At 41.1% G+C, this 126,716-nt stretch overlaps 2 protein-coding genes across 3 annotated transcripts; both read right to left on the bottom strand.

Moving 5' to 3' along the window:
* Positions 1-20,859: 20,859 nt before the first annotated feature.
* TRIT1 (tRNA isopentenyltransferase 1) lies at positions 20,860-92,771 on the bottom strand. Of its 2 annotated transcripts, XM_044668039.1 has the most exons (12): positions 92,595-92,672; positions 89,533-89,653; positions 53,571-53,711; positions 50,803-50,901; positions 49,338-49,504; positions 44,564-44,706; positions 37,359-37,470; positions 34,941-35,053; positions 34,520-34,597; positions 26,869-26,978; positions 24,375-24,492; positions 20,860-21,667 (listed from the first exon to the last, which is right to left on the bottom strand). In XM_044668039.1, the coding sequence occupies exons 2-12, from the start codon at positions 89,533-89,535 to the stop codon at positions 21,534-21,536; spliced, it is 1,218 nt and encodes a 405-aa protein (XP_044523974.1). In that variant the 5' UTR covers positions 89,536-89,653; positions 92,595-92,672; the 3' UTR covers positions 20,860-21,533. The 2 variants fall into 2 exon arrangements, with proteins under 2 accessions (XP_044523974.1, XP_044523973.1); XM_044668038.1 differs by lacking the exon at positions 89,533-89,653 and having other exon boundaries at positions 92,595-92,771.
* A 26,568-nt stretch (positions 92,772-119,339) lies between these two features.
* MYCL (MYCL proto-oncogene, bHLH transcription factor) lies at positions 119,340-126,473 on the bottom strand. The gene is made up of 2 exons (XM_044671458.1): positions 125,945-126,473; positions 119,340-119,950 (listed from the first exon to the last, which is right to left on the bottom strand). The coding sequence occupies exons 1-2, from the start codon at positions 126,468-126,470 to the stop codon at positions 119,340-119,342; spliced, it is 1,137 nt and encodes a 378-aa protein (XP_044527393.1). The 5' UTR covers positions 126,471-126,473.
* Between the last annotated feature and the right edge of the window lie 243 nt (positions 126,474-126,716).

The raw sequence follows: 126,716 nt of genomic DNA, 5'->3' as shown, positions 1-126,716 counted from the left end.
ATATATATACATATATATATATATATATTTTTTTTTTTTAAACCCATACCTTCCATCTTGGAGTCAATACTGTATATTGGCTCCAAGGCAGAAGAGTGGTAAGGGTAGGCAATGGGGGTCAAGTGACTTGCCCAGGGTCATACAGCTAGGAAGTATCTGAGGCCAGATTTGAACCTAGGACCTCCCATCTCTAGGCCTGACTTTCAATCCACTGAGCCTCCCAGCTGCCCCCTCTTACATCCTATTTTGCTAAGGACGAGGTACATAAGGCAGCTTCTTCCTCCCTCCTAGGGTGCTGAGGGGATAATGGGAAAGGCTCTTGGGGTTGCTGAGACCCTTCACATGTAAAGGCAGGAGTGACCCTGTTGGTGAATGTGTGCATTCTAGATGCATGGGCAGCTCCGACCACTAGGGGGCAGAGTGAGCCTGTGGGACCCAGAGCCCCTCCAGTGTTCCAGGCTCCCCATCCAGAGAAGCCTCCCCTGGGGAGTTCAGCCCAGGGCCTACCGAGCGCCACCTTGATGGAGGGAGACAGAGAGTTCCTGACTGCTGAGCCTGGTGCCTCTCAGGGGAAACTGAGGCCCAAAGAGAGAGCAACAGGGAGTATTTCAGGCATGCCCAGCTCTTCGTGACCCCATTTAGGGTTTTTTCTTTCTTTCTTCCTTCCTTCCTTCCTTTTCTCTCTTTCCTACTTTCCTTCTTACCTTCTCTCCTTTTCTTTCTCTTCCTCTTTCCTAGCCTTCTTTCTCTCTTACCTTCTTTCCTTTCTCTTCCTATGTTCCTTGTTTCCTTCTTTCTCTCCTTTCTTTTTTTCTCTTTCCTTCTTACCTTCTCTCCTCTTTCCTTCTGCTTTTTTACCTTCTTTTTCTTTCTTTCCTTTCTTTCCTTACCTTCTCTCCTTTCCTTTTTCTCTTCCTTTCTTTCTTTCCCTCTTTCCTTCTTACTTTCTTTCTCTCCCTTCCTTTTCCCCATTCTTACCTTTTTTCTTTCCTACTTTCTCTTTCCTTCTTACTCTTTTCTCTTCCTTTTGCTTTTCTTTCCTTACCTTCTTTCTCTTAACTACTTTCCTTCTTTTTCTTCCCTTTTCTTTCTTCCTTTCTCTCCTTTTTTATTTTTCTTTCTTTCCTACTTTCTTTCCTTTTTTATTTCTTGCTTTCTCTTTCCTTCTTACCTTCTCATCTTTCTTTCTTTCCTACTTTTTCTTTTCTTCTTGCCTTCTCTCCTTTTTTTCTCTCTTCCTTCCTTTCCCATACCTTCCTTATTAGAATAAATACTATGTATTGATTCCAAGGAATAACAGCATTAAGAGGGAGACAATAGGGGTTAAGTGACTTGCCCAGGGTTATACAACTAGGAAGTCTCTGAAGTCAAATTTGAACCCAGGACCTCCAATCTCTAGGCCTGGCACTCTATTCAGTGAGTCACCTAGCTGCCCCCAAGACCATCATCTCTTAATGATCTGAGAACCACCCATGCTGACAGCCATCTCACACCTGGATGAGGCAGGTGCACACATTCCAGACTCACAGTTAGGGTTCAGTGAATTTTGCTGGTTTTCCCCAGTGGTTGGAATGTTCTCCCCCTCTTTCTCTGCCTTCTGGCTTCTTTTAAGTCCTAGCTAAAATCCCACCTTCTGCAATTTGGAATTATGCCCAAAGGGCTTTAAAAGAACAGAAGCCCTTTGATCCAGCAATACCACTACCGGTTTGTACCCCAATAGGGAAAAACACTTGTACAAAAATATTTATAGCCACACTCCTTGTGGTGGCAAAAAATTGGAAAATGAGGGGGTGTCCTTCATTTGGGGAATGGCTGAATAAACTGTGGTATATGGTGGTGATGGAATATTCTTGTGCTGTAAGAAATGATGAACTGCTTGATTTCTACATGAACTGGAAAGACCTCCATGAACTGATGCAGAGTGAAATGAGCAGAACCAGGAGGAAATTGCACACAGAAACTGAAACATTATGGGACAATCGAATGTAATCAACTTTGCTACTAGTAACAATGCAATGTTCAAGGACAATCCTGAGAGACTTATGAGAAAGAATTTTATCCGCGTCGACAGGAAAAAAAAAAAACTGTGGGAGCAGAAATGCAGAAGAAAAACATGATTTATCACGTGTTTATATGGGTGTAGGACTTGGGTTTTTTTTTTTATTCATTAATTTATTTGGAATATTTTTTCATAGTTACATGATTCATGTTCTCTTCTTTCCCTCTTTCCTCCCTCCTCCCAGAGTTGAAAAGAAATTCCACTGGGTTATAAATTTATCATTGTCCAAAATGGGGTTTTGGTTTTAAAAGATTACTCGATTACAAAAATGAATAATATAGAAATAGTTATCAAGTGATAATACATGTATAACCCATCAGAATTGCTTGTCAGCTCTGGGAGGAGGGAGGGACAAGGGGAGGGAGAGAAAATGAACCATGTAACCATGGAAAAATATTTAAAAATAAAAATAAATAATAATTTAAAAGATAAAATTAAATCCCACCTTCTACAGAAACCTTTTCCAATCTCCATGCTAGTGCCTTCCCTCTGTTGATTATTTCTGATTTCCAATGTATCTGACTTATTTGTATGCACTTGTACAGATGTTGTCTCTCCTCTTAAATGGAAGGCAGAGACCATCTTTTGCTTTTCTTTATATTTCTAGAGTGTGACACAGAGTTGTAGTTTGGGGCATCCAGGGCCTGGGCCTCTCTGGGTTCTAGTGCAATGGCTAGAGTGCCCAGCCTGGAGACAAGACTTGTGAGTACAAATCTGACTTCAGGACACTTATGTGCTGTGTGATCCTGGAGTCAAGGATTACTAAATTGGTAGCAGCACACCAGGTTCATCCTTCTCATTAAGATGATTTCAAATGTTTTAATTTTTTTTTGTATTACATTCTATTCTGAGGTCAATAAATAGTTTCATAATTTCAAAGTTCAATGTTTCTAATTTACGCCTTTCTTTACTATATTTTACGAAAAAGGTAGAAACATTAATACATATATCTTTCCTATTAATTGCTATTAAAATTTTTAAAAATTTAATTTCCAGGGGGTTAAGTAATATTTTTTCTGGAAAGGGGGCGGTAGGCCAAAAAAGTTTGGGAACCACTGGTGTAGAGCTTGGCTAGATGGGGAAGAAGCTGGGGACACCCACTGCATCCCAGGCCACCATCTTGTGTCCTGTCACTGGGTTTTGATTACTCTGGAAAGAGTGAGGCCAATCCCATTTAAATCTGATTCACAAACAAATCCGGATGTCATCCTGTGACAAATGATCCTCTTGGGAAACAGAGGACAGCCATGAGTTTCCTTTTCCTTAGAATTCTGCAGTTTATAAAGTATTTTTTCCCAACCAGTCTGTGAGGCAGCCCAGGTGGGTGGTATGACTCCCATTTTACAGATGGGAAAACTGAGCCTCAGAGAGGGAAAGCGATGTGCCCAAGGTCACCTCTGGGACCAATAGGGTAAGATCTAGGTTTTCTGAGTCAAAGTCTCTTTGACTCTACTGTATGCTGTGTACAGAAAAACCACACCCCATGTATATCTCCCAGGATTAGGAACTGCCTAAAGGAGACTTTCTCCTTTCAGATGAAAAGCAGCTGTTGAGGTTAGCCTGCAGGTAATTCCACTCTCTTCTTGTTTCCACTTTTAAGGCCTAAAAGTTACCCAATCAGAAGCGACCTCTTAAGGTAGTGAGCTCCCCATTGACAAAGATATTCAAGCAGAGATGGCAGGACTATTTAGCCCACAAATGGCCTGAGAAGGGGTTCTTTACCTTTTTTTATAACATGAACCCCTCAGCATTCTGGCGAAACCCATCAACTCCTCAGAATCACATTTTTAAGGGCATAAAATACATAACAATTATATTAAAATAATTATTTCAAAAATGTTTTAAGTTCTCAGACTTTGGGTTAAGAATCCTTACTAGAGCTTTCTGTGGTTCCTTCCCACTCAAGAAGGCTATCAGTCAGTCGATGAACATTTATTAGTTATCATTTTCTGGTACTGTGCTAAGTACTGGGGATGCCCAGCCAAAGAAAGGCCCTGCCCTCAGGTCGCTGCCCATCTAATGGAAGAGACAACATGCAAACAACTATGGCCAAGCAAGCCTGATGAAGAATATGTTGGAGACAATCAAGAGAGGGAAGGTGCTGAAATTAGTGGGGATTGGGAAAGGCTTCCTTTATTTTTTCAAATTTTATTTAATGCTTTATTTTCCCAAAACATGTCATCTTTTATATATATTTTCTAAAATTATAAGATCCAAATTGCCTCCCTCCTTTCCCTCCCACCTCCTGGAGAGAGCAAGCAATTTGTTCTGGGTTACACATGTATGATCTTGCAAAACAGATTTCCATATGGGTCATGTTGTGAGAAAATAGTCTTATAAAACCCAAACCCCAAAACAAAAACACATAAATAAAGTGAAAAATCACATGCTTTGATCTACATTCAGACTCTCAGTTCATTCTCTGGAAGTGGATAGGATTCTCTGTTGGAAGTCCTTCAGGGTTGCCTTGGATCACTGTATTGCTGAGAAGAGCTAAGTGTGTCATAGTCAATCATTCCACAGTCTTACTGTTTCTGTGTATACTGTTCTCCTGGTTTTGCTTATTTTGCTCTGCATCATTTCTCGTAGGTCTGAGTTACAGAGGGCTTTGAATTTTGGAGGATTTTATAGTGGATCCTGGAGGGAATGGGGAATCCGTTGGAGTTTACTGACTAGGCATTTCAGGAAGATCCCTTCAGGAGTTAAATGGAGAATGGACTGGAATCAGGAGAGACTTGGGCCAGGGAGACCAACATTTCAATGGTCTAGGCATGGGGTAACAAGGGTCCGCATTAGGGAATCACTGACCTAGATTAAGAGATCCAAGAGGTAATCAGAGATGCAAAATTGAAAGTCAGCAGAGAGTTTGGAGCTCAATAAGTAGATGTGAAAATCATTGGCACAAAGATGACAATGACTAAATTTTGAGGAGCCACCACAACCAAGTAAAATGGTATAAAGGGAGGAGAGCCCTGTGGGACACCCACAGTTATCTACCAAGACCCGAAGCTGGAGTAGGAGATGGAGAAGGGGCAGCCACACAGGCAGAAAAACCAGGAAAGAGAAGTGTCATGAACACCTAGAAAGAAGAGAACATCATCAAGGAGAAGAGGATGAGCCCCAACGTCAGAGGTCAAGAAGGATGAGGACTGAGAGGCCATTCAATTAGGTAGTTAGGAGGTTATTTGTAACTTGGAAGAGAGCAAACTTGTGTGAATGGTGAGGCTGGGAGCCAGACTGCAGAATTAAGAAAGTGAGATGAGGTATCTATTGTAGATGGCTTCTAGCAGATGGTCTGTAAGGCCCCCATAAAAAGCTCTGCTCTTTTCCGACAGTACTTTAAAATGTAGAAAATACTTAAGAGTGAGAAAAGAGGCTCAGAAAGGGCTAGTGATTTCCATTTGGTCCCAAGTCTTCCAACCTGAAAGGTCAGGGCTTTCTGCAGGACACCTTGCTCAGCTGGGCCGGGGCCTCTCTGGCCAAAAGGCCTTATTTAGAAAGCCTCAGCCAAGTTGTATCTTTTGATAGGAAAAAAAAGAGGCAGTCGGGCAGGGAGGAATGACCAGATTTGGTCAGATCTGGATTCAAATCCTGTTGTCTTAGCATCATTCCAGGCACACAGTGGGTGGGTTTGCTGCTGACTGGTTTGGGTAGGTCCCTGCAGCTCTCTGGATTCCGGGTTCATCATCTGTGAAAAGGAGAGGCTTGGACTGGATGACCTCGGAGGTTCGTTCGACTCTCTGGGTCTCGGTTTCCTCATCTGCTAAATGATGGGGTTGGACACGAGGGCCTTCGAAGTCCTTTCAAAAGCTCAAAAGGCAGCAGTGCTGGGATGCTGTCTGAGAAGCCGGGGCCTCGGGCAGGTTGCTTTCCCCCTGCACCTGTCTCTTGGTCTGGCCCCCGTACAGTGCGAATGCTACTCCTGGCACCCCTTTCTCCCAGGGTGGCTGCCAGGAAACGTTTGCCATTGTCCTCACCTCTCCCTGCCCGGCCGCTTCTCCCAGTCCTTGAGCCGAGCGGGGCCCCATCACTGCTCCAGGGGAAGCCCGGGAGAGCAGGGAGTGGAGGGGGGGAGCCAGGGAGGCCAAGGAGTTCTTTTGTTCCTGTGGGTTGGGCCCCAAGCCAGGCACCCGCCAGGGAGTGGCTAAACTCAAGCCGCAGAGAGCAGGCCCCAGTTTGGATTTGCTGCCAACCCCTCTGACCTCAAGCCCTGGCCAGGGTGCGTTCCCGCGCTTCCTCCTCAGAGCCCGCCAAGAGGCAGAGGCTGCCCGGGGGGCTCCAGGGAGCTGCCTCCTCCTCCACTCCGGAGGCCAGCTAAGGTTCAGTCTGATGTCAAGCTCCAAAGACGGCTGGCCGGGCCTGCCGGAGAATCGTGGTGGCGTGCAAAGACCACCGGACTGGAAACCAGAACCCCAGTTTGGGTCTCTGGCACAGCCGCTGACTAACTATGCAAACTTGAGTGGTTTCTTCATCTGTAAAATGAGGGGGTGGCTCAGGCTCCTTCTGTTCTAATATCTGGGAATCCACAGGAGCTCTTCCCCCATCTCGCATTCCAGGTCTGGGATAGTAAATAATCCCCTTCAGGGGGGAAGCCTAGAGGTGGGAATTGGGGATCCCAGACTGTAGGACAGGGCAATGCCTTTGGGGAGACGCCTTTCCGAGTCTCGGTTTCTCTATCAAATACAACTACTGCCTCACTGGACTGTTGAGAGGGTCACAGAATGGATGAGAAAGTGCTTGCAAACACCACCTCTTCCAGGGAGCCTTCTTTGATCCTCTCTAATCCTCCCTAGTTATAAGCTTCTTCCAATGTCACGCAGCCCTTGGCTAGAGCTCATAACAACCTCAGAGCTTAACTGGTCCAACGTCTTCATTTTGCAATGGGTGAACTGAAGTCCAAGTTGGTTAAGTAGTTTATCTGAGGTCATACAGCTAGTAAACGAGTTAGGACTTGAACTCGGCCCTTTCCACACCACCAGGACGCTCTATAGTAACATGAGTCTTACTCTCCCGCTAAACTACATTTTTGTCTGGGAGTTACACAAATGCTTTGCACACAGAGGATTCCTATATTGTTGAACTGAATTGGGAGATGGCCATAACTATCCCCTGGAGGGAGGAGAGAGAGGCCGGAGCCTGGGGACAGGAGGAGGGGGCAAGGCTTTCTTGAGTGGAAGGAGATGGATGAATATGTTCTTCCCTGAGCAGTGAGATGAAAACAAAAATGACCTGGGATTGGGGCACAAGGAGCCAGGTCTGAATTCCAGCTGTCACTTACTAGCTACGTGACCCTGGGTAAGTCTGTGCCCTAATTTGTTTTCTCTCCTGTGGGGGGAAAAAGGCACTAGACTAGCTGATTTCTAAGACTTCTAGCTTAAATCCCATGATGCCATCTATGACTGTCAGATGTGTTAGGACAAGGAGGCAGGAAGAAAGGAGGCTCCACCTGTTCCCAAAATCTGGTCATGAATCCAAAGACTTTAGTTCTGAAGCCACATGGGTGCCCGAGTCCATGCCCTACAATGGGTGTGTGGCTGGGAGCACCCCATGTTTACCATGGTGGAGCTGCCCTTCTCAGGAGGCCCCATGATGCATTTTATTGCCACCTAAAGGGCCTATTCCCAAAAGGAAGACACAGCCAGGGTTGGAAGATGAAATTTGTCTGTTTACCAGCACCTGCAGGTTCGGCTCCCTCCTACTGGCTGAGCCCCACCGGCAGGGCAAGTCTGAGCAAAGAGAGATGGGGCTGGGTTCTGTAGCTGGAAATGTCTCAGAAAGCCCCTCCCAACAGCTGTACAAGAGCCTCACCTGTTACATTTTTTGCTCAGTCCCTTCCCAGAAACCTTGTCTCTACCTTCTCCATCCCACCCCAACCCAAGAGAAAATAAGGAAAACAGGGGTCCCTTTCTTTGTTGCTTCCTACCTCTAAGCTCGAATCTACTCCGGTTCTGCTCTGCCTAGTGGAAAGAATGATGGATTTGCAGTCAGATGACCAGGACTTAAATTCTGATTGTACTTGTACCTGTGACTTGAGGCAAGTCACTTCAGCTCTCTGGGTCTGGACCTCCTGAGGAAGCCCTTCCCACTCTCGGAAAGCTGATAGTTGAGAAATTCTTTGACATCTGGCCAAAATCTGCCTCTTTGTAATTTAGGATCATAGGATTTGAGTGAAGTCAGAGATCATGCTGATCAAACCTGTTCAATTTACAGCTCTTACTCATCTGTAAGGGGGAAAAGAACTCTTGCCTCCTTCCACCCTCCTCCCCAGGCCACACTGGGCTCTAGCTGACTCCCAAACCAGTGCTCTTCCAATTACCCGACTTTGTCTTGCTTTTGGAGAAGGCTATGCCTATTGCCCCATGTCAGCCCCCTCAGATTTTTAAGTCAGCGAGTGATCATTCCCCTCTCCCCCAGTCTTTTATTTGCTTTGATACTTAGGATCTTATTAATGTGGCTCTAGAGCCTTTTCATCCTGTGGGATGACTCCTGTGCCTATTCTCCCATAAATCCAGCAAAGCATTTATCCTCCATGCGTGGCACACCTTCCTCTCTCTTTCTCTTGATGGTGCCTTTGGGTTGGCCATCAGTTAGCCCTTGATCTTATTCCACGTCCAGTCTACCTTTTCCTGCCTATATACCTTCTCTCTCCATGAAACTTCCTCTGCAATTCTTCAGGTCTGATAAGTGGCAGCTCCCTCAGACCCACCATCTCTCTCTCTCTCCCTCTCTGTCTCTCTGTCTTTCTCTCACTGTCTCTTTCTGTCTCTCTCTCTGTCTCTTTCTGTCTCTGTCTTTCTCTCTCTCTCTCTCCATTGCCTTTTGGGTGACCCCTACTTTGATTTTTCATCAATGGAAGAATACTGATGTTAAAAAGATGGGCCTTGAGAGCTTGGGAGTCATTAGAAGTTACTACATGACTTTTCAAGGAGAAACTAGGGCTTGTTTGGGTAGCCCGTTCACCCCTTCCTCCTTGATTCTGGATTCAGATTGTCATCCATCTATGATGACTGAACAAGGATACGTGTACTGCTGGGCCAGATCTAGGGCCTGTCCCTCCAAATGCATTTGTAGTCTGGACAATGGGTGTCCATTAACTTGGTTTTTCCTGAGTGAATGGTTGGGCCATGCCATTTTAATATGATTACAAATCTCATTCAGGAAGCTCTGCAATGTTCTGAAGCTGGATGCAATTGGCACAAGGTCATCTGCAAACGGGAAAATTTGGAGGGCCTATCTATAGGAAATCCTTCTTTCATTTGGACTCTACACTAGGCATCATCCACAGCAGTGGCAAATAGCCTTGGCAGGCATCCATCTTCCTGATTTATGCCTCATTTAACATTAATAATTGGATCAAAAAAGGTTTCTCTCTCTGCTGTAACATCTTTCAGGGAATCTTGCATGACTTTGACATGCATGGAGACATCTTGTAAGAGCACCTTCTTTCTCTTCCAGAGAAGTGGCATTTTATTCTCCTGAATAAAAATCCTTTTTATAGTCAGATTAAAACAAAACAAAACCCCGTATTCTCTGAACCTTTTAGTCATCAACTATGACTATAGATATCTATCACTTGCTACAGATTGTTCCTTCTCACGCATTTATCAACAATGTCTTTTGTTTTCTTTAGTGACATTTCTATTTCCTCATCAGCACAGTGGAGATTGTAATATATTCAAATCTAATGGCTTCACCTTCATGGCTGGGAGGCTTATTACCATTTTTCATGTCTGTAGCTGTCTTTTCAACCAGTGCTGTTCCACCACCACCACCATGATCTTGTTTAGTTTGAATGATCTTACTAAACAGTTTACAAATTTCTTACCTCTACCACTCCTGTTTTATAAAGCCATATTGCTCATAATTTCCTGCCATCTTACACTGTAAGATATAAAAAAAACCCTTACCTTCCATCTTAGAATCAATACTGTATATTAGTTGTGAGGCACAAGAAAGGTAAGGGGCAACGGGAGTTGTGACTTGCTCAGGGTCACACAGCTAGGAAGCATCTAAGGCCACATTTGAACACAGGACCTCTCCTCTTTAGCCCTGGTTAACAATCTACTGAACCGCCTAGCTGCAAGATCTTACCAACAAGTGTATATTCTAAACTGGGATTGCCCAAGGCAAAATAAACAATTCTCTGTTTAGGTAAAGATATGGCTGTTTGCAGGCTGCAGTGGCCTCTAGGCTCTTTTGGTCTTCTAGTAATCAATCTGTTAAACTTCCTGAGGAAAAAGTGATAGTTTTTGTCAATGTTTGTCCTCCTATCCATTACCCATTTTCTGACAGCTTAACTAATAAGTCAGACCATATTTAGTTGTACATTGTATTTTTACATTTTAATTTAATTTTGTATTTAAATAAAGTTTTATTTAATTTGCAACCTTTGCTCTAAAAAGTTTACAGTGACTGTACAAAATGGCTGATTCAGAAATTACTCTAGTAACCAGCCACTTCGTGATTGTAAAAATATTAAGAATTCTATTTTAAAGTTATTTGGCATATGCCACATCCAGCACCTCCCCACTCTCTCCTTGAAGAATATACTATAGGTACGTGGCTTCTGTAAGAAATACATGCCTTCACCTTTCACTATTTACTCCCATACCATTTTCTGAAAAGTTGTTTCTTTGATGACATCCTCATGCTCATCTTTGCATTGAAGCTCCTGAATACTAAAGTGTATTTAATTTGGTGGATCTCTTTGAGCTGTTCATCGATTTTTTTTCCCTCTCTAATCTCTGCAAAAGATTTCAGCACATAAATGGCAGTTATCGTCATGGTGGTCTTTTTGAAGATCAAATGTTCATCCTAACTACTTGCTACATTAGATAACCAAATATTCAATGAAATGATACTTTTGTTGTCTTTGGGTTTGAGATAAGATCAGCTCCATCACTTCCTTTATTTGCCATCCTTCAATTTAGGTGCGAGTTCTTTGGATCTTCCGGCTTCACTTAAGCACGGTCAAGATTGATCAAATTCATTTCTAGTGGAATGTCGACCCTGTGGCCACTTGACATGGATCTCATTGTCAGAAAACTGCAATCTTTGGATGCCACCTGGATGAGGACCATTTTGTATTTCTCTATTTTCTGAGTTGCCACGGTCATCCTATTCGTGGTGGTAAGCCTCTCAGTTGTGGCCAGTGAGGCAGGTTGTTGCTAGAACCCTGTTCAAAGCTTTTCTAGCAGAGTAGAACTTGGGTTCCGTTGGCAAAGCGTTCAAAATCCAGGGTCCCTTGTGCACCACAATGAAGTACCAGTGAGGAACTCTGTGGATTGCTAGCACCACCTCCCTTTTCTATAAGTGCATCAGAGCTGACAGACCAAGTTCCTTATAACAACCTTATGAAATAGATAGCAAAGTAATGACTACACCTAGGAAGGAGATTCAGGGAAGTTAAGGGGCACCAACCCAAGTCTTCCAAATTCAGGGTGCCAGGGGGCAATCTCAGAATCTCCCCACACCTCCAGTCACACCATTATACTTCCCAGACTGAAGAGAATCTCATTCTCATAGACACAAATAATCATGAAGCTGAACCTCTCTGAGCAACATTTGCATTTTCATAGCATTCTAGCTTATTAAGGAAAAAATAAAACCAATGAGTAGGAAATGACAGCACTATTCTGATTTTAGGAAGAAAGGAAATTGAGAGTGAGGGAGTAAATGATTTGCCTGCAGGTGACATGCATCTATTGAAGTGGGAGGCCTGGGACCCAGGTCATTAGACTCCAAGGACAGAGTTCTGGCCACTGTATGGTGTACGGTGCCTCCTTCCAATGAACTCAATCCAACAAGCAGTTATTAAATGTCCACTAAGAGCAAGGTCTAGTGCTGGGTGCCAGACATGCAAAAGTGAAAAATGCCATCGTCTTGCCATCAAAAGGGCTAGAGATCTACGAATGTTAGACCCCATGTAGAAATAGGAAGCAAGGCACTAAAGATTGTGGCTGCTGCAGAGGACCGAGTCATACCAAATGCTCTAGGAGTAGCAAAGAGGGATCATTTTCAGCTTGGAGGAAATTAGGAAAGTAATCATGTAGAAAGTGTTCTAGGGGAGCAGCTGGATGGTTCAGTGGATTGAGAGCCAGGCCCAGAGATGGGAGGTCCTGGATTCAAATTTGACCTCAGACACTTTCTAGTGGGGCAACTCATTGTCTAGCCCTTGTGGCTCTTTTGCCTTGGAATAGCTACACAATATTGATTCTAGGATGGAAGGTAAGGGCTTAAAAAAAAAATAGAAAGCATTCTACATCATGAACACTTTTGCCCTGAAAGATAAGAAAGTTCAAGGACGGTACTGAAGCAGCTTCCACACTCCCAGGCTATTCTATATGTCTTCCAGCAAGACCAGATTGTAAAAGGCTTGACAGGAGGGCAGCCTCCTTGGGTTGAATGCCTTTCAACTCAAAATTGAACTAACCTAACCCACCCTATTGTGTTTAGGGAGAGGGAGAAAGATGTTAGAAATGATGTGCTTACTAGAGTGATGAAGCTGAAAATCACAGACCAAAACTGAAAAGAGAATTCATTTCAGGAAATGGCCATCCCCAAGAATGGGATTAGACACTAAACTTCCTGAAGGACTCTGTAAGGGCTGCAGAAAGCACACCAGAGTTGGCACCAGGAGACCAGAGAGTCAAGCCTCAGCTCTACCACTTATCAAGCATATTTTTTTCATTGTATTTATATCCCCATGTCTGGTATGTATGTGTTTAAGACAGTATTTATTTACTAGCTAGATGACCTTGGACAAGTCTGATCCAGCTTCCCATTTTATGATCTGAGGCCAGTCATAAGACTTCAGGGCAGGAAAAGGATTTTAAAAGAATGCCTTTTGATTCAGTGATAGCACTACTGGGTCTGTATCCCAGAGACAGGAAAAGATGGGAAAAGATCTGTTTGTACAAGAATTTATATAACTGCGCTTTTTGTGGTGGCAAAGAATTGGAAAATGAGGAGGTGTCCCTCGACTGGGGAATGGCTGAACAAAATGTGGTATACAATGGTGAATACTATTGTGTGGTAAGGAATGACGAACGAGATGATTTCAGAAAGAACTGGAAAGCTTTCTATTTGAACTGATGTGGAGTGAAAGGAGCAGAAGCAAGAGAACATTGTACACAGTAACTGAAACATTGTGGGATGATCAATAATAATAGCAACGTATTGATCCAGGACAATTCTGAGGGATTTATAAGAATGCTATCCCCAGCTAGAGAAAGAACTGTTGTAATAGAAATGCAGAAGAAAAACATGACTTATTACTTGTTTATATGAGTATATGATTTGGGGGTTTGGTTTTATAAGATTACTCTATTAAAAATGAATAATATGGAAATAGGTATCAAGTGATAATACATGCATAACCCAGTGGAATTGCTTGTCAACTCAGGAAGGGGGGAGAGAATTGGGGAGGGAGACAACATGAATCATGTAACCTTGGAAAACTTACATGTAAATTTGTTACTGGAATAAAATAAGGAAAAATTAAAAAACAAAAACTTTAGGGCAGAAAAGAACCTTGGAGATCATCTAACCTAAGCCTCTCCTTTTGCAAAGGTGTCAAGGTAGGTGGTGCAGTGGGGAAAGCTCCAGGCCTGGAGTCAGGAAGATGCATCTTCATGAGTTCAAATATGGCTTCTGACACTTACCAGCTGTACGACCCTGGGCAAGTCACTTTACCCTGTCTGCCTGTTCCCTCATCCATAAAATGAGCTGGAGAAGAAAATATCAATTCAGTCCAGTAACCCTGCTGAGAAAACTCCAGATGAAGGCATAAAGAGCCAGACAGGACTGAAAAGCAACTGACCAAAAACAAACAGGCCAGGAGAGGTAACTGTGGCTTCAAATTGAAGACCTGGTTTTGAGTCCAGAACCTGACATTCCTAGACATATAACTGCAGGTAGATCACAATCTCCCCAAGTCTCAGTTTCTTCATCTGTAATACAGATAATACAATACTTGCCTCATTAGGGCTTTCTTGAGTAAAGGGCTTCATAAACTGTGAATATCCAAGAAAGAAGACTGGCTGAGTTCCCCCAGGAAGTGAGAGATCTGAGAGGCAGTATGGAATAGTAAACAAGCAGCCAGCCTCAGAATCGCCAAGAGCTGGGTTCAAGTCCTATCTGACATATCCTGACTGTGAATTTGGGCAAAGCTACTTCTTAGGAGGCCCAGGCTGCTCTCTAACTGGCACTAAGGTGTCCGTTCTGCATGGATGGTTTCCATGAGAGGACAACCCTGTACCAATGAAATTGCAGCTTCGGTGGAAAGATTTTGGGGGTTAAGGGAAGAAGACTTGCATGACCTACAGGCAGGCTTGTCCCAAAGGCAGTGTTTTGCCAACCTCAGATACATGTAATGACATTTTGCAATGCAATATGAAAAGCAAAACGATTGACAGTTAGCTGTTTAGAACTTGGAATGAGCTGAGCTAGGCAGAGCCCAGCAGGTGCAAATTCAGTTGATGGGAGAGTATAAAAGGAGGATTTGAACTGAGACAGATATCTCAGTTTTGAGAGAGGGATTGGTGGAAGGTCTTGGTTGGGCTTGGAGAGGCCAAAAGTCAACTTGAGATACCAGAAACCAGCACTGATCACTTCCACAGTCTCAAATCCTGTGTTATCCTATACTGAACATCCTGATTCTAGTTCACTCATTGAGAAGAAGCATCATCATTTACCATCAAATAATCTGATTCAGGTTGAAGCGGTCTGGCTCTGCCAGGCCGGTAACTGGCAAACTAACCATTGACAACTGACAAGCCTGAATATCCTGATTACCTTCAATTCATATATCATCTTTGTCATCAATAGCTTAGGCCAAGGATCTCCTATACCCCTCTTCCCCATCATTTCCCTGCTTCCCTCCCCACGCCTGTTATAAATATTAAATAATAAATAATTATTATATTATTTATATAAAGATATAATATATAAATATATATTAAATCTTTAAACTCACCTAAAATGAATGTCATCTTTACCCTAGAGATTAGTGGATATATCCTTGGGTATTTGAGGGAAGAGATTTATTTCAACTGTAGAAAGGTTTGAATCATAGTCATCCAGCATTATCCATATTGAGCCGGGATAGACAGTTAGAGGTAGCTGTGTATTCTTAACCACAGATTCTTCACTTGACTATCTAACCTGGGACACTGTCATACTGAAGATGGGTGCAGCAGATTCACTACAAATATTCCTATTTCACCTCCACAACTTGTGTGCTACACTTGGGAATCTTCCACACTCACTCAGCTTCAGCCCTCATAACACCAGGATACATATAACATACACGAGAGCCAGGATGATGTACAGGGGAGGCATTCTGACCTCACTGGGGCAGAATTCTCTTTCAGGTCACTGAAAACCCTTATCTTGTTTCCTGATGGACTTCTCCAGACAATTAAGCCCTCCCTGGGGGCTCTGGTCTACCCCTGCCAGAACCCACTTTGCTTTTCTGATCGGCGCGCCCCCAGGGAGTAGCAGATGGATCATCCGGAGGCTTTCCTCACCTTGTCCCAGGGGTCACCTCCATGAAGATTATTAGTGGTCACTTTACTCGGCAGCTCCCTCCACCACCAAGGCAGGTCACGTCCCCTGTCTGGGTCTTAGTTTTATGAGTAGCCAGAAGAAACGCATCCCCTGGTGGTTCTCTCTTAAAGATATACAGTCCATCCACAGGCCTTTGCTTTAAATTGTTTCAGCCTGGGAAAGCTGCCCTTGGAGAGCCCAGGGCCCTGTCCACACCCCGGTGACGCCTAGGAGAATGTCAGTGGAAAGCAGTTAAGTGGGGAAGGCCCCCCCCCTGCCACCCTCAGACATATAACAGCTGAGGCTCCTTAATGAAATTCTGCCGCTGTGGGAGGGCTCCCAGCATGACACTGGCCCCACCCCAGTTTCCAAAGGCCAAATCCAATCTCAAGACCAAATATTAAGGTTTCAGCTCCCTGACACTAATCCAGAGTAACTTTGGGTTTGTATCTTGCAGCTGCCATGTGTCTTCACACATGTGCCCATCACTCGTTGACATGCTATCCCAGCTTGCTGCCTGCTCCATTCAGGGTGGCTGGGCGAGACAAACTCTCACCTTCTGGCTTGGGAATCCTTCTCGAAGGTAGAAGCTTGAGGGCAGCCGCCCCATATGGGCCAGCTGTTCAACCGAACTGAAAGAGCAAAGCCAGCTGTTTTTCTCATACACACATTGCCCTCTTAACCCAACAGCTACTCCAGAGGGACAGCAGCTCCTACTAGAATGACTTCCTCTCATGTTCCACCTCCCCAGTCCCCAAGGACTGTCTTTGTCTATTAATCCTCAGAAAAGAAAACCCCATTTTTTTTGTTGTTCATCTTGAGCATTGTTTCCACTCTTGTTCTGGACTAGAACGTTTCTAAGATAAAGAAGGGGAAGGGAAAAGGCCCGAGGTTTCAAGTCAGATCTGGGTTTATATGCCAGTCCTGCCACTTGCCATGTACCAGCAAGTCCCTTCTCCTCTCTTAGCCTCAGTTTCCTTTTTTAAAAAATGTTTGTTTAGACAATGGCTAAGGCTCTTCCCTGCTCTAAAGCCTACAATCTACCTCTCAGCCCTCTTAGCCTCCTGCCCCCGCTCCCCCCATTTAGGCTGAGGTCGAGGGAGCATAAGTGATTATTCCAAGCTTTTCGGAGGGTCAAGCCAAGTGCCCTAACTCGGAGAGCTCCGTTCTCCCAGATACCACCCCCGAAGCTCAATTAAACTGTTACAAAAGGAGGGAGCCGGGCTTTCTCTGCAGAGCCAAAGTATCTGCTACATGTTTAAACAAAGCAGGCTGCCTCCACTTGGAAGGCAGGCCCAGTGTTTGGGATTGTAATTGATGGAGACATGCACAGAGCTGTACTCAGAAGGTTTTCTAATTCCATTGTAATTAGTGACCTTCTTCTTGGCCAAAGCCATTTAGATAAAGTGACTGGTGTGATAGGCACAGAGACTCTAGCAGCCCAGATGGAAGGGCTACATTTGTCTGGGGATTCATAGACAGATGGTATTAAATGGCATTCTTCATCCTCGTTCCACTCTGCAGGAACAGCCCAAAGCTGCTATCTTAGCTGCTATCTTAAGGTCTTTTCCAGCTTGAAAATTTTATGTTTCTGACTCTTGACAACTTTGCTCCCATTAGGCAAAATAGCCTCCTTTCCCTGTGCTTCCCCCTATCCCTACCCCTCCCCACCAGCAGGACAGGCCCTTTAGAGGAAGACTAAAGCTCAAAAGGGATTTTCTAGAGAGCAAGACTGAGCCTGGAAAGCCTAGGCAAAGGCACTGTCTGCCCCCAAAGCTGCATCTTAAGACATATAGCTTGATAGAGTGGGAGCAGCCTCCTCAGAGCTTGAGTGAACTTGGAAACAAGTGACTTCCCCTCTTAGAGGGAAAGCATTACAACTGGGAATGTTTAGCCTGGAAAAGACTTGGGGGCTAGGGGTCAGAGGATGGGGAAAACAAAGACTCTGTCTAAATATTCGGAAGGCAAAGTTGAAAAATTATTCTTGTTCTGCTTGGACCCAGAGGGCAAAATGAGTAACAACGTGGGGGAGGAAGTGGGGGTTGCAGAGGCCAATCTCTGCTGAATCTAAGAGAAAAACTTCCTAGGGGTGAGAACTACCCAAAGCCGACTCGATTAGGGCTCCCCTTTACCAAAGCTCATTCGATGACAGATTCAAGGTGCCACAGACCTTCAAGGGCCTCTAGTTAAACCGCTTTATGTGACAGAGGGGCAAACCAAGGCCCAGAGAGGTCACAAGAAGTGGTTGAGCCTCGAGTTTAACTTTGGTCACACACCATGCTAAAAACAGCAGAGGAGGCCAGGTCTCCTGGGTGCCAGTGTCTAGTCTAGGACTTCTCTTCTAGCTCCCAGCTCCTGCCTGAGACCACTGACATTCATCCCACAGATGAATGCTGCTAAAGGTTTTTGTGAATTCAAGGATGGTGTGGTGTGGGTTTGAGAGGATTATTTAATCTAGTCTTTCCAGTTCTTTCATTAAAACACATTGGGGAGGGGGGACAGCTAGGTGGCTCAGTGGATTGAAAGCCAGGCCTAGAGAAGGGACATTCCGAGTTCAATTTTGACCTCAGACACATACTAGCTGTGTGACCCTGAGCAAGCCACTTAACCCCCATTGCCTAGCCTTTACTGTTCTTCTGCCTTAGAACCAATACCCAGTATTGATTCTAAGACAGAAGGTAAGGGTTTTATAAAGACATTTGGAAAAGAACTCAAAAGGACATTAACAATTCAAGTAGTATTAGCTTCTAAATGTGGAGACAGTATGGTGCAGTGGGCAGGGCCAAAGCTGGGTGACCTTGGGCAAGTCTCATTTGTAAAATGTGTGGGTTTAAACAGATGCACTCCAAGTCCTCCAACAGAGAGGCTCTATTGGATGGTGGCAGCATTCCTGGCTGGGTGGGGGTAGGGACAGGCTGGAGATAACATTAGCGGGTGAAATGGAGAGCTTGGATGGCAGTGTGCAAGGAGGAGGGAGGAGGAAATGCCTTGACCTTATTTTACAGGCTGACTCCCAGACACAGACATCTGTGGTATAGGACAAAGAGACCCAATTTAGCAGAGAAGTGGAAACTGGGAGGATGCCCATAAGTTGGGGAAATGGCTGAACAAGCTAAGGTATATGAATGTGTTGGAATAGGGTTGTGCTCTGAGAAATGATGAAGGGAATGGTTTCAGAGACACATGGGAAGGCTTATATGAAGTGATTCAGAGCAAAGTGAATATAACCAGAACAATTCAGTCATAACAATGCTGTAAAAAGAATCAATTTTGAACGTCTTAGTAACTGATCAACACAATGACTAACCACAGTTCTAAAGGACCAACGGATGAAACATGCTTCCACCTCTAGAGAGACACGATGAACTTGGGAGTGACTGAAGCCTCTTTTCACTGGGGAGACCCTACAGAATGCAATAGAATGTGGCCAGTGCTGAATTTGTAATGGGATTTGTTTTTCTTGCCTCTAGTGAGAGAATTTGGAACTGAAAATAAAATAAAATAACACTGAATTTAAAAAGGGACTTGCCAGATCTGAAGTCAAAAGTTCTATGTTCAAATCTTGATTCTGCCATTTAGCAGTAGTGTGAGCTGGGGTAATTACTTTATTGGAGAGTCCCATTTCCTTCTTGGTAAAAGAGATATTACCTATTTCAAAGCCTCTCTTCCCTGAATCGCTGAGAGGATCAAAAGAGAAAATGTACAGAAAGTACATAAAAATTAAAAAAGAGAAAAAGCTCAACTGCTACATAGATATCAACAATATGAAGAGATAGAGACCACCCTTACAAGGGAACCTCCAGAGATTCCAAAGCTAAATTACAGTCTACTTGCTTCACTGCAAGTAACATAATACAATATATAACAAATATTTGGGCTACCCTACCTCCTGGGGTTGTTGTGAGGAAGAGACTTTGTAGCTTTCAAGCACTACAAGAGAGTAATTACTTTTCTTATTGTTCACCCCAAATCAGGAAATAAGGGAGCAACACAGCCTAAAGGGGCTCTTTTCTATATGTTTAGTAGAACACATAGGCCAGCAGTCACAATTTCATCTGGAGTCATGTTCACGGTTTGGGAATCCTGAAATATTTACCAAACAGGTTAGAGAAATTTAATCAACTTTTAATCAACTTCTTTAATCAACTTCTAACATGAAGCAAAACAAGATGGGGCTGATCGAGTGATAAACTCTCCCTTCTCTCACAGAGCATGGGCTTGGCTCAGAGCTGAGGGAGGCCAACATGTGGGGCTGCTTGGAGGGATGAGAGTAAGGTTCACAACTCAATACCTGGCTTTCCTTCTTCTAGCTCCATTTCTCAAAAACCATCATAGATTAAGCACTGAAAGCTTCCCTCAGTCGGGCTTGATCTTCCTTCTGCAAATCTTCCTTTATCTAGCACTAGTTCTGAGCCACGTCAGTGCTAGGCCCTAGAGCCACAGAGACTCCCAGGCATTTATGACAATGCACTGCATTTCCTAAATGTACCTGAGACTGAGAGGAACTCAACACACCCCTGGAAAGAGGGGTGAATTGGACAGAACTTTGCACTTAAGTCAAATCACTGGTTCTCTACTGCTTAAACAAACAAATCCCATAAACCCTGATCCTTGGCATTCAAGGCCTCAATGCAGTACTCTGCAGGTCCTCTTCTCATCCTGCCTTCTCTTCTTTGTGGTTTTACTCACATCACTTCCTGTGTCTGAAATGACTTCTATTCTCCCACACTGCATCAGTTGATACCCCTCCCTCTCCTTTCCTTCAGGCACCATCTCCTCCAGGAAGCCCTCCTGTCCACTGTATTGCTCACAGCATTTTGCCAGGATCCATGCTTTGCACAAACATTAATTACTATTGTCCCTCTTAGAACACTTTGTTAAGAATGGGCTCTCTATACATATTCCCTAGTGCAGAGCTTTGCACAAAACAAATGCTTAATAAATGTGTGCTGGATGAATAAGAATAATGAATAATATCTTCAACAGAAAGTCCAGTGAAAGTAACTAATTTTATTCCTAAACAGATACAAATTAAGAGGCCATAACGTTGAAGAAGTTCAGGGCAGTTCTGAGAATAGTCCTATGTCTCGACAAACCAAAGAGGATTTTACACTATCCATAGCTCTTCCTTCATTCAACTTGCAGAGTCAGGCTCTCAACTAGATAATGAGGCAACTTTTATTAAGCAGTATCTCATGCAGGAATACTCATGTTTCAGGTCCTCAGAGTCAAGAACTTGAGTCCTTCCCAACTAGATAATGAAACAATTTTTATTAGACAAAGTCTCATAAATGTGAATATCCTTTTCTGTGTTTATAATTGCACTGATTCCAGCCTGATTTTCACCACCATGGTCAAGTGTTCCCAGCTGAAATACCAGAAACTGGTTCAGATAATTCTATAATCAAGGGCCTTGAAGATATATACATACATACACACATATATATATATAAGGGGGAGAGGGGGGGAGAGAGAGAGAGAGAGAGAGAGATAGAGAGAGATAGATAGATAGTGGTCAAATGTTTGTTGAGTGACTAAATGAACATTTAAACATTCCTGATTAGGAAGCCTGGGGTTCCAAGTTTCTATCCTGGCCAAGCATTTGCTTTGGAGGCGACAGTCTTTGTCTGATAAAAGTCAGAGGCAGCTTCACAAAAGAGTTGGTGAAAGGTGAAGAAAATGTTCTTGGTATCTTTTTAAAAAAAGATTCTCTGTAACAATACAAACCCTTTCAGGCCTGCCCCCACCTCTCAGGGCTGTTACCAGCCCCCTTTGGAAGGGCAGACATAAGCAGACTGGGCTGGAAGACAGTCCATTCTGAAACTCTTCTGACCAGAGGGGCCCACTCGATTCTAGAAGGGCTTGCTCCTCATGGCCATCCCTCCCTGTCCCAGGTTAGGCACTGCTTTCTGGCCAGTGAGTTCAGTCAGCCTGTGCCCTGGCTGGCCACGGGCTTCTCAAATGGAAAATGGCTTTGACTTGGAGAGGAGGCACCAGCATCGGGATCCACTTTTCTTCTTTTCTTCAGCTGATATAGATGCGACTTGGACCTTGTATGTGCTGAGGGCAAAGAAAGAAGGGGAAAAAAAAAAAAAAAAGGACTTCAGGAGGATTTTCTAAAGGGGCTGGAGCACTCTTTTTCCTCTCCAGCAGCAAGTCTTGGGGGACTATGGACTCCTCACCCAAGATGGACAAGAAAACAATCTGACATCTTTCTCTACTTGTTATTCTGTCTTTATGTGGCTTCATTAAGCTTCTTCTCAGGGAGCCAGGGGCTCTGTTCCACCCCACTATTCCAGGGACATTTCAGACCTCCAGAAGGCAAGACTGCAAATTGTAGCAACCCCACCAGCTCTAAGCAGCGGCACTTTTCAACAATGAAAAGGGAGCATCTGTTAGTGTTGGAGGACTGCAGATGCCTTTCCTACCCAGCAATGCAGGAACCCTCTGGCCATGTTAGGGAAAGCTGTCCTGCCCTTTGTGCCTTTCACTTTGCCCCCTGGTCTGCTGCTCCTCTACTTCCCATTTCTAGTTCAGGCTAGCAAGAGCCAAAGCACAGGCCTGTTCCTATGTCCAGCAAGCTGACCATCTAGGGTTGGAGTTCTCTAAATAAACAGAGCAGTCCTGAGTAGATGACAAGTATGAATCTCTTTCCAAGAAAATGTATGCCAAAGATCTGAGATTCCACTCAAGTGCAGAACACTCAATCACCTGGTCCTATCTCTGGCCTCCATCCTGGGACAATCTCCACCCTAGAATTAGTTTAAGGAGCCACATTTTTAACAGCCTGTGTGAACATTATCAAAGAAAGATCATCTGGGAAGGCATGAAGACATATGTTCCTGGGATCAATTTTCCTGTGCAGGTACCACAAGCTGATCATTAGTAATGGTTTGGAAGAGATCCATGATGCAAAAAAGCTTAGGAAGTTCAGTTAGCATCATTCTCAATCCAGGCCCTACGGCAAAGTACAGGGTTCTGGCTTCTCCCTCTACTGGCAACAGGAAAAGGGAGAAGATCGACAGATGGTGCTATAGAATGTCTTATACAACCCACCCTCACAAAAGCTCACAAGTGCGCTCCTTTAAGAAGAATGGAGACAATCCCAGAAGCCCTTATGCAGGTGGTACGACTGAGTTTTTCTACATCAGCTACATTCTACTACATACATCTACTCCCTGTAATCTGACTTGTGTAAAAACTGGATGTGCCCTGTAATTGGTGCTATTTTTCAGTGAAAACCTACAGGTTTGGAGATCTCACTTTCAGACGGTGGTCTGTATTCAGGAGCTACCTCTATTAGCACCACTACGGTATTCTCTTTTCCCTTATCAACACCACAGACCAATTACAATTGGGACTGCTACTGGCAACAGAATACCCTGCTAGACAGTAGAGGGTCTGACCCCATATGGCAATTCCAGTATTCTGACAATGGAGTCTGATTTATTAAATTACCATTTAAGAGAACAAGCAACTTAAGTCAACATAGGCAAAATAGAACCTAAATTTACTATTATTACATATATTTATTTAAAAACCTTTACCTTCCATCTTAGAATCAATACTAAATATCAGTTCTAAGGCAGAGGAATGGTAAGGGCTAGGCAATTGGAGTCTAGTGACACAGCTAGGAAATGTCAGAGGCCATAGATTTATATTACCACATTTTAAAAAGTGGTTGTAATAAAGAGATTTCCTGCCCCAAACAGACCATGAATCCTACCTACTATCTGTCAAAGTATGGTATAACAGAAAGAACAGTGGGTGTGGAAGACTTGGCTTCAGTTCCTAGCTGTCTGCTACTTGCTAGCTGTGTGAACTTAGGCAGCTGACAGAATGGGGATAACTGGAAGAGTCCTCTGGGATCATCTATTCCAATCCTCTTATTTTACAGAGGCAAAAAAAGAGACGCATAGAGGTCAAATGACTTCCACAGATTAGCAAAAAGAGCCCTAGTAACTTTCAATGAATTTAAGTCTTCTGGACCAGAAATGCTAACTCAGGAGAGTACGTAATTGCACAATATTTGGGCTAGAAGATAACTTCTTTTTTAAAATTTTAATCTTATTTCTTAGATGATAACTTCTAAAGGGAATAGAGTCCCAACGGCATCTTATAATTGGACAGGAATCTTCTCTCCAACATGTTTTGATTCCACTTAAATACTCAAATTGAGAAGAATTCATTACCTCATTCTGGGTACTTAGTTTCTCCAAATACAAATGAGGTGCTTGAACTAAATGATCTTTTCTAGCTCTGACACTCTGAGATAATAAACTCACTAAACTTAAAAGTCCATCTTCTTATAGAGAAATGGGGCTTGAAGTGTGCATGTACTGTCTAATTTGCTACGTTCAATATGGAATCACTAGAGTTTTACAGAGATAGACCTGTCCAATGAGCTTCTGTGATCAGTACAGGAACTCTTAATGAAATGAAATAAAGGAAATTAATAGATGCTACTCTCTGTTCTATAATATTTACTTCAATTCAAACCTGAAATGAGCCTGAATTTTTTGAAATTCTAGATGAATTAGAAGCTCTCCCAAGAAAGTCTCCTGTAAATTTTCATTAGAACTAAACTACTTTTAAGAAGTTATTTTTCTTATATAGTATATATTAATTTCTTATTACGTAACACACATGCATATAACATATGTAATAAGAAATAAATGAGCAGATATTGTTTTATCAAAAGTTTTTATAACACCCAAGCTAACAACTCTTCCACAGTGGGGCTCCCTGATTCCTTTATCAGGCTTACCTGCCCATTCTCGATCCCCAATGATGATTCTATCACACAGTTCACATCTGTGATGACTCCGTTTATTCTCGTTTACATCACACTGCATCCTTATAGGAGTGGCTATAGGCTGCTTGCCCTGGGGAAAACAAATTAAGAAAAAAAGCATGTAACTGAGGGATTTCTATTTTATTCTCAATTCTGTGAGACAAGAGCTCTGATTTCTATAGTGCTTGACAGCAGCTCACACAATACCTTCCTCACAAGAAGCCTGTGAAAAAAGTAGCAATATACACATTAATTATTATGCCTATTTTGCAGATAAGGCAACAGAGGCTCAGAGAAAACACATAGTACCAATCATACAAGGCCTGTGTATGTCTATCTATCTAGCTCGCTTTCTGTGCTTATGTCCTAATATATACAGATAATGTTTGTACTATTTACCTCCCAACCTTGTTGTGATCAAAGCATTTCTGTAACTCTTTAAAATTAAGTTGTGAAGTCATTGTTCATTTATTATTCTGGGTCAGAGACATAGTGGTAGCACTGATTTTGGCAATAAACTTTGTAAACAGGAAAACTAGGGAGAGGGTAACCTAAAACCTAAAATAAATCTATCCAGAAAGAGGCAGAGGAAGCTCCAAAGTAATGTTTTGTTTCATTCTTAAATAAAGGATCACAAACAATAAAATGGGCAATTCTGATTACATAAAATTAAAAAAAATTTAAACCAACAGAACCAATATAATAAGAGAAACTATCAACTAGGGAAGACTTCAGCATGTATATCTGATAAAATATAGGAAATTAATACAAATGTAGAAGAAAAAGAGAAAATATCTATTTGCTAAGTGATCAATGGTTATGGACCAACAGTTTTCAAAAGAGAAAACCAAAGCATCAAGCACAAGAATGTTCTTAAACATTAATAAGAAAAAGCAAATTAAGACAACTTTGAGATTTTGTCTTATAACAATCAGTTTGGTAAAAATGACATAAGATAAAGATGGAAAATTTCAGGGAGGCCCTAGGAAGACAACTAGGATAATCAATCTCCACTGTTGGAGGAGATATAAGTGAGTTCAAATGTTTTGAAAAACAATTTGGAACTACACTAGAAAAGTCACTAAACTGTCCATATCCTTTAAATTCAGTTATACAACTAACAGGTATATGTCAGTGAGATCAAAGTTGGAAAAAAAAGACCAAATATATAGCAAAATACTCACAGCAGCACTTTTTTTGTGGTAGCAAAGGAAATGGAGACAAAGTGGATTCCCATAATCTGGGAAATGGTCAAATAAATCGTGGTACAGGACAATAACAATATTAATACCCGACTGTAAGAAGCAATGATTATGAAAAATGTAGAGAAATTTGGGAATATCGTTATGAACTGATGCAGAGTGAAGTAAGCAGAAGCAAAAGAATTATTCATACAATGACTACAATAATATAAAGAAAAACAATCTTGAATCTGATTAGTGTAATGACTAATGTTGATTTCAGAAGACTAAATCTGAAACATACCTACCCCTCCATGATGGACTTAAATGTGAAACAGGAAATACATTTTCTAGACATGGCCATGTTTAAGAATTTGTTTTGCTTTTCTATAGCAAAAATGAATAATATGGAAATAGGTATCAAGTAATAACATTTGTACAACCCAATGGAATTGCTTGTCGGCTCTGGGAGGAAAGAGGGAAGAGGGGAAGGAAAGAAAATAAAATCGTGTAAATGTGGAAAAATACTTTAAAACAAAACAAATAATTAATTAAAAAAAGAAATTGTTTTGCTTGACTATAAATATATAGATTTTAAATTCTGATACTAAGTATCAGTTCTAAAGTAGAAGAGTGGTGATGATTAGGCAATTGGGGTTAAATGACTTGCCCTGGGTCACACAGCTAGGAATTGTATGAAGTCACATTTGAACCCAGGACCTCTTATCTCCAGGCCTAACCCTCCATTCACTAAGCCACCTAGCTGCCCAACTATACATATTTTTAATGAGATTTTCTTTATCTTTTTTTTGGCTTAATTTGGGGTAGGGAATTGAGAGAAAAAAATAAATATTTGTTAAGGGAAAAACAAAATTAAATTCCCCCTCAAAGAAAGGTTTTGTCAGGACACTTTATAAGTATAAAGAACTTCTTTGTCACAATGAAGAATTATGCTTATTTTTATTTTAAATTTTAAAAGATAATAAATCTTATGATCCTACTTTAGGGAAAAATGAGAAACAATACCTCTCTCCTTTAAATAGAGAAATGATGGATTAAAAGACACGGAATAAGATCTAGCCAATTTATGTGTCTACTTTGTTTAACAATATTTCTTGGTTATAAGGAAAGGTTCAGAAAGATCTTAGAAAGTGAAAAACCAAAAATGCATGAAGAAAGCACAAAACAAAGCTTGGTGCCAAAGAGGCAGATTCAAAGCAACTGACATGCCTCCTGAGGAGAAGTGTTCAGAACCCTATCCAGATCGTACTGCACCTGGAAGGTACCTGGATGAAGCTTCCCACAATCTGCAGGGCAGGTCCCAGAACTGACTCTTCCCATTTTAAGGGATCAGTTACCTCCAAACCATAAATCGGGGGCACATTGGGTCCAGGGCCTGACAAAAAAGAGAAGCTATTAGTTGACAGAGTCCAAGCCCAAACTAACCCTGCTCCAAATGTTCCGTGGCTCAATCCCACCAAAAATTCCTGAGAGAAACATTCACAGTTCAGAATCCAATTCACACCTGAAGATAAACGTGCTACCTCTCTCTAGGCTGAAAGGCAGTCCTAAGTGCCTATGGTCAACTTTGGATAGCTTCACTTTAATAATTAACCATGATAAACTATATATTCATATAGTTTATCCCAGCTGCCTAACTCTTTTGAGGAGTTAAGGCAAAAGATCTCTACAAACTGTCCAAGAAATGGGCACTGATGCTCCTCAAGAAATCTGTAAAACTGCAAACTCACCACAGCAGGAAATATACCATTAATTTTCTGGCCAAAGATAGTTTAGGAAAAACCACAAGCCTCTGAGTAAGAAGGCCTGGGTTGAAGTCCTGGGTCCAGTTGAAGTGTCTGGCTCTGTGCCATCCACTTCCCTTTTATTTAACCTCAGTTTCCTCAATTGTAAGATGGAGATGGTAGTTGCCCTGTTTACCTCACAGGGGCTATTGTGGAACCAATGAGGAAATGTATGTAAAAGTGCTATATCAATAAGGAGGTATTATTATGAAATAAGTGTTTCTCCTGTAGTTCTAAACCAGGGGATATATCAGAAATATTTACAGAAAATCCTTCTGAACACCTTCAACTACCACTTCTCTGCAAATGACTTCCACATGTAAATCCAGAACTCTCTTTCAAGTTCCACTGTCTCACTGGCACCTCAAATTCAAGATATTATTCAATTCTCCTAAAGCTATTCTTTCTTTCAGACTATGGAACCACCAATGACCCTCATTCCATGGGGTTATCCCTTGACTCTTCCTCCTCTCTAAATAGTTATTGATTCCTCCTTGGCAATCTCCTCCATGAAATGCACCCACTGTCCACTTCAATAAAGGGGTATTCTTCACCATCTACCTGGAAGACTGTCCCCATGCAAAAATAAATAAATAAATAAATGAATAAATAAATAAATAAATAACCCTTCAAGGAGAGGAAAGCACAGCAGGCGATCTTTTGCACAGATCTAATCATGTCACTTCTGGTCAAAAGCTTCCAGTGCCCATGGAGCAAAGCTCATATTCCCTCTGACATTTAAGATCCTCCAGGATCTGACAAAACGTGACCCTTTTAATCTCTTCTCACATTAGTCCCTCTGTACATTCCTAGGGACCAGACAAAACCAATCACTAGTTTCCCTACATGCCTTGAGTTTTCTGACATCAATGTCTTTGTATTCCCACCTAACCCAGTACCTGGCACATAACCCGTACTTTAAAAATGCTCACTGAGTGACTAGCTATCTAAGTGACTAGATTTTTACTTAGGTATTTCCCTAGGCTGTCTGTCTCTGTTTTCCTCTGTTAAATCCATGCCAATCCTTTCTATCCTGATCCAAACACTACTTACTGCCTGCTTTACGTCTTTATCATCAACATTAATATGTCCTCAAGAACCGCATGGATCACTGTATCTGTACCTCTCTACTGCACTTATCTATAATTCTCCTAAGAGCAAGGATCTCTGAATATCCCATGATACGGTTGGTGCTTAATAAAAAATGTAGATAGGATTTCGAGTGGCAGAAAGTATGCCTCCATTTTTATGATATTAAAGGCAAGTCTACCCACAGGCCAAAGCACCCACGCCCAATGACTAGCGAAAGTTTATTGCTAAAAGAGACTAAGGCATCAGGAGAGGTGGAGTCAAGCATCCTGGCATGATTCAGCTGCAGACAGGCAAAGAGCATCAAGCTCTGGACAAAAACATCAAAGGCCACAGCGTGCCAACGGCTGGCAGGTGCTGGCCTTTTTACCATACCCACCACAAATGAGATTCTTCAGAGAGAAGCCTGAGCTGCACCTGCCCTCCACCTGCCCTTCCAAGGAAAGGTGAGACTGGGAGGTGTGGGCAGTGCCCACAGCCCACCTGGCTTGGGGTAAGCTCTGCACCTGTTTCAGGGCCACTCTACACTTTCCTCCCCTCCAAGCCCTTTGTTAGGCTTCTGTGTCCGCCCTTAGCCCCTTTCCACAAGCGCTCAGCTCCCAGCTGCTGTCGATGGCTCTGATCCAAGGCTGAGCTCGGCTGGGGAAGTCCCTTTGGCTTCCCGCCAAAGTGATGTCTCCCCAGCAGAAGAAGCCCAAGCCAATAGGATGGGTTCCTGATATGAAAGGCGGCTGTGCCTCTCACTCCAGTCCTGAAAGTGTTTGTGTGCAGGAGAAGCAGACATATGACATGCTATGCCATTGACTCCATATGCTTGTGGAGGGGTTAGGGCAGGGCCAGAATTATGGGGCTTTTCAAGATTAGAAAGTTCTGACAATGAAAAGTGTTGTCTGTTAGAAAATACTTATTTTTCAGGAAGTCAAGGGGATAGGGGAAGAGAAGTTACATGAGGAGTTTGTGGTATACCAAGTTTCCATCTTGGCTGATGATCAAGTTTCTCCTGCCTAACTGGATAAGCAATGACAGAGAAAAAAAAGAGTAGAGGGTCTAGTGTGCCTCTAGGCTAGAAAGTCATCTCTAACTGAAATCACTGAATGAGGCAGCTCCAGAGAATGACCAAGAGCCCAGGGCACATATGCTCAAAGGCATCCCAACATGGGTATGTAGCCTCAAACAATATTAAAAAACCCAATTCCATAAAATGAATGTTAAATTAAGACTGGTGATTCAAATACAAAGGGATTTAGGTCCTGCATTCATTGAAAAAACGGCATAGTTCCTGAACTCCAGAAGCCTATGATCTAATGGAGAGTTTTGTGCAAAGATAGGACAACTAAAATGGTACAAGACGTTATGGTTTGAGTTAGGGTTTGACAGGGCAAAGGAAATCCAGGCAGAATGCTCTAAGAAAATCTGAGGGGGAAAAGCTAATTGGGACAATGGGCTAGGTCTGTGAGGAAACTGTAGCAAACAGAGGTAAGAGGATGAATGCAAGCTGGATGAAAACTCAGCTGACCTTATCTATAAAAGAAAACATCCTGCCCAAAGCCAAAGAGCATGTTGGAGGTTATTTATTCAGAAGCTACCCTGGCACACCCCACCTATGAGTAGTTTCTAACAAACTATACTAATCCTTTTTTCAGCCCACAGCAACATAACTTACTCCTTCGGACATCGTGCTGATACTGATTGAGTAACTGAGTGTTTGGCAGGAGCAAAACAATTTCCTGTCTAAATACCAGACGGACTCAGAAATCCCAACATTGGTGTGAATGAAGAAAGGGAAACTTATAACAGATTCGAAAACCTGGACAGCTTAAATATGGTGTTTTGTAATTTTACTAAGAACTGTTTACTACTGATTTGGGGAAGAGATTCTGGACAAATATAAAATAATATATTATAGGTAAGAGTTCTTCACCCGGGATTTGGGAATTTGTTTTTAAAAAAATATTCTGGGGGCAGCTAGCACAATGGATAGAGCCACATCTGGAGTTGCAAGAACTTGAGCTCTAATCTGGCCTCAGACACTTCTTAGCTGTGTAACTGTGGACAAGTCACTTAAGCCCCACTGACTAGCCTTTGTCACTCTTCTGTCTTAGAGCTGAAATTTAGGAAGAAGGTAAGAGTTTAAAAATAAAATAATAAAAGATGTTTTGATAACTGTATTTCAATATAATGTCCTTTTAATCATATTCCATTTTATGAATTGTTTCCTTTTACCAGAAAGCAAAAAAGTTCATGACATAAGATTAAAAACCTTTGTTCCAGGGTAATATACCTTTTAAGCTTAAATTATGATTACATTAAATTGAAAATCTTTTGCATGAGCAAAATTAATACATCTAAGATAAGAAGGAAAGGAATTGACTGGAAAAAAAATCTTTATAACAAACATTTCTGTTAAGGTCTAATATGAGACCAAGAGGCATCCTCTTTCTGTAATAAAAGAGAGGAAGTAAAGTGATGTCCACAGATTAGGAAGTGGCTAAACAAGGTGTGGCACACAAATACAATGGAATATTACTGCTCTGAAAAAAAATAAGAATTGAGAAGCATCAGAAGAATCATAGGAACTGAGAGGCAAAGTAAGCAGAACCAGGAAAACAACACACACAACGACAATAAAAAATGAAAATAACTACAGCAACCCCAAAATCCCATAACAGTGAGTACAGTATCATTACTAGTAACCAGGCTCTTAACCTTGAAGAAAAGAAAAGAAGGGGACAGCTAGGTGGCTCAGTGAATAGAGCCAGACCTAGAAAGAGGAGATCCTGGGTTCAAATCTGGCACCAGACATTTCCTTGCTATGTGACCCAAGTCACTTATCCCCATTGCCTAGCCCTTTCCTCTCTTCTACCTTAGAACTAATACTTAGAATCTATTCTAAGGCAGAAAGTAAGAGATTAAAAAAAGAGAAAAGAAAATGCATCTCCCTTCCTTCTTTGAAGAGAGGGAGTACTATGGGTGTAGAAGTTTCTATATACTGTCAGACTTAGTTGATGTTCTAGTCTTACTGTCTTTTTCCTCTCTTTTGAATACTTTGCTTTAAACTCCTTAGGTGGGAAGAAAGGACATGAAGAAAAGAAACAATGATGTAAAAACTATGTATCAATACTTTTAAAAGCTTAAATTGATACCAAATAGACATTTTCCTATTACTTTCCTATACCTTTCTGCAATGTTTATCTCTGTATCATCATGAGGCTGATTCCAGAGGTAACAAAGAGGAAAAATTCCAGAAGTGGAAATTTCATATTTGTATATATCATCTCACTTGGTCCTCAGTGTATTATATACCCTTTTGATAGGTGAAGAAACAATATCAGAGAGGTAAAGAAACTAGAACAAAGTGACATGGCTAGTAAACTTTTGCTACTTCCTATCCAAAGAACCTTTGGTAAGTCACGTTCACAGGTTCCTCATCTATGAAATGAGGGGGTTGAACTAGATGGCCTTTAAAGTCCTTCCAGTTCAAGAGCTATGATTCTAGGGTTTGAACCCGGTTCTTCTGGCTCTAAGTGATAATACACTTATTTTTTAACCACTTTGTCAATGACTCTCCCATCTAACTTAGGAGACAGTGTAGTACATTGGAATGGACTTGAAATCAATTCTCCATTGCACCTAATTCCTCACTCCTACATCCCGCACTCCAACCCTTCCACCCCAAAGTTCCAACCAAACAGCAACTGCTCCTTCCACTGTATCCTCTAGAATGTCATTTCCATAGGCACAAACTTCCCTTCTTCCTCAATCTTTTCATCCCCCATAGCTTAAATCTCCTAACTACTACTGAAACTTGGCTCTCCACTGATGACAAAGTCTTACTATCCTCCATTTTCACCTTTTATTGGCTACACTTTCATTCACTCCCCTAGGCTCATTGGTCGAGAGAGGTGAGTTAAGAATACTCCTTGTTCCCCACTGCCATTTCCAGGTTCTCTCCCTATCTCCATTATTCAGTAATTTTTCCTCCTTGGGGATCTACTACACACTCAAAATCCTCACTTGAACCTTCCAGCCCTCACTACTGTCATCTATATTTTTGTCCCTTGATTGCTTACCTCCCTGAAGAGTCTGTCTATAATAGTTACCTCTATAGTCTCTCCTTTCTCTCACTTATAATTTTGGCTTCCAACCTCATTATTTCATGAAAACTGCTTTTGAATGGTCTGTTTCTCAATCCTTATTGTCCTCTACTTCTCTGCAGTCTTTGACAATGTTGATCATCCTTTTCTTCTTGTTCCTTTCTTTTTAGGTCACTAGGACATAGCTTTCTCCTAGTTTTCCTTCTCTCTAGCCAACCATCCCTTCTATCTCCTTTTCTGGATCCTCCCCCAGATCATGCCCTCTAACCCTCTATCCAGGGTTCTTCTCATCAGCTTTCATGGATACAATGACATCTCTATGCTGATGATTCTCAGATCTACATATCCTGACCCTACCTCACTGTTTGACTAATCTTCTCTCTCCAAGTGTCTTTTAGATACATAAGCGAGAGGTTCAGTAAATATCTTAAACTCAACATGTCCAAAAGAGAACTCAGTATCTACCCCCACCCTCTATGCCTGAACTATTATAAGCCTGTTGGTGGGTCTGTTTGCCTCAAGTCTTTCTCTACTCCAAGACATCTTCCATTCAGGTACCAAAGTGATGTTCCTAAAGCAAAGGTCCAAACATGTGGTCCTTTCCTCTCCCCCTCAATAAACTTTGGTTGTTTCCTATTCTGTCTAGGACCAAACACAAAATTCTCTGGCCTTCAAAACCCTTTCTAACCTATCTCCTCTGCTGTCTTTCCAGTCTTCTCATATCTTACTCTCCACTATGATTCAGTGCCACTGACCTCCTTGACACTCTATTTAATCTCTTACTTCTGGGCAAATTTACTACTTGTTCCCCAAGTCTGGAATGCTTTCCTCCACCTATGGTCTGCCTTCCCTGGCTTTCTTTAAACTTCAACTAAAATCCCACCTTCTATAGGAAGCCTTTCCCAGCCCCTCTTCATTCCAGTGCCTTCCTTCTGTTAAATATCTCCTATTTATCCTATGTGTATACACAGACACACAGATACACAGATGCACAGACGCACAGACACAGACACACAGACACACACACATACACGGAAAGGGAGCTTGCTTTGCACGTATTTGCTTGTTTGCTGTCTCCTCTATTAGATGTGAAACTCCTCAAAGAGAAGAACTGTCTTTTTGCCATAAACATTCACTGAATGACTGATTGAATCAGGAGGCTTGAGATTTCAGTTCAAATCCTAACTCTAAAATTTAGTTGTTGTCTGACCATAGCAAGTCACTAATCTCTCTTAGCTTCAATTTTATCCTTCATAAAATGGAGTTGGTACTTGGTACATATGTGTACACACGGACACAGAGACATGCACAGACATACAGACACATACATACACACCCTCCCCCCTCTTTCTGGATTTTTATAAGGAAAACCCAATTAACATGCATTAGAAATGAATTTTTACATTTTATGAAAGATTGCGAGAGCCTAAAAGTAGGGATAGCAGTAATTATTCTGCAATATGAAAGAAAAGACTACAAGATAGACTGATATAAAGAACTTATGACTGGGGCAGCTAGGTGGTTCAGTAGATAGAGAGCCAGGCCTGGAATTGGGATGATCTGGCCTCAGATACTTCCTAGCTATATGACTCTGGGCAAGTCACTTAATCCCAACTGCCTAGCCCTTATTACACTTCTGCCTTAGAATCAATACTTAAGACAGGACAGAAGGTAAGGTTTAAAAAATAAAGGGGTATATGTGTGTGTGGGGGTGGGGGTGGGGGTAAGAAATAAGCCACCATTTGGTGGCTCAGTGGATGGAGAGTCAGGCCTAGAGATGGGAGGTCCTAGGTTCAAATGACCTCAGCCACTTCCTAGCTGTGTGATCCTGGGCAAGTCACAACTCCCACTGCCTAGCCCTTATTGCCCTTCTATCCTGGAACCAATATTCATATGAATTCTAAGACAGAAGATATGGGTTTAAAAAAAAGGCAAAACAAGGAACTTACGACTTAAGAAGCGGTTTTTGACCCATTTGTTTTGTTTCCGAGCATATCTCTTGGTCACTTGTTTTAGAGCCTCAATACCTGAAAGAAAAGAAAGAATAAGTCAAGTACCCAGCATCAATGTCCTTAGGGCTTACTAAGCAGAGCGCCACTACTTTGGATCAGAAGGTAGTCTTGGGATAGCAGGGAGGAGCATCTTAGAACAGCTGTACAAAGGCTTCTGAGGACCCTCAGGCTCAGGGACATGGCTATTTTGACAAAAGTGGAAAAATGTCAAGGGTAGTGGATAGAGTCAGACTTGAGGAAAGGATTTTGCTAAAAATACCAAAGAGGAGGGAATTATTGCTATTACCTTTTTTCTCACCCTGTGCTATCAAGCTTGTACTTGACCCAAGATTATCTAGGATTATATAAAAAATTTCACCTTTTGTAAGGAGGAGATTACTGGTTTCTGGATTACACTGGTCATCCCTGATCAGGTATTCATGGAACTCCTTGAAGCCAATGGACTGAAAAATGCCGTGTTGGTAGTTCTGACTGGAGGGGGAAAAAAAGCAGCTGATGAACCATCTATTTCTCTGAACTGAGATTTCCTCCTGATTCCCCTTAACAAACATTCCTGGAAATATCTTACAAGTTTTAGCAACACAGATACTCAAAAGTTTCAAAAAGAATGTGGAGATCATTTAGCTGAATACCTGTAAAAGCAGCCCTGACAAGTAGCCAGATAACTCCTACTATATCCAATAAGAAACACCCACTGCCTCTTGTGCCTGCACATGTCACTGTTTTTTTTTTAAATCCTTACCTTTTGTCTTAGAATCAATACTGTATTAGTTCTAAGGCAGAAGAGCGGTAAGGGGCTAAGCAATAGGGGTTAAGTGACTTGCCCAGTCACAAAGCTAGGAAGTGTCTGAGGCCAGATTTGAACCTGGGACCTCCCTTCTCTAGGACTGGCTCTCAATCCACTGAGCTACCTAGCAGCCCCTTGCATATGCCACTTCTATACATCATTGTCTGGAAATTGTGAAAATGGAATTAGCTCATCCTCATTCATTATTAGACTCTAGCCATCAGAAATAATGCCACCCCACCCAACTTAGAATTAAGTGGGGAGGGGAAGATTAGTTACCCACACGTGACAATAAGTAACAAATTAAGAACAAGGGACTGCCCTTTGGGCAGTCCAAAACAGTGTTGAGGCTGCCATTTGTCCACTTGAAATTGAAGGTGGATGCAAGAAGTGACGAAAGCTGCTATCTTTTAAATATGATGGTAACTTCCAGAAGAGGGAATTGACACTTTGAACTTGGTGTAGAAGGATCTCTGGCTGAGACCTCAGTCGGCTTCCCTCTGAATTGTCACATGGGTAAGTTAGGCTGACTTCCTTTCTCCTTCCTTGGCGTTTCCGGAGGCTCTAGCCTCAAGGAGGTCTCTCTTGCCTCTCTAATTGTAAAAGCCTTGTTTAATTAACCTCTGTGTTCCTTTGCTGGGACCTCTAAATTCTTATCTGGTCCAGGCCAGAGTTTCTCTCTATTTCCCTACCTTCAACCTTCCTAATTGTAAATAAACTTCCATAAAAATCATCCTGAGTTGGGTCTATTTTTTAATTTGAAATCAAGTTAATCCGATTTCTGGCAACCATACCTTAAATATCTAGATTCCCCTCTTACAAAATTATTCCTTAAATTTACTTATTCTTAAATCTCTCTGCAACTTTCCAATGCTCTTTGATAGACCAGGATCAAGAAGAACAAGTTGAATCCCTCTTCAAATACTTGAAGACAGCTAGTATGACCCCCCCAAGTATCTTCCTCTTTTGGCTAAATATCCTCAGGCTTATTCAAGTAAATCTTTAAATGTCAGCAGTCTCCAATTCTTTCATTATCCTAGACACTCTCTAGTATGCTTTTTCTTTAAAAAAATAAAGACGAACCCTTATTTTCTGCTTTAGAATCAACACAAAGGATTGATTCCAAGCAGAAGAACAATAAGGGTCAGCCATTTAAGGTTAAGTGACTTGCCCAGGGTCAACAACTAGGCCATTTATAAGACTAAATTTGAAGCCAGGACTTCCCAACTCCAGTCTGGCTTTCTATCCATTGAGCCATCTAGTTGACTTAATGCCTTTTCTTTCTCTTTCTTTTTTAAAATAATTAATTTACTTAGAGTGATTTTTCATGGTTACATGATTCATGTTCTTTCCCCTCCCCTTTCCCTGAGCTGAGAAGCAATTCCACTGGGTTATACATGTATCATTGTTCAAAATCTATTTCCATATTATTAATATTTGCAATAAGATGATCATTGAAAGTCAAAATTCCCAATAATAGTCACATCAAACTACATGATCGATCATGTTTTTCTTCTGTGTTTCTACTCCCACAGTTCTTTCTCATAAGTCCCTCAGAATTGACCTGGATCATTGCATTGCTGCTAGTAGAAAAGTCCATTACATTCAATTGTGCCACAGTGTATCAGTTTCTGTGTACAATGTTCTCCTGGTTCTGCTCCTTTCACTCTGCATCAATTCCTGGTGGTCGTTCCAGTTCACATGGAATTCTTCTAGTTCATCACACCTTTCAGCACAATAGTATTCCATCACCAATTTGTTGCTTCACTTCTAATTTTGGTTGCACCTAATGCCCTTTCTAAAATGTGGTTCTGAGGACTGAAAAGAGTAATTCAGATATGCTCTGAGCAGGGCCACATGCAATAACCCTATTATAGCAGGCAACAAATAAAGTAAAAATAATACAGGTAGAAACTAATTTTCGAGCTATGATCTTTTAGACACGACTGAAAGGGATCAAAGGACAAAGTAATGTGCTCATATGCTCACCAATTCTCGGCAACTTTCTCCTGATTGTAGCGTCTGTGAAATTCCTTCAGCTCTTCTAAAAGCCCAGCAGCTATCATTTCATCCACTCTCTTATCCAGGCGCTGGTCTAGAACTTCAATTGATATCAATCAACCAATAAAGCTGTATTTACTTGGGACCTTTCTTTATATGATTAGTACTAGGTGTACACAAAATTAATTATGCAAAATTCAAACCACTAAAGGTCAGAAAAAAATTTCTGTTCTAAGGTAGGTAGCTAGGTAGTCCAGTGTTGGCCCTGTAGTCAGGAACACTAAAGTTCAAACTAGACCTCAGATATTTACTCCCTTTTATGATACTAGATAAATCATTTAATCTCTACTGGCCACAATATGCTTATCTGTAAAATTAGAATAATAAAAGGACCTAATACCCAGGGTTGTTAGGAGGGTAAAATGAGATAATATTTATAAAGATATTCTTTTCCCACTGCCAACCTAACCCCCCCCCCCAAATTACTCATTGGTAGGACCAGCTAATGAAAATGACAATCTTACCTAAATTAATTTACTTATTCAGTGCCATACCTATCATACCATACCAAAAAACTTTTATAGAATTAGAAAAAATTATAATAAAGTTCATGTGGAAGAACAAAAGATCAAGAATATCAAGAGAACTAATGAAGAAAAAAATGTGAAGGATGGTAGCCAAGCAGTACCAGATCTTAAAACTGCACTATAAAGTAGTGATCATCAAAACAATATGGTACTGGCTAAGAGATAGAAGGGTATATCAATGGAATAGCCTTGGGGTAAATGACCTCAGTCAGCTAATGTTAGCTAAACCCAAAGATTCCAGTTTTGGGGACAAGAACCCACTATTTAGGTTTAGATCAACATTTCACACCCTATACCAAGATAAATTCAAAATAGGTAAATGACTTAAATATAAAGAGGGAAATTATAATAAGGGAAACAAAGAATAATATACCTGTCAGATCGATGGGTAAGGAAAGAATTTAAGACCAAGCAAGAGATAGAGACAAGACCTAAAGAGAATTTTGATTATATTAAGCTTAAAAGGTTTTGTACAAACAAAACCAATGCAACCAAAATTAGAAGGGAAGAAACAAACTAGGAAAAAAATTTTCTAGCAAAAATCTCTGACAAGGGTCTAGTTTCTCAAATTTATAAAGAACTAAGTCAAATGTACAAGAAATCAAGCCATTCGCCAACTGACAAATGGTCAAGGGATATGAATAGGCAGTTTTCAGATGAAGAAATCAAAACTATCAATAAGCACATGAAAAAGTGTTCTAAATCTCTCATAATTAGAGAACTGCAGATCAAAACAACTCTGAGGTACCACTTCATACCTAGCAGATTGGCCAATGACAGTAAAGGAAAATAATAAATGTTGGAGGGGATGTGACAAAATTGGGACACTAATGCGTTGCTGGTGCAGTTGTGAATTGATCCAACCATTCTGGAAGGCAATTTGGAATTATGCCCAAAGGGCTTTAAAAGAATGCATGCCCTTTGATCCAGCCATACCACTACCAGGTTTGTACCCCAAAGAGAGAAAAAAAATGTCTGTACAAAAAAAATTTATAGCTGCACTCTTTGTGATGGCAAAAAATTGGAAAATGAGGGAGTGTCCCTTGATTGGGGAATGGCTGAACAAATTGTAGTATCTGATGGTGATGGAATATATTATTGTGCTGAAAGGAACAATGAACTGGAGGAATTCCATGTGAACTGGAAAGACCTCCATGAACTGACGCAGAGTGAAATGAGCAGAACCAGGAGAACATTATACACAGTAACTGAAACATTTTGAGACGATCAAAGGTAAAAGACTTTGCTACTAGGAGCAATGCAATGATCCAGGACAATCCAGAGGAACTTATGAGAAAGAATGCTGTCCACATCCAGAGAAAGAATTGTGGGAGCAGAAATGCAGAAGAAATCATATGATTTATCACTTGTGTATATAGGTATATGATTTGGAGTTTTGGTTTTAAAAAGATTGCTCTATTACAAAAATGAATAATGTGGAAATAAGTATTCAGTGATGTATAACCCAGTGGAATTGCTTGTCAGCTCTGGGGTGGGAAGGGAAGAAGAGAGGAAGAAAACATGAATCATGCAACCATGAAAAAATACTTTAAAATAATTAATTAATTTTTTAAAAGAAGAGCTGGGTATAGCATGACTGCAAAAATGGTGTGTGCTGTGATCGTGCCAATTGAAGAATTTAAGACATTTTCCTAATTCCTAACAAATGAAACATTTTTAGACTCTCAGAAATTGTCTGCCCCAACTCTCACACTGTGTATAAAAGGAACATGGAAGTGGGACTAAAGTTCCATTCTAATTCTTTTTTTTAATCCCTGATTCTAAGGCAGAAGAGTTCAGTAAGGCAATTGAGGTTAAACAACTTGCCCAGAGTCTCATAACTATAATGTGTGTGAGGCTAGATTTGAATTCAGGTAGTCCCAACTTCAGGTCTGGTGCTTGTTTCCACTGCACTACCTATCTAGCTTCCCCTGTTCTACTTCTAAACCTATGATCCTATAATTAGTTATTTATTCACCTAATCCAAGTTATATTTACTTTTTTCCTATTTATTACATTTACTATTGTCTCCTACATAAGTCATTTCAAAGATTCAGGGTTTGTCATCTAGAGGAAGAAAGAGGTAAGCAAGGTAGCACAGTACCATACACAGTAGAGTATTTGTTGAAATCAACTTATGGATGACACAAAGCTGAAAGGTTCTGCACTTAGGTTCAAAAAATAAAATGAACAAGTACAGGAGATATGACTACAGGGTGATTTATGTAAAGAAGATGTAGAAGTTAATAACCCCAACTTCACTATCTATTAATATAATTAGATAGTTGCCTAAATAGCTGATGCATCCTTACTCTGCATTAATGATGACTAATGATGAATATCCAAGACATGCCCACACTGTATTCTGTATTAGATCACAAATAGGGTAATGTGTCCACTAATGGGTACCACCATGGAAGAGGGACACTGATCCTTCCCTGGCTCATTCCTACAGTACTCTATGGGACATAAGCCTCACTGCAGATTCTCTCACACAAAATTCCCTCTCCTGACTCAAAGCATTTCCACTGGCTGTTGATTATCGCCCTGAATGCTCACTTCTTATCTCTGTCTCCTGGTTCCTTTCCAATTATAGCTAAAATTCCACCTTCTTTGAGAACATCTTCCTGGTCCCCCATGATGCTAATGTCTTCCTTCTGAGATTATCTCCAATTTGCCCTGTATATATTTTCAAATCCAGTCAACAAGCTTTTACTAAGCAACTATGTCCAAATCCTCTGCTAAGCTTTGGGAATACAAACACAAGCAGAACAACAGTCCCTGATCTCAAGAAGCTGATATTTTTAGGGGGAAAGAAAACTGAAAACAGAAAGGAAATAGGAGGAGAGAGGAAAAAGAGAGGAATGGCAGAGCAGGGCACTATAGAAGAAGCCTCGGAGAGTCAGAAGAGCAGTCTGGAGAGGAATGAGACAAGGCTGGCCTGACTACCCTTCTTAAATGGAGGTTCTAGGAGAAGCCAGCTGATCAAAGGCAAGGGCTATAGGGGCAGTGGTAATTCCAGAGGTAAAAGCTAGAAAGAAGAGGTTTCTAGGGCATTGGTGTACATTCTGGAGAGAACAATGCAGAGTTGTTGGCCCACTGCCTTCCCCATTAAGAGTATGAATTCCTTAACAGGGACTGTTTTTGCCTTTCTCTGTATCCCCCTAAGTGCAGTTCCTGGCACAGCGTAAGCATTTAATCCACAATTGCTAACTCAGTGTGGCAAGTCAGAACACATCTGGAGGATGACAAGGATGGTGAAAGGACAAGATATCCTATTATAAAAGGATCTATTGAAAGAATCATCTTGTTGGTGGGCACCTAGGTGACTAAAACAGAAAGTAAAGGTTTAATAAAAATGTCTTCTTGATCAAAAATTAAGAGGAAAGGCCAGATGATGGACAAAGAGCATGGAATCTACCCCATATCTATGGACATAAAGGCAACAGCTCCACAGAATCAATGTTATCACAGGGAGAGCACTACAGGGTAAGATGATGGAAACACAGAGCTAGCCAACAAAGACAATGAAGAAGCAGCTGCAGACCAAATCCTGAACAGAGTAGGCACACCCTCAGTGACTAGAAAAGGGAAGCCCCCTCCAATGTCATTGACTCTTCCCTTTCCCTATTGCCAACAACTAGTCAGCTATGAAAGTTCGTTCCTCAATTCTGCCTCATCAGCATTTCTCAAATCCTTCCTTTCTTTTTAAGGCAGTTAAGGAGGGCAATGGAAAGAGAATTGAATCTGCAGCCAATAGGCAAGACCTGAGTTCAAATCTAGCCTCAGACACTTCCTAGCTTTGTGACTTCAGGCAAAGCATTTCACCTCTGCCTCAGTTTCCTCCTCTGTAAAATGGGACATATAACAATAGCAGTTCCCTCCCAAGGTTGTTGGGAGGATCTGATAAGATAATTGTACATTGCTCAGCACCATGCCTGGCATGTATCAGATGCTTAATAATTAAAGATTTCCTTCCCTTCTTCTCTACTCAAGTGGCCACAGGCCTTACTCTCTCTCACCTGGACTATTTAGCTTCCTAGTTGAATTCCTAGTGCCAACCTCCCTCTTTCTCAATCCCTGGGCACAATTTTTTTTACTATTTCTGAAGACCAAGTCCAATCATGTCACTCCTCTGCTCTCAATCTTTTGATAGCCATCTGTTTTTATTGAGATAAAATGAAAACCTCTTAGTTTGTCATTTAAAGCATTTTATACTGTGGCTCTAGTTTGCTTTTCCAGGCTTAATGCAAATTATTTCTATTAGCTCACTCTCTTTTCTGGTCAGTAGCTTTTGGAAATCTTTCCTTATCCTCTAGTGATTAAACTCTCAATCATCTTGTTTACATATTGTATCTCAAATGTAAACTCATTAAAGAATGCCTTTCCTTTCTCTTTGTATCTGTAGCACTTAAAACAACACTTTGCATATCTTTGATATTTCATAAATGTTTCTTGAATTATTTTAGATATAATTCTCTTAAAAATCTGATGAACTAGTGAGGAAGAAGAATTTAATTTCTTTATTTATTCTCTTTGGCTACAGAGGGTAGAACTGAAATAAGTAGTTAAGATTTTGTTGTTGAGTCATTTCAGGCATATCCATCTTTTTGTATGATCCCATTTGGGGTTTTCCTGGCAAAGATACTGGAGTTATTTGCCATTTCCTTCTGAAAATCATTTTACCGATGAGGAAACTGAAGCAAACCGAGTAAAGTGACTTGCCCAGGGTCACAAATTAGTAACTGTCTGAGGCTGGATTTGAACTCAGGTCTTCCTGACTTCAGACCCTATATCTACTATACCACTTAGTTGTGATGGATAAAGATTACAGGAAACTCAATTCAACACATATAGACATGTGTGGTGTTGTGGATTCAGAAAACCAGGGTTTGAATGGTGATTCTACCACTTACTACTTATATTTCTAATTAGACAAGTAACTTGAACTCTACAGATCTTTCTTCATCTGTAAAAATGGGAGAGCTGAATCAGATAATTTCCAGCTCTAAATACTAAAAATACTTTCTTGATAATTAGAACTATCTTTAAAAAAGTATTATGGGCTTCCTTACGAGATGATGGGCTACTCTTCACTGGAGTTAATCAATAAGAGACTAGACTATTTCTTGTAGAGAATAATGTCACAGGACATTTGTGATTCATGAGTGGGTTGTCCAAGATGACCTCTAATTCGTATCTGGCAGTCATATACATAACTACGTGACTGCCATTTGGGGCTTACACATGTAAGAGGGATTATAAAATTTATTTTACATGGCAACTATATTTTTAAGATAAATTTGAGAGTTTCTTTCTGACAAAATCCTATAGTTTCTCAATCTATACTGGATCCTTGATCTTCATTACATCCTATCAATTTCCTTATTTCAAAGTACTTAAATGTATTGTAGGTATCATGGTACAGGTGAAAGAATACTGGAGTTGGTGTCTAATGATCTCAGAGGAGCTAGATTCTAGCTTCTTTAAAAAAACAAAATAAAAAACCCTTACCTTCTGAGTCAATAACAATTCTAAGTCAGATGAGCAGCAAGAGTTAGGCAATTGTGGTAAGGTCACATAGCTAAGACATGTCTGAGGTAACATTTGAAACCAAGTCCTCCCAACTCGGGTCTGGAGCTCTGTCCACAGTTACCCTCTCTAGCTTCTTTTTGACCAAAGTCACTGAAGTGAGTAGGAGAAAGGAGGGTATCAAACTCGGCTTCCAGTGGGGCTCAAACCAGATTAAAATGTAACTAGGAAATGTTTAACAAAAATAACCTAATTCAGTATAGATAATCTTAATCTGTGGTTTTCCTAATGTCAATATACAACCTCATATATTTGAGTTTACTGGTATAGTAGCTGGAGAGACTTCAAAGCCAAGAAGACCTGGGTTCGAGTCCTACCTCTAACATATATTGGCTATGGGACAAATCACTTATTGGCTCAGTGCTCTAGGCAACTCTTAAGCCCACTAATTGTATCTGGTCAGACTTACATGAACTGATGCAAAGGGAAGTGAACAGAATCAGAAGAATGTTGTACACAGTAACAACAATATTTTTTCATGAACATTTATGAATTAGGTATTCTCAGCAATAGCGAGATCCAAGACAATCCCAGAAACTCATGATGAAAAATGCCATCTACCTCCAGAGAAAGAATTAATGGAGTCTAAATGCAGACTAAAACACAGTATCCTTTTTCTTCTTTTTTGGGGTTTGTTGAGATCTCTTCCACAAAATGACCAATATGGAAATAAGTTTCACATGAGTGCACATATAAAATCTATATCAGATTGTCATCTCAGGAAGGGAAGAGAAGAGTTTGGAACTCAAAATTTAAAAAAAAATGTTAAAGTGATTTTTACATGTAATTGGAGGAAAAATAAAATGTTTTTTAAAAATTAAAGAAAAAAGATTATCAGTTGTAGAGAAGGTGCTGAACTGTACTTGCAGAGGGTATTTCCCCACCTTGGTGAAAGCATTATCTTTTTCCTGGTTAATGGGGACTGGATTTAAGGAAATTATGTGGTGCCTCAAAGGGTCTACATTTCTCAGAGCATCACATTTTTAGAAGAATCCTTGAAAATTATTTTCTTACCTGCTTGATCTGCATGTAACCAGAAGATACAGGGGTTAGAGAACTTCAAGGGGCCTCCTAGGGGGCCCCCACCTTCTTCTGCATGTTGACGACTGAGCAGTTCACTATGTGAGATTCCTGTTTCTTCAAACACTTGCAAACTCCTAAAACATTAAAAAAATAATAAGACTCCCTGAAAGGCCAATAGGAAACAGATGTTTAGTCTGTGTTAACAGGCTTAGCCAGGAGGGAAGCTGTTACCAAACTGGCCAACTCATTCTCACAACATAGCTATAACTAAATAAATGACTTGTTGGTTGGAAAGCTCAAAGCTACTCCAAATCTGCCAATCAGAAAAAGTCTAAAAAAGTAGAAAAAGGGTCAGAGAAATGACTAACCTTTTCAATCTAGTATTCCTTTCCTGAATCAGCTAAACAATTCCAGGACCAAACTGTGTCTGTCTCTTCTCCCTCTCTCCTACTTCACCCAGTGATCTCATCGGTCCCATGGATTTAATTACCATCTCTATGAGAACAATTCTCAAATCTACCTATCCTGTCTTAAACACTCTGCTGACCTCCAATCTTATATCTCCAACTGTCTTTCAGACATCTTGAAATGGATGTCCAGTATACATCTGAAATTCATTATGTCTAAAATGGAACTCATTATCTGTCCCCCTAAAACTTTCCCCTACCACCTCTTACCTTCCTTATTACTGTAGAGGGCAACACTATCCTCCTAGTTTCTCAAGCTCCCAACCTAGAAGTCATCCTGGATTCCTCACTGTCTTTCACGCCCCTTATATCTAAGTTGTTGCTAAGGTTTGTAGTTTTCACTTTTGTAGCATCTCTCAAATTCATCCCCTTCCTCCTCTGCCACTGCCACCATCCCAGTGCAGGCCCTCATCACCTCAAGCCTGGACTACTGTAACAGCCTACCGGTGGGTGTGCCAGACTAAAGTCTTTCCCCACTCCAATTCATCCTTCATTGAGGCATGAAACTGATTTTCCTAAAGAGCAGGACCAACTCATGTCACCCCCCTCCCCCCTACTCAATCACCTCCAGAGGACCCCTACTGCCTGCTCTGTCTAGTATTCAAAGGCCTTCATAACCCAGCCTTCACCCCTCCCCCCACTCATCATCATTTTCTTCTTCCTTTTTAAAATAAAATATAACTCTTGCCATCTGTCTTAGTATCAATTCTAAGACAGAGGAGAAGCAAGGGCTTAGGTAATCTAGGTTAAAGGACTTGCCCCGAGTCACACTTCGGATAAATGTCTGAAGTCAAATTTGAACCCAGATCCTCCTGAATCCAAATCTGGCACAGTGCCCACTATGCCATCTAGATGCCCCAACACTCTCTGTTCTAAGGCTTTACCATACCCTCATGTGATTCCTTCTTCAATCCCTTTTCAATTTCTTTTTAGTGTTGTCTTCCTGAATTAGAATGCAAACTCCTTGAGAACAGGACTATCTTGTTAGGTATTTTTAACTTCAGAGCTTAACACAATGCCCAAATAAGGATTTAATAAATGCTGACTGACTTTACTGATTGTATGCTTTTGTATACACTATCCCTGATGCCTGGAATGGTCTCTCTGCTTGTTGATAGTTTGAAGGTTTACAAAGCTCTTCTTAATACATGTCACCTTCTTTGAGTTAAGAATATGAGGTGCTTCCTTCACCATTTTTAATCTGACTGGTGTGTACTCTCATACCTTTTCATCATCTTAGACTGATCCAAGGCCTCCTGTAAACCCTGTAAAAAAAAAAAAAAAACCAAACAAACAAAAAACACCATCCACCATGCTAAAGTTTTCTTCTAGCCTTAATACTGTGGCGATATCAGTGTTGCCCAGAGTCTAGCCATTGGCTACCTTTTACTCTTGATAATGGAGGCAAAATGGAGGTTCAAATTCCACTTTAGACGCTTACTAGAAAAGTGTGAATCTGAGTAGTCACTTCCTAGCTGTGTGACCCTAAGCAAATCACTTAACCTGTTTACTTCAGTTCCTCATCCATAAAATGACTCAGAGAAGGAAATAGTAAACCACTCCAGTATTTCTGCCAAGAAAACCCCAGATGGGATCACAAAGAGTGGGACACAATGGAAAACACTGAATAACAATTATGATCTTTATAGATGCAGAACCTAGATTCAGATAGCTAAGTGAGGTAGTCATTCTCATTCAGCTCAATCAGAAGCAAGATCAAAACCCAGGTGGTCTTTCTGACTACAAGTTGACTGCCCTCTACCCACCATGCCTTGCTGCTACCCCTTGTCACTCAAACACAAATCCCTTTGCTAGGTTGGTAGGCTTTCCAGGATCTGTTTTATCTTTCTGAGGATTATAGCATCTCACAGGGATCTCAGTCCCAATTCATTCCTGACAACTAGTTATCCAGCCTCTTCTTGAAGTAAATGAGTACCCATTAAACCTGCCTTATTCCACATTCAGAGAGCTTTCTTAGGAAATATTTCCTTAAATGAAGTCAAAATGTCTCTATTGCCTCCTTTACTCATCTACATTTTAGGCAAGCTGGATTACTAGGTGTACCATGATCTTATCTTGTACTTTCCCATCTCTATACACTTAATACAAGCTGTTCCCCATGCCAAAATAAACTAACTCCTCATCACCCACTGAAATCTTTCTCTTTCTTTAAAGCTTAAAGGCCATCTCCTAACACACATAACATTCCCTGGTCTTCTCTAACTAAAAACCATTTCTCCCTGCTTATTTTATATTCATTTGTATACCTAACATTCTATCCTTCCATTAGATTTTAAGTTTCTTAGAAGTGAGAACTGGGTCTTTTTCATATTTTAATCTCTAATGTACAGCACTGTTTTATACATAGCAGTGACTTAATATATCTTTGTTAAAATTACATTCTGGAAAGTTTCTCTAATCAGGTTTCTTTAGATTACCCTTTCCATAGCACAAAAGACATATTCATCTATCTACTACACTTCAACTTTTAAAAACATTTAAGTTGAATAAAAGATATTTTTGGGTAAGAGAGTGCACACATATGCTGTTATAGTACCATCAATTTCTCCTTCTGAAATACTTTAGGGGAAGACAGAATCAGAAAACGAAGTCCTAAATCCAGGATACTTGATCACTCAGGTGACCACATTTGAGCTTGAAAAATATTTTTCTCTTACTATCTCTTCCCATTTCCTAAAGTTAGATGTGTCTTGTATTTTCCATCTTTCCAAACTTTCTTTTGCCCAATTACTTCAGGAAAGTCCTCCCTGCAACTTCCTCTTTTCAAGTACTGGATTCTTAGTCACCTCCAAAGCCCAAGTCCAATGTTACCTTTTCCTAAAAGCTTCCCCTGAAGCTGTGTAATAGAAACAATCTTTTCTTCCACAGATCTTACCCAGCCCATATTATTGTAACGATCATTCATATACTCTAAGAGGGAGGTCACTCTGGTTATCTACAAGTTGTATCTTTCCCAAAACCTAAAAGTAACTAAGTCTATAACATGTGCCAATAACCATTTACTTAATTCAATTCCAGCAGTGAAAAGTAGTGGGTGGAACTTCAGTAAGAGAAAATCTAAAAATAAACACTTTGTATAATGTTAAAATCATATACATATCTCTATCATCAATCCTCCATTTCTTTTAACAATAGCAGACAACAATTACCTAAGGAAGACTCAAGAGAAGAAAGTCTATCAGACATTTTCGAACAATTTGTATCTCAATGAAAAGTCAAAGTTAGGATCTTTGAAGTATTTATGATCTTTTAACTAGTAAAGTCATTTCTAAAGAGTATAGCATAATACCTGACAAGACCAGTAAGTGAAATAATAATACAACAAACACAGGAATTCCTTCCCTTTCTTTGATCATGACAAATTGGTGTCACTTGTAACAGAAAAGTTCACCTGGCAAGGAACTAGATCCTTACATAATTCTTGTTCTTCAATTTCTATCTGGACATGATTTCAGTTCAGAGTGCCTAAGAAGTTGTAGAATTTGGTACTAGGCATGAAATCTTGCCTGTTCACATCAGTACTAAGAAGAAGACTCCTTCCAGATTCCAAATTCTGCTTTCTCACCACCACAAACTGCTGCCTCATCAGATCTTATCCCTCAGGGTGATTCCGTAAGTATGGATACAGGAGCTGAGCAGGCATAAGGTATAAAAAAAAATTCACCTCCCACACACCCCTCTGATGTGAAAGATGTCATGTGTGGAACTTGATATTGTAGAAACAATCAAGCAAAACAAATAAAAGTCCCAGTGTAAATGGATTGGATGCCAGAAAGAAAAATACATGAAAACTGTTATACAAGCAAAGATCAAATAGAAAATGAACCCAGATCTCAGAGGCCCCAGGGAATTGTGCTATATAGTGTACCAACAAAGTAGGGTGCAACTATTTATGGGGGAGTGGTATTGAGACAACAGCCCAAGGCTCCCTCAACAGGTCTATCAGGATTGACCAGTTAATCTTAAAGCAACTCTGAACAGTTGCCATGCTACTCTTCCACTGGTCCATGGGGATTTCCAGATTAGGGGCAGCTCCTTCTATTCCATCCCCCAAATGATTTGCATTGTCAACATCTCCTACTTGTCCCATCCTCCCCCAAATGACTTGTGTTGTCAGAATCCACCAAACTGTTGCAATCTCTTTTATTCCTCCTCTTCCCCACTTTCTACACCAGAATTTCTCCTTTGGAAAAGGTTAGGAACGGCTTTTAGGCCACAACTTTTTTTTTTTTTTTTTAGAAATTTGAGATCAGCCAGGCTTGGTCAGGTCATCTCACCTAGCTATTTTACGTTTATCATGTGGGTGCAGTTTGGCTGCCATTTCTGGGTCCACCTGGCTTAGCCGGTAATGCAATTCATGGCCATCCATTTTTTCCAATTCCATTTTTCTGTCGGTCACTTTCTCTTCCTTACATATTTCCTTTGAAGAATAAAGAGCTTCTCCCTGGGATTACAAAAAAATTTTTTTAAAAAAATGAAAATACCCTGTTTTCTGGTCAGAAAAGTGATGGGCCCAAGACCACCCCCACCATGCCAAGGGCTTTAATCTCAATAACACTGATTATAAACAAAAGAATTGCTAATACATTAGAATATTTTTAAAAGCCTCACATAAAGGGCAACTAAGTGCTTCGATGGATAGAGTGCCAGGCCTGGAGTTGGGAGGTCATGGGTTCAAGTCTGGCCTCTGACACTTCCTAGCTATATGACCATGGGCAAGTCACTTCATCTCATTTACCTATCCCTTACCATGGAATCAATACTCAGTACTGATTCCAAGACAGAAGATAAGGTTTTTTTTTTTTTTTTTTAAAAACCCTTATATTCAATAAAGTCCCTCACAAAAAGATAAGGTTAAGACAATTTTAAGACAATGTAGTCCACAACTTAAAGAGGTCTGAGGTAAGCTGTCAAATAATGATTAAGCCTTTTAGATATGGTAATATCTCTATTTCTTTGCTTAAAAAAAAAAAAGTTTAATGGCTCCCTAAATACGTACAACACAATTAATGTCCAAACTCCTCAGCCTGGCATTCAATGCCCTCCAAGAATCTGAAGTCATCCTACCTTTCCAGTCCTAACTTTTATTATTCCCCCTTATAGTCAAATTGGCCTGTATGCTGTCTACTCACATGCTCTGTTCCCTCTCAACTCCATGTTTTGGCTTATATCTCTATGTAATATCTATTAGGTCTTTTACTCTCTCTTACTGAAATTACCCAACCATTAAAGCCAAACCCAAATGCTCCTTCTTTCAGGAGGTCTTTCTAAAGGCCTGAGATGACCTTGTCCCACTGACACCAAAAACAATACTTTTTGAACCTCTCTGAAGCACTCATCACACATCATTTCATATAGGAGTGATTTACAGATGTGCCATATCTCCCAAGAGACTGTAAAAGCCATGAGGGAAGTCTTATCAAAAGATACCAACCACTCCCCCAACACACTATGCTGCTCTATACAACAGGCAATATTTATTTAAAGAAACACATTATAAAGACTACAGTAAATTTGTATGAAGATGTTAATTAACTCTAGGAAAGGCAGTTTGTCCCTCACATGTCCTGCCCTAAGGCAGGCCAGAAGAAACAAATGGTATGCATGCAGCCAGCATTTCCATCAAGAATGTTAAATGGGAAAATGACAGCTGCTGTCCATGTCAAAAAGAAACTTGTATTTGCCTTCTCTTGCTAATAAAATTTATCATGGAATAAAGAAGAAATCTTTCAGCCAACATACCTTGGTATTGATCAGAACTTTCCAGAGCAAGGATTCAATATAATAATTAGTACCTCCCACAATAATTGGGATCTTCTCTCGAGCAAATATATCTTCAATGTAAACATTAAGAAACATAGTATCAAATGGTACAATCAGAGTTTTTAAGTAGGAAAAGTGTATGGAAACCATGTAGTTGAACTCCTTCATTTTACACAAGAGGACACTGAGACTAAGAATCAATCAAAGTCAAACTTTAGGTCACAGGTCACACTAGTTAGTAATATAGCTTGAGCCAGGTCTCTTAAGCTGATGTTTAAAGCATTTTCACTAGACTATGGTATCTTGCATCAGAATGCTATTTCTTCTGAAGATATCAGTGAGAAACTATAATCTTTTGGTTGGGAGGCTGGAGGGGAAAAGGTAAAGTATTCTTACAGAGACTTTTTTCTACCAGAAGATCATAGGGCAAATTAACCAATCTAGAACAATGTTAGACATCTAAGAAAACGAGTCTGCATTTCATACAAATTCTCCAGTTCCTGGCTATGTAGCCATGCTTTTGCTACCTAAACATGTGTGGCTGGACAGTTGGTTCTAGAAAAATGGGACAAAAATAGATCTATTTCTTACAGAATTCCATCAGCTATTACACCTAGAAGGGAATTTAAAAATCATTTGGTCTACTTCATTTTAAAGAGGAGAAAAACAAGGGCCCAGAAAGGAAACTTGCCCAAAGCCACACATGAAGTCACCTTTTGAGCTGAGACTTAAAACCAGGTCTTGGGACTCCTATTTCTACAACTCTTCCAGTATATTCCAGAATGGAATCATGACCTGTGATATAGGAGTATACATTCTGAGGCAATCAGTTACTTTTAAAATCCTTTATCCAAAGTCAGGTGGTATTAGGTGTGTTCTAATATATTTTAATTCCTGTCTTCATAGTGCCGGTAGAACAGGTCATTTGCCCTATGGAGTGCCTTACACCCAAAGGCACTAGATAAAGAAGTCTTTCAACACTCAGATAAAGGATTATTTATAAACTTCTTCCCAGGAATCCCTGGATAGTAAAGCCTGAAGGGCAAGGGTAGCAATTCTTCCCCCCCCCCCCCCCAGGAGGAATGCAGAGGGAAATAAGCAATCTAAAACCATAAGTTTAAAGTTTAAAAAGAAACAAAGACTCTACCCAAATAAAAAGTTATTTTTTCTAAGGTTCACCCATTACTTTTAAATTCAACTCTTGGGGAAGCTAAAACTCAAGTCAACAACAAATAAATTTCTTAAAATACTATGTTGTTTAAATCTTTTGATTAAAAAAAGAGGATATAAGGGGGAGCCGAGTGCCTCAGTGGAATGAGTCAGGCCCAGAGACAGGAGGTCCTAGGTTCAAATCTGACCTCAGACACTTTCTAGCTGTGTGATCCTGGGTAAGTCACTTAACCCCCCCACTGCCTAGCCCTTACTGTTCTTTTGCCTTGGAACCAATACAGAGTATTAATTCTAAGATGGAAGGTAAGAGTTAAATAAAATTAAAAAAAAAAAAAAAAAAAAAAAAAGGGGGTGGGGGGAGGCCAGGTCATAGAAAAGAATGCTCAATAGTTTGGTCAGTAACTAAATTATTCTTCCTACAGTGTTCACTTAGATTATGAACATATAAATAATATATCACTATCCCTTTGAATTCTTATTATCACTCCAGTTTTAAAAAGATCTTTCTGCCCTAAAAATCTGCTTAATAATATCTTAGATTTCTAAAGCACTTTTACGGGTTAGTTAAAAGTTAACATCTAGGGGGCAGCTAGGTGGCTCAGTGGATTAAGAGCCAGGTCTAGAGACAGGAGGTCTTGGATTCAAATCTGGCCTCAGACACTTCCTAGCTGTGTGACCATGGGCAAGTCACTTCACCCCCATTGCCTACCCCTTACCACTCTTCTGCCTTAGAACCAATACATAGTATTGATCCTAAGAAGGAAGGTAAGGGTTTAAAAAAATTTTTTTTAAATAAAAAGTTAACATCTAATCTTTGAAACAACCAAAGATAGGAATCTTCATTCCTATTTTATGGCTTAAAGAGAGATAACAGGTCTAGAATTAGAATCTAGGGGGAAAAGACCTTACAGATAATTTAATCCAACCCTTCCAGAAGAGGAAAATGAGGACCAGTGACTGGAAATGACATCTGTAAGATCACAGTTTCTTAGTCTTTCTGCTCATTTGGACTGTTTTTTTCCTTTATGCCACATTTGATACTTTGGGAGATAACCTTATTTCAACAATAACTATTTCAGAAAAGTAAATTTGAAAAAAAAGTATTTCATTCATTGTGCTATATCTGTTTTCCCCAAACAATTCAAAAGTATATGTTATTTTGTTTGGAGCTAAGGGTGGAGAAGAGTCATGGTAAGGATGGTATGAATTAAAAACAACTTGGTAAAAAGAATGGACTATTTATTATTTGCTACTCTTCAACTTCTCAAAGCTTTGAGGATCTGAATAGGATCTTCAAATAGGATCTGAATAGAATACTACAGAGTAAAACTGTTCTGCACACTGTTGGTGTTTGCAATAGAGAAATATCAATTCTTGCTACTACTTCAGTCACAGAAATTAGAATTGGAAGGGTCGTTAGAATCTTCTAGTCCAAGCCCTTAGGTCTTCTCAGTGCAGGGTAAAGCATGCTACAATGAAATATGAGACATTTTTTCTGTCTCTGGTTACTGTCCCCCCACCCCCACCCCCCACTCCTCCATCCTCCCAAACCAGCTGCCTGCTTTCCTGAAGGATATTAGGGCAGTTGCTTTGTTCCTGAAGTCCACCACAGTGTAATTCATCACAAGGGGATCCACAAAGCTGATCATATGGTGCTGGCAGAGTCTCTGTTCTTGGGGGGAAACCTTGTTGGTGATGATATTTAGACCCTCATATACCTACAGAAGAGAAAATTAAAAGAAGAAAATTGAACTGTTTCCTTCGCATAATATAGATCAAAAGTCCCCTCCCCCAAACATGAACACAGATGGGGTCTGTCTTGGGCACCAAAGACTTCAATTTATATAACACCTAAAACCAGGAATTCTTAACTTTTTTTTTTTAACTGTCAAACACCCTTCTGGCAATCTGGTAAAGTATATGGACTCTTTTTCAAGATTTTTAAATGCATAAAGTATAAGAAGAAACCAATTATACTAAAATACAGTTATCAAAATACTTAAAAACCAACTCTACAGACTTCCAGGTTAAGAACCACTGCTCTAGACATATTAGAAGCAGATGGAATAGGGGCTTTTCTATCAAATAAGGACTATTAGCTCCAATGATAAAAGCAGAATTAAGTATACAGTTTTGAGTCTAAAAAAGGTTCTCAAAGACTAAGTGTCTATAAGTACCTCATAATGGATTCTGTTTTGTTTATTCAGTTTGTCACAAGGCAAAATTAAGGTGAAATTCTGCATGATAATAGCTCTCTTTTGAAATGTGTTGACATTTCAATTGTTTACGAATGGTACTTAGAATTTAGACAAGCCAGTTTTCAGATAGGTCTGCTTCTCTGCAAACATCTATTGCTCACTTTATCCACATTACCACCTATATATTATTAAGTCTACGAAAATGATGTTAGGGTCCCAAATAATAAAGAGTTCTCAATTCTATAACCCCTTAAAGTTTATTGCTCTCATCAAAATTACCAACAATCCCTCAATGACTCAATCTTATGGACTATATTCTCAAGACTTGACCTCTCTGAAGCCTTTGGGCAAAGTAGGTTGGGGCTGGGGAGGGAACAAGCATTTATATACCACCTACAACATGCCAGGGTCTTAGGTAAGTGCTTAAAAATATCTCATTTGATCCCCACAACTAGCAAAGTAGATACTATTATCATTATTATCCCCATTTTACAGATGAAGAAATTGAAGTAAATAAAAATTAAGTGACTTACCCAAGGTCACACAATTAAATTTTGGGGGTTGAATTTGAACTCGGGTCTTCCCGACTACAGGCTCTACCTACTGTGCCACCTAGCTGCATTAGACAATGTTGGACCAGTCTTTCCTACATTTTCACGACATTTCTCCTGGTTCTCCTCTTACACCTGTCTGATCAACTCTCAGTCTTCTATTCCAGATCTTCATTCATATTGCACCCTTTAACTATGGTGCAGAAAGGACTGTGATTTTCATGAACTCTGCTTTGAAGGTCAGTAAGCAAAAGTCTCATTACCCAAACAGGAACATCTTGTCTGCTGGCTCTTTATCTGTCATTCTGACTAGTAAAAGTTGAGTCTCACCCTTTTCCAAACATAAGGTACCAGGTAAAGACATGTCTAAAAATATTTGGAAAAAAAAAAATCCTTCAAGATACAGTTACAGTAAACACAATTAACAAAGATTCCTTCAAATATTAAAAAGTTTTTCTAACTTTACATTTCCCCTTTCTTATAAGTTAACTGGGGATAATTTATAAGCCAGCTAAATGGTTCAGTGGGTTGAGAGCCAGGCTCGAAGACCCAAGGTCCAGGGATCAGATCTGACTTCAGACACTTCCTAGCCATGTGACCCTGGACAAATCACACACCCCCCCATTGCCTAGTCATTACTGCTTTTCAGCTTCGGAACCCATAACTAGTATTGATTCTAAGGCAGAAAGTAGGATTTGAAACAAGAAAGTTATCTAATCAAGTACTCAAAGAAAGAAAAGACTGAAAATATTGCTGAGATCACCCTGGTGACAGTGCTATCAATCAATCTGTATAGAACATCCAATCAATCAAGGGTTCTAAAACCTAAGTGCTAAGAGGTGAGGAAACAACAGGAATAATAACCCCCTACTCACAAGGAACTTAACTAATGAGAAACGCCCTAATGGGGGAGAAAGCAAATACACATAAGTAAAGAGATTTAGACAAAGAAATAGAGATAAAATACAAATAAATACAGAGTAGTTTGGAGAGAAAATACTGGCAATTGGGTCAATCAAAAAAGGGTTCATGTAAAAGTAGAATTTTGACTTTATTATGAAGGAAGAAAACAGATTCTCTGAGGTGAAATGCAAGAAGGAAGAGCATATTAGAGGCAAAGATGGGCAATTTAAAGGCACAGAGATGAGAAATGAAATGTTAAGAGGAAAAGAGATGGGCCAGCGAGATGGCTCAGTGGATGGAGAGCCAGGCCTAGAGATGGGAGGTCGTGGGTCAGCTCTGGCCTCAAGACACTTCCAAGGGACTCTGGGCTAGTCACTTGACCCCCACTGCTTAGTCCTAAATCCTGGTCTTCTGTCTAAGGACCAATACACAGACTGATTCTAAGATGGAAAGTTAGATTGGATTTTTTTTTTTTTTTAAAGAGAAAAAGAGAGAAGGTCAATTGAGATGTATCACAAAGTGAAGGGCAGGGAATAATCATGTTCATAAAAACAGTGAAGATTTGTACAAAAATGGTTAGAGCCATTTTTTGTTCATACTTCATTTGGAAGGCAATAGGTAGCCTGAAGGTTTTGGAATAGAGTAATGAAGGTGATCACAGCAAGAAACTGTTAAGATTACAGGGCAAATAGAAACAATTAACTATTTTAGCAAAGTTGAAGGATACAAAACAAACCCAAACAAATCATCAACATTTCTATTTACTACCAACAAACCTAAAAAAGCAAAATAAATGGAAATTCCATTTAAGATGATTATAGACAATATAAAATACCTACTAAAGCAAACCCAGCAACTACATGAACATTTATCTTGATAATATAGAAAAGAATATCAAAGGAATTAATGAGGAAAAAAAAAAAAGGAAAGGAAGCCTAGCCAATTTCAGGCCTGTCTATACTCTAATAACCTATGCAAACTTCCCTGCCAGATACCCAAACCTGCCTATATTATAAAGCAGTAATCAGCAAAACAATCTGGTAATGACTAAGAAATAAAGTAGTGGATCAGTGGAATAGATTAGAAAATCAACACACAGTAGTTAATGGTCATAGTAACTCTGATATTCAATAAACCCAAAGATCCAAACTACTGAGGGAAAAACTCACTATTTGACAAAAACTCTGGGAAAACTGGCCTGGCCAACATCTCATACCATCCACCAAGATAAAGTCAAAATGGATACTGTATCTAGAAATGAATGGAATACCATAAACAAATTACGAGAACACGGAAACGTTTACCTATAAGACTTAGGGATAAGAGAAAAACTTATGACCAAAAGTCATAAAACACATATTATAAAATGAAATTGATAATTTTAAATTGATAATTACATTAAGTTAAAAAGTTTCTGTACAAACAAAGCCAATGCAACCAAGATTAGAAGGAAAAAACAAAATGGAGAAAAATGTTTTATAGCAAATGTCTCTGACAAAAGCCTCATTTCTCAGAGTCAAACAGAATACAAAACCTTCCCCAATTGATAAACAGTCAAAGAATATGAACAAGCAGTTCTCAGACGAAGAAATTAAAACTATCCAGTAATATGAAAAAATGCTCCAAATCACAACTGATTAGAGAAATACAAACTAAAACAACTCTGAGATACCAACTTATTCCTATCAGACTGGCTAATATAACCAAAAAGGAAAATGGTAAATACTGGAGGGGATGTGGGAAAACTGGAAGACTAATGCACTTTTGGTAGAACCATGAACTCATACAACCATTATGGAGAACAATATGGAAGCACACCCAAAGGACCTTTGATCCAGCAATACCACCACTGGGTCTGTATCCCAAAGAGATCAGAGATAAGGGAAAATAATCTATTTGTACAGAAAAACCTTAAAAGACTTATATGAAGAGACGCAAAGTGAAATGAGCAGAACCAGGAGAATATCATTCATATAAAGTAACAGAAATACTGTACAATGATTAACTTTATGAAGGACTATACTATTGGCTAAAAGCAAGCTTCCAAGATATTCACAGGGGACTCATGATGAAAAATATTATCCAGAGCCAAAGAAGGAACTGTTGAAATTCGACTGCAGATCTAAGCACACCACATTTCACTTTATTTCCTTCATGAGTTTTTAATTGTGTATGATACATGTCTTCTGTCAAGGTATGAGGAATATGGAAAGAAGTGATATAACCTATAATAGAGTATTTACAGTCTTGGAGGAGGAGAGGAAGTAAAGAATCTAAATTACAAAATGTCACAAAACAATTGTCAAAAAAGTACAGGGGCAGCCTATGGGTAAGGAATTGGATAGACACGTGAGGCAGTAGAAAATTCCCAAAATCTTGGCAAGAAGTGACAGACTGGAGAGAGATGTAAGGAAGTATTATTAAAATATTCAAAAAATGTTGGCAAGAAGAGATGAGGGCGTGCTCTTGGCTACTGTAAGTTTTCATCTAGAATTCAATAGTGATATTTCTGAAGTCAGTAGAAAAAACAATGTAATAAATGACTGCTGGATTTAATTTTAGCAAAGAAAACAACTATCTCCAGCAGAAATAGTTAGGAAATGGGGAAACAAGAAATAGAGTAATTTAAAAAAACAAAGCTCCAATAAGAAGGGTGAGCTTCTAACTACAATTTATCTTGTGCCTGGCAGTATTATTCACTGTATCTTAGCATTGTTAAGTCAGTGCTTTTCTTCTACAAATGTTCAAAAAATGTTATGGGTATGAACTGTATGGCTCTTTGAAACTTTCAAAGCAAAAAATGTTTCTAGTCTGAAAGACAAGTGCATTTGAGAGAACTGATAATTAGTCCCAAGTCTACTACTTACTAGTCATATGACTTTGGGGATTTTGCTTTTCTAAGAGTCTCAGTTTTCTTATCTGTAACCTGAAGGGCTTGGATTGATGTCCCACTCAGCTCTAGCATTTTTTAATTCTACCCATAAGTCAAAGAGAAAAGTAAATCCAATTAGTATCTTATCCTACTCTTCTTCTGTCTTTCCTTTTCTTTCAACAATAACTACTCACAACAATTTTTATTTAACAAAAATTTATCCCCGCCTCATAGCTTCACCTCCATTGAAAAAGGGGGAAAAAGAACACCATCCTTACAACAAATAGCCATAATCTAAAACAAATCCCCACACTGAAAGCATAAAAAAAATCTTATATCTCATTTTGTAACATCCTTCACTTCTCATGGTATGTTTCATCAATAATCCTTTAGAAAGGGGAAGAGAGGAGCAAACTAAGGCCCCAAGACCAAATCCACCAAATCCCTCCAAAGTTATTTGTTTACTATTTGAAATCTAAGAATATGCCCACTCCTGCTTCAGAACTGTGATTAGTCATTGAGCTGATCAGAATTCTTAAATCTTTCACAGAGCTGAATAGCACCAGGTGTGTGTTTGGAATTCAGGGAGGTGCCATTTAAAAGTATCTTACAAACTTCCTGTGGACATGTGGGGAACTTTGAGACTACATTCCCCGTGATCCAATGGGGTTTCCAGTTTCTGACGTGATTACATCAGAAACGGGAACCAACATAGAGCTTGACTTAAATTCGGAGGGCGGGCTTGAAAAGCTCTCTTCTTTCGCTACCTGAGCGGACTCCATGGGACAGAGAGGAGTAGGGAAGGTATGGAAGAAAATGGCGGAGGCGGCATTTGAATAGATTTCTTACAGGCGTGTGGTCGATTTATCTCAATCAGCCATGGCAAATAAAATATTAATTTCTCTTATAATATCAGTCTTCATCATTTTTAATTGTAACACAGGTCAGGAATCAGGAAATCTGGAGCTCAAATCAAGCCTCAGTCACTTAGAAATTGTATGGTCCTGAACAAGTCAATTAACCTCTATTTGCCTCCGTTTCCTCAATTGTAAAAAAAGGGACAATAACCTACCTCCTAGGACTATGTGAGGACCAAATGAAGCAATAACTAATTATATAAAGTATTAGCACAGAGCCTGATACGTAGAAGGTAGTATATACTTATTCCCTTCCTTTCCCCTTCTTCTTCATTATCTCTAACAGTCCAATAGTATTCCATTACATTTATATACCATAATTTGTTTGGTCATCATCCAATTGATAGGTTTCCTTTTAGTTTCTAATTCTTTACTACTAAAAAAAAGAGCTGCTATAAATATTTTTGTATATATAGACCCTTTCCCTCTTTCTGTGATATCTTTAGAGTGTATAGGTCTGTGGTGAATATAGTTAGGTCAAAGGGTATGCCCAGTTTACCAACTTTTGAGGCATAGTTCCAAACTGCTTTCCAGAATGAATGAACCAATTTAGAGCTCCACCAACAGTGCATTTAGTGTTGTTTTCCTGCAGCACACCTCAGACATTTTATTTTCCTTATTTGTCCAGTGCCAAAAGTACAGTGCATTTTAAAACTATACCATGTTGCCAAGCTGATAGTCCTCTTTAAGAACATTTAATTTGGCTCCCTCATTTTACAGATGAGAAGGAGAGGTCCAGAAAGAAGGAACTTGAAAGAAATCAGAGCTAAGTTGCTCTCATACTCAGTAAGACAGACATGATATCAGTCAAAACACTTGGGCTTGCTGGGCTACTCAGTATTAAATTCTGGACAAGTCATTTCATCTCTCTAGACCTCAACTTCCTTATCTATAAAGTAGATATAATACCTGAACTACCAAAATTCGCAGGAAAAGTTTATAAACATACAAATGTGAATTACTCTTCACATTCTTTTTGATGTCTATATGATATATTATCTAGGCTTGGAGGTTCTGTGGAAGTGTAAAGACTATTCCAACAGAGTTGGAAAACATATATTTATTCTGTCTATTGTCAGATGATCTTTAAGAGTGTAAGATTTAAATTAATATCCAATAACTCCAAGTATTACATTTTATAAGATTTATTAATAATCACTTGAAGTAGAAAAAATAAAAGGACAAAAGTAACAGCCTGAGTAAAGAAAAGTTTTCCCAGCCACATCTGTGGGAAAAGAAGAGAGGGGTAGAGTCACACACAAACTTTATCTCCAAAACATAAGGACATAAGGCAAGAATGAAAGTGGGATGCTGAGATTTAGATTCCTGAAGAACAGATTCTAATTATAAAAGAGTGGTTACATTTTGTTTAATTGATCAAGTGGATTTGACCCAGGAAGAGAAATGGTCAAGCAACTCTTCTCACATCTATCCTTAACAGTTCTAATTGTTTACTAAAAGGAATGCTCTGAATTGTCCATAAAGGGGATTAGAATTTGCCTGTGTGGCTAAGGTCGCTAAAACATTCAAGTAGCTCACAGAAGGATGCAAAGAAAAGGACAGATCAAAAGGTAAGAGTTCAAATTTTATTTCTAGAATTGTCAAACTAAAAGCTTTATAACAGTTGTCTGATGCTTTAGTTCCTAATCATGTCAGAAGCCTAGAAATTAGATCCCAGGTGAGTAAAAGCTCAGCTTTCAGGTAAATTACTATAACTATTGGCAATGAAAGAACTTTTCAAAACTAGCTGATAGATTTAGAACTGGGAGGAAACTCAAAGGTCATCTATTCCAACCTCTTCATTCTATAAAGGGAGAGGAGGTAAAAGTCTTCCTCAGGTTCTAAGAAAATTAACTTTGAAGTATATTTTGGGAGAAATTGTTTTACAGCAGCTTAAATTTTTAGAAAAGAAAGTATCAGGGAACTGTCAGTTCAGTGAATCAGTTACATAGTATATGACAGACTAAAGAGTTGATGTGACCCTGTGCAGCACAACTTCCCAAATCCTAAAGAGACTCTGGTCCTATAGTCTTCTCTGGTCAGACCACATTTAGAAGACTATATTTAGCTGGAAGGGCTACAGCTCCTTGAACAAGGACAAGAAGTTAGAGATCATCCAGGGGGACTACATGATGCAGAAGAGCCTTGAGTCTAAATCATAAAGAATAGGTAGAAGGAATGAGGCTGGAGAAATGACTCAGGGGGACATGGGAGCTGTTTTCAATAATATGAGGAATTATTATAAGAGAGGTTGGATTTACTCTGGTCCCAGAGGAAATAGGAGCAGTAAGTATGAAGGTGCCAAGAGGAAGATTTAGAATTGATGTCAAGAAAAAGTTCCTAAAAATGTTCTCCATAAGTTCAACTATCTGTACCACATATGGTATTTTACTTTCCACTAGAAGAGGTACAATTTTATATGCCCATTAAGATAAGATTTCAATATCCTAAATTAAATATTCAGTAAAAGACAAAAACAGCCAAGGTGGTAGAGAAAAGGCAAAGGTTTGCCTAAGCTTTCCCAAATTCCCCTACTAGCAACATTAAAATAATAGCTCAAAACAAATTCTAGAGGGGCAGAATACACAAAAGAATGGAATGAAACAATTTTCCATCCCAAGACAACTTAGAATGTCAGGAGGAAAGGTCTGTCACCCTGGGGTGAGAGTGTAGCACAGTCCAGTGCAAATTGTGCAAAGGCAGGCCCCACCTCAGTAAGTCAGCAGCAGTCCCTGGAGGAAAATGAATCAGCAACAGTCACTTCCAAAGCTCTCAGCCCATAGATAGTAAAGGAGCTCAAATAACCAACCAGAAAGAAAGTATAGGCATTTGTTGGCAAAGGATGCAGGACTCTGTTGCATTGTCTGTACACAGATCCAGGATACATACCTGGGTCCCAGGGCAAAGAGATCTAGCACTCTAGAGCATTCAGCCATAGGGGAGGGAAACTCTGGCCATGATTCCAGTGGTTACTCAACAGACCTGAGCAACAAGCCTGTAAAGTAGTAAACACACCTCTCCTTAACGGAAGAAGTGAAAACTAACAGACCCCAAGACAAGCTCTAAAAGCAGCTGTACAAAAAAACCTAAAGCTTAGGACAATGCTCTCTTCACCTCTGGAGCAGCACCCAACTTTAACAGTTTAAGGTATAAGTCAAGAAAAAGGAAACCTTGCCATAAAAAGTTACTATCATGAGAGGGAAGTTCAAAACATAATCTTGGAAGGTAACAAAGTCAAAACTGCAGCACCAAAAGTCTCAAAGATAAATGTAAATTTGGTCTTATGCCCAAAAAGAATTCCTGGAAGAGTTCAAAAGGAATTTTACAAAATCAAATTAGAGAGGCAAGGTGGTTGGCACAGTGGATAAAGCACCAAGCCTAGAGTCAGGAGGACCTCAGTTCAAGTCTGGTCTCAATCATGTTCTAGCTGTGTGACCCTGGGTAAGTCACTTAACCTCTGATTGCCTAGCCATTGCCACTTTTCTATCTTAGAATTGATACTATGACAAAAATTTTGAATTTTAAAAAAGAAATATACAAAATTTCAATGAAGAAAAGAACTCCTTAAAAAGCAGAATTAGCTAAATGGAAAAGGTTAAAAAGTTCACTGAATAAAACAATTCCTTAAAAATCAGAATCAGGAAAGCAAAGCTAATGACTCCATGGGTCGTTCCATGTCACTCTTTGACATCAAGAAATAAAAAAAATAAATAAAAAAAAAAAATAGGAAAAAAAAGTAAACTATTGATCTGGAAAATAAGAAGAGATAATTTTAAAATTGCTAGACTATCTGAAAGCCATGATCAAAAAATGAAACTAGACCTCATTTTCCAAGAAATTACCAAGGAAACTGCTTTGAAACTAGAGGTTAAAATAGAAATTAAAAGGATCTGTTGATCACCGAAAGAGATCTCAAAATGAAAACTCCTAGGACTCACAAATTCCCAAGCTCTCAAATCAAGGACAAAATATCTCAAGCAGTCAGAAAGAAAGCAATTAAAATATCATGAAGGAGCTATCAGTATAACACAAGAGTTAGGAGCTTCTACATTAAAGGATCAGAGCTTGGTATTCTAGAAGACAAAAGTGCCAGGACTACAACCAAGAATCAACTAAACAGCAAAACTAAGTCCAGTTCCTCTTCCATAGTACAACCCTTCAAATACCTGAAGATGGATATGTACTTTCCTAAGTCTTCACTTCTCCAGGCTAAATGTATCTATTTCATTCAACTGACTATATATGGAAGGAAACATGTTCTTCAGTGCTCCTATCATCATGAGCATCTTTTTCAGGGCATACCCCAGCCTATCTTCTAAATTGTGGAACCCATAAAAAAATGATACTCCAGACAGGACCCATCTAGAGCAGTGATGATGAACCTTTTAGAGACTGTATGCTGTACCTCACCCCCACCACCACCAGTGCCAGGCACACCCAATACCCTACACAGAAGAGGGAGAAAGTATTCGCATTGGGCTGCTGGACAGAGGGGAGGGTGAAGTGAGGAATGTCCTCAGTGAGTGTAGAGAGGGGGAGGGGAGTGGTCCGAGTGCTCTGCTCCCCTCCAGCTCTGATGCCTATGAGCCACCCACCTTAACCCCTGTGTGCTCCCATTGGGCTACTGGACAGATGGACGGGTAATGTGAAAAAAATATCATCGGGCATGGTGAAGAGGGGGAAGGGAGCAGCTCCACCCAAGACCCTCTGCTTTTTTTGGGGGGGGAGGGGAGGACAGACGGACACACATACCCTCTTTGGCACATGTGCCATAGATTCATCATCATAAATCTAGAGTGTGTCAGGACACTGCCTCTTTTAATGTGGCATAGGAAAGCATTTTTTGATCATCAAATCACAAGATTAATGTATACCTCAAATTCAAAGCCCATGAAAACCCTTGGATCTTCCCAAAAGGATCTATTTTTCTAGTCAAATATAGTGGTACCTTGACACACGAATTTAATGAGTTTAATTTGTTCCACAGTCAAGCTTGTAACTCAATTTGATCCTGTGTCAAATCAAGCCTCCCTATTTAAATTAATGGAAATGTAATTACTCCATTCCAGCCCAAAAAAACCTTTCCATGGAAGTTTATTTCTTCCTCCCTTTCAGAACATTTCAGTAATGTGTGAAACAACTGTCACTACACAGATCCAATGCATGACCTGTTGCAACTTTTTCTTGGTGTGTCTTTTCAATAAACTGTTTAATTTTTTCCAAAATCCTCAACATTTCCTTAATCTCACTTATACTAATTACATCATCCACCTCAGGCTCATCCCCACTAATTACCTGCAAAACCTCTGTATGCTGCTGCTCTTGCTGCTATAACTCCTTCAATTCCTTTATGTCAGTTCCGCCCAGTGTTTCTTGATGAGATTATCAAGCAAAAGCAATTCAATATAGATGCTCCCACGGCCAGATAACACTGAACCAAATGAGACAGCCTCATGTAACCTGTGAAACTGAATGTCCAGCAAGCTATCTAGTGGAGGGTGGCAGAAGCTTGTGATTCAAATATCCACTCATGACTTAAAGCAAAAAATCTTGATCGTGACTGCTTGTATCTCAAATTGCTCATGACTTAAGGTGTTCGTGTATTAAGGTACCACTGTAGTCAGCCATATATTGCAGTAACAAAGCCAATCTTTTGGAATTTTATAGAACATTTTCCCAATTAATTTCTTTTTATCTAATACTGTAGCTCCTTGTTGTTCTGCTCTATCAAGATCTTTGTGGATCCATTTCTGTCATCCAACGTATGAGCTATTCTACTAAGCTTTGTGGCACTAGGAAAACTTGTGTGTCAACAACGCAATTCAATAACAAACATTGTAAATAACACACAATTATGAAAGACAGAACCCTGAGGAACTTCACTAAAGAGAGTCCTTCAGCCTTTAAAATCCTGCCTGCGATTTGATCCAAAAATACCACTACTGGATTTGTACCCCAAAGAGATAATAGGGAAAAATACGTGTACAAAAATACTCATAGCCATGCTCTTTTTTGTGGTGGCAAAAAATTGGAAAATATGGGGTTGTCCCTCAATTGAGGAACAGTTGAACAAATTGTGGTATATGAGATGGTGATGGAATACTATTGTGCTGTAAAGATTAATGATCTGGACACTTTCTAGATGAACTGATGTAGAGTGAAATAAGCAGAACCAGAAGAACATTGCACACAGAAAGTAAAACATTGTAGAAAAATCCAATGTAATGGACTTTGCTACTAGTAGCAATACAACAAACCAGGACACTCCTGAAGCACTTATGGGAAAGAATGCTATCCACATTGAGAGAAAGAACTATGGGAGTAGAAATGCAAAAGCAAAACATGACTGACATCAATTATCACATTTATATGGGGATATGATTTGGGGTTTTGGCTTTAAAAGATCACTCTATAGTAAAAATGAATAATATGGAAATAGGTATCAAGTGACAGCATTTTTATAACCCAGTGAAATTTCTTCTTGTTGGCACTGGGAACAGGGAGGGAAGAGGGGAGGTAAGAAAATGAATCACATAAACATGGAAAAATACTTATATATAAATAAATGAATGAAAAGAAAACCTCAAAAATAAAATAAAATGAAGAGAGGCCTTCAACAATTCCTTAACAACAACTTTCTGGATCCATCAATCAATCCAGAATCATGTCAACTATACTATCTAAACCAAGGGTGTCAAATTCAAAGAGAAATACCTGTTTGCTACATGTTGATTTAGAAATAGACAAATTAACATTATCTCTTTTGTATTGTATTTTTATTTATTTTGTTAAATATTTCTCAATTACATTTTAATGTTTTGGCTACACTAGGAACTTTTTTAAGCCTCAAGTCTGGCACCTCTAATCTAGCCCATATCTCTTTATCTCATCCACAAAGAGAGCATGAGAGACATCAAATCCTTTTCTGTAACCTAAATACTACGTCTAAAACATTATGCTGCTGCACCAAGTTGGAAAAAGTAATGAGGTTACTATGAGTGAGGTTACTCACTACTATGGCTAGTGAGACTTTTGAATAATTTTCTTCAGCAAAGTTATGTTTTGAATGTCACTGATTCTCTTTTAAAGCACTTGTATATCATTCCCTTAAATATCTGTTTTTAATTTTTCCAGGAATAGAAATCAAGCTCACTGAGAGTTTGCATAGTCCCCCTACTTTCCCCATTCCTGGCAATTTAGAATGACATTCCTTGTCCTCCAGTTGGTCCTGGGCTCAAATCTAGCCTCAGACACTTCCTAGTTCTGTGATCCTAAGCAAGTCATTTACCCCCATAGCCCAGCCCTTACTGCTCTTCTCCCCTGGAACCAATATACACTATTGATTCAAATATGGAAGGGAAGGGTTTAAAAAACAAAATTTTTAAATTAGAGAGCATTAGTCCAGGGATATGATGATGAAAGGAGGTGTGATCAGAGGAGTTAACAGATTTGAAGGAAACTATAGAGGGAGAAATGACAGAATGGAGTAAACAATTAGATGGAACAGTTAAAGAAGAGAGATAGGTCAAAGATTATGAAAATTTCAAACATGGAAGCAATAGGCAAATTTGGTAAATATTAATGACTGAATTAGTAAAGGCAAAGAGAGGAAAAGACTTAGGTGAAAAGCTCTATCTTGGACATACTGAGTTTGAGAAGCATTAATGGAAGATCTAAGAAGTGTCCTATAGCTAGAAATCATGGATCTGCTCCAACTCTGCCCTCCTATAGTAAGATTTGTTAAGCTCATCTTGGTTAGCACAAATCACTTTACAATGGGCATAGTCAGTTATGAAAGGATATCTGGCTATGTAGCTCCCATAATTCTAACAGAAGGTAATGATAGTTTCTTTCATCAGCTTTCTGGATCTTTTCAGGAAGCTTACAAAGTACAATGAATTTTCTTGTAGTATATTTGCTTTCTAAACAGCAATTATATCAAAATTTTTCAGTATCAGTAGTCCAGAACTACCAGAACCAACTAAAATAAAGAATACTGGGATGACTGGCGACAGCAAGAAAGGACCAAGTAATAATAATTTTAAAATAATAAAGACAAAGTAAAGTAGAAATATACAGATGCATTATTTCCTATGGAGTTTCAATCAACTTGCTCAGTTACACAGCAGGCATCACTAGAAACACTTGAACACAAGTCTCTTTAAATTCAAGGCCTTTTCCCTTATTCACTATTCAGTCACCTCTAGAAAATATATACTGTATGAAGCAGCTAGGTAGCACAGTGGATAGAGCACCAAGTCTGATTCAAATTAGATTAAAATCTGGTCTCAGATACTTCCTAGCTTTATGACCCTGGGCAAGTCACTTAACTCCAACTGCCTAGTCCTTATTGCTCTTCTGTCTTAGAAATGAAACTAACACAGAAGATAAGGGAGGGGGAGGAGGAGGGGAAGGGAAGGGAAGGGAAGGGAAGGGAAGGGAAGGGAAGAAAAGGAGGAAAGAAGGAGGAAAATGTGTATTGGGAAGAAGTCCTAAAAATACCAGGTATGTGGCAAAACCTTACTATTCAGACCTTATCCAACATCAAATAATTCACACTGCTGAGAAACCCTAAGAATTCAGAGAATGTGAGAAAGTCTTCCATCTGATTATAAACTAGAAAGAAATTCTTTAAAATTGTGAGGGGTTTGAGTGGTATAGCTAGCAACTGTCCCCAAGCATCGGGAGGATCTTAAGAGCTCTGTTGTTGTTCATGTGGTACCTGTGTGGATTAGTACTTAGATCATTTTGCTCTGTTCTGTAGACCTGGGTTCCAGAAGCAACTCTATTCTGAGCTAGCAGAACTAGGTGGCTCAATGGATAGCAAGCCAGGACAGAGATGGGAGGTCCTGGGTTCAAATCTGATACTTCCTAGACATGTGACCCTGAGCAAATCACTTAACCCAATTACCTAGCTCTTACCGCCCTTTTGCCTTAAAACCAATACTTAGTACTGATTCTAAGATGGAGGGTAAGGTTATAAAAAAAAGGAAAAGGCTGAACCAATGAATTCTGAAACTCTAAAATTTTACGATTCTATGAGTAGCTCAGAAATGTCTTTTAAACTTCTTGCTTTCTCTCCAGTTAAGAAAAACGGTATTACTTATTACCAACAAAATGTTTCTCCTCAATTTTGCCATCAACTACCTAAAATGGTGAGTGTAGAGAAACTGGAAGCCCAGCAAGATCAGAAGAGAAGTCATAGCCCTCCTTCAAAGATCTCCTAAGGAACAGACTTGAGAGAGGGCCTACCCCCAAAATTAGAAACCTGGAGAATGTCAAATCAGTGTGCTGCTGAGAGTAAAACAAAGGGATCCTTTGAATATGGTGAAATAAAATGAACAATTAAGTTTCATTCTGTGGCCATCATCTGTGTCTCAAGTTTGAAACATCTTTGATAATATTTGTGGCAGCTCCCCTTTCCCCCTCCCTGCCCCACCCCATGTGCCAAGTGTGATAACAATAGTGTATAATTATGCTGATGTCTGTATATTTATGTTTAAAAATAAACCAGCACAACTCGATGGTAGTAGATAAACAGAATGGCTCCCAGGCTTTTCCACATGGGACCCCTGGGCTACCCCGCCAGAGAAGAGAGAATTACTACAACAAAGAACATAAGAACTGGAAGGAACCAGAGAGCCCATAAAGTGTGGGGGTTCTTAGCCTTTTTTTATTTTCATGAACAACCCCTTTGCCAGGCTTTTGAAGGCTTTGGCCCACTTCTTGGCATGTTTTTAAATAACTGAAAGAAATGCTTAATTTCAGTTAGAGGTCACTGAAAATAAAAGATCTAATTTTTTTCTCTCTCATCCAACCTTGCAGACCTGAAATCTACCCATCAACTCCTAGGGGGCCTATAGAGCCCATGTTCTAGTTCATTATCATTTTATAGACAGGGAAATCAAGACCAAGAGAGGGGAAGAGACTTTCCCTAAGACATATAGTGAATGACTGAAAAGATCTGTTGACTGCTAAATTCTATGCTCTCTTTACCATGGAATTTATTGATCGAAAGAGAGGAAGAAAGTAGATAACGCAGAGCTTTAAAGAAATAGCAAGGATTTCTTAGTTCGTGAGAGAAGGAATATGTTTCATAGAGAAAGAGATAGGAGGAATGAATTTGGCATGTTCCAGAATAAAAGCCATCTAGAACTAGAAAGAGAATACAACCTTCAAAGAATAGACAAAATCAATTAATTAACCAACACATTTATTAATAGAGACTTTTCCATTTACTGAGAGACTCTCACAGAGGCCCAGTAGAGAACTGAAAAAGTATATCTGTCTGGAATAATGGGGGCATTCATAGCTGACTGAGGTAACTTGACCTACTTGGACTTAGTCATCAATAAACATTTATAAAGAATCTACAATGTGCCATGCACTGTGCTCAGCACAGGAAATTCCAAGAAAAGTCAGACCTTGTTCTCAGAGAGCTCAAAGTCTAATGGGGAAGCCAAAATACAAAAGGTAAAACAGAAGATAGTTGATAAGAAAGGTGGTAAAGAGGATAAGGAAAGCCTTTCTCTAGAAGGTGGGGTTTTAGCTGAGACTTGAAGGAAGCCAGCAGGCAGAGGTGAGGAGTGAAAACATTCCAGGCATGGGGAAAAACCAGTGAAAATATATGGGGTTAGGAGCTGGAGTGTTGTATTGAAAGAGCAGCAAGGATTCTAGAGTACATGTGGAAGCACAAGTTCTAAGAAGGCTAGAAAGGCAGGAAGAGGCCAATTTATGAAGGGCTGAAAGTCAAAGAGATGACTTAAATTTTTTGATCCTGAAAGTGACTGTAGTTTACTGAATGGAGGCAAGAGGAGTCATATGGTCAAACACGTTTTTAAGAAGATAAATTTGCCAGTTGAGCACAGATGCACTAAAACGTAGAGAGGCTTGTGGCAGAAACACTGGCCTGTGGGCTCTTGCAGTAGTCCAGGTATAAGGTGACGAGGGCCTATACCAGTGGTTCCCAAAAGTTATAAACTTTTTTGGCCTACCGCCCCCTTTCCAGAAAAAATATTACTTAGTGCCCCCTGTCACATACTATCACTGCCCCCAAATGCACCTGTGGCCATCACCGCTACCCTGGATCACTGCAGCACCCACCAGGGGGCAGTGGCACCCACTTTGGGAATCGCTGGCCTATACTGTCAGTGTTGGAAAAAAGAAAATCAGAGATGTTCTAAAGGTAAAATCCACAAGCCTTGGGAACAAGTTAGATATGAGGGTAAGAATGAGTGGGAAGGTGAAGATAAAACAATTCGAATCTGCATGAATAGGAGGGATGGGGTACCCTGGACAGTAATAAAAACCGTTAGTAAGAGAGGGTTTGGGGGGAAACACAGGACATTCAGTTTGGGACATGTCAGGTTTCTCTGGCTATAGGACATACAGTTCATATGTCTAAAAGGCAACTAGAGGTGCAAGGCTAGAAATTTGGACTGGATAAACAGGGAAGGATCATCTGCATAGAGATGATAAGAATAAATGTGAGCTAATGAGATTACCAAGTAAAATAGCATATAGGAAAAGAGGTAAGAGTCCTATGGGGCATTCATGGTTATCAAACCTGACCTGGATGAAAATGCAGCAAAAGAGATTAAGAAGGAAGAGTCATATAGGTAGGAAGAGGACTAAGAAAGAGTAGTATTACCAAAAAAAAAAAAAAAAAAAAAAACAAGGGGAAAAAGAAGATAATTGATAGTGTCGAAGACTGCAAAGAGGCCAAGAATTCAGCGGTATGATAAAGCAGAAAGGGCTGGATTTGGAGTGAGAAGACTTGAGTTTCAATACCTGCTATGGTACTTACACCCCCTAAGTAGCCTTAAACAAATGACTTTATTTGTGTTGGCCTCAGTTTCCTCATCTGTGTAATGGGAGTAAAGGAAGGCTGTATTAAAGAAATCCTTCTGGCTCTAAATCCTACAACTGTATTAAAAGCACAGTCAATGCATCAATTTAGTATCTGGTCTGTTACTACCCAAATACACTGTTAGTCTGACTATGGACTGTACCCCCAAAATAAAATAAGATCTCTTTGGAAAACACCCTAACCCTGTAGACATACACCACAGGCAGATTTTATAAACCAGATTTGGAGTGAAAAATATGGCTTATATTCCAACTAATACATCTGTGGCCTCAAATAACCCTGGCACCATCAGTAACTTTTGTTGAACTCTTTAAGACTGGCCTGAGAGTATGTGCAGCTGTTCTAAGAACCACCAAGGAATCTAGGAGATAAGGGGGAAAGATCCATTCCCAAGGTCAGAATTGAAAGCAAGAGCCCCAAACTCTTAGGTGGTGGTTGAACAGAAAGTTATGGGCTTATTTCCATTTTAATCTTATCTGATTAAAGGATTCCAAAGTTCAGACCACCTTAAATTCTCTAAGGAATTCTAGGACTTATTACCACTCTAGTCTCATTTCCCCTAATGTCCTGCGCTAAGAATCATTTTCTACATTTTAAAATACAATAAATTTTATTTTACAATGTAAAAAACATTCTCAGCTCAGCAGCCAATATAAACCTGATAGCAATGGAGTTTGCTGACAGGAGAACCTTTTCACAATATCCCAAACAAAATAATCATCCAGTAATCCAATTGAAGATCTCCACTGATGGGGAACTCACTATGCCATAAAGGGAAACTCACCATGCCATTTTTTGGTTTTTGTTTTTAACTCTTACCTTCTGTCTTATAATCAATACTGTGTATTGATTCCAAGGCAGAAGAGCAGTAAGGGCGAGGCAATGGGGGTTAAGTGACTTGCCCAGGGTCACACAGCTAGGAAGTGTCTGATGCCAAATTTGAATCCAGGTCTTCTCATCTCTCCTAGTTCTCAATCCATTAAGCCACCTACTTTGCCCTACAATCTCCCACTCTACCGGTTGTTATCTTGATTATTTGAAAGCTTTTCACAACAGAGAATAGCAATTTGCCTCTCTGTAATTGAGGACCATGGAATTTAGAGCTGGAAGGAATCTTAAAGAATACTGTATATATGGTCTAACCATCTCATTTTACAAACTAAGTCTCATTCTGCCTTTTAATGCTAAGCGGAAAAAGCCTAAACTCTTCCCCAAGATGATCCTTTCAGACGCCTGAAGAGAATGAACAAGGCATTCCCCAAGACTTCTTCAGGAAAAAACATGCCTAGTTCCTTTAACCAATCCTACAACAAGCCTACTAGCCTGCCTCTGGACCCAATCCAATTTGTCAAGGTCTTTCCTAAAACATGACACTCAGATCTCTACACAATACCTCTAAAATGTTCAACCAGGACAGAGAACAATAAGATCATTACCTCCCTGATCTGGGACATTTCTATTAATGCAGCCTAAGATCAGGCCTTAGTTTCCAAAGCTTTTGAAAAATGAGAGGGCAAGACAGGACAGTCTGTCTCTTCTTATTATTCTACTACCTGCCAAGTCTGAAAGAGACTCTTCCTGCCTACAGTGAATAGACCAAATCAGGTTGGATTTCACTTGAACACACATAGAATCCAATGAGCAAATTTCCAGGCACCCAAAATAAACTGGATAGAACCAATCCTGGATCTAGACATTCAGCTTCTGAAACATTGCTGCCACTTCTACCCTTAGAGGTGCAAGCCTCAACTCAGCATGTTCATCCTTCAAAATCTAGAAACTCTTTCTAGATGTCACTCTTCCCTTCTGTCACTTCCCCTTCCAAACAAACTAATCTGAGTTCTGTCTCCAAACTCTTTTCCTTTCTGGCTCTATAGGAAAGTCAGAAAACACACACACACAATCTTGTCGCCAGAGAGTTTATACAAACACTCTCCACACAGCAGAAGGGGCCAAGGAGCCAGGAGCTCAACAGAGATTAGGTGAGTCAAACATGTTAACTCACATTTTGTCAAGCTGCTTAAAAACCAAGTCCTTTGGAAAAATAGAATCCGCTTCTACCACCTGTAGCATACATCCCCATCACGTTGTGGTTTTCAGAAGTTCTCATTTATGCCCTTTGTTTTCCCTCCTACTTAAGAGAATTCTGTAATTTCACATTTCCTCTTCCCTTCTTGGAGCACCATAAGACAATATACTACTTCTATAAAACATCTATCTCCAAGTAGAGAGAAAGAAAACCTAGCCTCACATCTGTATCCATGACACTCTATCTGCCAGTCAGACAGTAGTGAGTAGGGCCCAAACTCATCTGATGCTCTCCCCAACACTTTCCTCCTAACACAAAGGGAACTATTTCCCAGGGCAGGATGGGCTAAAATACAGATGCTTCCTCTCTCTAGAAATCATAGTGCTGTACTTGTTTGTTTTCCTTAACTTATAGTTGGGAGTCTGGAACATCAGACCATCTTTGTATGTCTTTTGCCAAGGGCCTTTGAGTCTCTCTGTACCACACTTCATCTAGTTACTGAGGTCTTGAACAAGCTCAGGATTCTTCCTGAAATACCTCAGGCATTACAAATGACCCTGCAAGCCTAATTTGGTTCTCAGTTCTGCCATTTGATCAACTATACAACCTCTAATCATTCTGTGCCTCAGTTTTCCCATCTGAAAAAAAAGGGATAATATTAACTGCTTACTTCAGAAATATCAAGATGAATCAACATATCCATGATTCACTGATTTGATGTGAAGCATTTGGAATTTGAGGAAAAAAATTAAAGTAAAGCAACAACAGTACAATAGAAACACCAATGGTTCCCCTGCAAGGCTTTGAGAGCAGATTAGAAGGCCCTTACATTTGCCCTGTCAGCTGTGCAGGAATCCACAGCTCAGCCTTGCAGGGGACCATCTGTCTTCACCCGAAAATGAGCAATGCCTCATAGACAGAGGATGTCAACTCCCCATAGAGACTGCTTATGCTGAACAAGCAGGAGACTGAAAGCCTAAATCAGAATAATTGGGTATCAGAGCCACAATGGGGAGGGGTAGTCCAGTACCCTCTGGGCTCTGTGGCTTTGGTGCTTAGCTACAGAAGTATTCCAATAATAAAGGGGTCACTGTGTACCAGGCCTCATGCCTACATTATCTCAACAGGTGGTCTCTGGAACCCCCCTCACCCTCACATGCTCCCCACCCCACCCCATCATGACTTCTACTCCAACAGCTGCCTAAACACTGCCAGCATTTGTCTGATGTTTGCAAAACCAGGACCAGGCATTTTCCATGAATGGACAGAGGGTTGGATCCTAGCCTCTGTCAAATGGTACAGAATGATAAGCTGACAGGGCAAATTGTAAGGGCATTATACTCTATAAACACTCACAGAATCACAGGATTTCAGAACTGGAAGGGATCTTGGAATCTTCATCTAGACCAGCCTCTCCTCATTTATAAAGGAAGAAACTGGGGCCTAAAGAAAAGGGACTTGCCCAAGGTCAAATCACTACTAGGGAGCAGAGACTAAACAAAAACACAGGTCTCCTGACTCAATCCTAGTCTCCTTGGTTTCAGTCTTATACTCTTTATACTACCAAACTGTCTATTCAAGTCCTTGTAGGAAAAATAACAACAAAAAACAACACTGTATATTGGTTCTAAGGCAGAGTAAGGATAGGCAATAGGGGTTAAGTGACTTGCCCAGGATCACATAGCTAGGAAGTATCTGAGGCCAAATTTGAACTTAGGACCTCGCTACCCAGCTACCCCAATTTAGATTATTCTTAGTAAGAAACATTGAGAAAAAAGGAAACAAGATAAGTCCCAGTTTTTAATCCTCAAAACTCCTATTAAATTGAGTACCAATTGCTTCAGGACAAGGATTGTATCATTTTCCATCTCTGTATCCCCAGCATTCATAATTAATTTTCAGTAAATTGAAAACAGTAAAAACTTTTTAAGATACACATTTAGCAAATTCTGTTCTACATTTTTCTAGGATCAGCTAGATGGAAGACAGGGAATGCTAATACTGGGTTCATAATGATCTGAGTTTGAATCCTGCCTTAGATTGTTACTAGTTGTGTGAACCTGGGCAAATCACTAAGCCATACTCAGCATCAGTTTCCTCATCTGTAAAATGAAGCTAATAATAGCACCTACATGGGTGTTGTGATGATCAAATGAGAGAACATGAATTCTTTTACAAACCTTAAAACACTGTATGAAATGTGAGTATGATTTATAATAAACTGAAAGCCAATGGATGCAAGTATTAAATAAATATATTTTGAGAGACTTTTATCCCAAGATCTTTGGTTCAGCTCCATTCAAAGATGAGCAAAAACACTAACCAAACCACAACGGAGACCCAAGAATGAAAAAAAAAGAGGAAAAAAGGCTCTAATGAATCAAAATAGATGAACACAGTACAAGCACTAAGACTGTACTCAGAGAAGAATACTTTATTCATAGGGGACCTTCTTTAATTCTAATGAACCAGTTTACTCTTACTTTACACATATTCTTAATATACTTAATTACTGGTTCCTAAATCCACAACAGAATTATAAGCAGCAACAAAAGGGGAGTGAAGGAGAGAGTCAGGTTCCTAGATACGGCTTAAGTGAACAGTGGGTTCTTTAAAAAAAAACAACAAAAAAACACTGAATTAAGGAAAGGACCTGGTTGGATGTGTAAGGAAAAGCTGAAGATTAAAATTTGTAATACAAAAGTATATGTGAGTCATCAGCATAGAAGTGATAAGTAAAAAAGGATGACAGTGAGAACAAAGTTATATGAATATACAAGATCTACAAAGAGAACAAGGAACCATCTAAGGAAGTCTTGAAAGACAGCCACAAAAAGGCAAGAGAAAGGAAAGGAACCAGTGAAGAAAATCAAGGAAAGATCAGAGAAGAAAAGTAACTTGGAGAAAATAGCATCTTAGAATTCAAGAAAAGGGGACAACTAGGAGGCAGAGTGCAAAAAGCATCAGGCGTAGAGGCAGAAGAGCCTGGGTTCAAATCTGATCTCAAACATTTCCTAGCTGTATGACCCTGGACTAGTCACTTAACCCAGTTTGCCTCGCCCTTGCCTTTCAGCCTTAAGAGCTGTTGACTTGGGACAAAAAAGTATAGGTTATTAAATAAATACACACACACACACACACACACACACACACACACACACACACACACGAGGTCTTAGGTTCAAATCTAACCTCAGACACTTCTTACTGTGTGACCCTGGGCAAGTCACTTAACCTTGCCCAGCCCTTACCACTCTTCTGCCTTGGGACCTATATATATACAATACAATACTGTGTATTGGCTCCAAGACAGAAGGTAAGGTTCTAAAAATAAATAAATAACAGATTATATTTTCCCAAATAACTAAATTTTATAACTATATTTGCCCTTTAAATTAAGAATCTATACTTTATAATTTTACAAACTAAAAAAAAAATCAGAGCATTTATAGAAAACATCAACATGCAGACATATAACTATATATGAAGGCTCAAATTGAGAAAAGAACAAGGTTGGCCCCTCAGAGATTAAGGGGTCTATAAACTTTGATAGGAAAAATATTCACATCTTAACTTTTAGTTGAAATTTAATATTTCCTATAAAGAGATCATAGGGGAAAAAGACATGTACAAAAATATTTATAGCTGTACTCTTTGTAGTGGCAAAAAAACTGGAAAATGAGGGTATGCCCTTCAACTGGGGAATGGCTGAACAAATTGTGGTATCTGCTGGTGATGGAATACTATTGTGCTGAAAGGAATAATGAACTGGAGGAATTCCATGTGAACTGGAATGACCTCCAGGAATTGATGCAGAGTGAAACAAACAGAACCAGGAGAACGTTACACACAGAGACTGATACACTGTGGTAAAATTGAATGTAATGGACTTCTCTACTAGCAGCAATGCAATGACCCAGGACAATTCTGTGAACAATTCTGAGAGATTTATGAGAAAGAACGCTATTCACTTCCAGAGAAAGAACTGCGGGAGTAGAAACGCAGAAGAAAAATAACTGCTTGAACACATGGGATGATGGGGACATGATTTGGAATGTGGAATGTAGACTCTAAACGACCACGGTGCAACTATCAATAATATGGAAATAGGTCTTGATTAATGACACATGTAAAACCCAGTGGAAATGCATGTCCACTATGGATGAGAGGGGTAGTTGGGTGGGGGAAAGAAAATGAATCATATAAGCATGTAAAATTTTTCTAAAAAATAAAAAAAAGAATTTAAAAAAAAAGAAATTTAACATTTCCTTCATTTGAATGTTCTGATTTGAACATCTCCAACATTTGAATGTAAACAAAAAGATAAAAGTAGTATTAACAGTACCAAGACTCATATATATTTGTTGTAGATGGCTCAAAATGTTTCTATTCATCAGTATTTCAAAATTACTGTAGTTAAGACCCACCCCCTAACCTAAATGTCTAGCTTCTCAATCTTCCTGCATACAGACTGTATTTCAATATAATTGGTTTCCTGTGCAAACTACCGGTTTGATTTTGTATACTTAAAACAATCCAAGAAGGGATTGATGGACTTCAGCAGAACGTTAAAGATGCCCATGCCAAAAAAGGTTAACAATTTCTGCTCTGAAGCAGGGGTGAGCAAACAAACTACAAGCAGGAATATTTTGGTTTTTTTAAACCCTTACTATCTTAGTAGCAACTCTTAGACAGAAGAGCAAAGGCTAGGCAATGGGGGTTAAGTGATTTACCTAGGGTCATACAACTAAGAAGTATGTGAGGCCAGATCTGAACTCTGGCACTCCTGACTCTAGGTCTGGCACTCTATCCTCTGTTTCTAAGGAGGGAGACAGTCACTAGGAGATTGGGAAATAGTACTTTATTCATTTAATAAACATCTATTAAGTACTTACTATGTGCCAAGCCATTGGCCCTACAGATAAGACTATGAAGAGAAGAGCAGGAAGGAGACAGACATCAAACATATACTGTTGTAGGGCTTACAAAATGCCTTAAACATTCAAGGTGCAAAATGAAGAATGGTTCTTAGCATAGACAATGAAGAATTTTGTTTTGCTTGAATGCATGTTTGTTATAAACGTTTTGTTTGGTTTTTTTCCAATGGGAGTGGGGGGGAGCAGCAGCTAGGTGACTCAGTGGATAGAGTTAGGCCTTGAGTTAAGAGTACCCAGATTCAGATCTGGTCTCAGTTACTTTTTGGCTGTGTGACTGGGCAAGTGACTTAACCCCAAATGTCTAGCCCAGTGATTCCCAAACTGTTTTGGCCTACCGCCCCCTTTCCAGAAAAAATATTACTTAGCGCCCCCTGGAAATTATTTTTTTTTATTTTAATAGCAAATAATAGGAAAGATATATGTATTAATGTTTCTACCTTTTACATAAAATATAGTAAAGAAAGGTGTAAATTAGAAACATTGAACTTTGAAATTATGAAATTATTTATTGAACTCAGGATAGAATGTAATACAAAAAAAATTAAAACATTCAAAATCATCTTAATGAGAAGGATGAACCTGGTGTGCTGCTACCAATTTAGTAATCCTCGACTCCATTTTCGTCAGCAGTAATCTTAAATCACCACAATTGACTATTTGCAATTGGTTTTTTTGTTGTTGTTAATAAATTGGTTACTGCACTGAATCCCTGTTCCAAAATGCACCTGTGGCCATCACAGCTTCCATGGATCACGCAGCATCCACCAGGGGGCGGTGGCGCCCACTTTGGGAATCACTGGTCTGGCCCCTGCCACTCTTCTGCTGCCTTGGAACCAATACTTAGTATCAATTCTAAGACAGAAGGTAAAGGTTTGGGGGAAAAGGGGAGGGAGGAAATAAAAAATATTTTTGAAATTGAAAAAATAAAATAAAATAAAAACTCCAAAAAATTTAGTATTTTGCACACAGAATTTAATCTTAACAAGTCTGAGGCAGTGTCATTATTCACATTTTACACACAAGAGAACAGGTAAAGTGGCTTGCCATAGTCACATGGGCAATAAGAAGAGAATTTGAACCAGGGGGCCTTTTCTGACTCTAAACCATATTGCCTCCCAAATTCTGGAACTGTTCAAATTGCTTAATCTAATAACTCCAGTCAATTTTCATTCAAATTTACCAAGCAGTATGTCAACAACTTTCAGCTGGGGAAAGGTGTAATCTTTTGGTCATCTAAATGCCATTTTGGTTAAAAATTACACTTAACAGAATGTTTGCGGAAAGTTAAGGATTAAAAGCATGTGCCCTGTGTGCCCTAAAATTAGTCAGAATAACAAAGTTCAGAAAGTAGAGGTAAAAACCAGTAGAGCCCTCAAGGCCACATTGAATCAAACCAATCTATCTTCACTGTCTGAGCAGAGAAATTATATAGAAATTCAAGGTATAAAAGTAACTACTACCTATATAATAATTTTCATGACTGGCAAAGAAAACAAACCTAACCATTTTCCAGATGTTGTTCATGATATCCTCCTGAATATACTATCACTCATTCTTGAAAACCTTCACTTAACTCAACTACCCCCTAAAGCACATATTCCTCCTCTTTTCCAGTTAAAACTCCTCAAATTTGTCTATTCTCATTGCCTTCACTCCTCTCACCTCTCAAATCTTTACAATTTGACCTGCCCCATCTTCCATTTGAAACTACTCTCTCCAGTTACCAATGATTTAATTACCTGACCTAATGACCTTTTTTCCATCCCTATTCCTTTCTTGACCTCTCCGAAGCACCTAATACCTTCTCCTTCAGGATATTTCCTCTTCTCTGTGTTTTCCTATCTGTCTGACTGCTCATTCTCAGTCTACCGTTATTGGATCTTCATCAATAATATTAATAGCTAGAATAATATTGCTATTAGAGTTGTGCAAAATACTTTACATATATTATCTCATTTGATCTAACACTCTGTTCCAAGGCCCTCTTTTCACCTCTCTTCAATACTTCATCAGTTCCCATGGGCTTAATTATCTCCTCTTAAACATATTACCTCCAGACGTAGATATTCAGGCAGTTTCTCTCCAAGCGCCAGGTCCACATTACCAACTACCTATTAGACCAACTGTATGTCCTAGAAAGATTTCAAATTCAATATGACCAAAACAGAGCTCATCATCTTATTCACAAACTCACCTACCTAATGAAATTCCCTCTGTCAAGGGCATCATCATAATTCCAGTCACCCAAGTTCCTTCCACATCTCATCGTTTTCTCACTATCCCTTATATCAGTGATGGCAAATCTATGGCATGGGTGCCAAAGATGGCATGTGGAGCCCTCTCTGTGGGCATGTGGGCCACCCTCCCCCCCATCCCCCTGCCCCAGAGTTTGTTACTAGAAAGGCAGAGGGGCTTGGGCAGAGTTGCTCCCCTCCTCTTCTCCACCATGTCTGATGACATTTTTTCACAATGACCCATCCCTCTGCCCAATGGGAACTCACAATGGGTGGCTCACAAGTGGCAGAGCTAGAGGGGAGTGGAGCAGTCAGGTCACTCCTTTCCCCCTCTCTCCACTTGCTGAGAACATTCTTCATTTCATCTACCCCTCCTCCCAGCAGCCCAATGGGAGCGCTCCCTCCCTCCCCTGTGTGGGGTAAGAGGCAGGGCATAGCCCTTGGTCTAGGGATGGCATGGGAGCGGGACCTAGCACTCCATCTACTAAAGGTTCACCATCACTGCCTTAGATGTACATAGCCAATCAATTATCAAGTCTTAGAGATCTCTTGACAAAGAAATGATGGGTTTGATATTGTAAATGAGTTATGTAATTTTAATTGACAAAGCTGAAATTTGTTTTACTTGCCTATATATATTTAAATGGCTTCATATTTCTTTTAAAATTTTAAACTGAAAAGGAAATAATTTTTTTTAGTCTTGTACACACACACACACACACACACACACACACACACACACACACACACAGAATGCTGATGCCAACTCTTTGGCCTCCAATTTCTTCAAGTAAAAGATGAGTAAGTTGTAGATATAACTTGTAAGGTTCTTTCCAGTTTAAAATTTTCTTAATAATAATGATAATTAGTGTGGTGTTTTAACATTTGAAAAGCCCATATGATTATTTGATGTGAAGCCTAAAAAAGGGAATATAGTGGGAAAAATAAAATAAAAACAAAGTCTTATTCATAAGGTAGAAGAAACATCTCTCAAATCTGTCCCTTTCTTGTTATTCTTGTTCAAACTCTCATCATCTCTCCCCTGGACTACCATAATAGCCTCCTACTTTGTGCCTTTGCTAATATTTCTTATTCCAATCTACTCTTTACATCTCTCTCACAATGATTTATCTAAAGCACAGGTCTGACCAGGTCATTCAATCAACCAGAAAACTTCAATAGCTTCTTATTATATCTAGGGTCAAATACAAATTCCTGTTTGGCATTTGTTATCCTCACAACCAGATTCTAACCTATTTTTTTCAGCTTTCTTATACATTACTCCCTTTCATGTACTCTAAAAGTACAATTAAACTGACATTCTTAAGACTCTTCAAAGACAACAACTCTTATCACTCATTTCTTTGCCTTTACACCAGCTGCTCCTTATGGTTGGAATGTAATCTCTCCACAACTACACCAGCACAGAATCCCTATTTTCTTTCAAAACTAAGTGCAGGGGCAGCTAGGTGGCTCAGTGGATTGAGAGCCAGGCCCAGAAATGGGAGGTCCTGGGTTCAAATCTGGCCTGTGACACATCCCTAGCTGTGTGACCCTGGGCAAGTCACTTGACCCCTTACCACTCCAAGATGGAAGGTAAGGGTTTAAAAAAAAAATGTTTTTTAAAAAACTAAGTGCAAATGAGTTTGCTTCATACTTTAGAGCAAAAGGGCAGCTAGGTAACTCAGTAGATACAAAGCCAGGCCTGGAGCCTGGAATTCTTATGTTCAAATCTGGCCTCAGACACTTCCCAGCTGTATGACCCTACATAATCCACTTAATCCTATTTGCCTAGCTCTTATTCTTCTGTCTTAGAGTTGTTACCAAGACAGAGAGTAAGGGTTTAAAATTAAAAAACAAAACAAAACAAAATTTAGTGCAAGACTTCTGCATGAAGTATTTTCTGATCCCTAGCTACTAGTACCTCTCATCCCAAAACATATTTATTTATTTAGAACTTATTTTGTATGAATATTTAAAGATAACTCCATGACAGTAAATTTAAGTTCTTTGAGGACATGGCAGAAGTCTAGTTAAACTATTATCTCAATATAGACATTATTATGTACATAATAATGGATTCTGTAATGTTAACTGAAATGAATTCTAAACATGTGTGAAGTATCTGAACCAGGGGTTCAAAAACACCACCACCCTATCCCTTCACTCCACCTGATTTATCAGCTTTTCCTGATGACTGTGGACTCTTGTGGTCAGTTATCTCAATCCTCCCTGGATATTATAAACAATCTTTCCAACTATCAGGCCCCTTTTGCTGGATCAATCCCCAGAGACAGGTCACTCCCAGTGTAGCCCTTCTCTGCTCCTAGACTAAATAGCCTAGCTGGAAGGGAATGAAGAATTTTCCCCAACAGACTAAGTGGCAAAAGGGTAAGAACAAAAGCCAACACCAACAATAATAGTAGCTAATACACAGCATTTGCAATGTGCTAAACTGTGCTAAACGCTTTACAATTATTTCCTCTTTTGACCCTCCTGAGAGGTTGAAGCCATTGTTATTCTCATTTTACAAATGAGGAAACTGAGATAAATAGGAGAAGTGACTTGCCCAGGGTCTTAAAGCTAATAAGTATATGAAACCAAATGTGAGTGCAAGTCTTCCTGATTCAAAGCCCTGTGTACTGTACTGTACCACTTAGATGACACATGAAAAATGCTACAAGTCATTCAAACAAAGTATCCATTAAAGCAACTCTGGGAATCTATCTTAAACTAACCAGAACGGCAAAATGACAAAAAATGGCAAATGATAAATGTTGCAAAGAGCTTCCAGGAAACAAGCACACTGATGCGCTCTTAATGGGGCTATGGGCCCATCTATTCTGGAAAACAGAAAAAAAGTACATCCTTTGACCCAACACCAAACTCTATAGCTTCCCTTTTTTGAAGTAGCAAAGAAATAGAAACTAAGAGGGTTTCCACGGATCGGGTAAGAGCTGAACAAAGTATGTATAACTTCTATATTTGAATGTAAGAGTATTATAGCTCCACAAATAATAATAAAAGAAACAAGTTTCAGAGAAACCTAGGATGCCTTATATGAAGTGACACAGGGTACACTGAGCAGAATAAGAATAATTTATACAAAAAAACAAAGACTTAAGAACAATGTAGTGACTAAGCCCTAGTTCCATTCAACTGATAATAAAGAATACTTCCCCTCTTCCAGAAATGATGGAAGATACAAAATAAGATAGATATTGTTGGTGTTTTGCTTGACTATGTATAGGATTACAAAGGTTTTGATTTTCTTTCTTTTTTTTTTCCCAATGAAGAGAAGAAATGGCAAGGAGGAAAGAAAAAGAGTTAGGTTCTTCCTTCCCCCTAAAAAAGAAGAACAGAGAGAAGGGAAGGCAGAAGGAATGAGAAAGTAGTTAGGATAATGCCTGGCACATAGTAGGCTCTTTAATAAGTACTTGTTGACTTGATTTAGCAAACAAGCAGGACAGCTTTGAAAGTTACATACTGAATTTATTATAGACTTAAAAAGAAAAGCAAGGGAAAAAAAAAAGAAAAAGAAGTACTCCTGAACAGATTTGCAGTTTCATGCACAATCTTCTTCTGTCACTACATGTACATGGAAATGCTTATCTTATTTGGTGTTTAAAGCAACTAAGAGATTGCATTCCAACCATAAGTTTAAGTTCAGAATTTAAAAAAAAAAAAAAGAAAGAAAGAAACCCATAACTACATGAAAATGGCTCATGACAGATGCATCCTGGACAACTTCAGCTGAGTCCTTGCCACTAGGCTACAATACTTTTATTCATCTCTTGTTAATTTCCCCAAGATACACAGGTCTCCACATTAAAAAAAAAAAAAAAAAAAAAAAGGAAAAAAATAAACTTTTGTTTCAGATTACAGTCTCCTGTTTTTGAAGTTCAATTTTCTTCAATCCTTTCTAGGGAAAATTTCTTGAACAAGTATTTTACAACCAAATTCCACATCTCTGTCACCTCCTAGTTACTATCAGGAATAAAAATGTTCTTTTCAAAGGCCTTATTGCCAAAACCAATGATTCGTTTATCTTTTCTCAGAACTCATTCTTCTTGGCTTCTGTGCTCCATTTGTTAACTGTTAATCAGTCCCATTTTTCAGTAATATTTTCTTCTAGTCTTCCTTAATACATCCTTGCTTTTGCAGATGTCTCTTTAATCATCACTGTTTGATATCTCATTCCAGGGATTCATTCTCTTCTTGTCTCCCAACTATGGGTGTTCTCCAAAGTGTAGACCATAACTCCTTCCTTTCCCTCTTTAAATTCTCTCTTTTGAAAAGCTCATCTAAACTTTTCTATGAGGATGACTTCCAAATTTTTAATTATTTAATTAAACCTATTAACCAAAATCTGTATCTGCAAATAACAATGATATATCTCTACTGCTTATACTTTCCTAAAACTAGGTCCCCTCTTATTTATTTCCCAATGTCTATCAACTCAATTCAAATTCAACAGACATTTATTAAGCATGTGCAAACACCATACTAGTTGCTGGGAGAGATGAAAAGTTTAAACAAAGACATTTAAGTCTCATCCCTTGTGGGGTTTGCAATCTAGATAAGACACAAACATGGATAACCATAATACAGAATATTATTTTCTTCTGAAATGATACATAGAATTATTGTATTATTCATATCTGAAACTATGTTCAAAACAAAGTCCTACGTGAGATACAAAGGGAAAGGTAATCCTGAAAGAGATCATAGGAGGCTTCATGTAATAAATGTCATTTGAGTTAGGCTTAAAAGATAGGTAGGAATTAAGTATACCAGATCTATTAGAACTTCAGGGTAAAGTATAGAAAGAGACCAGTGATCAAAGATCATCTCCTTAAAGAAAACCCGAAAGGAAAACTCCCAGATATGTCTTAGCCAAAAACCAGATCTCCTACATTAAAGGAAATTACAGTAAGCATCCAGAAAAAATCATTTCAAGTACCAAGGAATCACAGATTGTCAGGATCACATAAGATATGGCATCTTCAACTAAAAATGAAAGCTCTTTAAATATAATATTTCAAAAGGCGAAACATACAGGCTTATGATCAAAAATAACAAATTGGAAATCTGAACATAACTCTACAGGAAAAAAATATACTTATTGGAACAGAGAACTTTCCATCATTTCTAATGAAAAGCCCATAGCTGAATGGCAACTGTGAAATGTAAACACAGTCAAGAGAAACTTAGAAAGGCAAATTTATTTGAGAAAGGTCTCTATATGATGATGATGTGTTAACAATCTAAGAGAGAAAACATAAATAAATAACCTTCAAAATCCCAATGTCTTCAAAAGGGAGTAAGAGAAAACTAAGATAAAACAGGTGAAATGGATTCTGTTCTGAGGATTTTAGGGGAAGAGAAGGGAGGGTAAAATAAATTGGAGATTATAGTACAAAGAAGAAAGCACAGAAGCAGGGAAGTTTTGAAAGCAATGTGTGGCATGACATATTTTTTTAAAAAACAAAAACAGGCACATAATAAAATGTAAATTCACAGTTTCATAAGCAATGCTATTTTTATGCTCTTCTGTATATAAGGAAATGCTCTTTGAGAGATATTTAAATTCAGAATTTTAAAAAATAAGATTTAAAAATGAATTAAGCAGGCAAAGATGGAAAGATCATTTCAGGCAAAGGGAACAGCAGGAGCAAAAGATAAGTATAGAGGCAGTAAAAAGCTGTTTGGTTGGAACAGAGCACTTGGAAAAGAACAAAATGAGGTAAAATTGGAACAGAAAGGTGGCACCAGACATCCAAGGGTCTTGAATGCCAGGAAGAAATTTGAACCTAACTTGCCAGGCAATAAAGAGCACTTGAAGATCACTGAAGAAAGGGATGTCTGGAGATAAATATAAGGAAAATTAATGCAGTGGAACTGTTGAGCTGGGATCTGGGGATACAAAAAGAAAAAATCCTTCTCCTCAAGGGCATTCTAAAGAGGGAGACAATATATACATAAACAGTACAGGATAACTTGGGGAAGGAATACATTACTATCTAGGGGTATCGGAAAATTTTTCTGTAGAAGATGGTGCTTGAGATGAGTCCTGAAAGAAATGAGGGATTAGAAGAAGTAGAAGGGAAGAGAGAATCCATTCCAAGTATGGAGGGCAGCCAGTGCAAAGGCAAAGAAACAGGAGGGAGTGGCATGTATGAAAAAAAGTAAGGCCAATTTGGCTGAACCATGGAATGCATAAAAGGAAGAAACATGTAGTCAGGGTAGGTTGAGGCCAAGTAGTAAAAAACAAAAACAAAAAAAAAAAGAAAACTTAAACAATAAACAGAGGGATAGCTAGGTGGCTCAGTAGATAGGACAGGCCTGGGGATGGGAGGTCCTGGGTTCAAATCTGACCTCAGATATGTCCTAGCTGTGTGACCCTGGTTCATGTCACTTAACCCCCATTGCCTCGCCCACACTGCTCTTCTGCCTTGGAACCAGTACCTAGTATCAATTCTAAGACAGAAAGTAAGGGTTAAAAAAAAAAAAAAAAAAAAAGAAGAGGAAGAAGAAGAAGAAAGAGAGGCGAAGCCACAAGAGCAAAGTTCTTAACCTTCTTTGTCTCACAGACCCTCTGGAAACCTGGTAAAGTCTATGAACCCCTTCTGAGAATGTTTTTAAATGCACAAAATGAAATATCTACAATTACAAAAGAAACTAATTATATTGAAATACAGTTATCATTCCCAAATGAAAACTCTCAAGAACATCACAGCCAAAACTCAGACTTTCCAGGTCAAAGAAAAAAATATTACAAACAGACAGAAAGAAATAATTCAAGTACTAAAGAGTCAAAGTCAGTATCACATATGACTTTGTAAGTCACCACTCTAAAGGAATGGAGGATGGAATAAGATATCACAGAAGGCAAAAGACATAGAGGATGTCTATAGCCAAAATTAACTTACCTAGCAAAACTGAGTATAATCCAATAAGAGAAAAAATGGATATTTAATGAAATGGGGAACTTCCAAGCAATTCTGAAGAAAAGAACAAAACTGCATAGAATGTTCAAATATAGTGAATTAAGACAAACATAAAACTAGAAATCACACTATACTATAAAGCAATAATCAAAACAATCTGAGTGTAGATCAAATCATGCCACCTTCCACTATATTTCCTTTATAAGATTTCAATTGTATATGTGATACGACTCCTATCATGACTTGAGCAATATGGAAATATGTATTACAGGATACATATAACCTTTATCAGACTATTCACTACTTCAGGTAAGAGAGAGAAGGGACAGAGCAAGAAAACAAATTTTAAAACATCAAAAAAAATTGTCAAAAATTGTTTCTACATGTAACTAAAAAAATTTTTTAAAAGGCAAACTAAAACAAAATCATAAGGAATCAAACATGGATAAATTGTTTACATTGAAATATGAAAGGATGATGCACATGTCCCTTCTCAATCCTATCAATTGGGGACATAAAGGAAGTTAATTAGACGAAGTTTGGGAGTATTTGTTATAGTTTAATGATCATAAGAGAAAAATGGACAGAGAAGGGAAGAAGAATACTCTTTAAGAGTGACAGGAAAGGAAGGTTAGGGGAAAATAGCCCATTTAAGTAGGATGAGCAAGTAAACATCCATACAAATAAGGATGAAAGTGGTAAGGTGAAATGGCTGACACCTGAACCTCACTTTCATCTGAAATGGTCAAAGAAGGAAAGAATATACATATATAGAGTTGAGTACAGAAACATCTCTTACTCAAAAGGCAAACAGGAAGGAAAGAGGTAAAAAGTGAAGAGGGATTTAGAAAAAGGGTAGATTAAGGGAAAGAGTGGCCCTAAACAAAACAAACTTCTATAAGGATGTTCAAAAGTATGTATAGCTCTTTTTGAGGTGACAAAGGATTAGAATCTGAGGGGATGTTCATAAATTGCAGAATGATTGAACAAATTTTAAGTGATGAAATGCTATTGTGTTATGAGAAATTATGAGGGGGTTGATTTCAAACAAACCCATTTGACTTGTATTCATTGGGACCTCAAGATAGTTCAATGGACAGAGTTCAGGCCTGGACTCAAATGTGTCTTCAGACACTTCCCAGCCAAATTACCCTAGGCAAGTCACTTAGCTCCAATTGTCTAGTCCTTACTATTCTTCTGTTTTGGAAACTAAACTGATATTTAGTAGCATTTCTAAGACAGAAGATAAGGGTTAAAAAAAAAAAACACCTCATATTAATTGATGCAAAACCAGAAGAAAATTATAGTTCAGGCAAAAGGTGAGCTATGGTGGTAGCTATATGAGATGGGTGAGTGGGTTAATCCTTCAAAAACTGTTACCCTGAAACCTAAGGGATCTGTTTGGATAAGAGAGGCAATGGTACAGTAAGAATAAAAATAAGACTTCAAACATAGGGAACTAGATGTATCCTGTTACCTGCAAAAAGAGGGCAGTCAATGGGAGAAATAGATTTGGGAGGAAAGAATGTTTTAGACAAAATGTTTGGGGTGTAAGGAAAGATATCCTGAGAGCAATGGTGTTGGAAGTATGGAAATAAATAGTTTTGGAAATCATTTGCAAAGAAGAAACAGTGCTTTTAGAGGAAGAAGATCTGGGTTTCAATCTGGACTCTGCCACTTCCTACCTGTGCCCATAGCCAAATCACATAACTTTCTTGGGTATGTTTCCTTATTTATACAAGGAGGGAGATGGACTAGGTGACCTCAGTCTTTTCAAGCTCTAGGTCTATGAACCTATGATTCTAAAGCTAAGTTATATGCCATATGTTGGCAGTTTAAAAGGAAAAGGCTTAGGACAGAGAGGCAAGGAAAAGAATCAACAACATCAGCATAATTGACCATATCAATAACAAAACCAACAGAAATCACAAGATTATTTCGATAAATGCAGGAAAAGCATTTGACAAAATACAATATCTATTCCTTATAAGAACATTAGAAAATAATTGGGATAAAAGGAGATAGTCAACAAAAGTAGAACTGATTATCAGCAGCAAAGGTCTAGTTGAGGTTACATACCATCAATTTGTAGTGGGTAAAATCAGCTCAATTTCTTGACTTTTCTCTAGTAATACTCAGCAGCCCAGATGTGAGAAGCAGAAAAATCATATGGTAGTACTTAAGCAAGGATGAGGTTTACCTGGAATACGGAAAAAGCTGGGGTGTCAAGTACAAGGAACTCTATAATGTAGTAGTTTGTGAAATATTAAAATGGCAGACCATGAGGTCAAGGCTGAAAATAAAAGCAAAGGTAGAATGAGGGAAACAAGTATGACATAATAAGGAAGGTCAAAGATCCTAACAGTGATATGGGTCAAGAGTTGGTTTGGCATGAGTCTGGAAGGGATAAAACCAGATCAGGCTGTATTTGACGAATGAAACTTCAACCTTAGAATCTTGGCTGTATGACATTTGTAATAGGTTTCATACCTCTTGCCTTCTCAACAGGTAGAAGAAGAGGGAGGGGGAAAAGAATTTGGAACTGAAAATAAAAATACATTAAAAAAAGAATATTAAACATAGTAAAATTACAAGAGATCGTTAGGTCTAAGTAATGAGCATAACAGAGTATGGCTGAAGTAGAAGCTGAAAAGGTCATTAGCGCAAAGCATTATGTGGTCAGGTTGTTAGAGGGGTCTTCAATATGAATCATGAAATCCATGAATGATAGCAAGGGCTGGGATAGGTATGAAAATCACTGAGAAAACTTAAGAAAGTCATCTGAAAACTACTAGTCAGCAACATGGAAGGGGAGAGGGTAACTAAAGCAAATTGTACGGACCTGAAAAGAGAGATCATGGAGGTATGGTAGCAGAATGATTTGGAAGCAAAAATGGAATGGGGAAAAAAAATCTGAAATGCATCAACTCCACCTACTATTTCTGTGGACTATAGTAGAATGAGTTAGTTATGTCCTCAGAAAAATGTTTTCATCACTTCACTTTCCTGCCCTGTCAATAAACATGTATAAGCACCTACTATGTGTCTGGCACTGAAGAACTGGGAATACAAGTTAAGGTAAAAAAGATATTCCCTCCCAGCCGTGTGACCCTGGGCAAGTCACCTGACCCCCATTGCCCACCCTTACCACTCTTCCACCTAGGAGCCAATACACAGAAGTTAAGGGTTTAAAAAAAATTTAAAAATTAAAAAAAAAAAGATATTCCCTGTTCTCAAAGAAACCAGTGTCTAATTGGGGAGGCAACATCCAAATAGCAATATCACAAACAAGCTATCTATAGGATCAACTACGGGAAGGCACTAGAAGTAAAGGGAATCAAACTTTTCAAGCTCCCTACCTTCTATCAAAACTTTTTTAGAACCACACCCCTGAAATCTATTGTAGGATTTTAAAATGTTCTAAATTTTCCTACACATAAAATGTTCTTGTCTTGCTCTTTCCAAAATAAACTCTCTTCTCTAATCACTCACTGAAACATTCCATATGCATTTTTCCTCACGTGGTTGCTGCCTTTGCCATAATCTCTATGCTATCCCTCCTCTCTGCTGCCTTTTCCATTTCTATCACCTTTACTGCTCCAACTCAAGTTTAGCTCGCATATGAAGTTTTCCTTCATTTACTTTCCTCTTCTCCAAACCTGAATAGCACTTAGTTTGTCCCTTAAAATTTAAAGCATAGGGGGTAGCTGGGTGGTTCAATGGATTAAGAACCAGGCCTAGAGATGGGAGGTCCTAGGTTCAAATCTGACCTCAGACACTTCCTAACTTCTTAGTGATCCTAGGCAAGTCACTTAAATCCCATTGCCTAGCCCTTACTGCTCTTCTGCCTTAGAACCAATATGTAGTATTGTCCCTAACACAGAAGGTAAGGATTTAAGAAATAATTTAAAGCATAATTATATACTGTCTTATGTTGTTTCCTAAGTATCACATGTTGGTCTTGTTTCCAAAGTTAATAGTCTTTCTGAGATTCAAGACCATAGCTTCTTCTCTAATCCCCACTTTAGCATTAGGCATAAACCCTGCACTCAAAAGTAACCAACAGATTACATTAAAAAAAAATGTACTCTCATTCTGCCATAATTTTTCATTTTGAAAAGGCCACAAATAACGCTCAAATAAGAAAATATTCCCATAAAAGCCATCTAAGTAGTAGGAAAGAAAAAACAAAAGGAAAGTGGGAAGAGAAGCAGAGGAAGTTAAGAAAAGAATCACTGATTTAAAACTAGAAAAAACCTTAAGAATACATCTGGTCCAACCCTTTCCATTCAATTCAACAAATACTACGTGTAAAGCACCAGGATATGGACTGGAGATTCAAAGACAGAAACAAATGAGCCCATGACGTCAAGATGAGACTAAGGCTATGTGGCTTATCCAAGGTCACACAGGTAATAAGTAGAAAAGCAAGTATTTTAATTCAGGTCCTTTTGACACTCTTTGCAATGTATTAGCATCTTGGATGAGATCAGATGACTAGAGGGGGATAGTGGAGAGGAAAAGAAAGGATGGGAGCTATTTGGGAAGGAAAAGTCAGGGAAGAAGGGAAGAAAAGGCAAAAAAGAGAGGGAAAAAACAATCGGAAGGTGAACAGGGAAAGATAAGGGTAGGATGAGGAAAGAGATGAATGAAAGGAAGAGAAGAAAAAAGGAGAAAGGATTTGAGAAAGAGGAAGGGGAAGAGTGAAAGAGGAAGAGAAAAAGGCAAATGGGAAGAAAGGAAGGAGATAAAAGAGGAGAGAGGCAAGGGAGAAGGGGAGAGAAAAAGAAGAAAGGAAAAGGGGGAGGGAAAGAGAGAAGAGGGAATGGAGGCAGAGAGGAAGATGAAGAGAGGCCTGAGCTCGGCAGAGGAAGATGGGCCCTGTACGCCCAGAAGCCGGGCTGAGGCTGCGGTGGGAAGGGTTGGGGCAACCTGGTCTAGGTAGAGGCTGGGGGCGGGAGCACATCTCGTTCCTGAGAGGTGCCCAGCGTGGCCACCTCAGTAAGGGTCATGAGGAGTAGGCCTCTCCACCCTCCCCTCCCCTCCGTTCTCCTCCCGCTTCCCGCCATCCCGGGCCTCCCTTCCTCATCCCTTAGCTCCAGCCCCGGTCCCGGCTCCAGCCCCAGCCCGGGCCGCGTTACCTGCATGGAGTCGGCGCTGACGATCTCGCCGCCAAGCTGCTGGCCCAGCTGCAGCGCCAGCTTGGATTTTCCCGTGCCCGTGGCCCCGAGAATCACCACGAGTGGTAGATGCCCCCGCAGGCCCCGGGCCCCAGACCCGGCCCGCGCCGCAGTAGCAGCCGCCATGGCTGCAGCCATCCTCACCGGAACCACCGTCGCAGTCGCAGAAGGAGAGCGCCTGCTACAAGTACCGCGAGAGCATGTCCAGAGCTCGCGCGAATCTGCTTCCCGCCCCGCCCTCTGACAGCCGTATCCATGACAACCGTGGGGAGAGAGGGAAGGAAGAGAGAGGAGGGCGGAGCCTGGGGTGCCTGGGCTGGGGCGGGGCCAGAGAGACCCAGATTAGAGAAGGCAGGTTGGAAAAAGAAGAAAGTAAGGAGTTGCTGTAGTAGGGGAATGTAGGAGGGAAGAGGGAACCCACAGAATCCATAGGGTCGGAACTGGAAGGAACAAATATAGATGCTTGAGTGAGGAAAGGAAGGATATAAGCAATTAAGCGCTTACTATGGGCCAGGTGTGCTAAGCCCTTTATATCTTTATCTCATCTGATTCCCATGACCCTGGGAGATAGGTCCTCTTCTTATCCCCATTTTAAAGATGAGAAAAACTGAGGCAAAGAGAGGTTAAGTGACTTGCCCAGGGCAACACGGGCAGCAAATATCCAAGTCTAATTTGAACTCAGGTCTTCTTAACTCCAGGCCCAGCTTACTCCTTCTAGACTTCTCAGATGAGGAGAGAAAGGGAGGTATTTGCCCAAGGATCCCCGGCTAATAAGTATCAGACGCACTCATCTCTACACAGGTCCTTTGACATCCATCCTGGGGCTTTCTCCCCACTCCTACCCCCCAGATCTGCTGACTCTAAGAAATTAAGAGATACTACCACAGGTTAATAAAGTGTGAGTCCATTGACCTTAAACAGGGCTGTCTTTTGGCCTCACTTTCCTAAACTGTCATGGACAATGACAACCCACATCCCACTAACTATCCAGCATCGTAGTAATGAGCTGTAGCAAATGAGATAATATTTATAAAGAGCACATAGTAGGCACTTAACAAAAGTGTGTTTCCTTCCCCTCTTCTGTAAAATCACCAAGCATTGCACTGGAGACAAGAAAACATCATCATCATCATTTAATTTCTGCATGATATAAGGAAAAAACTTAAGGACCAGAGCTGTCCCAACAAGATATCTGTCCAAGTAGGTCTTCACAGCAGACACTAGAGCATTCACAGGACTGAAGATTTGGAAAGGACTTCAGAGGCTGTCTAATCTAACCTACTTGCTTTATAGATGAGGACACTGAGGCCCAGAGATCCTTGGTCATCTTTGTCACGGAAACATAGGGAGTAAGAGGGCAGCAAGGGCTTGAACCTGCCTTCTGGAGTCTACCACCATCAGCTAGACTTCCAGTAGACCCCTACCCTACTCACCCCTAGCTCCCACAGCCCCCATAATTGTATACTGCATTGTGCTGGCTCACACAAGAGACTGGAGAAAATTCAATGAACCAATAGCAGTATCAAATCATCCAGCACTAGTGGCTTCCCTAAAGGGGAAGGAGGTGGCCCAGCCAGCTCCACCAAAAGAAAAAAAAAAATGGTATCCTGCCAATATTGCCCCAGGAGATCATCTCTAGCTGTTTAGGGCTTGGCTGGACTAAGCTAAGAAAGTATTTTGGGGCCCCAGAGACTGGTTAGCTTTGCTGACCTTTTTCTTAACCAAAAGGAAATGCAGGATCTTGGAGCTGGAAGGGACCACCTGATCCAACATTCTCATTTTATAGATAAGAAAACTGAGGCCCAAGGAGGAGAACACATTTGCCTTAGGTCAATCAATTAGAGGCAGAACCAGGCACAGAACCCAGTAGATTCTTCATTCACCTATGCAAAAATACTTAAATTACACAGAACCGTAAGTTAATGGTTTTGTTCTAGCATAGTAAGTATTTATCTCTTTCATGGGTCTCCATGGCCAACCTGCTAGTTATATGACTGTCCAAACTTAGCTAGGCTGATCCTTGGTCAATTGACACCGTCGGTTTTCTCAACTATGCTAGGAAGTCTTTCCCAGTTGGTCTAACCTGGCAGAGGTTGTATCTGACTGGGCATAGCCTTCCAGAACCCAGAGTCACTTTTAATACTATGTTTTGGCATCAGTAGATGTTGGTGACCCAAGCAGGCTAAAAATTTCACCTTCTATAGAAAGCCTTTCCCAACCCCTGTTGATTATCTCCAATTTATCCTGCCTCTATCTTTTTTTGTACAGAGTTGTTTTGGTGTTGTCTCCTACCCAGCCCCATCTTAGACTCTTTTTTGAGGGTAAGGATTATCTTTTGTTTTTCTTTGTATCCCTAGCACTTAACCTGGCACTTGTTTATTGAATGTATGTGGACTGACCGATGAATTTTCAGACTAGGCAGAGGCCTTCAGGGATAGGGATTTGTACTTTCTCCCTTCTTTTTCTTGGGATCTTCTATGTAAGTATTTCCTACAATAGAGGAAGACTGAAAGCCACCCACACCTCATCCTATGGTACTCTTGCCCACATCTTCACACAGATCACTAATAAAAGAGTTAGCCATTAGTTTAGAAAACCTTCCTCTATTCCAGGGGTTCTTAACTATTTTTGTATCTATTCTTTAGCAACCCATCTTGCAAAGCTCATGGAATGTTTCTCAGTATAATGTTTTTAGTTGCATTTATACAAATCATGAAAGAAACTAATTTTATTGAAATAGTTATCAAAATATGTTTTTAAAATATATTTAAAAAATATTTTTAAAAAATATCCCATGATTTCAGAAAAATATGGGGTCTTATATGAACAGATAAAAAGTGAAGAACCAACAGAACATTGTACACAGTAACAGCAATATTGTAACAAAGATCAAATGTGAAATACTTAGCTATTCTGATCAAGACAATGATGACAAACCTATGGCATGCATGCCAAATATGGCATGCAGAGATCTCTCTCTGAGGGCATGTGTACTGTCCCCCACAGAGTTAGTTACTAGAAAGGTAGAGGGACTCCTGGGGAGCTGCTTCCTTCCCCCTCTCCACCATACCTCCACACCCTTCTGTGCTTACTCTCTCCCTGCCCAGAGGGCTTAGGCCACTCCCTTCTCTTTCTCCCTCCCCAGTCTGGGGTAAGGCAGTAGCTGGGGGGATTGGGGGAAGAGGAGCAGGACAAGGAATGTGATCTCTAAAAAGTTTGCCAACATAGATCTAAGACAATTCCAAAGAACCCAGGATAAAAAATGCTATCCACTTCCAGAGAGAGAACTGATAAACTCTCTCTGTGCAGACTGAAGCATACTTTTTTTCATTTTATTTTTTGGGGGATGTATATGTTTTATTTTGCAACACAGTTAATAGGAAAATGTGTTTTATATGATTTAACACATAATTAATGTTATATCACTTGTTTTCTCAGGGGGTGGAGGAAGGGATAGAGGGAGGGAGAGAATTTGGAACTCAAAACTTTTTAAAATAAATGTTTAAAAAATTATAAAATGTAATTGGGAAATGTTTAATGGAACAAATAAAATATACTTTTAAACAAATAATATTTTAAAGAATTCCAACAATTTAGAAAAACACACATATGTCCCAGGTTAAGAATTCTTGTTCTGAGTCATACAACATTATGTGGTTACCACTGGAACACTAGAGCTATACATCTACTTCCCCTTGCTCTCTTTATGTGAGCAGCCCACCTTCTTATCTGATCTCTTCTAGCTAAATAGTTTGATCCTGCTATAGGGGAATGTTACCCACCTCAGTACCTACAGTGAGCCAGTACTGTGCAATAGACACAGATCTGGGCGAGCTAAAGGAAAGATGACAGTGGAAAGAGGTACAAGATAAATCCATACTTATCATATTGATACTGCCACTGACTCCATCTCATTACATGAACAGCTTCTCCCTTTTTTTTTTATCATCTCTTTCCAGACTAGTCATTTTTAAAATTAGTCCTCCCCTGCCAAAAATCCTATTCAGATGCCTCATTATGAAGGTTCTTGAGGACTGTGTCAGGAAAGCATGGGCTTTGGAAGGTTTTTTTACTCCAGAGAGGCTTCATGTGTGATCTCCAAAATGGACAGTGTCTTTAGCCTGATGTCCAGCATGGCTAATTATGGAGAGGATCATCACCAGGAAATTGGTCATTTGGTGATGAATAATTTGGCTGTGGCAACTCATAAAACACAGAAAAGTATAAAATGGCCCACACTCCTTTGAGGCTCCTTTTCCACTCCTTTGTCTCTCCCTTTCCACTCTTGCAATGAATGTAAATGGCAAAGATGCAGAGAGGGAGACAGAAAGGATGAAGAATCCAGATGCCTTTAAACAAATCATGAACAATAACTTAACTCTGGGTATTCTGAGTGTGAGATCTTTTTCCAATGACCAATGTATCCACGTGTTCTTAGAATAACTAAATTGTATCCCATTGATCATTTTGTCAAAAACGAAAGCAGAAGATAGAAATAAGTTGCAGCCAGATTGAAGGTCAATTCAAAGGTTCTCCTTAGAGAGGCATTTAAAGGAGTTGGTCCTGGTTTTATTAGACATCCAAAAGTAATATAAAACATTATTCCCACAATCACCATAAATTGTAAGGAAATCCCATGGAGAACTCAATAAAACTGACAAAATTTAATAAACATATTCATCAATACTCAATGACTTGAGCACAAAAGTAGACATAGGGGAAGATAAAGAAAAATATGTCAAGGAAATGACACTCAAGATAAGGAAATCAAAGCATTGCTGAGTATATGCTTTATACTATATGCTTTATACCTATATGTTGAGAGAGAGAGAGAGAGAGAGAGAGAGAGAAAGAGAGAGAGAGAGAAGATAATCAGAAGGCATTGAACATGGCAAATGCTAAATAACATCACCAAAAATGAAATTAATTTTCTCCTTATGGATAGGAAATGATTAGTTAAGAATTTGGGAATCATTTCCAATTATTTATATAGGATAACCATGAATTTGTTAGAACAAAGATGAAAATAAACTCTGAACCCATCAAACTTACTTTTGTCTGACTTATTTAAACTAGGTGTTGATCCTGAAAAATGGGAAATAGATAAAGGAACAAACTTCAATAGAGACTATTCCTACTGGGTTTTAACTGATATAAAGCAAATACCACAACTGGAATGCTCAAAGAGCCTAGAAACTACTTCAGCCAACAAATATTTCATCTCTTTGTCAAACAGAAAGACAAGGAAGCAATGGGTAACATCTGTTTGGAATATAAACTGAATTAAAAACCTTTATGAAAGAAAATGGCACAAGGTTATGAACTTGTAAAACATTGAGAAGCAGCAGACAGAAAAATGAGTTTCACACAGGTTGGCAAAAGATATCCACATCTTTCAAAGTGCATTTAAAGATGAAACTAGATATAGGAAAACAAAAAGACAAAAAATGACTACTATCTATCAAGATTCCTATAACAAATTGCTTTTTTCATCAATAACAAGGAGGAACTACATTTGGATTGTAATATCACAATCTCTAATAAGATGCATGGGGAATTAGAAATGCCAATAAAGATGTAAAAATCAGAAAAGGCGCTGGACTAGGCAAACATAGGTAAAGGAAATTTGGGCTGGGGGCAAGCCAATTTTGAGCATTAAGGGAACAATCTGCAAATGTATCTGAAAGAGGAAAAATACTAAACAACTGGGAAGAAAAAAGATCAAAAATAACATTGCTGTGGGGGCAATTGGGAGAACATTATTGTCTTGAGAGATCATTAGCTTCTAATTGCTCAATTCTAGCCTTTAGGGACTGGTTTTCAGCTATGATCTTTTGGTTTTCTTTTTCAATCTGGTTCAATTTGCTTATCAGTTCATTTGATTTCTGAGCCTCACTTTCCAATTGCAAGATTCTACCTTTTATACTGTTATTTTCTTGCCACATCTCTTCCATCTTCCTCAGAATCTCAGTTTTGAACTCTTCCATAGCTTGTGAGGAGTTTTCCTTATTTGAGGAGGGTCCGGATGCTTGTTTGTTCTCCTCCTCTGTTTGCTCGGTTGTCTGGATTTTCTCTGTGTAAAAGTTGTTGAGTGTTAAAGACTTCTTTTTCTTGTTGTTAATCTTTCTCTTCTGAACTTCCCGATTCTGGGTAGCCTTCGTTAGCCCAGCAGCTTCTCAGGTTTATCCTCGCGCTCAGGGTCTCTCCGTGGTCTTTTGGCTCCTGAGGTCTGAATTCTGGTTTTTTTCAAGGTCAAGCCCCCTGGTGGACCCCCTTGCTTGATCGTCTGTCGGAGGTTTCTTTACAAGTCTCAGGGCGCTGCTTCCACAGTCGTATACCCGTCTGCACTGGTTCCCCACTCAGGGTTTCAGAGCTTTAGCTCGTGGCTGTGTCTGCCTCCACCCACGCCTTCGCCCCTGCCTGCACTCTGAGCCGTGTTCTGCGTCCTGCGTCCCCTCTCAGCAACCTGCTCCCGCGCTCAGATTTTGTGTGCGTTCGTTAGCTTTTTGGGGTCCTAAATCTTGCTGCTCTCAGGAACAAGCTCCGGAGCTGCCAATGACTCGATGGGTGCCCCAGACTTGCTCTATTTCTTTTTAGCTGGCTTCGGTGCTATAGGTATCCTGTGTGGAGGGGGTGGGGGTGGGGTGGTTGCTCAGCCCGCGATTTAGTGAGAGCTGTTTCACCCCTTTATAGCATGGAAATGCCTCAATTCCACGTATCTTCCACGCTGTGCTCTGTTGTGGGGTTCCTCCGTTCGTCTGGACTTGTTTTTATGTCCCCTTGAGGAGTTTTGTGTGTTTTGGTCAGGAGAGGTTAAGAGCTGCTTCTTACTCTGCCGCCATCTTAACCTGGAACCTGGGAGAACATTATTAACCAGCGCTTTTTATGCCTGCTTTCTTCTACAACATCTTTATGAGAATGCTTGACATAAACACCAAATATATCCTTAGTGCAAGTATGAGAAGAACAAGCAGGATTTTTGCAAATTATATTCTGCAACAATCACATCTTTACAATCACACAATTGATGAAAAAAATGCCATGAATTCAAGATCCTTGCTCCTGGTGGAATGGCTATATTAATGCACCCTTAAAGGTTCTCCTTCAATAAGATGTTTCTCCTTCAATAAGATGTAAAGATCATACAAGATTCTTTGACTGACATTTTGTTTAATATCAAATGAGGTTAAAGACAGCATTTGCACCATGATGGTGAATGTCCAGCACAAAGAAGAATCTCTTTGAGGTAAAGGGTCATCCAGATTCTCCTATTTTTGTGGATGAAGTTGTATTGATTACATAAAGCTCTGGAGTAAGGCAAAGCCTCCTAAATGCCATTCACAACCAGTCAGAAGAGATCAAGAATTTGTTATCCAGAATGTAATATGCAAGTTATAGAAGAGGTTCATTGAGTCCAATCTCCCATTACATAAATCTTGGTCAGATTCTGTGAATGGACTGTGCTCTGGACCCAGAATTGAGTAGGAAGAAGACCACAGGCTGGGTTGTTTTGGGGAAAATGTGCAGATCTTTTAATAACCCTTATCTCCTTAAACAAAACATTCTTTTTAAAAATTTAAATAATTTTTTCAGTTACATATAGAAATAATTTTTGACAATTCTTTTCTACCATTTTAGGATTCAGATTTTCTCCTTCCCTCCCTTCTCCCCAAACCCCAGGTAGTAAATAGTCTGATATAGGTTATGTCAGTGCTTTCTTGCAATAAATATTTCCATATTGCTTATGTTGTGACAGAAGACACATATCACACATATAATTAAAAAAAACGCATTAAGGAAATAAAGTAAAAAAATGGCATGCTTTGATTCGTAATCAGACTTCAACAGTTCTTTCTTTGGCTATGGATAGCATTCTTCATCATGTGGGAACTTGTTTTGCTGATAATAGTATAGTCCTTTACAGTTGATTGTCGTATAGTATTTCTCTTAGTGTATACAGTATTTTTTGTAAAACCCCATCTTATTAATGCCAGCATTTTTCTGGTGATGATATAAGGCCACAAATCATGGAAAAGTACAATCTCTCAAGGGAGAGGGAAATATATATATATACATATATATACTGATACAAATACACATGAATTAGAGCTATGGACTGATCATTCAACTGAATGTTCTGGTTTGACAATGATTATTCTTCATTTTGTTGTTCCAGCATGGAAAGTTAAGTTGAACACTTTTGAAGCATAGTATATATCATATTAAGGAACTTCTAGTATATTGGAACTAGATATAGTCTGCACAATTCCATCTGTAAATAGGAGGCTCTATAGAACTTTGTCAATAGGAAATCATTCCACCATTTGGACTCTGCACCTAATTATTAAGGAATCACAAAATTTCAGATTTGAAAGGAGATTCAAAATCAATCAACCAACATTTATTAAGCCCCTACTATGTGCCTAAGCCCTGAAGAAACAAAGAAAGACAAAAACAGCCCTTGCTGTCAAGGAGCTCAGTCTAGTGGAAGAAACAGACTGTCAACAAATATGTATACAGGACAACCTAGGAGCAGTCTCAGAGGGAGGGCACTAAGATTGAGGACCACTGGAAAAGGTTTCTTGCAGAAGATGGGACTTTAGCTGATTCCCTGAAAGAATCCAGAGAAGCTGGAAGACAGAGTTGAGGAAGGAAAGTGTTCCAGGTATTGGGGGCAGCCAGTGAAAATGCTCCAACTTAAGAGATGGTGTCTTGTGGGAAGGACAGGAAGGAGGCCAAGAGGCCAGTGTCACTGGATTATAAGAACACATGGAGAGCTGGAAAGTGTAAGAAGAGTGGGAAGCAGGGAACAGCTACCTATGTGGTTCAATGAATAGAGTACCAGGCCTAGGAAAGGGAGGTTCAAATGTGACCTCAGACATTTCCTAGCTGTGTGACCCTGGGCAGGGTATTTACTCCCCAATGCCCAGCCTTTACTGCTCTTCTGCCTTGGGAATGATACTTAGTATTGATTCTAAGACAGAAGGTAAGGGTAAAAAAAAAAAAAAAAAAAAAAAGAAAGAAAGAAAGAAGACTGGGAAGGGACTGGGCAGATTATTTAGGGTTTTGAAAGCTAAATAGAAAATTTTATATTTGAATCTGGATGCCAAAGAGAGACACTGGAGTTTATTGAATAAAAGTCTGATTTGACAGCTAAGTGGAGGATCCACTGGAGTAGAAAGGACTTGAGGCAGAGATACCAATCAGTAGGCGAATGTAATAATCAAAGCAAAGTGTGGTAAGGGCCTGTACCATAGTGTTGCAGCATCCTTGGAAAAAAGAAGGCTTTTAATCTTTCTTCTTCCTAACCAGTAGTCCCTGGGGGCAGGTGATATTTATTATAGACAATATCCCTCGGATCTAGTTTCTGCTTGAGGACTCCTAGTAAGAGAGACCCCGCTACCTCCCAGAGCAGCCCATTTCACTTTGGACAGCCCCAATCCTTTGGACATTTTTCCAGACATAAAGCTGCAATATGCATTTCTGCAGCTTCCACCCATTCTGTTGTTGGGCCTGAACAAAACAAACCTAATCTCTTTTTCCCATGTCGGTCCTTCAGATAACTGAGCTCTTCCTACCTTTTTTCTTCTCTTATTTCAGCCTCCCCAGTTCCTTCAACCAATCTTCTTCTGGAACGGTGTCCGGTCTCCTTCCTATGCCGACCTTTAAACTGCCCCCCATACCCTCTCCATTTGGCCAACGCCATTCCTAAAGTGCCGGCCCTCTGATCTAAACACAACACTCTGGATTTGCAAAGACTCTCATTACCTTCCCTGGTCTGGCCATTGTAGCCCAATCTGTGCAGCTACTTTCTGGGGCCAGTATATAGGATACAGGAGGACTTAGAGGAAAGGGGGAGGGGGTGCCTGGCTGGCTGGATCTCCAGGAGCACAGGCAGAATCCCAGACACTCAGAGATGAATGAGATCCTTCCCAAGCCACTTTGATGAACACTGGAGTAATGGCCCTAATTAACACTTAGGGACTGAGCCTAAGGCATCCTGCTGCCTGTCTCCACTTGCACTGAAAAGCATTATTTGGAGAACAGACATTTTGCTGGCCCCTCGTCCCTCCAGCATCTCTTCCCTCGCTACAGTTCTTCCCACAAGCTACTATCCAGCCACAATTTCTCATGTTAGTGGCACATGCCTGGGGCTGAATTTAAAATGGAGACCTGAACTTTTCCGAGGGTATTGTCACTATGACAACCGCTCAGGAAGACAGAAGGGCCCGAGGAAATCATGCAGATGGGGAGAGTGGGGGACGAGGGGGGCTATTTTCATAATGACAATTTGACCAGGACAACAGAGGACCCTCCCTCGTGGTAGGGAGGGGGAGGAGAAAAACGGGAGATGGGAAGGGATTGCCCAGGCAACAGAGCAGGTGACTGTTGCCATGGGAACCAGAGGGGAGGGGGGCAGAGAAAGGATGGGAAAACTGTTACCACCGAGCCTGAGAGAGGGAGAGGATGGTTACCAAGGCAACTAGGGAGGGAGGAATGCAAAAGGGGGACTCCTACCACAGCAACAGAAACAGATATTGCTTTTAGCCAGGCAACACAAGACTGTTGCTATAGCAACAGAGAGAGCTCAGATCCTAGAGACCATGGGGAGAATTTATCACTGACTGCTTAGCAGTGAGACTGCAATCAGTGCCGAGTGTGTGGTTCAAGGGATGTTGTACATGAACCAGGAGAACACAGGGAGACCTCAGAGTTTTTTGTTTTGCTTTTTTTTTAAAAACTAATCCTTCTAAAAGGTAGTGTAATAGAGAGCTGAGGTCTGGGTCAGAAGCCCTGGGCTTAAGGTCGGCGCAGTCTGCCACTGTTCAGTGTTCAGCTCCCCTCTCTGGGCTTTGGCTTCTTCATCTGTAAAATGAAGGGGTTGGATTTGACGGTCTCTAAAGAATCTTCCAGCCCTGACAGTCCATTTTTTTAAAGGTTCCTCCTAGCACTGACATTCTGTGTTCTCCAGATCTTCCCCATTCTGATTTTCTGGGCTCTAAAGCTCTAAAGCCCTCCCCAGCTCTGACATCCTATGTTTTAAGACCCTTTCCTGCTCAGACAGGATGTATCTCACAGTCTCTCCCAGCTCTGATTTTCTATGTTTTAAGGCCCTTTCATGCTTTGCCATTCTGTGTTCTAAGGTCTCTCCCAGCTCTGCCATTCTGTGTTCTAAGGTCTCTCCCAGCTCCGTCATTCTGTGTTTTAAAGGCCCTTCCTTGCTTTGACATTCTATGTCCTAAGGCCCTTCCAACTCTGATGGTCTATGTTCAGATGTCCCTCTCAGCTCTGACATTCTGTGTTCTGACTTCCCTCCCTTATAACTCTAATATTCTGTGAAAAGGAACAAAATGTTCTGAGAAAAATCTCTTGGAGCAGTTCAACCTGTATCCTCAGTTTTACACATTTCTCTTAAGTGGCCTTCTGGGAATTATACAGCCTAACTCTGAGTTACATAGAAGATACATCTGTAAATACTAATACCTTGAAATAGTATAACTAGAGGTCTTGTTTATGGAAAATTGGATGATAAACACATCCCATCCATCGCTGATAACTTTAAATTAAAAAGTTATTTCAACACAAAATCCTAGAAAGTAAGCCTTGATCCCTGTTTTCTAAGGGATCTGCAGGAGGTATATGGGGGAGTGTGAGGCTGAAGGGGTGGCAGAAAGAGAAGAGAAAGCTGGCTTTCCTGTTTTGTTCAAAAGGCCACATTGTCTCTATCTCTTCCATAAGAGGTTAGGTAGGAAGGCCCCCTTTTCTGGCTCCAATCCTATGGGCCTGTGTTTCTCTCTTCAGGAAACTAGAGACTCAGTTACCCAAGAATCAGGAGACCTGGGTTTGAATCCTGGATCTTTCATGGATAATGTTATGCGGATCTGGACACATCACCTTCCTCAGTTTCCACAGCTATAAAATGAGAGTTAGATAATTTCCAAGGTCTACTCCAGAAATAAATTCTATAGCCCTAATGTAGAGTGAGAGATGTAAGAAGCAGAGAGAGTATTGGTAGAGGAACTAATTACAGCTACACAGCACTTACCAATATTATTTCATTTGATTCTCATAACGCTATGATTATTTCTGTTTTCTAGATGAGGAAATTTGGGCTCAGAGGGGTCAAGTGACTTGGATCACTAACTAATAGATGTCTGAGACAGCAATTTGAACCCAGGTCTTCCTGACTCTGAGACCAGCACTAAAACTTAAGCCAGTGGCTGAGGTCCTCTCTTATATACATTTTATAAATGGGAACTTCATTTAGATCAAGAACCTCTTTGGGTTTCAGTCATTTACATTTACTATAGATAGACAACAATGTTGCACAAAGCTATGAGAATGGGAGGAGTATTTGGGGATGTAGGCTTGGGGGCACTTTCTCTACCAGTACAAATCATAACTCATTTATATGATTCTTATCCCTGCCTGCCATTGAGCCTCACAGAAGACCCACCCAACCAGCTGTTGTGTCCCCTTGGCTTGTTGTCTACTTTATGGAAACCAGTGTGGCAAGCCGGCTAGCCTTCTGTTCCCTTTCTCTTCTAATAGGAGCATCCCATCTTCTTTTTCAAGTGTACCTATCTATGCTTTGAAGATGTCCTTTATGCCATCTCTAGTCAAATAACAGAATCTCAGAGCGGGAAGGGACCCAAAAGAGCATCTAGTCCTGTAGATCTCTAAACAGGTGACCCCTGTACGACACTTATAAACAACACCATTCTAAGGACCAGATTTTATTGTTAGGAAGTTTTTCATCATGCCCAAATCTGCTCTACTACAAATACTATCGATTCTTTTTGTATCCTACCTTCAAGGTCCAAACAGAACAAGTATGTCTAATTTAGGGGTTCTTAAAAAACAACAACAACAACAAAAACCCTCTACCTTCTATTGGAGAATCAGATCCAAGGCAGAAGAGTGGTAAGGGCTAGGCAATGGAGGTTAAATGACTTACCCAGGGTCACACAACTAGAAGTGCCTTAGGCCATATATGAAGCCAGGACCTCTTGTTTCCAGGCCTGGTTTTCTATCCATGGAGCCCCTAATAAAGGGGTTCTTAATCTTTTTGGCTGTTCTGGACTCTATGGCAGTCTGATGAAGTCTAGAGACCCCCTTCCAGAATAATATTTTTAACACCTAAAATAAAATTCATAGGATTACAAAGGAAGCCAGTTATAGGGAAAAAATTATCAAAGTTTGTTTTTGTTTTAAAGTTCACAGATCCCTGGTTGATAACCCCTGACCTGATCCCTATTCCACATGGCAGCTCTTAAAACATTTTAACAGGGACAGTTTGGTGACTCAGTGGATAGTGGATAGTATTAATTCAAAGGCAGAAGGGTTAAAAAAAAAAAACCACCACTTTAATGACAATTATATCTTCCTTACATTTTCTGTTCTTGAGGATAAGCATCCCCAAGTCCCTTCAGCCAATCCTCATGCGGCATGCTGTCTCAGAATCCTGTTTGCTTGGCTTACTTGATCTGGGTACTCTCCAGCTCATTAATGTCTTTAAATGCAGAGGTAGAACTGAGCACAGTACTCTAGATGTGGTCCTAACATGGGAAGACTATCACTTCCCAAGTCCTGGTCAGAGGATAGTATATAATAAGGCTTGTCACCTCCCTGGTCCCTGGACAGGATATGGCAAGGGAAAGCACAGCAGGTTTATCACTTCCTTTGTCCTAGCCACTCTGCCCCCTTTCTATTCAGCCTAGATCAGTATTGGTGCTTTGGGCTATCATCTCATGCCTTTTTTTCTGAGCTTACAGTCAACTCAAACCCCCCCAAATCTTTTTCAGACAAATTACTCCCTAGCTACATCTCCCAGATCTTGGCAAGTTGCTTTTAGAACCCCTGCAGAGCCACTTGTTAAATTTCACCAGGACCATTTACATCCCAACAATGAACTCTGCAAATCAAAGTTCAGATTCATTGTTTTGTTGATTACCTAGACCTAAGAGCCAGTTGTTAAATATTCCCTGGGGCATTCCAGCCCAGAAGACTTCACCCTTAGCCCAGTTAACTCATTTTACTAGATTTAACCCTGCCAACATTTTTTTTGAATTCTGACTCAGTCATCCATTGTGTTGCTTAACCTAGTATAGAGTCATTTGCAAATTAGATTAGATTGAATAAAACAAGTCAAATACAAAGAAAGAAGTTGGTTTGGAATCCTTAAAGTACCTAGTGGGCAACCAGGTAGCTCAGTGAATAGAGAGACTAGCCTAGAGACCTGAGATCTTGGGTTCAAATTTGACCTTGGAACCTTCCTAGTTGTGTGACCCTGGGCAAGTCACTTAACACCTATAACCTAGCCCTGACCCCTCTTCTGTCTTGGAACTAATACATTGTACTGATTTTAAGACAGAAGGTAAGGGTTAAAAAAAAAAATTAAAGTACCTAGCTTTCCTCTCCTTTCTCATATAGTAAAAAATAGGAAAGTGTAATGTACTATCATCGAAATAACTTTATTATTAAGTTTTTCTTAACTGTTCTAGGGTAATGATCTTTGTTTTCAGTGTGCTTCTTCGGAAGAGTATGTTGTATCAAAACAAAATATATTGATTCATTTTTTTTTTTTAAACCCTTACCTTCCATCTTGGAGTCAATACTGTGTATTGGTTCCAAGGCAGAAGAGTGGTAAGGGCTAGGCAATGGGGGTCAAGTGACTTGCCCAGGGTCACACTGCTAGGAAGTGTCTGAGGCCAGATTTGAACCTAGGACCTCCAGTCTCTAGGCCTGGCTCTCAATCCAAGGGGGCAGCTACCCAGCTGCCCCCTTGATTCATTTTTTAAAAATGCGCTTTCCTTTGTAGAAGTGGGGGGCTATGAGTGAAAATTATTGCATTGACATCCAGGAATAATCGATAGCTTGGTTATTTTACATCTTTTCTTTCTTAATTTTTGTTACAAGTAAATGTTATGGGGCAGCAAGTTGGCTCAGTGGATGGAGCTTAGAGTTGGAAAGTCCTGGATTCAAATGTGACATCAAGATACTTCCTAGCTGTGTGAACCTGGGCAAGTCACTTAACCCCATTGTCCAGCTCTTACCATCTTCTGCCTTGAAACCAATACATGGTATCTAAGACAGAAGGTAAGGGTTAAAAAAATAACAAACCAACAAGTAATGGCTGAAGGATAGAATGAGAGGAGATATATTTAGAAGTCAATAATAGCAATAGTAGACAAGGCGACATAAAATCAAGGGATACTCATACATATAGAATTTTTAAGATAAATGGTGAAGTTTTTTTAAGTCACTTTCTGCTTAACAGAAGATATTGTTAATTATTTACCTACGACAGAAGATTTTTTTAACTCTTGCTCTGGATCTTATAATCGATAATTATACAACAGAAGAGCAGCATCCTTTATCCAAGGCACTGACAAAATTGTGAGCTAGCACAAGGCCAGCCATTGATCCCTGGGGAACTCTCCAAGAGACTTCCTTCCAAGTTGGCATTGAACCTTTAATGGCCACTTTAAGAAGTTAGTTGGTCAACCAGTTGTGAATCCACATGAACATACTGCTGCCTTCTTCACATTTCTCCAAGAAATATGCCTGGTCTATAAGAATATTATGAGAGGCTTTGTTAGTTAGTTGTTTCACCAGAATCTTGACTTTGGGGCTCTTCCTCTTCCCACAGGAACTCCAACTTCCCCTCCTGGGATCCTGGCCTCTGACAGATGAACTTTCCATTTATCTCACCTGGAATCAAGCCACCATGCCACTTCCCATTCATCTCCAAACCATGAAGCCATTAACTTCCTCCATACACACACACACACACACACACACACACACACACACACACACACACACTAGTTCCCTATATGTTTGTTCTCTTATTAGAATGTAAAGCCCTTAGGGTGTTATATTTGTAGCACTGGGCAGTTCTTGCCACATAGTAAATGCTTAATGAATATTTTTTTCAGTCATTTATGAAAAATCTATCTGTGACATGTCTATCAGCCTAGCTCCTGTGTCCAGAAAAGTGAAATGGAGATAGACTGGTGTGACCCATCCTCTAGGAAGGCATGTGGCCTCTTGTGAGCACGGACCTCTTCCCTCTCCACACGGTCACTAACCATCCCTTTCATAATCATTTCGAGAACTTTGTCAGGGCCAGGAATTGAAGTCAAGGTAAGTACTCTACAGTTTTCGGGTTGGCACTTTCTTCCCTTTTTTGAAAATCAGGATACCATTTGTGCTTCTCCAGGCCTATGGCACCTCTCCCATTTGCTAAGATCTTTCCGTGATTACTGACGGTGGCTCAGTAATCACATCCTAGAGCTCTTTCAGCCCCTGAGATATAGTTCATCTGGGTCTGGTGACTTGAATTTATCATGGGCAGCTAGGTGTTCTCTTACTGTCTCCCTACTTCCCTTGAATTTCCACCTCCTATTAACTATTTTGGTACTGTCCTTTCCAGGCCAAGGATCGTTTTCTTTGGAAAACAAAAGCAAGGTATGAGATCTTTGGTTCTGCATTCTCTGTCATCCAGTCTTTCATGATCACCCTCACATTCACTCTAGTGGAGGCTCAGTCTTCTCCTTTTTTTGGTCCTTCTCTTTTCTCTGATATATAGATAGTTTAAAAACAATGACCCAACCCAACCCCCACCTTTGGTGTCCTTCATTTCCCCCTCCAGCCTCCTCAGCTCAGAGTCAGAACCCTCCTGGCCTTGTTCTTATGGCACTATTTTCATCGCCCTTTGAGGCGTCTCTAATTTGTATTTTTCTTAGGCCATGTTGTCAAGGGCTAGAAAGATAATTTGGAAACTTCGAACACCAAGGAAAGAAAGCCTCACCCTGGTGAGAACTTTAGGACAATCAGGAGGGGAACAGGAGGCCAGAGAGCAGAAAAAGAAGAGGGAATAAAATCCAAGGTAAATTTTGTCTACTTTGCAACTTCCTGAATGCCCCTGAAAACCATCTGCTGCTGTCTTTAGCTTGCAGATGGTTGAAACCCACTCTAATGTACTTGAATCAGTGTAACTCGAACCTCTATAGCTGGCTGGAGTGATTGTACTCCCTCCCTTTCCTTGTGTCCATCTTTTTTTTGAGCATGATGCTGCTGTATGACTTCCATTTCCCACTTACTGGAAATCAGTTTAAACTTAAGCAAATACTGAGTAAGTACCTACTGTGTGTGTGTGTGTGTGTGTGTGTGTGTGTGTGTGTGTGTGTGTGTGTGTGTGTGTGTACATCCCCCTACTAGGCGAGTAAGGAGGAAGTAAAAAGTTTCTATGAGACTCAGTCCTTGCTAGAGGAGTTTAGGGTAACAGGGTGAGAGAGGAAGAATATGGAGGTTGTACTTAGCCAAAATTATCAGACATTTTATCCTAATAGTTTTATAAAATGTTGGACTGTACCACTGGGGCAACTAAGTGGCACCATTAAGCACAGAGTATTGGGTCTAGAGTCAGGGAGACTGGAGTTCAAATCCACCCTCAGATACTAGCTGTGTGATCTTGGACAAGTCACTTAACCCTGTTAGCCTCAGTTTCCTCATCTGTAAAATGAGCTAGAGAAGAAAATGACAAACCACTCCAGTTTTTTTGCCAAGAAAACTTCCAAAAGAGTTACGATGAGTCAGACAATTTGAACAGCTAACTATCACTAAGCCAATAGTTGGCTTCCTATAATACCCTTCTTTCCCCCACCCCCACCCCCAAACAAGGCATCATATGCTTTAGAGCTAGAAAGGGACCACTAGTAAAATGAGGATAAAATGGACATTTCCCATGGAATGGAGCAGTAATGAGGATTGTACTTGGTATGATTGAAGTAAGATTGGACTCCAGGAAAAAAATAACATGAAAAATGATATATTTAATATTACTGGCCCAATCTCCTAATTTTACAGATGAGGAAACTGAGTCCCACACTGTGGTAAGGATATGCAAGATGGGGATTCTGAGCCACACACTACAGATTCTAAACCTACCACTTTCTACACCACAGGGTTTGAGGAAAAGCTGACTTTCCTCCCTATGGAAGCCTCCGCCAGGGTTCCTTAATCTGGGGTCCATGAATCTTATTTAAAAATATTTTTTGATAACTATTTCAATAGAATTGACTTCCTTTCTAATGCTGTGTGTTTTATTTTGTGCTTTTGAAAACATTCTTCAGAGAAGGGGCCCATGGGCTTCACCGGTTCGCCCAAGGTCACCATGATACAGGAGAGGTTAATTCCTGCTCTGCACTGGTGAGCCCTCCTGAGCTCTGCTCTGCAGTTTCCTTCCTCCTGGGCTTCTGTCCATTTCCATGGTTTTAGCTTTCACCCCTAGGATGATGGGCTGAGAGACACTTTTTTGTAAACTTTGGGCCCCTGTCTCCCTCTACCTGCTGGATGCTGCCACCTGGATTTTCCATTGTCCCCTCAGGGATCTGTGATCTTGTCAAGATAGATGGTCATTCCAGAAGGAAGGCAGCAAACAGCCCAGCCACATCTCATCCACATGTGTGACTCATTTACTTTTCTGTTCATTCTCTCCAAGGGTCCACTGTCCTGAAGGGGCTTTGTTTAGGTCCCTGGGCACATATTATACATACCAGTGAGCCCAGGGACAGTTTATCTCTGTTTATCAACAGCCTGCCTCCTTTTCCAGTCATGCAGTCTGTTTATATCTTTAAAAAAAATTTTTTTATTGGGGGCAGCTAGGTGGCTCAGTGGATTGAGAGCCAGGCATAGATATGGGAGGTCCTGGGTTCAAATCTGACCTCAGACACTTCCTGACTGTGTGACCCTGGGCAAGTCACTTAACCCCCATTGCCTAGCCCTTATCACTCTTCTGTCTTGGAACCAATATACAGTACTGATTTTAAGATAGAAGGTAAGGAGTTAAAAAGAATTTTATTAATAGAATTTATTTCCAAATATCTCAGTCCTTTCCTTTCCTCCCCAAATTGTAGAAGGCATCATCTGGCGTTGGTGATATTTTAAATGGAAGCCTAATTATACCAGATCTGAGTTCAAGTTTGGCTTCAGACACTTCCTAGCTATGTGATCCTGATCAAGTCACTTAACCCTTTTTGCATCAATTCCTCTTCTGTAAAATGAGGACACAATGGAGAAGGAAACTGCAGACAACTCCAATATCTTTGTCAAGAAAATAAATCCACAGGTCCAAAAGAATCAGGCATGACTGAGTAATAAAAACAATTATGCCAAGAATATGTCTCTCTATTGCCCAGGCTAATCAGGTATAAAATAGCCTATTGGAAAGAACAATGGAGTTGGAATCTGCAAATATTGGGTTCAGATTCTACCTTTAGCCCTTAACTAGTAATGTGACTCTGGGTATCCTTAATGTCTCTAAGCCTCAGTTTCCTTTTCTGTAAAATGGAGAAGATAACAATAACATCTATAATGTAGGGGTTGTTGTGAAAATCAAATGAGATAATGTATGCTAAAGCACTATATAAAGGTGAGTTATTATTAATTCTTAGGTTAGGAAACGTGATCTCACCTGACTTAAAGCCACATCCCCCCACCCCCAGGTGAAAGGGAGGGAAGATGCTGAGCATGGTTTTAGATTAGAGTACGGTGCCTTTGGTCCACACAGATTCCATTTCATCAGCCTCCTAGTTTTCATCAGGACTCTCTGACAGTGTTTACCATTCTGAACCCAGTAGCTTATTTACCTCTCCTGCTGATGGAGGGATAGCCCATCACAGTGCTGTTAGAAGAACAAAAATTAGCTTGTGGCCAGAAATACAATCGATCGCTTTTCCTAGACTCTCCCAAACGAAGTAAGCCCTGAGATAAAAAAAAGCCCCCCCCCGTGCTTAGAACTGTACTCTGGGGCCAAAACTACGGATTTTCTTATTGTAAATGGACCTTTGTCTTGACATTGTTAACACTTTCCAGGCTGTTAGAAGGAAACTTTAAACTCCAATTCTTATCGTGGGAGAGAGGAATGTCCTTTCCCCCCTCCTACCTCCTGAACACAAGGTCTGGCATCAATTAGCCCAGTCTTTTAGGGGCCATTTTTAGATTTTTGACCTCAAAGGATGTGCTTGAGGTAAGTGAAGTACATTTCCTTCCCAAAGAATGGCTGCAAGGGTTCTAGCCCCCCCCCCCCCAAAGCATGACCCACCCTTTTCTCCATAAAGAATTTCTTCTTCCTTTGCAGTTTCTTAAAATGTTCCTTTAGTATTCCTACTGCTCCAAGCCAAATTGGGTCTACAGGCAGAAATTCAGACACAAACCTTATTTTTAGTGACTCTGCGGAGGTCCCTGGAGTGCAGGAAGGCTTACCTGGCTCTTTTCAGCTAATGGTGGAGGGAAGAATCTGCAGAAATGAGTTCATGGGGCAATGACGATCGTGGACAAAGCCTTCTTGGCCCAGGACCTCACTAGCTCCTCCGGGCAGTCCAGGGAGGGTCAGTTGTAGGCACCGGCTTCTCCGTTTTACAGAAGACTCAGCTCCAGAAGGATGCGGTGACTTGTTTCTCAAAGGCATGCTGCCCAAGTCAGGGCTTAATGGCTGCTGAATTGAATTGTCCATGGTGGTTGAGCTGGTGTGGGACTCCGAATAAGAAATCAGACCCAAGATCCAGAAAGGCTGCCCGGCTCTTTTCAAACAAAGGTGGAGAGGAGGAATCTGCAGAAACCGGTACACAGGATAATACCACCTGACATGAATGTACCCCTTCAAGGGCGAGAGAGCCTTGCCTTTACCTTACCTGACCTCATTGGCTTCTCACAACTTTTCAGGAAGGATTATCCTCCAGGTTTTGTTTTGGCCTGGTTTGTGATTTCACTGGTGTAGAAATTCTATTCACAAGGACAAATTGACAATCCAATTGTAATTTCTTGTGTTAAAGAGTTGCCAGTGGCCCCGAGAGTTTAAGGGACCTGCCAGGGCTTATGGCCAGTATATATCAGGGACAAGAATTGAACACAACTAGTTGGATGCAGATTTCTGCTGTGTGGATGAGTGCTAGACCTGGAGTCAGGAAGATGAGTTTTCCTGCCTTCAAATCTGTCCTCAGACATTTACTAAGCTTCGGGATCCTCGCCAAGTCACGTTAACCCCGTTTGCCTCCGTTTCCTCATCTGTAAAGTGAGCTGGAGAAGAAAATGGCAAAACCATTCCAGTACCTTTACCAAGAAAACCCCGAATGGAGTCACAAAGAATCAGACATGGCTAAAGATGCCCCTCAAACTCGACAGGTCCCCCAAACAGAATTCATTCTCTATCGCCCTTAACCTGTCCCTCTTTTGAACTTCCTTATTTCTTAAAAAAAAGTTTTCTTTTAATACTTACCTTCCATCTTAGAATGAATACTATTAGTTCTAAGGCAGAAAAGTATTAAAGGCTAGGCTACTGGGGTTAAGAGCGTGAGCACTGAGGCCAGATTTGAACCCAGGATCCTCCATCTCTAGGCCTGGCTCTATCCACTGAGTCACCTAGCTGCCCCTGAACTTCATTATTTCTGTAAAGGGCACCGTCTTCCAGTCACTCAGGTTTGAACCTTAATGATATCCTTGGTTCTTCATTTCATTCCTTCCACATATCCAATCAGTTACCCATATCCTGTTGCTTCTGCCTCCCACACATGTATCTTTTTGTATCTGTTCCTTCCTCTCCACTCACACAGCCACCAACCCCTCTAGGTCACATCTTCCTGACGCTCCCCGACTATCTTCTGGTTGGTCTCTCAGCCCTAAGCCTCTCTCCATTTCGATCCATCCTCTACACCAGTAGCAACCAGGCATGAAGCACAGGTCTAGCCTTGTCACCCTCTGCCTCCTCCCACCCCTCATCCCAGACAATAAACCCCAGTGGCTCCCTATCACCTCCAGCATCAAATAAAAACAACTATGTTTGGTATTTAAAGCTCTTTGCCATCTGGCCCTCGCCTCCCCTTTCCAGACTTATCCTCTGCGAGCTTCTTGCTTGCTATTCCTCACACATTCCTCTCTCGGTGCTTCTTCTCTATCTCATGCCTGGAATGCTCTGCTTTCTAACCTGTGACCTGGAATTCCCAGTTTCCTTTAGGATTCAGATCAGGCATCCCCTTCAGCAGGAAGATTTTCCCCTCAGCTGTGTGCTTTGACTAAGTTTATACCCAACTATCTGCACACATTTCCTCTAGTAGAATAGACATTCCTATAGGGAAGGGATGGATTTCCCCACCCTGTCACCCCCAGTACAGAGCCTGGCATAGAGTAGAAGCTTAATAAATATGTATTGATTGCTCTATTCCTGACCCTGAGTTACCACAGTCAAGCTATCTCTTATACCCATTTTCGAGATGGGAAAACAGGCCACGAGGAGTAAAGTACCTTGTTCTCAGGAGCCAAGTGGAAAAAGGGAAGGCGCTTAAGGTTTGCTGACTGGAATTGTCTATGGCTACACAGCTAGGAAGGGCCAGGAGGTTAGAGCCAGGTGTCTCCTGATACCATCCACCGTAGCCCTGTAGTCCTTTCATTGGAGCACACACACAGGCTCTCACGGCTTACCTAGCTGCTTGGGGCTTGAAAAACTTCCTGTTCCCAAAACACCTCCATTCCCTTGGGAGGCCAGATCTCACCAGCTCCCAAGTTCCAGTGCCTGTGTTCTCAGCTCTCCCCTCACATGAACTTGGCAAAGCCCTAGGAGTTGGACCGTCCACTGTGGGGCCTAGAAAACTGCAAAGAACGTGAGCTTGAAGAGCCCCACTGGGAGCTGTGACTCGTGAGAGGGGAGCGATAAGGGGAAAGTCCCCAACAATCCCATCCCTATTTCACCAAGGGCTGGTCTGATAAAGCAGCAGCTGGATCGAGTGGCAAGGCCAGCCTTGGCTCCGGTTCTCCTCTCCCCCCACCCCCACGGGTGCCAGCACCCTGCTCTATGTGGAGCCTTAGCCATGGCAACAGGGAGATTCCTATCAATGGCTGCAGGGTGGGAAGAGGAGGCCTGGAGAATCAGGTTTCTAGCACAGGGCTTCACTTCAGGTCTTTCTCAGCCAGACCTGCCTCCCTTGAGTTGTCTGTGGGCTTGGAAGGGGCCAGTTTGGGGCAAACCAATCTTGTCCAGCTGAACAAATGTACTAAGGCTGCCCGGCTCATCTGTGAACATTTGCTCTACTTCCTCCCAGAATGCACTAGGGTCAGCAACCTTCCATGGAGGAAGGGCCACGGGGCTGGTGTGTTAGACAGAGCTTGGGTTCTTGTCCTCCTCCCCCCTTCCACTCCCAGCCCTCACTCCTGTGTGACTTAGGGGAAGTCGTGCTCCTTCTTTGGCTTTGTTTTGTACTTGGTAAAATGAGAAGATTGTGGACTGAGCTAAATGACCTCCAAACTCCACTTTACCCTTTTTTTGGAGTCCCAAGATCCCTTGGGCAATGTGAGGCCACTCATAGATTGTTTCTCTGAACCATGTTTTAAAAGACAAAAAATAAAACACATTAAAGTTATAAAGAAAATCAGGTATACCTAAATATGACTGTCAAAGTATTAATAATTAAAAACAAGTTCACAGCTTCCAGATCAAGAACTCCTGCTCTAACGGAAGTATTAGGGAGGATTTGTTGAATGGAAAAAAAAAAAAGCCATACCACTCACATTAGGCCCTAAATCCATCACCCTCTACCCCCAATCCAGTCACCAAGGCTAGGGAAAATTTATCTTTTCTTACTGCTTGACAGTTGAAAGCAAAATGGCCATCATCTTTTTTTCCTGAAACAAGTAGAAAACTCACTTACATTCAAGAAATAACAATACCAAATTTCATTCAATATAGTCAGTACAGGCACTCCCTCCTCTACCCGCCCAACACAGGCTCCTTCAATTGTTGCGGAGGCCCTTCTATAAGCCCTCCAAAGATCTCCCAACATGCTAGAAGGCCCTCCTCTAGTCTTAATAAATATTTCATGGGCACCAATGCAGGACTAAAGATGCCCATCTGTTACTCCTCGTTAGTGCTACACAACTAGCCCTCTCTCTCTTGAGAGATGACTTGAGATACACATTTTAGAAGCTTTAAAACACAGACCTAGAGTGAGATATCGAATGCCGCTCTTTTACTTTACAGATGAAGAAACTGAGGATCAGAGAGGAAAGAATTTTCCCATGACCTAAATGCCCTGTGTGATCAAATCGTTCCCTCTCTGGGCCTCAGTTTCTCCATCCATAAAAGAGATTAGGGGCCTCTAAGGTACCCATGACCCTATATACATCTTTTTATCGCGATTAGGATACAGATGCTATAACCATTGCTACCCTCCTATGGAGCAGCTGTGCGATAAGCACCGACTTAGTCCTGCCTCAAAAAGAACTTTGTAAGCTAATGAAATGGGACCTGAGATGTGGAATAGGCCAGTCTTCCAGGCATTTTCTCGCTCGCCTGGTTCTCCCCACCCTGCACTGGGTTCTTGGAGGGAGCATGCACTACTTTGTTTGAGAAATCTTTTATTAAATGATGATGATGGTTCAGGGTTAGAGGTATGGGGAACAGTTCTTAATTGGGAAGTTAATCACAACTAAAGAATCGCAATACAAAAATTCAGGCATATTTGCCTTTGGAAATAAATCAAACCCTTGTAACAGGGGCATGAGCTGGGAGGTTTTTCTTGTACAAAAAAACAATTAACAATACTTTGCAAAAGTCATACAAAAATACAGTATAGAAACCAGTCTCCCCACCCCGACACCCAACAGCAGCTTCTGGTATAAACCCAAACCCAAGCAACCCAACCCATCCTGACCCGTCCCAAACCATCTCAGACAATAAAGAAGTCAACAACCTTGGTCCCACAGGCCACAGAATGACCCATGGAAGTCGTGTCATTCAGGATGGGCCCCTCATTCTCAGGGAAGGCCCACTAGATATCAGAAGGGCTTTGACCCTTTCGCCCCGGAGGTCCCTGGGGCCAGGGTCACCATCTGCTTAAAAGAATTTGGAAGCAGATATCAAAGCTTCCTTCTCACAGCCAGAGTCAGTGCCAGTCAGAACCACACTGTGTTTGCTCTTGGAGGGGGCTAAGTAAAAGCACCGGAGGGTCAAGTTGTCAAGTGGCTATTGGAGGTTGACATAGTGATCCCTCCCACTACCCAATCAGGTGGCTCCTGGAGTTAGACTCCTAGGATCCTTTAGGCAGGAGGGCTCTTAAGAGGTCATCTAGTTCAACCCTCTGCCCAACGGTTGGATGGCTGCTCTCTATAAACAACATCCTTGATAGGTGGTCACCAGCATAGAATAGCAGGCAGTACGCAGCACTGGGGAATCAGAGGTCCTGGGACTAAATGCCTGGCTTGGACTCTTGAACCTTGGGCAAGTCACAGCCTCCCTGGGCTTTACTTTCCTCACCTGTAAAAGGAAAAGATTGTACTAAAGGCCTCTTCTAGCTCTAAAATCCTATGATCTCATAGCCTGGCACGAGTTACATTCAAACTCATCCCTAGGATTAGTGTTGCACCAAAACTGGATGTAGGATGCCCAGATAGGGCTAGGGCTCACGTAATAAAGCAACCAGACTTTCGTCTCGCTCTGGGACCCTCCCCTGGCCTCGACGTCTCTATCTAGAGCTCTGGGTTATTTCAGCAGGTCCGCTCTGGAATGAAGGCCAGACTCCCCAATAGCCAGGCCAACCAGCTGAGTCCTTGAGCTCTCTAAGGAGAGTCCAAGGAAGCGTTTGAGTCATACCAGGCAGAAGACAAAGGAGCCTTGGATGCTGTGGGAAAGAGAGGCATTCACAACTAGGACAGCTCTTTAGAACCTACTACTAACTCTAGGGCTTCGGACAGAAGCAAGAAAGAAGGCAGAATCATTTTCTAACTCCAACCGTCCCTGTGACCAGGTTACCCCCCACCCGCCTCGCTCCCCACCAGCCGCCTCCACTCAGGCTCTGAGGAGTGGGGCAGGTCCTGTTCCCAGAACTAGGTCCTACGCAAACCCTTGCTGCTAAGACCAACTTAAAGGGGACCCGAAGAGTGCCCCCTGCTCACTAGGACTATGGAGGACCCGTCCAAAGGATCCCGCCACCTCGAAGCTCCAATCCACCCACCAGAAGCCAAGTTCTGGCGATTAAAGGAACCCCTTTCTTCTTCTTCTGTTCCATCCATGACTCTTTGCAAGTTTGTAGCATCATCCAAAGGTTTCCAAGCCCATGGCTACTGTAAAGTGTTTCACAGAGAGGTGAGGGGTCTCTGTAGCAAGTGAGTCTCCAGGCTCCCCTCCAGTGAAAACAAGCTCATGTATCCACCGGAAAAAGTATCTTTCGTGGAGTCTCAAAGCCCAGCTGTCCTCGGCTAACCCCATAGGGAGAGCCCCAGCAGGAGCATCCCTCGCCACAACTGAGCTGCGGAGCGAGTGATTGCAGCGAGGGCGACACCACCTGTCGCTGGGCATCTGCCGTGCCTTGCCGTGCCTGGCCTCGCCTCTCTCCCAGAGCTGCACCCCGAAGCCCCTCCCTCAGGCCGTGGCTATGCAGGAGGCAGAGACTGTTCCCCCAAAAAAGGGGCTGGGGAGCAAAGGGGGAGGGGGGACTCGGCATGCTAAGACAGTCTTCCGAGAATGCAAGCCATTCGTGTGTGTATGTGTGTGAGCTCGCGTGTGTGCGTGCGCCTGGCGGCGGTGCATTCTGGGATCAACAGTCCCGTTTAGTCCCCGGGGACCCAAAATGTGCAAATTACCAAGGGGGAGGGGGAGAAAAGTAGAAGCCCGCCTTCCACAAAGAGAGCCCCGTCTGTGGTCTTTTTGGTAGGTTAGTGGCCCGTGAGCTGAGCGAGTCTCTTCTGTAGCTGCTGCTGCCGTGCCCTGAGGTGCCTCTTCTCCAAGGCCATGGTCTTCTCAGCACTCACCAACGTCTGCAGGTACTCCAGTGCCTTGCTCAGGATGACCACCTTGGGGGTCTTGGTGCAGCTGCCCAGGGCCGGCACCTGGTCTCGGAGAGCCAGGAAGCGAGAGCGCAGGTCATTCCGCCTCTTCCGTTCCAAGAAGTTGTGGTTTTTCCTCTTGGTCACGTCCTCGGTGTCGGAAGAGGCTGGCCTGGGCTGGCTAGGACCCAGGTCAGAGGGCGGGGGGCTGGAGGGCCCGGGGGGACCTACGAGCTCCTCCACTTCTTGCTCTTCCTCTTCTTCCTCCTCCTCCTCTTCCTCCCCCTCCTCCTCTTTGGCCTCTTTCTCTGGAGTCCCCTCCTGAGGACAGTTGTCTGGGGGGAATCGGGCGGCATAGTTATGCTGCTGTTGGTGGATGGAGATGTGGAAATGTTTCATGCAGGGGTCCAGGGGGTCGGCTCGAACCGTGATGGTGACTGGCTTCCGGACGCTGAGGGACTGTCTCCTCTCCACTGTCACCACATCGATCTCTTCACCCTCTGTCCAAGGAGAGAGAAGTAAAGGAAATGACTAAAATGTATGGGGTGCAGGGTTCTGGGTACCAGCCGATGATACAAGGGCAAAGGAAAAAAAAATCTAGTCTCTGTTCTCTTAAGAGTTCACAGTCTGGGGCAGCTGGGTAGCTCAGCGGATAGAGAGCCAGGCCTAGAGATGGAAGATCCTGGGTTCAAATGTGACCTCAGATATTTCCCAGCTGTGTGACCCTGCACAAGTCACTTAACCCCCATTGCCTTAGCCCTTACCACTCTTTTGCCTTAGAATCAATACATAACATTTTAAAAATTAGTTAAAAAAATAAAAGTTCACAGTCAAGTGTCAGGACACATACACAAACTAGTTAGAAGGGGGCATCTGTGGCTCAGTCGATTTCAAGCCAAGCCTAGAGACAGGAGGTCCTAGGTTCAAGTCTGGCCTCAGATATTTCTTACCTGTGGGACCTTGGGCAAGTCACTGAATCCCCATTGCCTCTTACCACTCTTTTGCCTTAGAACCAATACCCAGTCATGACTCTAAGATGAGAGATGAGGGTAAAAAACAAATAAACAAAAACTAGAGGATGTTAAATATATAGTCAGGGACAGGGACCTAGAAAAAGGCCCTTAGGTCATCAATTAAACTCCCTCATTTGACAGATAAGGAGCATGAGATTTAGAGAAGTAAAATGAGCTGAGGTCTCACAGTGGTAGGCACAGAAGGAATGAATGCCTCTGGAGTCTAGAATCCTAGGTCCAAATCCCACTCCCATGCTTATTATTCTATTGTGCAGGATTTACCCTTGCCCAGGGCATCAGTTTCCCTTTTTGTCAAATGAAGGGTTTGGACTAGATGGTTGCAAAGATCCCTTCCAGCCCTGGCCCTATGGCTTGGATTCAGTCCTCTTTGTTGGAAACCAGGCTGATTCAGGGTAAACTGAAAAGTATCTAAGAGAGACTCAGGTCCAAACAATGGTGCCAAGGACCGTGCCCCAAATTACACTGATAGGGTCTGCAAATGCCATCATTATTATCAGAATGAGAATTTAATTGTAGGTTCAAAATTCAATCCATAGAGCCTAGAAAGAACCAGCCAACCTGGCATGGCTGAGCAGAAAGCTGCCCAATGCCCCAGAGCCCAACTTTGAATCCTGACTCTAGCTAGCACCCACTGGCTATGAGATAGTGTGGTCTAATGGAAGCAGCCCTGGATCCAAACCCAGATTCATTCACACCTCAGATCTGGCACTGTCTTCTCTTCAGAGGACCCAGCAGGTATTAAGTGCCTACTATATGGGGGTGCGGTGTGAGGATACAAAGACCAAAAGAAATAAAGTACCTATCCTGAAGATGTAATTTCTTTCTTTCTTTCATTCAAATTCATACCTTCATCTGAGAATCAATACCAATTATTGGCTTAAGGGCTAGACAATAGGGTTAAGTGACTTGCCCAGGGTCACATAGCTAGGAAGTATCTGAGGACATACTTGAACCCAGGACCTCCTAACTCCAGGCTTGGCCACTCTTTATCCATCATGCTACCTAGCTGCCCTCCACCTCCATTTTATTTTATTTTAACCATTACCTTCCGTCTTGGAGTCAATACTGTGTATTGGCTCCAAGGCAGAAGAGTGGTAAGGGCTAGGCAATTGGGGGTCAAGTGACTTGCCCAGGGTCACACAGCTGGGAAGTGTCTGAGGCCAGATTTGAACCTAGGACCTCCCATCTCTAGGCCTAGCTCTCACTCTAATGATCTACCCAGCTGCCCCACCCCCTCCATTTTATAGAGAAGAAACCAAGGTCCACAGAAGTAAAGTGGCCTCCCCAAATGGCATCCATAGTAACTATTGAGGAAGCAGGGCTTGAACCCAGCTGGTCCTGATTGCCCGTAGAATCCTTTGATCCTTAAGAACTTGGTCAAGTCATTTTCTCAGCTGCCAGTTTCTTCATCCAAAAAATGGTGTATTAATGCTCATGAATGCATTTTTCAGGGCTTTTAGAAGGAAGTGCTTCATAAAATGCTATCGAAGTTGCTTTTATTAAAAGGAGGAATTATTGATAACATCATGGCACAATAGGAACAAATCTAGATTCAGCTGCCTGCCTGTCCCTAGCTATGTAATCCAGATTCCAAAAAAACTTCAGTTTCCCCATCTATAAAATAGTTTCTGTTGCCTTACCAGTAAATAGACCTTAAAGATCTGTGCGTCTGAGGGGGTGTGTGTCACAGATTTAGGTGACCAGGGAAGGTACCCAGAGGGGATTTTCAACAATCTTGACTCCTGCTGATTGATAGGGGGCAGCTGAGTGGCTCAGTGGATTTAGAGCCAGACCCTGAGATAGGAGGTCCTGGGTTCGAATTTAGCCTCAGACAATTCCTGGCTGTGTGACCCTGGGCAAGTCACTTAACCCCCCTTGCCTAGCCCTTACCTTGGAACAATACACAGTATAGATTCTAAGACAGAAGGTAAGGATTAAAAACAAAACTAAAAAACAATCTTGACACGTGGCTACCCTAGAACCCCCTGCTCTGGTACCAGGCTCTGGGGACTAAGCTAAGAGGCAGAAAAATGATGTCACTTCCCAAACTAGGCATCAACAGCCACCAACGGCCAGGGGATCTGAAAGCCAGCTGATTTGCTCCCCACAAAGTGGTGGAAGAAGGAAAATATTCTCCAATTTCCTTTTGCACAGCAAGGTTTAGATAAGAACAAAAGAGTCCCCAGCCTAGCCAGGCTCTCCCCTCCCCCAAGGGAAGAGGATTGGGCGCCCCACAAGCCTGGGACAAAGTTGAGCTATAAAGATCTTCCCCTGGTCGGACTCTTTCATGCACAATCAGAATTGTAAATGAGGGGTCTAGGGGCCGAGCAGCGCCCTTTGTTCCTGCCAAGCACAGCCCGCACCCAGGCCATTGTTACTTTTCACAAGTTATAAATCCTATTATCCCCCCACCTCGCCATTCGGCCGTCCCATTCAGCGGAAGACTTTCAGAGACAAACAGAGGGGCTGCAACGAGCCCGGCTCCCCCTGGGGGAGGGAAGGGGCGGCCTTTAAAAACATTTCACCCTTGGGCTCAATGGGCTTCAGGGACATTCATCACCCACAGGTGATCCCTCCCCCTTCGCTTCCAAATATGAGCCAAAAAAGAGGTCTGTCAGGTTTGGGAGGTGGTGGTGGGCTACAGGTTTCACAAGGAATGGGGAAGGCTCCGGGAACTGGACAGATGGGCCACTAGAAACATCCGGGGCTCTGTGAGGGTCTGTCAGCTGGCGGACTGCCCTACGGGAAGGAGCTCATGGCATAGGGAACAAGAGAAAGTACTAGTGAGGAGAACAGTGTTCAAGCACTGCCCCATACTCGTCAATTAGCTAGCTGTGCCAATGCCTAAACGAATGTTTCAGGTGCCCCATCCATCTGGAATCCTTTCTTCCACTCGGGGCTCCCAGGTCCCGGGAGATGAGCGGGGCCAAGCCTGTCATCCTTGTCCAAGGTAGAAAGGGGCAGAGGTGTTCTTGGGACCCAGGCTTGCTCTGTTCCCCAGTTCCAGAACCCCTGAGCTCCTTACACCACCTTGCTTCCTCCTAAGCACTTTGCAACCGTTTGAGAGTTAATATCAGTGTTGTGTAAACCGTTGGGGTATGGCAAGGCTCCTAGGAGTGGTACCTGACTCACTCACTTCCTGGGAAGGTCACTCCTCCAAATTCTTCTGAAGCCAGAGGGAGGCTCCCAGAGGTAGAGTGGAGAGAGCAGGGAAATCTGGCTGGCTCAGCCTAGTTCTCCCACACACATTTCTAACCGCCCCAAAAGCCAGGGTCTTTTAACTCATTTCCTAGGCTCTTTGCATATCAAGATGCTTAAGCCCCTTTGTGACTCAAACTAGCATTGTGGGAACAATTGCATTATTTCCCCATTAATAAAACTGGCCCATTCAGCTCTTCTTGGCCTAGGTTTGGGATTGGCTAGTTCACTGCTGTTTGGAATGCTGTTCCAGCCAGTCCTCAGCCCCTCATTGGCTGATCTTCGATGTCAGTCATTGTTCCCACCCCCCTCATTGTTTGCAATCTGTTGCTTTTTGTTCCCAGGCCATGTGGCCAGTTCCAGAGCCAGGGGCCCTAGAAACAGGTTCAGGTGAAAGGCCGGGTCAGTAAGTAAAGCTCGAGAAAAGCAACATTAAAAAAAAATAATAATAATAAAAGCCACAGAACACACCCACTAGGGGACGGGGATTGGTAACCCTCCGGGCCTCAAACCTCCAGCTTTAGAAAAGATTCCGCGAGGAGCAACCTGAGAAAAAAGTGACTCCTTTCATTGTTAAGGTTTAAAAGAGTACATTCAGGGCCCCGGCTTCCAGCAGCCAGGCCAATCTGCCTCCCCAGGGCATTCCAAAAGCAGGGCTGCTGGAGAGAAACCAGCTTTCCCCCTCTCCAGCCACCACCACTGCAGGCTGCTCAGACCAGGAAACCTGAGCTTTCCCAGTATAATACAGTGGCAGGATCCCTGGGCAAAAGAGTTAAAAGACTTATGTTGGAAGCCGGGCTCTGCCATTTATTAAGGTGGCCTTGTTTCCCTCAGTATAAAAACGAGCCCTTCCAGCTGATATCCTTCTTGTTAAGGTCCCTTTAAGCCTCTGAGTTCTGGGCTACTGTGGATGAAAGGCAATATGCCAACCACCCCAGCATAATCTGTCTGGATACCACATTGTGTGGGGAAAAAAGGGGTCTAGGTGGTGTGGCTTTTGGGCAAGATTCCCCTTGTTTGCCCTCATGTTCTGGGTCCCCTCCTTATCGGCCAGTCAGCCCAGATTCCTGAGGTTGGGGGTGGGGGAAGGTTGGGGTGGCAGTTCTCCATTCATTTGCAAAGTTAAACATGGGCTAAGTTAGTCAGAGTCAGGTCCCTAGCAAAGATCTGTCACTCTCCTAACTTGGAAATGATGAGGCGTCGGGCAAAGTCCAAACAAGCCAGAGGTGCCATAGGCACCAGTAGGAGTCACTTCAACAGAAGCTAACTTGGTACCCTGAAACCAAATCCTCAAAGTCCTCAAGGTAATGACAACACTGGGACAAAGAATGTTCTGCCATTTCCATGGAGCAAGGCACCTAAGAAAGGTGCTGATTTGGGAATCAAGTGTCTACACTCACTACCTGAATTACTGCGGGCAAGTAACACTGGTCCCATCTGGGTGGGAGTTTGGGGGGCTCAGTGGGGGAGGGTGCATAGATGCTTTCTAAGGTTTCATCTTTTTGTTCTCCGGAAAATTATGAACCCATGAAGAGTAAATTCGGCAGATACCTTGCTGGCAGACTACAGAATGGGTCATAGGCTCTCACTCCCAGGAGCTAGTACAGTGTTTTTCAGAGCAGGCAATCAAATGCTTATTAAATTCAACACCCAGCAAGTTTGAGGGGATTCCAAGAAAGCGGGGAGCAAATGCTGGCCCCACAGGTTCCTTTCCTGCTCCCCACTGAGATATTTTAGTAGAAAAATTTGGGAGTCAGAGGACCTGGGTTTTAAGCTCTGCTACAGGATTTTGGGCAAGGCCCATTTCTTATTAAAAGCTGGGGGTTGGAATAAATGACATCCCAAATCCTATGATGCCAAGAAGAAGGACCACAGAACCCCTGGGGGGCAACTCCCTCTCCCCCCCTCAGACTCGGTGGGGTCACATCCTGTCCCCAAATCCCAGGAAGAAGCATTTAACTCCCACCCCCTTTTGTTCCTTTGGGACTTCAGTCTATTTACCAACACACCCACGTGTGTGAGAGAGAAGCGGCTAGGGGCTCAGTGCCCCAAGAGGCAAAGTGGAGAGGGGAGCCTTCAGGGGCTGGCCCGGACGGATCCTGGGGAAGCCAGCTGGTCCAACCTCCTGGCTCCCGATAGCACTAACACCTGTCAGGGAGGGGCTAGGAGAGGTGACCCGAGTTCTCTCTAGCAGCCAGGCAGCCACCCTAGGGTCTGCCCTATCCCCTCCCTCAGAAGGGTCCGGGCAGGCAGAATCCTTACCGGAATCGCTTTGGCTCTCCGAGCCCGAGAAAGCCTGAGGCTTGGGTTCGCCTGGGGCGCAGGGGAACACGGCCGTGGGGTCCACGCCCTCGGGCCCCGAGTGCCCACCGCCTGGGTCTGCAGGGGCCGCTGGCTTGGCCGGATTCCCCTTGGGTGTTGCGGCTACCACAGCAGCCGCCGAGAGTTTGTCGTTCATCACTTTCTCCAGCCGCTCACGGGCGGAGAAGCCGCTCCACATGCAGTCACTGCGGATGATGGAGGCGTAGTTTCTGGCCAGCGCCTTGGAGTAGCCCCGGCCCTCCGCCTCGTCCACCCCACAGCCCCCAGGCCACGGCTCGGGCTGCCCATTTGCGGCCGACGAGCAACAGGCACCCGAGCTAGAGCCCGAGCCCCATGGGGGCGACATGGGGGGCGAGGGAACCAGCTCGAATTTCTTCCAGATGTCCTCGCTGGGTGCCGTGGAGCGGTAGAAATCTTCCTCGTAGTCACAGTCGTAGAAATAATGTTGGTACGAGTCGAAGTCCATCTCCGCTCCCTGCAGGAAGGGGGATGGAGGCACCGGTGGGCCCGGGGCAGTGGCTCCAGGAAGAAGACCCGTCGCCCCTCCCTCCCACTCCTCTCCCCGCCGGCCAGCCTGCCTGCCTGCCTCCCTCCCTCCCCCCTTCCTTCCTTCCCTCTCGGCCTGCCGCCTCCTGCCTCCCTCCCCCAGGCGCCGCGAGTGAATCCCCCAGCCCCAAACAGATAACCCAAGCGCCTCCCCCTCGGGATCCAC

This window comes from Gracilinanus agilis, chromosome 3 (assembly GCF_016433145.1).
Source record: "Gracilinanus agilis isolate LMUSP501 chromosome 3, AgileGrace, whole genome shotgun sequence".
In the NCBI taxonomy this organism is placed as follows: domain Eukaryota; kingdom Metazoa; phylum Chordata; class Mammalia; order Didelphimorphia; family Didelphidae; genus Gracilinanus; species Gracilinanus agilis.
This window is presented reverse-complemented; position numbering and strand designations above follow the sequence as displayed.

Excerpts from the sequence above, each read along its gene's own strand:
- TRIT1 (XM_044668038.1), bottom strand. The coding sequence starts at position 92,771 with ATGGCTGCAGCCATGGCGGCTGCTACTGCGGCGCGGGCCGGGTCTGGG. Across the intron at positions 26,979-34,519 it reads CAAAAACCGCTTCTTAAGTC|GCCCTGGACCCAATGTGCCC; the intron begins GTAAGTTCCTTG and ends CTTTTTTGTCAG. Across the intron at positions 21,668-24,374 it reads TGGGGATCGAGAATGGGCAG|CACATACAAGGTCCAAGTCG; the intron begins GTAAGCCTGATA and ends CTTTGCCCTCAG.
- MYCL (XM_044671458.1), bottom strand. The coding sequence starts at position 126,470 with ATGGACTTCGACTCGTACCAACATTATTTCTACGACTGTGACTACGAG. Across the intron at positions 119,951-125,944 it reads GGAGAGCCAAAGCGATTCCG|AGGGTGAAGAGATCGATGTG; the intron begins GTAAGGATTCTG and ends CTCCTTGGACAG.